Genomic DNA, 141,965 nt, shown 5'->3' on the forward strand with positions numbered 1-141,965 from the left:
TGCAAATAAAAGATCATAAAAATGTAAATGCTTCTGCCAGAGAATTTCGACAAGTCCGGACATGCCTCATGCTCACTTGCCGCTTCACCTTGACTGATCCACTTTTGTCTTATCTCCCTCGTTGTGACCTTGCAGTAGCAGGGAAGTCCCTGGCGCCGCGCATTTTGAAAATTATCAGCTCTGGTTGATTGATCGCAATGACAAAGTCTTAAAATGCATTCCTAAGATAAGAGCCACACACTAGAGGGAGGAATGTCAATATTTAGGTATTGAATTAATCTGCAGGTCAACAGAGAAGTTGTAAGAAAAAGGCCAGCGCAGACGGAGCATGGGAACTTGGATCTGACACTAAATCCCTCGTGAGTCTTTGTCCTTGACTTCCAGCTGGCTGTGGTGTTGTTACCTCTGTTAAACCAATGGGATGCCTAGAAATAGTCCTAGCTTTGTGTGGCGACTGTAAACCGAGAAAGTCTTTCACTATTTTCCATCTCCATCCATCCATTCCCTCTGCGCTTCACAGCGTGGTGGAGATTTCTTCTTTTTTTTTTTTCTTCATCCGCGATGGAAAAAGAGGAGCAGCGCCACACCGTTTAGCTGCTGACTGTACTGTTTGGATTTATGCAAATCCACGTCTGAGTGCGTCCAAACTGACTGCTGGAGGAGTTTGGTTTATGTCCCTGTCGTCGGCTGTAATGTGATTATCCTCGCTCTGCGGGGGCTGAATGTGTGGAAGTTTGTGTCTTGTCATTAGGACTGTAAATGACAGGGATGCATGGAGAGACAGAGAAAGAGCAGGAGGGGGGGGAAGAGAGTGAGGCCTGGTGGTGCGGATGGGGGGTTGGAGGGGGTTAGCTGGGAGATTTGAGCCATACCAGGGCTTTACTGCAGGCCACAATAGCATGTGTGGTGATTGTGTTGAAGGCTTGGCGTCCAGGGCCCGAGCGCTCCCCCCGGGGACTGTTGTGTGTGGGGGCCGCGGCTTTCGCTTTCAGTGCTTTTCCCCTCCTTCTTGTGGCTTGTTAGATGTCTTTGTTCTCAGGGCGAAGGTCAATTTGAAAAGAAATAAGGAGGGAGGAAAACATTGCCATTGCACTGTTCATGTATGACCTCTCCCTATACCACCGCCCTTCCATCTTTTTTTGTTTTATGTTCCTCTGGCAGCTCTCAGTGTCATGCGCGGACTCGAAAAGAGAAACGGCAACGCTGAGGAATTTACATCCTCGCTAATTTTAGCAATGGGTTCCTGACCAGAAAACACATCCTCCAATTTCTGTCTATATTGGTCTTCCTGCGTCTTTTCCTCTGCCGTTTCTCTCACCAGCGCTCCGGGGCTTTTGCAAGATGATTCTGCTCTCTAAGTCTCCTCCGGCCCCCCTAATTTTCCTATTTTCGCTACATTCTCGACGAAAAGATTTTTATGTGTCCTGATCCAAGATTACACACAGATCGCTGCCAAAGCTCCTCTCCAGGTTTAATCCATGTAAAAACAAACTAAGCTCCTGGAACAAAACGCACTAACGAGATAGTGAGGAGCAAATAATTATTACCAGGATCTGGCGTTTCCCGAGCTGTGCTGACGAGCTCTGTTTGATGTCAGCACGAGGCGACATGAGGGGGAGTGGAGAGCAGAAACACAAGCCGCTGTTGACATAAGCCTCGTCCTGCTGCAGACTCTTTGTATATTTGGAAACGCCAGGCCTAATTCACTCCATATTCCCGCTAATGGCACCGCTGATGTCACTCAACACATTAAAAAAATCCCACCGATCCGGTCGTTTACAAGAGCCCGTAAACAGCTCGGCGCTGGTGTTCCAAAGGAAAACACTGAAAAGCAGTTTTTACCCAATTCCTGGGTGCCAACTTAAATTGACGTGGCATTCTGTCTACTTCTTCTACACAGTTGTAGAAGAACTTTTAAGAACTTTTAAGACAAGATTGAATAGTTTAGACAAGACAAGAGTTTTTGTCATCCATGTGTATACAGTGTACAAGAACGTAATGGTGTTTCTCTCGCTCCCACCATGCAAAAGAGAGGAATGACTGACGCTACTGTCAGGCAACACACGAGGCGCAAACAGCAGAACACAAAAAACAGGTGGAGACATGTTGTGCAATACGCCGTACAACAATACAAATGTAAATACAAGAGGTGTACGTGAGTGTAAAGTGAAGTGGTGCAGTAGTAGGAGCAGTAAAAGTAATTTGTTGCTCCCTGAGGATGCTTACATGTAAACAGGATGTATGCAAGCAGTCAAGCAGGCCGTGTTCCAGTGACGTGACGTAGAGTATGGAGTAACTAGGGCGCTCAGCAAAAGTTCTGAAACTACAATGTGGAAGTCCTGCATCAATACCTTTCATAAAACAAAATCTAAGTATCATCATTAATATGTTAAAGTCTAAAAGTAAAAGTACTTCTTATGTAGAGGTAAATGTTCTCTGTGCTACTATCACACCTGATGTTTTTGGATTATTAACTGTTGTATTTTACTGCTGCACACGTTGAAGGTTGAGCTCATTCGGACCACTTTATGTACTGTTGGGTAGTTCAGCAGTGCATCATACTCTATAAGATCGTCTCATGTTTGTGAGAACCACGTATCTCTGCACAGTCAACTTTTCATGAACTCAGACAAACAACCTGGTTTCAGCTTAATGACGAGGCTTTTTCCAGCTAATCCAAGTGGGCTTATTAATTGTTTGGTTAGCTCAAGGAGCAGGAGATTCTCTCTCGACCCATTAATGAACTCTTCATCCCTCAGTTTATCACAAACATTCACATCAACTATCACCAGAATGGAGATACTCTACTAGGTTTTCAAAGGACAGAATGAATACGTATGAATAATTGTAATCTGAAAAGTAATTAAAGCTGACAAATGTATTGGAGTAAAACGTAAAATACTCTACCGTGAATTTGTACTGTACAATACTTGAGTAAATATACTCACTTACATGCCACGTACACTTACACCACTGACAACCTTGACATATAAAATGCATTGATGTGTATTGTAAATATCTCAGCTCATTAAACCTGAAAGCTGAACGGTAAACAGGATCTGGAGTGGAGGCAGCAGCATCACGATAATCCGGAACTGAGAGAAAATCTGCTCCAACAATCATCTTTCTACAGTTGAAACGCTTTAGTCACCGTTTCCCAAAAAGATTTTCCAATTGACATTTAGACGTAAATCAAACCAAGTCAAAATGTTCCGCAGCCCTCTCGGTATTAAACCTGTCCGAGGTCAGGACATACACGTTGTATTGTCCCGATGTCTTTGGATCGTGAGAAGTGCATGAACGTGTTTAATTTGTGTAAACATGTCGTGCTGTATTTAAGGGGAGAAAAACATTTCAGAACAGCTAATTTGACAGAATCAGTACCACATGACTGTCTGCGAAAAAATGATGAGGACTCAAGATCAAACAAAGACCCCATAAAACACACAACATCCTGAATTACAGCTCCATTAAGGTGGATTATGTATGCTTTTATGACAGGCATTTTACAAAAAAAAAAAAAAAAAACATCTTTGTAGCGTCTGTGATGTCAACCACAGGTTTCTGAAGGGATGTTATCAAGCCTGGATTTGAGTTTACCGCTCACTGTCATTGTTGTTAGCTACTGGAGCCAGAAAATCCACATTTGATTAGAGAGAGAGTCAGGGTGGACCCGTGGAGTGGGTTTAATGGCAGACGCTCTGATGGGCTGAGACACATCGGAGTCGACTACTGGCCAAATATGCTGACGCACAAAGAGTCTGACTTGGGCTCTCAGTCGCTCTTAATATACTTTGAGAGAGCTGAGAGGTAATGTACAGGAAGATTCAAATATAGACACGCAGCTAAACACAGGGAGGATGGCTAAACAAAGATAACATAAACATATAGCTAAGTGTGTTCAGGTATGTAGGCATGAATTAAACATGGAGTTTATATATTTATAACTGTGTAAACAGGATTGTAGTCTGGTACTCTGCTACACAAGCATGGCAATGTAAAGAATGTTGAAATAAATAAGTACAGAAGTAGTTTTATAAGCACCCATCGGCCAATAGAGTATGTGCACTGAGTAAACAACTGGCTTTGACTTACATGTGACAACAAAAAATGTCTTTATTGAAGCAATGTTTTTCTTAACGGAGGGAAGTACGCAATTCACCAATCAAGAAAATAATATTTAATCATCGATTCCTTGTTTCGGTAATTTCTTTGGACAATACGCCAAACATTCCCTATGTTCTGCTTCCCATTATGATGATTTGCCTGCATTTCTTTTCTCTCGTGTGATCGAGTCAAATCAGTATCTTTGGGTTTTCGACTGTTGGTTGAACCAAATTAACAATTACAAGACGGACTACTCCCAAGTAAAAAACCCTCTAGGAAAATGCTACGAAATCCCTCGGAAAAGATCCCTGGCAGTACATTGTGATCCAGTGATGTGTCTTTTGGATTACTCTGTTGTCCGAACAAATTCCAACAATAACGACGCAGATCAGCTGAATGAGGGACTGCGGCTTCGAGCTTTTCCATGATGGGAGCTGCTTGTAATCTTTCTGAAGTTCATAATAAGGGGACAACAATTGTGGAAGAGTCATAATAGACACTGTCCATAAAATAAAAATTTTTCCATTGTGTTCAGTATATCCTCCATACCAGTGGTTCTAAAATGGTGTGACAAGGCACACCGGTGTGCCGTGAGTCAAGTCCAGACATGTATTTAGAATTTGTTTCAACCGTAGAGTTATATTGAAATACACAAGTAATGGCGGCCTTTTCTTTTTTCTTTCATTAATAAATCAATGCAGAGGTTAAAGAAAAACACATTCACAGAGTTTTTATTTCTATTTTATGTTATTATGATTTGAACCTTTTACTGACCCCCTCCCTTATTTTCTTTTAAAAAATGCTGTCATAAAAAAAAAAAATGAAATAAAAAAAAATATGATGGACCATTAATAATGCTTTTCAAAAATATGATGGACCAAACTATAATTGGATTAAGTGAAAAATACACAAGTGCTCTAACATGAAACTTTCCATATTTAACCTGTTGCTGTATTTCAACTGAAAAGCTATGAATGGAGTCCAACACAGTCTGAGACCTCTTGTCTCCAGCCTCTAGAGGACATCAGCAGTACTGCAACTCAAGTCTTTTCCGCTTTCAACCGCTGTGGTAGTTTCTTCTGTAGAAATGTTTTCTGGAGCTTCATCCAGTTCAATTTTACCTTTTAACTGTATGGGTGGTATGTCCTAATAGGTCCATGTATATGTCTGTGATTACGTCTAATTAAATGTATTTTTTTTTCCCTAACAAAAGAAGAGCCGAGGCCTAAAAAGTAACAGTTTTACGAGAACAAAAGTCACATAAAAAAGGCAAAAACTCTAAAGCGCTGTGTCATTATTCTATTTCTCTTACCCAGCAGGATGTGTCTCTCTCTGCGACTTTACAGCTCTTTTTTCCTGCAGAGCTATTCTTTGTCTCAGCGCGCCCCCCTCTCTTAATTTCCGCCTGTCTGCATATGTTTTGGAGGCCATTAATCGTGGCCTGCACAACATGCACCCCAGCAGATAATTACAGTCATTAAACCAATTAGGGAGCACATGGAGGGGAGGCTACAGTCAGGCCCCGAGGCCTCCCACTCCTGTTCTTCTCCACCAGGACGGCCGAGGTGGTCCGCTCAACCTCTGGCAAAGCCTTGAATAAAGAAGGGAGTGCATTACTCCAGCCCGGCCAGAGATTAATGCAATTTCCTGTTGGTGTAGCCTTGAGAGACCTTGCCAACTCTGCTGCAGGCCAAGTAACCAGAGCCATTAGCCAGCAGAAGTGCTCCCCATTTTCACATCCTACAACAGACATTTAGGTCGGTGTCATCAAAATATGTGCTCCTCAGTACCGAGCAAGCTATTTCGGTGCTACTGTGGCAAAACAGAAAAATGAGAAAACAAAATCAGAAGTGGTAGGAAAGGGAGGGGAGGGTGGTCAATCTGCAGACAGTGGTTTTAAACATGCTCAGTCGATCATGTGATTCTAGTGCTAATATTTTGGTTTCATTGTGCCTGACACAGTGGGAGTTCTGGCAGCGGGAGGCCGTAACACACAATACTCGAAGATTTGATTACTTAGTTATTGAGACGAATGGAACTGAGACTTCCAGTCACCGTCCACATGTGCAGGCAAGCCACAGAAAGTCCCTCACACTTCCTCAGAAAGTCTCTGATGGTTAGTCGTGTTGGACAACGGACCGTCCCGCGTTGTTTCGTCGTGATGTTTCCCAGCATTCCTCATGTTGTGCTTGGCGCTCGTGTCTCTTGAGCTCCGCGAAGCAAAGCAAAGCAAAAGTGAAAGCCAACGAAGAACAAGGAGCTCCATACAGGTTTCCTCCGCTTACTTATGAATGACACTGAAAGTGAAATGTAGATCTTGTACTGACTCCAGAATACATCAACAAAGAATAATATATCCAATCCAGCAGGTTGAAGATAACATCATGACAGGAGCATCGCGGTCCAAACAGGGCTCCAGCCAGAACTCCTTACCACATATAAATGGTGTGAGCTTTGTTCCCTGGCATCGGCCTCAGAAGTAAGAAAAAAGACAAGAAACATTAGGAATTGAGGACCCCGTATCTGCACTACACTCGTAGAGGCGCCGCTGAACATTGTGGGACTTTCAGTTATTAACTTTCTTTCAAAAAATGTCTTTAAAGGACAGATACCATTCTCTTATCTATTTGTTGAATGCAGAGCTTGAGCCTGGAGATGATTAGTCTAGCTTTAGCATGATGACTGGAAGCTAGCTTGACCTTCTCCACAGTTCAAAAATGCACCTTAGACTTTAATAATTAACTCATTTTTAGCTGCTGGGGCAGATGGATAAACTGTTCTATAAGAAATAGTTTGCTGCCACTTTTAATGTTAAAGTTACGATGTGGAAGATTTTTAGTTGAAAACATTGAAAAATTCACAAAAACTATGTTACAGAGATGTCTACTGAGGTTAGCTACCCGCAGCCCACCCTGGTCTTGAACCCCTGTGCTTGTGATGTGAACACTTTCTGAGCTCCTAGGTCAGACCGCTAGCTGCACAGCTAACTGAACTAACTGGCTAACTGCAGCTACAGTTAGTAACAGTTAGCGGTTACTGGCGACTTCTTACATATCGTACCTTTAGGTAAGGCTAAATGCCTCCTTACGCCTTTTCTGTACTTAGCTACTACAAAGAAGCCAGCTTGCCTACGTATCGGAGTTTTTCTGCATCTCGGCACTGAGACTCTTTTTTCCTTCAGGTAGCTGATTTAAATTTACCTGTGAAGGACTTTCTTAGTTTACTTAAAATCTGTAACCCAACAAAATTGATAATAACCTTATTTTAGTAGTAGCTCCTGCTGATATTTTGCAGTGCGAGCCATGAGACTGGATCCTATTTTCAAATGCTGCTAAACCATTGAAGTATTTGCATGTGAGTGGTCTGTGGAGCCTGAGGTTTGGGAGGCATTTATATCCTAAATACACAATAGGTCTCCTTAATTTGCTTTTAAAACATAGATCTGAATTAGTGTATTTTCCCCACTAAATCATTTTCAACTAATACAGTTTCAAAAACGTAATTTTACAACCCTGATTCCTCAAAAATTGGGAAGCTGTGGTACTTACCACTTTGCGTGCTGCAGGCATAAAGTTCACAAATAGTTATTATGGCAAATACAGTACATTGAAATGTATTTGCAAATATTACCTTTTGTCTTTATTTACATTTTACACATCGCCCTAACTTGGAATCAGGGTTTCTTTTATGTTTTTACAGTTAACTAATTCACTTGTCCAACACTATCTTCAGGTAGTTCAATTCCAATCAGGCGAATTCAAAATCTAAAACTTAAAAACTTGTGTCACAGTACTCAGGTGAATTGCTTAAATCCAGACACCGTTACATCATCATGGCCAAGGAAGTACTCACGTCACAGCAGATGCTTTGTGACTTGTCTGAACAGGCAAAGCACATGTGAAGCAAATTTAGCGTTATCAATGGCTCTCTTCCATCAAATGTCTCAGTTACACAAAATACCAGAAGCCTGAAACTAGCTCACCTGAATGGAATGCAATTGTTTTAATGTTATCAGTTACACCTGTGCTCTTCCTGCTATACAGGCTCTGCTGTGAGAGAGATTTATCAGCATGTAAACCTGAATGGAATCGCTCAGACATCTGTGATATTATGTTACGTTGTGACAGTCACATGATCCAATGATCCAATCCAACTAAAGTAGAGGACAAGAGGAAGGACTGTCTTTGGTGGCCTGGCTGCTCACGTTTGACTTTTTCATCTTGAATTCTGACTTCTGGACTGAACTGTGACAGTGGTCGAATTCTGCTTTCTGCTTCTAGTTAACAATAATCCTTTAAATGACAGTATTACGTCTGTTATTTGCTTTCGTTACGAGGTGGCCACTTTGGACGGACACCAGTGTAGCAGCACTCCAAAAGCACCAAACTCTATGATCTCAGTTTCCCATAAGGCTTTCGCCACTTGCCAAACAAGCCTTCATCAGAGCCTCATCTGGGCTGATTTTGTTGTTGCATGTGATCCTACAACCTCAAGTGGCGCTGCAGCAGCCAAACCATGTCGAGTTTTCATATAAAACCTCTGACTCTTGTTCTCCTCGAGGGAGCTGAATTTTTCTCAGCTCCGCCTGACCGACAGTGGAGGACAACAGTGGGCAGCCCCACGTGTGAAATGTGGGACTGTGTGGATGGGAAGCAGGGTGGGTCTATAAAAAAGCATGGCGGTCCGTTAGTCTGACCTTGTGAGAGGTTTAAAATACTCCTCCAAGTCAGATTTGTTTCCCATCATATTGTACTTAGAGTGGGAAATTCCAAAATTGACAGAGGTTACATTTCCCCAGCAGCTGACTCATTACTTTAATTGCAGTTGGACAGGTAGTCAGGCTTGTATCTCATCAGATCTTGACGGGATAAGATGAGAACATTCCTTCATGTATGATGCACATATAAACGGCAATAACTGAGAATCCATCATTGAAAGCCATCCAGCACCCTCACCGCCTCAAGGGACCACAGAAATGATTGTTGCTGAATGTCTGTGGCTTCCCAGTGAGGAGCATCGCGGTGTCCTCGTGCTCCCTTTGCTCTCTTCAACCACTCGGCAAAAAAACCCCCACATTCTCATCTAATCAAAATCCAAGTTTTGTTTAGTTTGATGGAACATCTTAACAGAGCAGAGACTCACTCACACACACTGCGAGGAACACGGGAAAGTCAGTCAGTTTTTAGCCAAAAGTGTAGAAGGGTTGCACAACAGCCGGGGTCCAGACCTGTTGAGGGGATTGTGAGGTGTCGGTGTGATCTAACTGAAATCGACCTCTCTGCAACCTGCGAGGTGAGCGGCAGCAGCCGAGCCGTGGGGGATCAGGGCAGACTTTCTCTTAATGGACTGAATTATTGATGGAGCACTTTTCCTCTGCACCCACAGACCCTGGCTTTGATTGTGTGGTTTGTTGGGTTTAATAATATATTTACGAGGAGCGTGCTAGAGACATTACTCTGAAGCAACAAGTTCTGCACATGTTGCTTTCCATGACATCCTGCACAAGAGACGTGTGAATACAACTGTTGCACTTTTGCCTTTTTGCCACAAGAGGTCAGACTGCTCCTAACCAGCTCTCTCCTGTGTCTGGACAAAGCGTGCAGCTCATCTCAACATGTGCTTCAGGGACCGAAGAGAGTCTTTGAAAGGGTTCCAGTGATCATTAAGAATAATCCAGTGGGATAACATAATTCCTTTCACAGGGATCCTTGAGCTTGTCATGGATCTCTTGGTGGTTTTTAGGGTCCTAAAGGCCATTTTAGTGGTCCTAAACAAGGCTCCAGGGTCATTTGAGAGTTTTCCAGGGTCAAGACATCTGAGGTTCTTGAAGTTGTTTCCTGTTTTTCTCTGTTTTCCAATGTTCCATCAGTGGGACTCAAGGGATTTCTGGGGAAACCCTTGTTTCCAGAAGTTACTCACGGGTTCCCTGAGGTCGGTTTCATTAATCTTACAAGTCCTTGATGAAGTTTTGGTCTTTTTAGAGTTTTTAGGTCTGTTTTCAAGGAGTCCCAGGGGTTCCTGAATTTCTTAACGAGGTTTTAGGGTTTAGGGCGCCTTTAAAAAAAAAAAACAGAAGGAGGCTCCTCCAGAAACCCGCCATGGACTCCTAGAATCCCATGAAAGAAGCATGGAAGACCATTAATGACCTCCGGTAAGGCAGAATCTGCCCATGCATGGTTCCTCGTGACAAAACCTTGAAATATGGATGGAATATGCATGATCTGTGTTGTTATTCTTGTTTTATTAGTGTGAATTCGTTAGGAGTGATTAACTGAGGCCTCTCCTTTCTTTAGTTCTTTCATTTTTAAGCCTCCTTTCCTCCGATCCGCTCTCTCTGGAGGATATTTTTGTGGATATAGTGAGGAGAACTACTGAAATTAAGAGTATCCGAGGGGCAAATACAAGGGAAAGTAACCTTAATCTACACAACACAAAGCTCTCCCTCACTGAGCACCGATGTCTTTGATGTTGGTGTCAGTGTGCACTGTTTGCCAACTTTATCCGCACCATCCTCCCCATCAAATAATGCTTCTTTGCCTCCTTTCTCTGGACACTTAGTTGAGAAAAAAAAGGCTTTAAAAATCATGGAGTGGCTCGGTTGTCATGGCAACAGGATTTTCCCCGACAATAGAGGCGATGGAGCAGGTGGTGTCGGCAAAGTCCTGTTACATTACCCAAGTGTTCGCACCGGAAGGACAAACAGGCACAACAAGGCCCGCGGTGGGAAGTCTTGTGTCTGATTGCGTCGTTACAGGTGTGTGTTTGTGTGTGTGTTTGTGTGTGTGCTTGTGTGCGAGTGTGCACATGTGACAGAGCTAACAGCATCACAGCATGGTGTTGATATGTGTGTTATCGAGTCTAAATGTCTGAATTTTTCTGAATGTAAATCCATGAAAATTCAAGATTCGACAGATGAAACTTATGAACCATATTTACACCAAAATGTGTTTGATAAACACCAGCATTTTCAGAAAAAAAAAACCCCAACACTTATTAGATTAGATTTTTTTTATCCTTCCTTTTAAATCCTGAAAATAATCAGACATTTATAGACTCATTCTCATATATATACACATTAATTTATACATATATAAATGTATTAATTGTATATATATATATATATATATATATATATATATATATATATACATATATATATACATATATATATATATACATATATATATACATATATATATATATATATATATTAATTGTATATATTTATATATGTATATTTATATATATATATTAAATATATTAATTGTACTGGCAACATTTGCGAACTTTCTACTGGAGGGCAAAAACTGAAATGTTACATGGTACAGGGGCCAGCTGTTGTATTGTTGAGATGCAAAATGGTACTTAGTCCCTTAAAGGGTAGCTCCACCAATTTCACACATTAAAGTGTGTTTACAGGTTAAGGCAGTACAACTATTTATGTGAAAAAAGTAGTATAAAGCCTTCTGTGGCTCAAGAAGAAGCTGCATGTAATCTGATTACATCCAGCGACGTCACTCACTCGCTACATTGCATTGTGGGAATTGTTGGCATGAGGTTTTGAAAAGGAAGAATAGTGCTATGAGTGAAAAAGACGATATCATTAAGAACAATCTTTTGTTTACAGGAGTGCAATGCTACTCCACTGGACTGTGTTTCAAGACCCGGTGCCCATGTCAGCCACAATACAATGTATATTTTTAAAATTATTATTTCAAGTGTTATGGTGGGCCAGATTAGAACAATAGTTAGAATGATTGAATGTATAATTTCAATCTTTTTGTTTGTTTGTTTTTTACAAATGTTTTGGTCAGATATTAATCAGTTTCAAGGGGAACATTTTTAAACTGAGGTCTTGCAAATGGTATGAAACATACATACAGTTCCGAGCTATCTATGCTAGACAGACAGAGAAAGTCTGAGATTGAAGACTGACTCAAAAAGTACTGCAGGATCATACCCTGTGTTTAATATACTTTGTATTAGATATACAATGTGCAAAGATAATTTTCGCCTATAGCTCCATCATCAAAGCCTCCATTCACAGTGAGAGTCCCCTACAGCAGGATGGAGAAGGAGAATAGAGTGGGAGGAGAACAGAAGAAATAGAGGGAGGGGATTTAAAATCGTCAGCAAACAGGCATTCATGCTTTCTCCCCGATTTTCTCTCTCTCTCTCTCTCTCTCTGTCTCTCTGTCTCTCTCTCTCCCCCCTCCCCATACTTTGTCTGTGTCGCTCCCTCTCCTCCTATACAGAGAAGTCAGCCAATGCATCAGCTGGCATCCGCTCTCTTACTTTCCCCCCCGCCTCAGTTCCTCACTTCTCTCTGCTCCTCTCATACGTCTGCCTCTTTTCCCTCCCTTCCTCCCTTTCCTTCCTTCCTTTCCTCCCCGTTCCTCATCCTCAAGCCACCATGGTGAACAGATAACCGCCCGGCCGTCCTGAGACCATGGGTGCCTGCCTCTGCAAAGGTCACAAAGGTCAGTCCACCTGTTTGTGTGTCTGTCTGTTTGATGGTTTGATCGACCTGCAGGGAGGTGTCGACGGCAGCCGACACACATCCGAGGAGCAGAAGTGTGTGAGAAAGTTACATTCCACTTTCGAGGGGTAGCTGCGCGTGTGAGGATCTGGTAAACACATCCCTGAGGCGTCGATGGCAGAGGTGCAGGATAAAAAACCTGAATGACGTCCTTATCCCGACAGAAGTATTCATATGATGTGAATCCATCACAAAACTTATTTTCATCAGCTCCTTCCTCGATCTGATTGAATCCATAGAGACTGCTTTAGAAACCAGACTTGGGGGGGCGATGGGTGGTTGACGAGAGGGATTGCGAGGATCAGTGGAGGACAACAGTGGCTTCAAGATATGACTGCTCCATCCGAAGCTGATATCCAACTTGTCGTGACTTGAAGATGTGACTTGGGTTGCAATTTGCCTCTCTCACATTTGCTCTCTGTCAGGTGGAAACCCGGTTCGTTGCATCTCACAGGCTGTCTGGATAAAGTAACAGTGCCTCAGCTGGCAGCGGGGCCTCTTTTAGGGAGGAACACGAGTACTAATTTGTGCTGTCAAAACAAAAGATCTCATTAAATTATAAACCGATTTGAGGTTTACCGACTCTCGCTGATACTTCCAAACAACAGTCTGCTTGTTACATTGGTGGAACATGAGGTTTGACATTGCGTGAGTGTCCTCACACACTCTTTTCCGCCTGTGTATGTGATGCAGCTTGACAGTAATTTGTGAAACAAAGTCAGCTATTGTCCCATTTAACAAGGTGGATGGTGGAGGGTGTGGAGGGTGGAGGGTGTTGAGTGCGGCGCTTTCAAGCTGGGAAGAAAGAGGGAAGGCAGATGTGAGGCGCCAGACAAACAGATAAGAGAACAGCAGGAGCAAGTGTGTGTGTGTGTGTGTGTGTGTGTGTGTGTGTGTGCGTGTGAGAGAGTGTGAGAGTGTGTGTGTGTTAGAGAGAGAGAGAGGGGCAGGGTGGGATTTAACCCCACAAGGACAGTGGATTGGTTCAGGAACCATTATGGGTTTCTTGACCTGCTAACAGCACCTGATGAAGCCAGACACCAGTTACGTGTGTGCGTGTGCATGTGTGTCATATGTAAATAGAAGGGGTATCACCCGCCTCCTGTTGCTTTGGCGTTTCCATAGCGACAGCCAATTGTCTTGACGACACCTCCCAGGGGAAACCCCAAAGTGTGTGTTGGCAGTCCTGCGTGTATAGTGTGTGTGTGTGCGTCCACTGACCTTAATTATCCATCGGTCTGAACTGCACTTCATTTCCTCTTGTCATTCACATGAACCTCATCGCCATCAATTAGAGAGCAAATATGCAGAGAGGCTCGGGTTAAATGAGGGTATAAGGATTCAACGCCCTCTCTCTCTCTGTCTCATCCATTATATATAAGCCTTGACCCCTTGCCCCAGTTGGGTTTTGGCTTTATAGACACACACGCACAATGAGCATGAATCTAACACAAGTGTTAACGAGTGTGTGTGTGATTCCCCTCAGAGCTCCAACATCCCATGACAGTACTGCAGGACCAGACCGAGGAGGGTCAGCCGTCGTCTGCCAAGGCGAGTAAAAAAGCCCTCACCTTTGCCTTGTAGGCTTTGGCCTGATATTGACATGTGTCTACCTCACGCACACAGACTTGCACTGGCTTTTAACCAACCCCCCCCCCCCCCCCCCGAAAAAAACTGTATATTTATACCTTATTAATTGTATCAGAGTTTTTTTGTGTATGTGATTTATGTGATTGTCCCTTTAAGTGTTTGTCTCCACAGTTCTGCTGATTGAATAAGACTGAAATCAGCACAGTGTTTCATGGAGTGATGTAATAGGCCACATTATGCATACTTTCACGCTTGAAAATGATCCGGAAACTTTTACCACACAGCACAGCTCGGATTTGGCTCGTAATTTAGCTAATTATCCGCCTATGATATGTTCACTGCACGTTGAGATAAATGTGGCCACGTGCAGGAAGAACAGCTCCATATTATGGTTAATATCTCTTTCACACGTGACATGTTCAGTCTGCTCCAAAGCCAGGCTCCATCACACTCTCAGTGCAGCTGTCTGGAGTGAAATGTTCTGCTTTTTACCGAAGACGATCAATAAGCAAGAAGCTCAGTATTGTAACTGTCCACATGAAGGTCACTAGATTACAAACCCTCAAATATTGATAAACATTTAGTATGGCGAAAAGGATTTTGATGTCAGTCATTTTTACAGAGGCCTATCATTATTGTATCATAGACCGGCCAAATGTATACACAACCCAATCTTCTGAATAAATGTCACCAATGTTCGTTTCTGCAAACTTAATAAGTTTAAGATTCAACCTATAAGTTTCCCTATGTTGCAACTTTATGTTTATCATGACTCAATTGTATGTTTTTGGTGTTCTGGTGTTTTTTGGCTCTTTGGTGTTAGCAATGGTGTGCTTATGCTCTGGTTAGGTTTAGGCACAGAAACCACTCGGTTAGGTTTAGTCTTAAAAATACCACTTTTGGTTGCAACAAACAGCTGGATGTGTCCCGAGGTCCTGCTAAAAACATCAGTCTTTGTTGCCACAAGCACAGAAGGAAACTCCCCCTGGGTTACCTTTACAATGTGCCATGTCTACAAATCTGAAATGCAGAGGTCCCTCATCAAAAATACCTGGTGGTGGCACACTACGTGAAAATGCAGTCTCACATTGCATCAGTGTCCTGATTCGACATCCTCTCTGCCTATTAAACATGAAATGTGAATCTGCCTCTGAGTTTCTGAGACATTTTTAGGTGAGAATTTACTAATGTAGGAAATGTTTGGAAATGTGAGAATATAGAACTATTTTCCACCCCCTATTTCATGAGTACTAGCCTACATTTACATCTAACCTTTTTACACATGTTTCATCGGCTTACCCAAGCTGCTTTTACAGCAAAATAAATGGCCAAACAGTGATACATCTCCAAATTCAATGGAAACAGCTATTGTAAAACATTTATTGAAGAACAATTTAGCCTGTTTTTAAATAACAGCATTTACTCAGATGGAAGGACCCATGAATTTAAAAGACCTCCTTGGTTTTGCAGTGACCACACGTCTGGCAGCGGAGCAGCAGTGTGTTGATGTGAAAAACAGAAACAGCGTACATTTGCCATAAAGAGATCGCTCGGTTTTCCCACTTTGCTCATTTAACATTCAAGTGCCTTTTATGCAGAATTTTATCATCCGTAAAACTTAATTTAGACTGGTTTCCAACAATTTGAATTGAAACCATGTCCCCGTGCACTTAAGTGTAATCATATACTTCCTTGTTATCCCATTGTGATTGGAACGTGTTTGAGAGATCAGGAATACCAAACCAGGGCCAGTCCATCTGAAGTGCAGTTCCCTTTTTCCCACAGTCTGATTGAAGCTACTTGGGTGTAAATAACATGCGGCTTTGAGTCTAAAACACCCTACTTTGATTCAGTTCATTCAGTCTGAACGAGCCTGCTACAGGATTTCCATAAATACCGGCTGTTATTGTCATCATCGCCATTTTTTCCTTGAGAGAAGAAAAACGGCAAATGTGTGGATTCACAGTCGTCACAGCCAAGAAGTGATTGCCAGAGGAGGATGCATGCAAATCTGCTTGTGTGTGTGGTTTTGTGTGTGCAGCCTTAGTGTGTATGCGCTGTTTTCTTTTTTTTTCTTTTTTTTTTCGCGTCGAAAACCTCATGCTCTGGTGTTTTGCCTGGCTGAAAACGTCATACGAAGGGTTACTAGCTCCTCTGTGTGATGAAAAATCTCTCTTTGGCGTGTGAAACCCGTTCAAGCCCCATAGGAAATATCATAAATGCAGTGTTGACAAGCTAAAATGGAACTATTCTTTTCAGTTCCCGCAGGAATTACAGCCTTTTCACCTCACATCAGCGATGAAGATGTAATATTCTCCCCTCTCCTTGTGCACCGTATTGTGCAGGATGGCCAGAATCCCTCCAACGGCAGTGTTGCAGAAAAAAACAACGACTATGACATCGGCGAGCTGGCCACCTCCTCTCTGATGGGTGAGTCAGGCACAGAGTCATACAAATACAAACAGGTCCAGGTCACGTCGCGTTTCATTATGAATCTGACGTTTGAGACTGGGGGGGAAAAAAAGCAAGCCGGGGTATTGCATTAGTAACCATGGGAGGTTAGTAATGCAATTTCCCTCCTCCTCCTCCGTGCCCTTTCTCTCTCACACATGCTGTAACACCCAGACAGACATGACTTAATGATCAGGTACACACATACTGTATTTCCTTCTCCCACTTGATTTGAATCTCTGCTTTATAGTCTGGCTTCCTCCTCTCTTCATGCCGGTGCCTTCCGACTCTTTTCCCTCCCCATCCTGTGTCCGTCTGCCTCATCTCCACCGCTTCCCTCGTTCTGCGGGAGGTTAATTATCTGAGTTAATGTGTTATGCCTCGCTGAACTTTCCCATTGAAATGCTCCTCCACGACCCTGACGGTATAATTATGAATATGTAAGACAAACACAGACATTCGAGGCAGACGGGTGAGAGGCTGACACCTGCTTCGGGAGTGACAGAATCAGTCCGGTGGGAAAAAAATAAAACATTTCTAGAGCATTGCCTGAGACTTAATCACGTGTCAGTCATCACTTAATATTGGCGAGGCACGTTCTGTACAGTCGGGCATTCACAAAGTGAAGCTGACAACCTAACTGCTCAAATCAGATTTCATTGTGCACACTCAAATATTGCTGTTCAAATGTAATTATATTTAGAAGAATACCATGGAGACATTATTGCAGACTTTTATTCTTCTTGTACGATGCTGTTTGCCCTGACGCACCTAAAAAACTTAAAAGGTTCATCAAATTCAACGAATGCGAACGCGGTGGACCAAACAAATGAGTAAATGACAGCTTTTTTTAGACTTACGGCCTTGTGACTTCACATGCAAAGCATCTTCTGGGGACAATGAATGCGCTCACTGCATTTCATGACAGATTAACATAGGATATATTACAGTTGGTCAATTGTATCCATCATCTGGAGACCATCAATATCAGCAGTGAATGTAATAGTTATCTGGCCCAGTAGCTGTTGAATAATGACGTTTGCGTATTCGATTTGTGTTTAGTTATGCTAGCTCCAGGGACAGCACAGCTGGTCCTTTGCCGACCACCGAGTCTGATGACTTGATGATCCTTCAGCTTTGCCCGGACACTCGTGGCCTTGAGTAAAATGTCTCAACAGCTGTTGGATTTCATTGCCATGATATGTGATACTGATGTTAATGCCCCCATCGGAATGAATTATAACAACAGGTCATAATTTCACTTTGTCCAACACTTTGGTTTATCACCAAAATACCTGCAGTGCCAGCTGTGCCTTTTGTTTAGTGTTAATCAATCTGTCATGTTAGACAAATTACACACACTAAACTAAGATGATGAACATGGTAAACAATATACCTGCTTGACAGTGCTTCATAAAATCACTATGAAGCAATTGTGTTGATGGCAGTGCATTTGTATTGATCAGGGTGCTTGGTTAGGGTCAGGGTGAGACTGTCTTCAAATACATGTCATTATCAAATCAAACAGTGTTTCCCACACATATACTTTACTTGGGCAGCCCAAGTCTATTTGCTGACCCCGTTTTAGCATTTTACATACCTTTTTTTATTTATTTTTTTCAATCCGTCCAAGAGAACAAAGCCATCTGTGATGGGTTAACCAGTGACAATCTGCCCTCACTCTTCCCCTCCTGTGAACTGTCAACCACACATGCTTTGCTGAGAGAGAGAGAGAGAGAGAGAGAGAGAGAGAGACCCTTTAATAATAATGGTAATATTGTACATCCCTCCCGTAAACGCACTGATTGTAATGCGACCTCTCCTAGTTAATGTAGGACTAGTCACGCAGTCGTTTTCTTGAACTTGTAAGTGCGCCTGGTTGTCGCCTGGCACGATGCTCACATGCTGTTATGCCAATGGAATCACGGGTGAAAAAATCCTAAACGTGACGTGTGTCTTTCGGGCGACCTCATAAAACATATTGCTGTATGCTATAAAAGAAGTTGCTTTTTCTTTTACTTCTCTCTACTTCTCTCTCTCCTTGAGGTTGATGACCCCCCTGAACAGGAATACTGAATAGACACAGAACACAAATTCTATTACCACCCTCATTATTGTCATTTTGTCAAACTAGCAACAGTAGTCTGTCATCACGAAGTAAATGTAATGGCTGTAGAATAATGACACTTGTGGATTGCTACTCCATTACCCTCGCCTTCACTGTGCTGTTTTGTCTGCCACAGCATACGCAATCTTCCAGGGAAAATTAAAGCTGACTCCTTTAGAAAGCCAATGAATGAACAAACTAATGCTTTGGGCTTTGGGCTGTAGACTCTTGTTTAATGGTGTTGTCTAACGGATGCATCACCTGCCTCGGCGTATCGATAAGAATAAACACTGAAAAAAAAAGTGTATCTTTTGGAAATTGTCAACCATAAAAATCCTACATTGTGCTTTAAAATAACAAAGCCCTGAATTCAGCTCCTACGGGTTTTATAACACCCTGTGTTTGTTCATCTTTTTGTGTTAGTTCATCCGCTCTGTTTCCTCACAACATACAGCAGGGAGTCACGCTTCACATAATGCAATATACGTCTATTTTTATGAAGTGATGGGTTCCTCACTGACTCTGGTTACCTCATTAAACATGTAACTCTGTGTTTACTGTGGCAACACCATAAACAAATCGCAGAAATCCAATCATTTCTCGCAGCGACCGAGTACACTCAGGTAATGTGTTGACAAGCTTGTTGGATCAGAAATGACTCTCACAGTCATCATTCGTCGGATTTCTTCACATCTCACTTTCTCTTTCAACTAATGTTTGTTTAATAAATATGAAAACATTTTTGCAAGAATGACTTTAAAGCCATCTTACTGTCACAAATTGATTCAGTTTTTCACTAGGATTGGGCAACATTCTCACTTGAACCAGTGTCGGCATCAGTTTAGTTTTCTTTAAAGAGAAATCATTTTAATTGTAAAAAAAATACATTTAAAAAAAGCCACCAAATACGAGCAGCATTGCTACAGAGGAGGAAGCAGTTCAAAGAGAAACTGGAGAAACTGTTTATACTCGGTGCACTAAACTCAGCCTGCATAACTGCACTAAAATGAAGAAATTGATGGAATATCAGCACATAACTTGAGTATATAAAAAATGTAATATTGTCAAAAGGAACATTAATAACAAACAGGGCGGTAGAGTTGGGTAAAATTCACATTTGTACCTAATGGTACCTTTTCTGGCACGTTACTAAATAGATAAAATGTTACTAATTTTCAAGACAAGCTTTAATAACAACCATTAGAGAGCAGCAAAACGTTGTTCCAGCATCTGATTTGCCTTATCCAAAGAATGCGAAACACTGGCGTTTCTTTCACGTTGTTGTTGTAATTACAGCAATACTTGGATACAGTCGTATTTCCTTGTAAATAGAATGCAATTCCTGTTCTTTTGGTCTCATACAAAGGTTTCAGACATACTAAAAAACCTCAAATACTGTTTTAGTATACTAAACATTATGTTACTAAGGGAATTTCCAATGCAGCCTGGGGCTGAGTATTAGCTGACGTTAGCAAAAATGCTAACCAACATCAATCAAATCAGTGAAAAAAGTCAAGTTATCTTCAGCTCCTTCTACGACTAGATGATTAATGACGTCGAGATGTTGATTAACTTGCTGATGCCTAGTCATTCATGGACGAGAAACTTTTAAATCAGTCGTGAGCAGAACCCTTTAAAGTAGGCTACCAAGTTTAGTACCCCGTCCCGTTTAAGGATACATTTCAAAATGGTGTCAGTAAGGAGTAGGCCTACCAACTAACTGGTTTTCCATAGAACCCCTACTTTAAAGCTGATATAATAAATAAATCATATTTCTATTTCCTTTTATTATCATTATTCACATCTCCGAACTGTGGCAAACCCGTAGTAACAAACACCCGTTTCCCCCTCAAACAATTTTGTGTTGCGAATTGTATGGTCAAATCAGGTCTGTGCAGGACACCTGAGAAAAAGGCATCTGTTCTGCCCTCAGTACTTGTCTCTTTAGTTTCTCTCGTCCTATTTGTACTAAATAGATGATTATTGGGTCTCATCTCAAGGTCATCAAATACTGACTCGTTGGGTTGGTGGCTTGGGTCCACCAGTAACCTAATGACGTCACAGACAATGCAAATCAGTTGTTTTTTAAATGACTTTTTGGATTTATAAAAGAAATCCAACAGAAGAGCCTCATCAGACCTGCATAAAAACATGTCAGTCACACACAGTCAGTAGCTCCAGACAGCGCAGTGTTTTTCAGCCTCATCATGAGCTGTCACTGTCTTTAATTCTGTGATGGTAATCTAATCTAATTAGGTCCTTTTCACACCTCAGTAAGGACCGCAAGCCCAAAATATCCAAATTGAAAAACAAATGGGATTTTCCTGCTGCTTGCAAATAACTCAAATAGATGCAAACATAGCTTCCTCCCCACCGACAGAGAGCCAGAACAGAGCCTCCTAACAGAGTCGTCACAGTGTGAACGGAGGGTGAGGCGGCAGTGGGTGTTACAGTGCACAACACAACAAGAGTCTCTGGGTGTGGAGCTCAAATGAAAATAACATGTCGTGATGTTTTTCTCGGTTTCAATCAGCGCAGGCTGCTATCTCTCCTGACTCCCTTCTATAATTGAACTGTATCCATTTCTCCACTTCTGCTCCTTGTTCCTCTCATCTCTTCGCTCACGCAGTATTTGTCTAGACATTGTTCTGCTTTTTGTCTTTAACCTTTCCTACTTGTTCTCTATCTCCACCCTTGTCTTTTTCCCCTTTCCCTTTTCTGTCCTTTCACATCTCTTTAATGTACCTGTTCTGCGATATGACCTCGGTTTGCTGTCAATTTTACTTCAGCTTTTTTATTTCCCTGGACCTTTCCTCCTTTGTCACATGTTATTAAAATAAATTATGGATTCTTTGTAGTTTTGCCCAGTGATTGTACGGGTTATGAATAACATATTACTGCAGAGGTACAGAGTCAAGAGAGTAAGAGAGCTGTGGATCTGAGCCTCGGATTTAAGTCAGAATGAACTCACAATGATGAGGACTGACTTTACTGCTATAAGACTTATATAATGATATTTCAGTGAATTGTGCTACTAAGCAAGTAAAAATTAAATGTCATTAGCATGTGTGTAATCCATCTGCGCTGCTATACTGGTGAAAAATTAGGCTAATGCTGCATCGGTTTTCACAATGTGCAATGGTAATCCTAAATTCTAAATTTCAGACGATGTCAGCATTTTATTTCAACCCATCTTTGACAACAGCCGTCTTTGAACTTATCTCACAGTGCAATGTAGGCCTACCGTTTCAGAGCCACAGCCAAAGATATCACCACGTTTCTTACACATCGGTCACCTTGTGTCCCAGACAAAAGGTCACAAGGTGTACACTGGCCTCCAAAACTCCAAAGGTGCGTTCAGACAAACTGCGATTGCTGTGCTGTTTCTAGCTTTTACAGCTGACCAGCGCAGTGCCCGTTCAAAACATGCTGTTTGGCACAGATTATCTGGTGATGCAAAGGGTTAACAGTGTTCTGGAGACACTGTATGATAATTATGATTCAAGATCAGGATGATTACATCAGTGCTTTCTGGGCCAGACCAAAACAATCAATAAGCCAAGCAATAATAAACCTTGTAGCCCTGAGGCTATCTCACTCCAGCGCTTGCTGAAGAATAGAAAAACGGTGTTGACCACGTCTCCCCACTTATCCAGACTCGTTTAACCTTCTGCTTTTGTTTGTTTCTAACCATCCACTTTGTTTTTGTCTGCTTCCCCATGTGATCACGTGATGTGGTGCATTGCTCCCTCTGGTAAAATTACGTCATCTGTAGAGTGCCATGTGCCACGGTGTTATCATCTTGCAAAGTGTGCATGTTTATGATCAGGGAGAAGAAAATCTAGTTGTGTTCAATTTGGACGGAAATTTAATTGTTATTGGTGGAATTCATAAAACAACAACAACAACAACAAAACATACCTTTGTTTTAAATTGAGTTACAACATGATTTTTCTTACAATTTCTACCCAAGTGAGCTTTAAAGGGGGCTGTGAAAGTGCCAGTAATGAACAACAATTTTGTACAATTCTCTCGAAAATCACCCTGGGTACCATTGCACTTCATTTCCAATCTTCTCCAATTTGTTTTCTATTGAGCTCAACATCACAAGGCAGAAGTAGAAATGCCTCTTTCATGCTTCAGGCTATGCTAATCCGGAGTAAAAGCTCACCTTCAGAGACTGACTAGACGTAGAGTTTTGTTTCAAGCATAATCATCCCATGTCTCCCCTCTGTATCCATGTCCCTGCCCGTCCATTGCTGTGAAAATTCTTCTTCTTCCTCTTCTGTACTTTCACCTATACAGCACTGATCATTTTACCTTTTCCTCAAATGATCTCCCTTCTTCTGCTACCACACTTACTGCAGGCTATCTCACCTTTGCAGCCCGGCTACTTTTTATCTAATCCATGTTATCAAGATGTATCTCTCTTTCTCCCTCCCTTATTAAGGTCTGGTGGCCACGATAAAGGAGCATATCACCAAGCCGACGGCGATGGCCCAGGGGCGCGTTGCTCACCTGATTGAGTGGAAGGGCTGGGGTGGAGGCGGCGAGGCCAGGGGAGGTTGGAACGGGACCCGGGGTAAGGGAGGTGGAGGCTGGGGGGGGATTGGGGCCGAGCTGCAGGAGGATGAACAGTTCTACTCCCAAATGACGGACGAGATCAAAGAAGCTCGCTTTGCTGCAGGTGAGACAGAAGGGAGAATTTATTTTGAGAAAAAAACAGGCTGTGGTCAGTGGAGATGAAGTGACGCCCAGGTCCCTCTGGGCTTTGTTTCTGTTCGACTGGCTCCAGCAGAGGGAGTGTCGACAGGAATCAATAGCCCTTATCACGTCCCACGACAATGACTCAAATCAAGTGCACTTATTCGATGTCCCTTTGTTTGAGACTGTGGTAGACACGGTGAAAAAACAACAGCTCCCATCAAAAGTGACAGAAATTGTGTACGTGTGCCTTTTGTTTCGCAGGAGTAGCGGAGCAGTTTGCCCTGGCTGAGGCGGCCATGAATGTGTGGTCCATGAACGACAGCTTTGACGAGCCCTCCACCAGCTTACAAGGTTTGACCATGAGAGACGAACACATGTCACAAATGAATTTCCTGCAGTAATGCAAACTTTGCAAACGCTTTGTCGGAATACAAATGAACCAAAAGATTAAAACTATAATGCAGTCACACATTGCTCTCTGTCTTGGTCGGGCTGATTATGATCTCAAAGTCTTTTCTTTAATGATGGTGATGGATTTTGGAGACAAATGAGATGTGTCAGATAACAGAATTAATTCCTGTTTCTATATATATATTTATATTTTTATAAATGATAAGCACATTTATAATAAAATATAATATTGTAATACAATCTTACAACTGAATTCTAGTTAAGTTTAACTCTACCATTATCATCTCTGCCATCAGACAGTTGCTGTCCAGAAAGTAGCCCACAGTTTTTCAATCTTGGCCCCCTGACCTGTATGTTTAAGGCCTTGACCACACTAATATGCCCCTCTATTACAAAATATATATATACATCTGTCCACACAACCTCTGTTTGAAAAAATATCCCTGTACACACAGGAACGCTAAAACAACGCTAAACGCTGAAACAGGCATGCCGGGCCAGTAGGTGGTGATAAAGTCTACCTCACCAAAGAGCATACTGAGCATGTGCAGTGGACCTTTTCCTCGATAGTGACTTAGAAACTGCTAATATACTAAAAAGAATTTGCAGGAGCAGCTCATTATGCCTTTCTTTACATGTATTTCACACATACTTCGTCACCTTTGTTTTAACCCCTTTCTGGTACACCTAAGGCAAAACCGAAAACAAAAGGGTGATTCATTAATGTTGAGGTGTGACATCATTGTTTACCCGAACGCTCCATCTTACATGTGCACATGGATACACAGGAAAGAGAGTTTCACATTTGTTTGGACGAGAGGCAAAAATGTACAGGGAAACGTTTGTGTTGCAAAGTATCCGTACTAGTGTGGACAAGGCCGTAGACGTTTCCCTGCTCCGACACACCTGACTCAAACAATCAGCTTGTCACCGAGCTCGCTCATCGAAATCAGGTGTGAACTGGCAGCTGTTTTAACACAGCCAATCATCATGCTGAGGTTTCTCATGTTGTATTCGTTTCCCATGGTTTGCCTTTCACCCCGCACAAGGTCAACACAGCGGTGCAGTTGATTTTTATTTCATAAAATGGCCACCATACAGAAGAGATAACAACAGGTAACATGTCATTTCCTCTCATCACACCCTCCGCTCTTTACTCTAATGGTCTCCAATCAATACGGGTCCGGCCTTGATTGTATAGTTTTAGTTTTGATAGATTTTATTAATACCCTACTTATATGATTGTATTTGTGTAACAAAATAAAAGCCTTTTTATACATAGTACATTAAATTTCTAGATGGGAGCTAAATTCCTGTATTTCATTACTTCAATACATCTTTGCACATATGCTCCTCGTGGATTAACGAGCACTCTCACACAGAAATAATGGAGCTTTCACGTGGGATTAACAGTCACAGGTGATCTCAGATAAAAGATACGCAGCGTGCAGCAGCTGGTTCAAAGTAATCTCACCTTTTTCTTGACCCAGTTCACCCTCTGAATGCATCTGTAGTGTTTCTATAACATACCAGTGTGAAGAGCTGCAGCTACAGTCTTGACAGCCTGAGAGGACTCAGATGTCGCTGTCTTTGTGTAGTCCAAATCATTTTTTTGACTGCTGATGTTATTATCCATCCTCAGCTGCACAAAGCCAATTCTTGTCCCAGTTCCTGCTGGATGGTGGAAGTGTCAGCGTGCCCCAGCATCTGTACAACATCCACGCCCAGACTTATGGCATCAACAGGGTGGCCCTGGTCCCTCAGCCGGTGTTGGACTCCATTTCCACGACGTCCAACGCTCAGCAGGACCAACGTCATCACCTTGCGGATGGAAGCACTGCGACTGCAGAGGCGGCTGTCCGTCACGTAGACAGCAGCTCGCTATCAGAGGATGACGTTTTTTACAACTAGGCTTAAGGGGAAAACAATCTTGACGGCAATCTTTAGAACGAGCCTCACTGAGAGGACTTGAGCCTCAACCACCAGCAATGACTGAAACTAAAGGCAGACGTGTGTGATATCTTGAGCTGGAGCCTTTGATGGCTTGTCTGGAAAGGTCTAAGGTCTGCTCTTCAGATACAAAGACTCCAAATTGTATTTTCTCCCTGGTTGAGGCATATAGTTTTGTGAATGTACAGAGCTCCCCCGTTACATTTATTTATTTTTATTCAATGTAAATGAAACTCTTTCATATCATGTGTAGAACTGAACTGTGAAGAGTCAAATGACACCACTGTAAATATCTTGTTTATAAAACATCAGTCTTAACACACGTGCTGAAGAACTTTGTCCCGTTCTGTTTCTGATCCCATCTTCTTTGACATTATGCAGCCAGCCCGAATTAGAAAACGCAGCGAAAAGAAATTGTAAAACGTGTCTCCATCGAGATCCCTCATCTGAATCTGGAGAGAAGAAGAAGTCGGTTTGCAAAGAACCAATTATCTGTCAGCGTCTCATCCATGATTAGCTTTTATTCGCACTTTTCCGTCGGAGCGACGGGTGCGGGGAGGCGATGCAGAGAAGAGGCGAAGGCAGAGAAACACAATGGGAGAAGGGCACAGAACCCGCCAGCGTGCACGTGGTCGCTGTTATTTTCTACATCCACGTCTGTCAGCTGGGCGTTGGAGATTCAGGGATGGTTGGAGGTCTCAGTGTTACCTGTCACGGTGTTGTTTTAGCACTGGTTTCCTCGGTGTGACTGAAAACAGAACAAAAGGCTGCATATAGCCTGTATGATCACATTCATCGTCAGAAAAAGACCCCCTTGGCAGAACAGCCAGATGGTTTGAGGTCGGATTAGTTTTACAGCGCAACAAGGGCTGCAAAGCTCTGCCCCGCGAAGAAACTGTGACTCAGTAGAAATCTGACAGATCACAGTATCAGATCGGACAGTTTACCATCTGACAAGCTGCAAGTTATTGTTGTGTCTCGTTGCTCTAAAGTTTTGAGGCCGCAGAGAAATACCGCAGTCGTATGAAGGCGGAATGATTGATTCACCGAAATCAATACAGTGTCTGAAGATAACAAGAAACAACAGGAAACCAGCAACTAATCAGGGCCCGGAGCTGCTCACCAGATGTGGGGCTGGATTAGAGTCCAGAGCCCTGCTGCATGAAGAATCTTTTTGTTTTTAGTTGAACTTAAAATTTAACTTTGAGAATGAGTGTGACTTATCCAGGAACTCCTTAAAGAATTATTCCGTCTTATCAAAACTCAACTCTTTCTCTCTTTTCTTAGTAGGGATGTCACCATGTTACATGATTTCACCTATTACTTTGGTGAGTGATGTTATACTAACTCCATTATTTTCAACTCCACGTGACCTAAACTATGAAGTTCCTTTAGAAGCTTTAAAGTATTTTTATTTTTATTTTTTAGACAAAGAAGCCTCGTCTATACTACATTCTTTCTTTGCAATGTCTCGTTGTGGCATTATACTAGACCTCGGTGGTGAAGAGAGAGCTGAGAAAAACTTTCGCACTTACGGTCACAAGCTCTAGGTAGAGACTGGAAGAATGAGACTGTAGATAAAAATGTCTCAGATTGATCTCCGTTGGGTGAAGATTCCTGGACATCCAGAGCAGTCTCCTTCCAATGGAAAGAACCAGCTGACGTGTTTCAGGCATCTGATGAGGATGCCTCCTGCGTGTCTCCTCTTGGAGACCTCCGGTTACACCCAGAACTTTCTGGTGGGATTAGTTGGATGGATGGATGTGTTGTTGCTTCAGACTATATCTGTTTGTTCTTTGTACGTTAGCAGATTCATCTAACACAAGTTATTATTTAAACGTTCATTTTTATTCATGTTGTTTTTTTTTTTATTGATGATTCACATTTCTCCTTTTTAATGATCACACCAGAAAAAGCACTTAATAATTTGAACTGCAATCAAGACTTGATTATTTTTCCTGGTGTGAATGTGAGTAACCACTCAATGTTTTACATGAAAGCCGCTATGAGCAGAATATTAATGCATCTAATGCTGATGGTGCATTTGGGGGAAACTGAGTCGAGTCCAAAAATGAAAATACAGTCATTATCTACTCAGCTCGATTTTGATGGACAGTCAGGCGAAGTTTTGTACCCTGCTGGAAAAACCAGCATAGACCAGCACTTAAAGCAGGGTAGTCCACAAAACATTTCTGGAGCTGCAGCATTCTCATAAAAAACTGTAGAGGTAAATGGGGACTTGTTTTAAAATGTAAAAAATGCAACGAATCCTGTGAAATCCAAGTCTTCAGAGGACCAGAGTTTGCAGATTAATTTGGAAAGATGTTATTTACACCCTTGATGCAAAGTCATGCATGTGCTCTTAAATCAGACGGCTGGACACTAACATTTTTAGCTATGCAACTTTAATGACGATTTTGGTTTTAAAGGGGTGTAATCATGTCTTTTCAAATTTAATCTGGGATTTTTGGGCTTCTCACGACTTTTAATCTGCATGAGGGTGAGTAGATAATGATTGAATTTTAACTTTTGGGTGAACTTATCCTTTAACGCTGGACCGCATTTGACATGTCTTTGCCTTTGAATTCATTTCCAAAGAGAAACTACAGAGTGAAATACTGAAGACCAGCGAGCCACAATCCACCTGCATCATCACAAGCTGCTGATACAGATTTGTCAAACCAGGCAACACCGGAACAATATGTGATGATCACTTATCTGAAGGGCACTTCAATTTTCTGCAACGTGATTGTCACAGTGTGCTGAAATGAACAGAAAGGAAGCATGGAAGGTAAAGCCAAAAAGTCGGTGTCAGTTAATACATCGCGAATAGAGAAGCACAACAGCAGGGTTACATCGTGTTAACTGGAGTACAAACCGTTTGACAGGCTTTTGTTTTCGTCCTCACTGGATGTTATTCTGAATATAAACACTTTCAATAATGCTGTATCACAAAGTGCAGATCAGTGGATGAGATAGCATCTAATCCCCTCAGTGGCCGAGATCCTGCTAATTACAATGAGAGGCAAGACAATAAGCCGATAAATGTTTATTATAGGAGCCTCCGGCTGATTACAGTTGTGTTTGTGTGCAAATACGATTACGCCTGGGAAATGAAGAAGTGATATCATTATGAGAGCCAGGCTTGTGTTGCACTTAATCAGACAGAGATGGATTCACATTTTGTTTTAAAAAAAAAGGAAAGGTCAAGGGATGTGCTCCTGTGAGTCACTGCTTAGATTTCTTTGGCCAAATCCTCGATTATTCTCTTCATCTGGAGGAGAAAACAGAGAGAGAAATAGGGAGGGAGGGAGGGAGGGAGGGAAGGAGTGAAAGAGACTGCTTTGAATCCCTAAGTAGCCATTTTGCCACTACATCCAGCAAAATGTTAACAAATCCATATAGGGACATGGTCTCGTTTGCAAAGTGCACACAGAGGAATGTAACAGACTCGAGCTGTATGTGTCATTGAGAAACTATTGCAGGTTGTATTTGTGAGCGTTGGTGAGTGTAAACACACATTATATGGTGAACACTCATTACCTCTGGCCATGTGATGAGCCCCACCAGTCTTCCTCTGTCTGCAACAAACAATGTCTCTGCTCCAACCAGACTCAGGATGCTGTGCGCCTGGGAGGGAAAAAAATGATTTAAAAAGAATTGCTCATCACTTTTGGGATATTTGCTTTGTCCGTGTCTTTCTGAATGTTAGACAAATCTCAGGGAAATTTAAACCTCCTCCATTAGCTACACACAGGTTGGGAAGACAACACTGGCATATCATCCCCTTTTAAAGGCACAGTATGTAATTTCTGCCACTTAGCGTCCCTCAGTAGAAACGAGAAAGTGTGGGATCATGGGAGTTGCTGTTGTCTTTGTTGTAAAATCTGTCTATGTGACTTGGGCAGAAATGTTCACAGGTTGAGGTAACGTTTTCATGTTTAGTCTCGTTCACTGTCTCTCCCAAATCTGTCACTCTCCAGGAAGTTATAGCGACAGGCAACAAAATGAAAAACAGTGTTAACTTGAACAAATTATGGATTTATTCTGAGTTTGACTATTTTTCGAAACATTAAGAAAATGTAAATAGGTTGAGTCCCTTTTAGATATTACAATGTAGTTATGTAACACATCACCGCTGTCTTTGAGCTCATATTGCAGACTAGTTAGCAGTCACCTGAAAACACATTCAGGAGTTACGGAATTACTGTATGTTCCATTTTGAGTTGTGTCACTCTCTTTTAGCTCTGTTTTTGGTCTCCACCAGCTCATGAAGGAAATAACTGGTGGCTTTTTAGCTGCTAAATGCTCCAACGTGTTCCCTCGCTGGTCTCTAATCGCTGTTTGGTGTTGAGCGGCTAGCATCCCGTTGATTCAAGAGTTTTTAGCCGTGGCCAAAAACAATGCTATGAGAGTGGGGAGAATGAACCAAAACAGTTGAGATGAAGCTCGTCGTAAAGCTTTGTAAAACCAAGGAACTTCATAATCCTCTGTAGCTTCATCACTGCTTTCATACTGTCACATCTTTTGATACATTGCTATTAGACAAATAACAATTATAGCTGCTTTCACAGAGCTGTAGTCATGGCCTGGTTAACCTAGCTTAGCACAGAATTGGGAACACAGGAAAACATCCAGCCTGGCTGTCAATGAAACAAAAATACACCTAACAATACCTCTGAAGCTCTGTATTAATGCATCTGCAAGTTTTTCTGCTGTTTTAGGGGGAATTTTAGGGGGAAAACTACACATTTTCAGCGATACTAATGACATTTCCCATTACCTCCTGAATGGTGTTGTGTGGCGATAACAGGGCCGAGGTGGGATGAATGCAGCAGACCTCATCCAGACGTTTATCCAGACTCTGAAGAGAACAGCACAACAATATTCACTTTTGCATGTATCGACTGTCAGAGTGACATTGGTCTTATTTGATAATCAATGATTCACGGTTGCTTCTATACTGAGCTTAAAAAACGTGTCAAAAAAAAAACTAGTGTATCTTGGTTACTACAATCCCGTAAATCCATTTCCCCAAATTTCCATTTCCGTTTTTGATAAGGAGCTCTGTATTATAATGAAGCATTTTTCTATTACCAGATAATGCTTTAAAATTAATGTGAGCTGTCACAAACTGAGCTTTTACGTCAGCCAGCAGCCCTGTCTGTACATCCTGCTCCAGTCCTCTTTTATGCAGCTGTTTAACATGCAGTCACTGTCTGACGGATTGTAAAGACATGGCCTGATTTCTAAACAGCACCAGGCGGTTCCCTCCTCCACCTTCTTCTGAACTGAACTCTGCAGCTACCTGTCTGACTCCTGCCAGCTTTTTTACCTCGGCCTCGCTGTGACGCAGGAACATCAGCAGGTGTGGTCGGAGAACAAACCCCAGTAAAATCTGCGACTCTTTAACAGAAGAGAGAGGAAATCAATTTTCTTCGCCACAGTCGGTGCTACAGTTTAGCATGTGTGCAGCTCTCTTGTGGGCTGCGAGTTGTGTGCAAACACCACATTTCGTGTGATTGTGATTGCCGCTCAGATGCTGAAAGGCTCAGCTGGCCAATTGACTATTTTCTCACACTTGTCAGCTCCTTATCGAGGCACTTTCACACTCCTGAATTGCCCCCGCTTTCACAGCGGTTACTATTTTTCATCACCTCTCTCATCCTTCTCATCCATTCTTTTCAGAGGCTTTTCATGTGGTGCAGTAATAATTATGTGCTTGACCAGCAAGGATCAAATGTTTTCTTCAGGATCCTGCTGAGTGTTGCTGAAATTATATGAGTGTTTATGTATGTTTTGTGAGATTTACTCAAAGTATGTCTCTTTAGCCAGACGGAAATATGCTAAAATACTTTTAAATATCTTTGACAACACACCGAGGGAGTCCACCACAGGGATCTCTGTGTCAGTGCTGGTGTTGACAGCGTGCTGAACCTCCGCAGGCCCAGCTGCTTTCTGAAGCCTCACCAGATTCACTCCCAAAACCTGTCCGATTGGTGTGGAAGGAAGTCTGCAAAAGAGATGAATCGTGTCACACATGGAGCAAAAGCAGTTTGTTAAATGAAATGATAAACTTTTGAATGCGTTATTGACAACATTCAGCTACTTAACGTGACATCCCATCTCTACCCCCAATCGTTGCTAACGCTAGCTAGCTAACATTAACATTGCTAACCGTAACTAACGTTAACATTGCTAATACTACGTAGCCCACATTAAGTTGTGAACGTTAGCTAATGTTATCGTTGCTAACGCTTGCTAACATTAATATTGCTAATGCTAGCTAGCCATCGTTAGGGCAGTACAGTATGCTGGACGCAAACTGGTACCTACCAAGATTGACAAAGATACCATGTGATACCAATGGTGTTATACTATACCAAACAATATTTGGACCCAACAACATGTTTTAATTTATTAATCTCAGTTTGAAAGGACTCACAAAATAAATGGTTTAATTTGTCAGTGGTAACAAAAGATAATATGGCACATTGAAACAGAGGCAAATAACAGCAACACTGCAGTCCTCAGGATGCTGCAGTCTGTTGTGTAATCCATGTCACAAACTCTTGGAGTGCAGTTCCTGCTGTCAACACATCCACAGAGAAGAGCTTGAAACCAGCAGTGACACTTTTTGTTATTCCATAGAGACTCAGGAAAAGTGTTTATCAGTTTAAGGTGTCCAGCGGACAATATGATGGGTGAGTTTGTCAGAGGGATACTTAAAGCCGTCTCAGCCTGGATGCTGCCGACAAGAAGCTGTTGTCTTGATTTCTATCTAGACATATTATTAGGGGCTGAAATCCAGTCGGGGAGAGAGACAGACGGGGAGAAAACACAGTCCTGCTAACTGCTGTCACCAAGGATGTACGGAGAAATGTTTTCCCTGACATTAACTCCTGTCTCTCAATTCTCTAAATTTTAACTGGTTTAATTTAACAGGCACCAGAAAATGTTGCCTGCGCAGAAATGTCCACATATGAAGCCATTTATTCTGCGGCAACGGTTCCCTCCTTCAGAGCACAATTTGAGAATAACAGCTTTGTGGGTGGTTGATGGAATCTTTATCAATACTAATACCACTGCAGTGAGTCAGCCAATACATGTCAGGCTGCTTAGACTGCTGGCTTCTGAAAATCACTAAAATCCATCCCTCCACCTGCAGTGTGCGCCGAGTGTAATCAGGTACCACAAGACAGTTTAGCCTGCGAGGTTGAACAGTCTTCATGTTGCTAATTCTATTACTGTAGGTCAAATATTAGTCAGCAAGTTAAGGGAATAAGTTCTGTGCAGAGTCAATTTCTAATTCCCTTATCAATAATGACTTAAACAATTAAAATGGCTTACACTCCTGTGGCTCACGCTTAGCCCTTAGATTTGTCTCGTCTTACAGAGGTCTCAGATTAAATAAGATTCAGCTGTGATTTAAACACAAAATAAGTCATTTCAATCGCTATGGGGCTCTTTATCAAAACAAAAGACGTTTGCTGAGTGTTGTGTTGTGAGGGCCAGGCGAAGCTGGGGGGCATGGCCGCTGCTATAAATGCTCAGAGCTTCTGGAGGAATAAACACCCGTATTAACATCGGGTTATGTTCCAATTCTGAGCTGTTAACGGATTTATCTTTACTCCTTCCTCCATTGCTGGATGTTTATGTATTGTAATAGTTGTAGGAGGGGAAATGTACACTACTACACAAACGGCAGACAGAGAGATCAAATTATACTATATTATATATATATATATATATATATATATATATATATATATATATATATATATATATATATACTATAAGTATATTTGAAATAATACAAATACACAACTCAACAAAATGCTAATATTAGCCTTTTAGCATGCATGCAATAAACATCTTAAAGTGTAAAATGTTTGTGTGTAAGGTAATGCATACGCTTACAATGGCAATATGTTAACTTTATGACATGTTAGCAACCTACGTTAGCATTACTGTCAGTGGCTGACCACAGAGCTGATCATCCCAACAACTTGATGTATTGCTCGAATCACTCTTACTCTTTGTTTCTACTTACTGGGGCCGTGCTTTCATCAGAGAGGGCAGGTGTGGGAGACTCTTGCTAACAGAGAGTGCGTCGTAGAAAGATGGGCGGTTCCCGGAGCGAGCCACGGCGTTGGCTGTCAGAGTGGCGAGGAGGATGGGCACAGCGTGGCTGAACTGCCCCGTTAACTCTATCGCCAGGAGAACTGGAGATAAGGTGTGTGTCACAGCCCCCGAGAAAGCTGCTGCACCTACAAGGCAGAAATCATATTAGCACCATGATCTGATGTAAAAATAGGAATTGGCTTATAATAAGTTAACACGGGTCAACATGAACAATTTAATGATCTTTTTGGGGGGTTTTGGGTTTTTTTTACCAGCAAGTGCGTAACCCCCAGGATTTAAAGAAGCCCACTGCTGGTCTGAAGTCAGTCCAGTGGAGGACACATGAGCTACTCCTTCTGCAAGCAAACGACCCAAAGCTGCCCCTGGGAAACAGACATTTGTATTTCGGTTTAACCTCAAGTTTACACTTTCTGATGAGCAGATGCAGCGAAACAAATTCCTCCTTGGCCATCCAGGTATTCTGCAGCACAAACTCGCTCAAGAGTCCTTATCTTCACTCACCATAGATAAACACTGGCATGAAGTATCCAGCTGGCAGAGGCAGAGTGCAGGCGAGGACCAACATCCACATCTCCGAACCAGCAATACGCACACGCACACACACACACACACACACACACACACACACAGACTGTTAAATCTCTCCTCTGCGTGTAAGCGACCCCAGCAAGTCATCTGGCTAGCACATGCAGCACAGCAGATGAGTCACTGTCAATCTGTGTGCAGGGTGATGTTTGCAGTGCTCTCCAATCAATTTTGTCACAAATAAATATTGAATCATGCCCATTTACATGTCACGTTTGCATGTGGCGATGGAATAAAAGCTGTCATAGCAACGGGATCTTACTGAATGGCTCATAGAACTTTATGCATTACAGAGACCGACTGGTATAAGAAGCTGTTTTCAATGAAGGGTCCACATAGGCAGCTGTTTCCTCCTGCAACAGTTGGTGAGCCGTTCTCTCTGCTCGGAGTACGAGTGAGAATAATAGATCTGCGGGAGGTTGATGGGTTCTTGATCAATACCAGTGACTCAGCCATTACTGGGCTGGCTGCTGAGATTCCCATCCTTCCACCTGCTGTGTTGCTCTGAGTGAGCATCAAGTACCACGAGACATTTCAGCCGGAAAGGTTAAACAATCTTTAGCCTGCTTACTCTACTACGAAATGTCAATTAGTGACTGCTGATAATGGGCCACCGTGACCCATGGGAACGAGAGCTTTGTGCCTAGCTATTTTTCCTGATGGTTATCAGTGATAACCCTAATAAAAGACTACCTTCATGAGCAGGAAGACAGCCAAAGAAAGGTATGCAGGACTCCCCGATGAGCTCCACTCCAACAAAGGCTCAACAGAGGCATTGTGGGATTGAGCGCTCCACGGCCGGCTGTCCAGTAATGTGGTGAGGAGCTGCTTCATGGTGTGCTGTGAAAGAAATTACTGGCATTTACATCTCACACTGAAAAAAAAAACTTGAATGGAATATGAAAGGACAAGATGGCATTTCCCTGTATCTTTCATACGGAGAGTCCTGCATTACTTTGCAGCCCTGTGAGAATGAACCTATAGGTGCATGTTAACGGGATCACAATGACAAGGCTAATATGGCAATGTTTTGAAGGTTATGTTAAACATTTTAGCTTAGCACATTGGCATATGAACATGTTTGGACCACAGGGTGGAGCTTGGCCTCCACTCTGACTGAAGCTGATTGTCTATTTTACTCTAAATGACACAACGATTTACCGAATGAACATCATGCTGTAATGAAGAAGACTTGAAACTAGCGACTGGGACTTAAAACTCATTAGCAAACTGTTTAGCGAGCTAATAAATCAAGTAAGAGCTAGGGTCATTTTCTTGTAAACTTGCATACAATCCGACTACTTCCTGACACTAAAGACGTTGCCCCCTGTTGGCCATTAGAAAGAATGCAGCTTCACTTTTCAGACTGTGAAACTCTGCCCTCTTATTATACTTTATGGATGGAACATCTGAACAATCAGCCAACAACTTGTCATTGCCATTCATGAAGTCAATTTGCTAGTATGGCTTTACTAATATTTTTCTTTTCAGCCGTGTCCCTAACCAGGCCTAACCTCAGTTAAATGTTGTAATGATGCCGATTAAGATTAATTTAGTAGCACTTAGTAGAGCGCATACCTCCACCAAGGCCAAACATTTCCTTCTAATTTTTAATTCAATCAAGCCTAAACCATATCATTCTGGACAGCCCTGTAGCAATGTATCAGTTTTAAACTACCCATAACTGCTTAAGCTCACTAAATCTAGAATCTGCACTAAACTGTACTCACTCATACCAGCCACCTTTCCAACAAGATCAATGCATTATTCCCTGGGAAATCAACAAAAGTCTTGAAAAACACCCGATCTTACTACGTTAAAGAAAATGAGCCATTTTCTTTGGATCTGTTCCTTTAATGCGGAACAACTCTAACAAAGTTAGCGGAGTCTATTCTGGGCCAGGACCCATCCTCCATCCAATCATTGCAAAAATATCGTTTAGTAGTACCAACCAACAGACTAACAAATGGACACAGGTGAAAACATTAACTCCTTGGCGGTAATGTAGATCAGTTGAGTGACACACAAAATTTCCACCATATGAGATGGCTAAAACTCATAGATTATCCATGTACATCCCGAAGATTTATGGACTGAGCCTTCAAGTTCTGTTCATTCCCACCTGAGAAGCCATATATTGACCAGCAGAGTGAGGAAACGTCAGAGTTGCCAGGAGGAAGGCCACCGTGGCTGAGTATAGAGCCTTCCTGCAGAGAAGTGTTCACATAAACAGACGTCATTATAATCATGTGGCTCATTTAGGTCTATAATTAGATAATCAGTTGACTGCCCTCTGAGACCACATGAGCGCTCAAGTTGCGGTGATCTCTAACGGTTTACAGTTACATAAACAACTGTTTAATGAGAAAAAGATTTTCCAATATTTTAAGGAGTCTAGACAAAAACCACAAGGGTAGTTTTAAACCATTTGAATGTGGCTTTGAAGGCTATAGTCATTAAAATTTGGTCTGAATTTTGTTTTTATAGTTGAATAACAGTATGGTAAAATGGATTGTCCTTGAAGAAACACGCCATGTTTTGGGTGTGATGCTCCACCTAGAATCAACAGTGTCTCACACAGTCTGCCTTACACAGCAGATGACTCATCACTGCATCACAATCTGGCTCCCACACTGTACAAGAGCTCTCACTCTGTCGTCAGCATCATGACGAAGATCCCGCTTGTTTTGGTGAATCGCAGGATCCACCGATGGCAGAAGAGATAGCAGCAGCTCACGGCTCCACACAGCAGCCTGTTTCCAGACAGAGAGCTGACTCAGACCACACAGACAAGAGGCTTATTTCAACTCAGTGGACGGAGGTCATTAGACTCGGGACGCGGTAGTGATGGCAACGAGGCCAGGAAATGATCAGTATGAGAAAAATACTCTGAATGCTAATTAGGACGGGGAAACACAGAGGCACAGGTCAGGGACTTTTTCATTGTGACTGACATGAGAATGAATACCAAATGTCAGAATTTATTTATTAGACACAGCCAAATAGAACTATATTATTTAACTATGCAGATTCTGTCAAAAAATAAACTTACCCCAGGCAAGCGAACAATAGGATCTCCAGAGGGTAGAAAGGTAAAGCAGTGGGGAAATTAGTTTTGAACAAGGCCTGAAGAGTCTCTGTGGACACAAAACAAATTGGAGTCATCCCTCCAATTTCTCCCGTGGCCTTTCAGAATCTAATCTTCCCTCACATTATTGCATTGGGATTTTTATTGAAATTTACAGTCTGTCTGCAAATGTTTCGGCTAATTTTGTCGGTTGCTGTTTTGTCTCGGTCACTGTCACGACACACGACACAGTTAGACGAGTTGTCGACATCTCTGACGACTAAAGAAGTGTTACGTTTACACTGAAATATAAAGCACTGTGACCCTCTCATGGGGGGAAATCACCAAACTCAATTTAAAAAATGTGCGTTTTAATGTGACCATGCTTTTTGCAAACATATACACAGAATAAAACATAACATTTGACAATTTACGAATTGTTAAGGCTGTCTGTTAGTTTCGGCACATACACTATAAGGCCAAAAATGTATTTGGACACCCAAACATTTCGGCCTTACTTGGTGGTGTATGAACATTTTAATTCCAAAACCATGGATGCCACAACAACTCCCTCTCCTCTGAGGAGGGATTTCCACCGAATTGTGTTACTTTTGTTCACACTTATTTGTTATCATGGTGTGCTTGTATGAAGGAATCCTAGCTCAAGCCACAAAAAAAACTGACACACGTGAATCCTCATTTCTTCAGTAAAATGTGTTTTGGGTTGGGGGCCCTTTTCCTTAGTTCAGGATGTTCGTGACTCTAAAGTGGGCCTTCCCTTTGCTGACAATGGGGGAGGGGGTGACTGCTAACCAGGGCCTACATTACCTCCATCTCCACTCCACACTGAGAACAGGCGGAAGGTCAAGGCCCCGCAGGCGGCTGAGAAAAAACACGGGCAGTAATACCTCAGGGAAAAGTGAGAGCACATCACCTCCACACTGAACAAAACACCTACGGGAGCAGACAAGGCCGTGAGTGTGAGGAAATAAGACAACAGCAGCACATATTCTCAACTAAAGCATTCCACATAAGACAACTCTTAAAATAAATAATTTTGCCTGCATGGGTGGCAAAAGTCTTGCAAAAAGACATTTAAAAATATGCATGTATTTCAGCTATTAATCAACATGTTTTATGTAAATTACAATAATGGCATTTTTAAATTCACCCCACTGTGCGAGTGTTCGGAGTAAGAACCTGCGGTGCTGAAGCCACAGGGGCAGCAGAAGAAAAATAAACAGCGAGGTTAGAGGATCAAAATATTAGGCAGGGAGGTGATCAAAGCAGGAAGGTGTGAGAGAGGGATGAACATATAAACCTGGTGGAGGAGCAGAGCAGTGAGGTCGGATAAAAGGGAATACCAAACGTGTGAAGCGTGCGGGGGGGCATCAAAGGTGGCAACACATTACCCACCAAGTGTGAGAAGGACAGATATAGCACAAGCAGATAAATGAAATCATTGATTCATGATGCAGAAGCTTTACAGGCTCTCTCACCGCTGATGGGAGCTCCGAAGCAGCTGGCTACCCCGACCGCAGCAGCCACAACCATCATTTCTCCTGCAGCTTTTTCCTAAAAGAAAAGAATTCATTCTTTTCGGTGTAATCATGGACTCAGACGTGAATTTCAGCAGCCACATACAAAGTCAGCCTACTATCACCTTAAGAACATATCCAGGATAAAAGGACTTATGTCTCGGCAGGATCTGGAAAAACTTCTCTATGCATTTATCTTTAGCAAACTTGACTACTGTAACGGTGTCTTTACAAGACTCTCTAAAAAAAAGACAGCTGCAGTTGATTCAGAACACTGCTGCTCGAGTCCTAACAAGGACCAAAAAAAGTAGATGACATCACTCCAGTAAGTAACAGTAAGTAACTGTAACATGCATTATGACATAATATTTCATAATGTAGCTTGAGTTATGAAGTCACTGATTGTCATTTATCTTATTCCAAGTATAATCATGGATTAAAAAATCCATTCAATTCAAGTACTGCGCCTGTACAAGTACAAAGAGGTACAAAAACTATATTTCTTTCTGACAGCTTTAGTTTCAGATTATTTTTCAGATCACCACTTTCATGAAGTTTTCATGAAATTCAAGGACCAAACTGTTCATATAAGGGTTGAGAAAATTCTCCTACTTCAAAAACGTTCATTTTTGTTGATGCTCCTGTTCGCAAAGACAGCCGTACTGCTTTCCATTTTCCTCGGGGTAGCAACAGTAGCACAGGAGAAAATGTGACTTTATTCATTCGTTCGGTCTCTAATGGAGAAGAGCTAGCAGATAGAAATGGTGCCAGGCTCAATGGATCACCAGTCAGTCTTTATTTTTCCTGCGAAATGTGATCAGCCTCAGAAAAAAACAACAGAGTAAAAGTGAGTGTATGTACCAAAAAAAAACAACTTTATTCCCAGTTTAAGCTGAATGAATGGTTTTAAAACCCTAGCTGTTTCTTTAGTTGCTAACTGCTCTGCTATGTTCACCAACCAGTCGTTTGTCTGTCAGTGTCGGCCGGCTCTGAGGGGGAACTGCACAGTCTGATGATAATTCTCTGTGGGTTTTACCAAAAACACCTCACACAGTCATTTGATCCACTGTTTGTACAAATATATGGTCTATACTTAAATAACTGTACAACAACAATATGGGTAATGTGGTAGTTCACTATGTTTGAATGACTTCACTGTGCATTTACCTTCTTATGTTCTCGCATAAGAGAGCAGAGGGTGCTCAGGTAGGCGCCGACCATGGTGGAGAGATGCACAAACGGACCCTTTGACAATGACAGAAAAACCTGTCATGGCTCATAATGCAGCAGACAACACGCAATTTAATAGAACAGTTGCTCAGTTTGAATAACAAACAGATGTACTGAGGAGTCTCTCACCACTTTGCCCAGGAAAACAGTGCTGCCGGCTGCCAGCGTACAGATAAGGCCCAGGAACTTGGTAAACATATTAGTGAGCGACAGGTAATGAGGCATTTCAATACCGGCCAGCATGGTCCTCACCTCTGGTATCCCAGAGCCTGACGAGAAATGAAGCGACCGGACATGAATTTTGCAACCTGGAGTTAATTAGGCAATCGAGGAGTTTTTTTAAAAGCATAAGACGTAAATACACAGGACTGATGTCAGAATATTAAAGTACAAGGCAAGGGGATGGAAAGGGCTGTTGAATTTAAGGGCAATCCACAAAAAACACACACACAAGTTTAATATGAAGCTTAACTTAGTTCGTGAATGTTAAAGTCATAACTGCACAACATGTTTCCAGGCCTGATGATGCTTCTTTGGGGAATTTGGTCACATTAATCAAATGACTCCCCCTTTAAGGGTCCGTCTAATGTCATTTTAATTTGGTTGTTAGAGGGCAGTGTCACCAGGAGGCTATAAAACAGTGGCATGCACAGACACTTTTTGCAGCGCAGGCCTTAATCTTAAACATGATGCTGTTGATAGATTGGGTGCTGGAGGCAGAAAGGCTCGGGAGGAGTGAGGTCATCTCTGGTAGATCCATGCTTTTTGTCATTCAACGGCATCATCAACATTGTAGAAACAGCACAGAGATCTACGCTTCCTGAAAATACAGCCTACATCAAAGCCTACATTTCCTGTGAGTGATAAAATCGCAGCTAACTTTTCATGCTGCACATCTCCCGTCACCACTCACTGAACTTGAAAGATAACATCACACATGACTTTTTCGCAAAGCCGCATACTTCGGATAGGAACGACCTATGTTTCTAAAAGAAACCGAGGAATGAATTCTCTTCATCCGGTCTTTTTCAAGAATATTTGTGCGGCGATGAGGATGGAAACCACTCAACACTATATCCTGTGATGTTCTAGCCAAGATATATATATATATATGGACCAAAATGAATCACCACGAAAAATGAAAATATTTTCAGTAATCATTCAGCCAGAATTCCCTTTTCCATTTAGGCTAGCCAGCTATCATATGTTGCTACTTGTATGGTTGTAAATCAAAAAGATAAAAGACAAATATTGAGTTTGCATTTTATACGCATTAACCTATTAAACCTGATTTTGTAGCCACTTGTGCGCAGTGGAAACAAGCTGTGCACACAACACTGACAACTCAGTTGCCTGTTTACACATTCAGCAGTGACATAGAAACATTTGCAATTATTTGGAGTCATGTTTTAGTCAGATATCTGTTCTTTCAGTGCTGTCTTGGTCTGAAAGGAAGCATCTGGCTCTTAAGCAACTCAGTAACATCAGAGTCATAAGTAACTTGCCAGTAATCAAATTTGTGTTTTTAGTTTAAACCAATCCAATATGTGAGTTTTCTTTGTCCTATTGTCAGTGTTTCCAGACAGACCTGTAGAGAAGGGACAAATGTTGTGGGAGAACGACGAAGCGACAGCACAGAGGCATGCTGGGTAAAGAGTCCAGCAGAAGAACTGCAGCAGAGTGTTGCCCTCCAGATTCATATAAAGCCAGCGGTGAGCTGCAGGTGGAGTGAGACATAAACATAAATCATGTGGGGAAAATGCTTTTAAAAAACAAAGTGAGGACAGTTGTGGAAAGTCGGGACATTTTGTTTGGTCCTCACAACTCTAAAAGGGCTGTTTGAAGGTTAGGTCCTCACAAGAACAGACATACAGGTATGACTATGTGTGTGTGTGTGTGTGTGTGTGTGTGCGTGCGTGTGTGCGTGCTTGCGTGTGTGTGTGTCTACCTCTCAGCAGCTTTGTCACACTCAGGTCCATGAGGAAGCTGAGGATGGCAGTCAAAATGCCCAGCGCCGCGTACCCATACCACTCCATCCCACACACTGCTCCCAAACAGCACCTGAGCTTCAACAGCCACTCTATGGACACACAAATGTGTGTTAAGTTTCCTGAAGATTGATTCGTGTCTTAGGTGAGGCCAGAAAAGAGATTTTCTCTGAGAACACAGCGAGGATTTTTTTAAAACATTATTATTATTTTTTTTTTTTTGTCTGAACTGTTGTGAAAATACAGAGCTGTGAAGACAAACAGCTGCTGCTAACTCTTTTTTTCACCACTTTTCTACTGCAGGAATTTAACAAAAATTAAAAAAAACATATACCCACTCTCAAGTTTTACTTTTGTTTGTACTTTGGGGACCTTTTCAATGAGGATGACTTACAGCAGACACAAAAACCACTGACCAGGTCGATCTTAGTACTAGTATCTAGTATTTTTATGGACAAACAAAGATATCCTAGTATCAGGGAAGAGGAGGACATTTAGAGGGAGCTGGGGTCAGGCGTTAAAGGTGAAATAGTAGGCCAGAAGATTTATCAATGTCTGGCAGAAATCGACATACCCAGCCCGGGTCTTAAGCATGAAAGCACATGAAAGAAAATCAATATCAACAGCACATTCTTCCATTGTTGTCTGTCATATAGCCTGTTTAAAATTACATGAAGGCAAACGCAGTTAAATGCTACGGGTCTTCACATCTTATAGTGGAAAAGGGCTTTAAGATTTTAAGGATCTCCTTTTGGAATGTGGTCAAATACACATGCGAAACAGAAATTACAGCATTATGTGCCAAGTAAGCAATTGATTGTACTTTTGGATAATGAATATGGGGAGTTATAAATGTCTAGCAGACCATAAGTATTGAGTAAAGCAATCACAATCTGTGTCCCTGTAACTTTAATATCTTTCAATAACATTAAGTATTGTCATCATCACAAGTCTTCCTTTAAATTGATTGTGGACGTCTTTAAACTCAGCACTGTGTCTTCCAATATTTAAGGTTAAACGAGACTCAATTTCGCGCATGACTTTGCAGGCATGATGCATTTGAAAATAACTCATCTATGTTGTATCGATCAGTATCGATCACATCCTAATGATTTTTCCCTTTGGCCTGACCTTTGACAACTGCACGGGTCCGTCGGCATGGTTTCATTGGATCCGCAAAGAGCAGAGTCTTATTATGGGATGTCTCCGATTGATTTTCTGGCTCCCAGATGGCCGTCTGTCTGACGGTTTCGCTCCCAGGAGCCCGGTCCGGGCTTTTCATTTTGTCTGGAAATGTTTGTGTTATTGTTCTATTGATACTGACTCAAACAAACAGTGAAGCTTAACGATGATAGAAAAGATTATCAGTGCACAACAGCCACTGCAAAAAACAAATAGAAGACAGTTTAGACTTACCTTCTGGCTGCATCTTTCCATATGGTTGTATGTGTTTGTAGTGTGCAGGTGTGTTGGCAGTGACCTCTGTTAAAGGTATTAGCATAGAAGTAATAGAGCAGTCATGGTTCACAGGACAGCTTATATTAACTCTTTGGGAGGAACATTGCTCAGGGCTCTTCGTCCGTTTGCAAATGCACCAATGCAGCGTGAGAGACACTTTTCAATTGTTTTTTGGTGACATTATAAACCGCCGTACTGGAGAAAATAGTTAACATGTTCCATGTTCCAGTCTAATCCTGTGAATGTACAACAGGTAATTTTAATGATAATATATCTGTTCATCATATGATTTATAGATACATATTATTACATCAAAGTTCTCCAAGGTCAAGAAGGAACATTCATGCTCAATGTTTTTGGACGCTTACAGGCCACTTTGCAAGAAAGACAACAATGTTGAGAAAAGGCCGATTAAAGACAATTCAACCTTAATCGTGATTCAGTCATTCAAATTCAAATAGATGAAAAAACAAATCTGCTGGAGATATTTAAACTCAAAGCTTTGTACAGTCAAAGCAGTAAAATATGCAGTGACAAACTGTTGTTGGATTGAGGAAAAAATATGTTTAGCCGCTGACTGGTGTTTTCCTCCAACTGCAAAGCATCAATTATGGTTTGTAGTTGTTGAAATGAATATATTTTGCATCCACTTAGACGTGACAAGATGCCCTGGATTTTATTTCAGTTCATAAGAAAGGCATATCCTTAATTACTGGTCTGAGCGTAAAGTTTTAAGCTTTGATATTTTAGGCGTACCTTTAAAGGTGCTCTTGGTAAGAATGTTTGATTACAACTTTCAGATATTAAATTTGCAATAGAATGTGAAGAAAAGTGAGTTTTGATGTTATATTGACAAAGTCTATGTATTCTACAACTAGAACCAATACTTCTAATACCACTCTGAGCCGTCATGTCAGACCGCTGGCTGCCTGGTTAACTGAGATAACTGAGCTAACTGGCTTACAGCTACAGTAAACAGCAGTTAACAGTTACTCTGGTGATATGCTGCCGTCTATTTGCACAAATTCAGCAGGTGGCCAATTCGTACATATTGGAAAAATAATTACACGTTTGTAGATATGATTCAGTATGTTTTTAGAAACAAGGAGGTGAGTCATCAGTGTTTTTATTCTTATCTGTCCTCCGTAATGAGAGCATTAATCAGTTTGATTGACATTTGACAGCTCAGACGAATGCGAACACACGACATTGCCACGACCTTCACTGTGTCAGTGATTGGCTTCAAAGACTCTCATTTGAATCCTCTAAATGTCCTACACTTTGTAGGAAATCAAGGCGTCGTATCTGCGTTCAAGCGTCCTGCTCAAGGTCAAGGCAATCATTGTTCAGATAATGGAACACACCCGCGTGCGCACACACACACACACATACACACAGCACAGACCAAAAGATTTTGAATTAGCCCTTAGTTAATGTTTATTTTTCCACATTTCCCTGAGGCTGCTAATTGGCACTTGTGTTATTATAGAGATTTGAAATCTGCATGCTGTGAGCATCAGTCCCACTCTCTCTCACACACACTTATACACCGTGGAAATGTACACACACACACACACACACACACACACACACACACAGACTGCTGTTCTCGGTATAAAAACTTGTTGCCATGGGAACAGCCCAGCGAGGTGAATAGAGAGCCGCACAGGTGGTTATTTCACTCTCATAAACAATCATCGTTGCCTGAGAAATTTCTCCTCAAGCAAATGATTTGAAATCAGATTATGTAAGACAGTTTCTAAAACTGCATATATTTACAAATCAATACAAACTGAGGAGTCAGTTAAACCTTTTTTTTATTCTTGAATTTTTCCTAAAGTAACTCAATATATACAAAACTACATCTTGTGCTATTAGCCAAGGAATTAGCATTAACAGCATAAACATTTGTTTATCTGAGAGGCAAACAAACAACAATAGCTTCTTATTTACAAATCTGTCAAATTTTACCATATTGATTTCCCAGTATGTAAACTGAATATACTGCTGTTGTATATTCTGTATTTCGTTGGTACATTTACTCTTGTAATATGTATTCTAGCAACAGTAAGTGCAGAGGTTGAAAATGATGGTCTAATTTAATATATAATATAATTACAGTAATTATTATTGATTGATTAAACATTTAGCCAGACTCTAACTTGACATTATAAGTGTAGGGGTTTACGCATGTCTCCAAGCTGCACTACTCATTATTTTTGTCAAATTGTGGTGTCATATGGAAGGGGTCTCTCAGGGAGGAACAAATTGAATTTCAGTCTAATAACTGAATTTCATTGTTTAGGTTTTGGTCCACAAAGTCTCATCAGACCCATTTTTCAGCAACACCAGCAGCATACAGCTGTTTTCAGTAAAAAGGCTCTTATAAACCCGCTGTAGTCGATTACCAAACAGTAGAAACAGATAGCACCTAGCTAGCAACATTTGTCACATGGCTAGAACCAAGTGCAAGTCAATAGCAATGCTGCCCACGTCTGCTGGATAAGGAGGCGATCAGGTGATAATATGACAGATGTGATGTTCTCACCACGTTCTGCTGCCTCCAAGTGGCCATGAAATGAATTAATGCAGCTTTAAAGGTTAAACTTTTCATTACTGTTTTTCCTGTAAGTGGCCTAATGACCAGACAGGTACCGGTCTGCTATCAGTCCCTAGAATCAGAGCTGAACATGGAGCGGCAGCATTCAGTTACTATGCGCCACATATCTGGAACAAGCTCCCTGAAAATTGCAGGTCTGCTCCAACTCTCACCTCTTTTAAATCAAGACTGAAAACATTTCTTTTTGCCACTGCATTTAACTGAAGCAATTTCACATCTTGAACTGCGTTGTGACTTTTATTCTAGTCTTGTCCCTTTTAAAACCTTTTTAGCCTACTTGTTTTAATGTTTGTTTCTTAATGCTTTTGCTTGTTTTTGAATGCAATTCTTAACGTCTTTTAAATGAAATTTTTATGTCTTTTAATGTAATTTGTGTGCGCCTGTAAAGCACTTTGAGTTGCCCTGTGTCTGAATTGTGCTATACAAATAAACTTGCCTTGCCTTGCCTAGACTAGACAAGCATAGAAGGGAAGTTAGGTAATTGTTTCAAGAAGTGAGGGAAATTACTGAAAATTGAATAGATTAGATGTAAATATAAAACAGTAAAATTCAGTCTGTATTTGTATTTTACTCAGTCCAGTCAATGCACACTCAGTCATTACAGTAAAGGTAGATTATGGCATACACTTAAACAGAAGTATTTAAAAAAAATAGCTTTTTCAGTCGAAGTGCAGGTTTTACATGGAAGGAATTTAGATTATAATGAAGGTCAGTGAAGCCGGTGAATGAACGATCAGCCAGTTGTATTGGCCTCGTTATTCCTGAATACCTGTATAACCACACTTGCCGTTAAAGCTGACCTTCTACAGTATGTATGGAAATAAGTAGTCAGCAGCGAGATGACCTTCCAGCTCAGCCACAGGCTGTCACTGTGGGACTGGTCCCTCTGTCTGCAGCATTATGTAACAGCTGAGACACACACGCACACACACACACACACACACACACACACACACACACACACACACACACACAATCCAACCTGTGTGTGTGTGTGTGTGCGTGTGTGTGTGCGTGTGTGTGTGGGCAGACAGGAATGCACAGACGAAAACATACATGCAGAGGTGACTCAATGTCGCGGGTGTGTCATTCTTATTATTGCCATGTTTGAGGCCTTCCAAGTTTCCAAGATTAAATCTGATTTATATATCGATGATTCATGGGTTTATCCCTCTTTTTTTAATAAAGCCTGTCTTGATCTTTTGTGCTGAACAACCTGAGGACGAACATGATTCATCCTGTTTCAGCCTCACAAGACAACAGTGTTTACGTTCCATTAACTTTGACCTATTTGAATGCCTTCAGGTGTCAATATTACCGTAAATAATATCATTAGTTTCTTCAAAGTCCTGAAAGTGCTATTGGCCATTGAGCTTTACACCGCCACATCCCTCTCATCATCAACAGCTTCTTCGCACGCTGTAAGAATCATTTGTAAAAAAAATTTAAAATCCTTGTTTATTTTACAGACTTTGCTGTAAAACTTTTTAAAACAAAAACATATCAAGACATTTGAAAATAGACTGCGAATTTACATGTTTAACATATAATAAAAATGCAAATCTAGAAAAGTGAATAAACATATATTTCTGTTATGATACTACTGTTTTCTTATCTGTCATAATTTCGTAAATGTGTGTTTATAAGATTCAGTAAAATTGGGGCCAATTAACAGTAAAAGAAAAATGGTTTGCTGAATTGAATCCTGTTGAAGGGTTAAAATAGCAGCAAACTGTTACTTATATCCACAGAGTGCACTGACAACACATATAGATATCATATTCATATACAATTGTTCAACACTTCCAAATCTTCTTACAGGAAAATCAGGTAAACTTATAAATCACGATAACTTATTGTCATAAAAACCTCTGCACCTATTTATTTATGATTATTATTTTGCTGCTGCGTGTTCCTGCGTGTTTTTGTCAATTTCCTCATCTCACCATTATCTCAGTGTGTCTCTCCCATCATCACTCCATCAGACACCCTTTTATCTTTTTCTTCTCACCCATCAGTGCTCATCCCATTCCTCCCCCACGATAGGCTTCTCAGCATACACCCCTCTTTCACTCTCACCTCTAAATTTCCCTGGAATAGCAGCTGGGCTGGGTTCGTGACTGATGGAGCCATAATTGAGCATTGAGAGGTTGAAGCTGCAAAAAGATATGATTTGACTGTGAATGCGAGAGGCTGCTGGATTTGCAGGAAATTATTCGATCTCTTGTCACAGGTTGTTTATGATTTGTAAATAATGCAACAGAAGAGTGACGCACCCCTCTCAGATATGTCAAGCCTGGAGAAGTATATAATGCAAATGCAAATGTGTGACATGATGACGCAGTGTGATGTCAAAAAGTCGTGGACCACTGGCGAGGCGTTTCAGGAGCAGTGTTTTCTATAGGAGAGGGGAGCTTCTGCTGGCTTGGACTTTGAAGACCTTTTTAACTTTCAAAATGTTTTACAGGCACAAGAACCTATAAAAAAATAATGAAGGGAAAAGCAAAAAAAGCAAAAAAGCTCCTTTAAGAAAAATAAAATATCAAATGACCATAAGTGATATTTCATAACACATTTTGCAGATGAACACCAGCTGTGGTCTCTATGACAACTCCGTCAGAGGCACAAAACACTCTCCGGTCAATGTGTATAAAGGCCAGGTCGTGTCCACAGTGTTACTAGGGAGGGGAGGAGGCTGTGTGTGTGTGCATCCTGGCAGGGTGGTGGTGAGTTGCTGGGCTGGATTTAGACCTTCAGCAGGGGGCTCTGAGCCCTCCGCTGATAAGACTGGGAGCACATGTCACTGTGTGGTGTCATTTGTAATGCTGGGTAACCTTTTAAACACGGCCACAAAACAAAAGACCTGTAGGTGTGTTTCGCTTTGCCTCGATGGCTGTGATGGCACATATCTGATGTCCGGGACTCAGGTGTCAGTCAGCAAACCAGCGATGTGCTGAATGTGTCGGATTCAAGTCATCATACGCACACGACTGAAAAGACGAGGCAGAAGTCAGATACGTAATGTCAATGAGCCCATAAATGGATTTTAATGGATTAGCTGTCAGCAGCAATGAGTGGAGAGGAGAGCTGTGAGTGTTTTCTAATCATGATAGGCTGTGCTCTGCATGCAGATATTAATAGCCACAAAGCAATGTCACTACTAAGTCCCTCGCTCCCGCTGACGGCTTTGTTTTCAAGCACATTCTTTCCATCTTTGTGTTTGCTCTCAACTTATCCTCTGCGATAAGAGGCAAAGCCCCCTATTTTTCACTTTTCCACTTGCTCTCCTCCGTCCAGCCTGCGCAGTGGGAGAAAACAGGATTTGTAAGTGAATCATTAGGGGTTAACGGTGTGTGTTCCACAGTCTAACATATTCAAATGTGTAGTTTTAGAGAAGAAAGTCAAACTCAGAATTTCAATATTTACAATGTTAATGAGGTAATGATACAATCTATTTTTCCATGACTGAATAAACAAGCTGTTCTCGGCGGGAAATAAGGTCCCCAGAACACTGTTGGAAGCTAGAAAGGTGGCAGGGTCCGCCACATATAAACAAAGTAAACCAGCACGAGAATGCGTTGTCCTTTAAGCTCAGTTTGTTTATTCCGTTTATTAAGCGGTGAAAACAAAGAGATTTTATTCGTTTAGGCATAAAAATAATCAGTTAATGAAGATCTTTCTCCTCTGTTCCAAATGCCTTCCCCAAAACTGCATAGTGCACCTTTAATAAACAAACGCCTCGAAGTGGGAGGCAGGCTCTCTCCGATGAGACGGAAAACATTGGACAGTGTGGCATTTAATGGCCGAACCACGTGAGGATCCAATTTCAGGACAAAGGCAAGACGCTCAACATCAACAAAGCAGAGGAAGCAGACAGATGGAGCAGTGGAGAGCAGGGAGAGTTAAAGAGGAGGAGGAGAGGGAAGCTATTTCAGGGACAGTGCGTCTGAACTGACAACTGTTGCCCCCCCTCACCCACTGTTATTTCTCTACCTCTCTCTATCAAATCCCACTCTCTCTCCTGCTCTTAACCTCTGGGCCTTCAATGCCCAAAACTTTTCCAACCACAGGCCCTTCTCTCCATCGCTCTGTGCGTCTCGTGATAAATATAGAACACTATTAGCCTTTCCCAATGAGCTGTGACACACGTGCACACCGCCCAACCACGCGTGGGACCGTATGGTATATAAGGCCCGACGGTGAGGGGCTGCAGGAGAGTGACAAAATAAATGATCTTAGCTGACTTAAACAAAAGTAACAAACAGGAAAGAAAGGAAGTCAGAAGTGTATTTTTTCTTGTAGTTAAGGCTCTGGAAGAGGACTCAGCTCTCTCCGCCTCCCTCTTCCCTCCCTTTTACTCTCCTCCTCTGCCTCACCCAGCACTCTCAGCCATCCATGAGTGTGACCAACTCCTCTGCCTATCGATCGGAGCGTAGTTTCCACCAGACTTCATCCTCGTCCTCGTCCTCGTCCTCTGGTAACCCATACATGGAGAAGAGCCGGGGACTGTTCACCGAGGACTTTGGCTCCTTCATGAGGCCTGGGAGCGACGCCTTGGGGTTTTCCAGTAAGTTGGGAGCAAATTTGGGTCACTGTTACTTGTTTTGTATACAAAAGTATTTGAGAGATGACAGCAGGAGCAGGTTGAAGTGATAGCTTTCGACTGCAAGGCAGATTTGTCTGTGTGCTTGGAAGGGATTTGTTTGAAGTGTGGTGTTTCTCCCCATAAAGCGGCGATAAAACATGTCCGAGGTGACAGTTCAGAGGAGGGAGGTGACAGGCAGCACTGAATTCAAAAGGCAAAGGGACCTTGGTGTGGAGGATGTGTTTAGACAAATGTGTTTGTGAGCAGGATTGCGGCCATGGTGCTGTCTGATGGAATAACAGAAGTGTAGAAATAAATGAAAAGAAAACAGATGTGCAGAAACAGGACACAGTCTAGATTAGAGCTGTATTTCTGTAAAAAAAAAAAATCAAGGCACTGTTTTGGCCTTTTCTTCCGGACTTTTCAGGCATTTAGATCTGGGGACAATTCACTTTGCAGTGCCTGGTTCATCTTCTAACTCCATAATGTGTGGAGCTGCTGTGAACTGCACTGTATCACTTCACTGCTGGCACGCACAGACGTGTGAATGTGTGACATCTGAACTTTAAAGGGGCTCAGTGTCCATGTCGTCCGGTCCTCAGGGGCAGAGCAGAATTGTCTGGGAACCATGGTTGGTGTACCATAGGTGCACCAAAGAGCCTGAGGGTGGGTGCAGCTAATGGGAAAGCAAGGCCCACACACACACACACACATACACGCAAGCAGGGGAATGCTGGACAGACTGCCAGCAGTGTGACTTCACACACTGAGTATCTGGAATGACGCCTGCAAAAGGAATGACCAGATGGTTACCCGGTGACCGGTGTACACACCAAATACATACACGCAGACACTTCAAATGATGTCACACAATCAAACAAATAAGTGAAGTCAGACCTAATACCACACACACGCACGCACGCACAATTCCAGTCTGGTGATATGTGTGTGAGGTCATGATCTGTTACTTCACTGAGTTTAGGATATCACTGTCGTCACTGAGCGGACAATGCATCAGACTGCAGGATTCTCATGTTTCTCCACTGTGTCCTGTTACTGCCTGCTGCTGCCATGAACCTGTTTTCTCTTAAAGATCATTAAAGCTGCATTAATCAATGTGTGTAATGTGAAAGGTCTCGTTTATAGTGACAAGCCCACACATAATTATACACATGAATTATATACAGCTCTCTTTAGCCTCCCTTTTTTTTATGTGTTGCACAACTTCCAAACTCTTCTTTTTTCGGTGATGTCTGATAAATCTGTTTGCTACCTGCACAGGACCAAATAGCAGACGAAGTTAACAGCTACTTGAGGAAGAATGTCAGTCATCTAGTAAACTGCCCAAGTTTTTCGGTGTCTATTAACTTCTGAGGAAAGCCTCAGAAGTTAATAGACACCGAAAAACAGAGCATGAAACAGGTATCTCCAGGTGGACAGAAACACATTCTAAGAAATGCCAGTGATGCTCTGTGTAAATGGGCTTTTATTTTTTGTACAACTTATTTGCATTCATAGCCCTATAAGGTTAATATTCCGTATGATGGATGCCGTTATTCCAAGTGAGTCCAAGCTGAAACTAGGAACCTGAAAATGAGCACAATGTGGAACCTTTAAGTACACAATACACAAAAATAACGGAGGCATGAATTTTTCTTTAACAACAGTTGTCAAAAAGATGATTTTGGCATTTGCAAAAGGAAAAGAAAAAACAAATCCTGATTTCGATCCTTGCTGTATCTGAACTGTGACTTTCCAGTGACTCTGTAGAAGTGTATACAATCACACTGTGATGCTGTATAGCCAGATAGAGTACAGTGGAAGACACGCTTGAAACATGGATAAAAGTTTTTGATGACGTGAATTAAAAAACTGTCTGTAACTAACACAGAATGTTTTTTGATATGTAAGCTCTGTGCAAATTGAGTAATTTGTAAAAAAAAATGTCAAAGCCACTTTCACATTGTTGTATGTCTTTTTAACAAGAGACTCATCAAAAGCACTGGTGTTACTTATAACATTACCAGTGGCTCTGTCTTATTCAAGCATCCCAGTGAGTCATTTTCACAAAAGAAATAATTTACCTTTCTAAACTGGGCTCCCAGGAAATACACAGACCCAGGCAAGCGTAGCCTCTTTAGGAAGCTAAAAAGCTCAGCTGCCAGAGAAGTGACCATTAGTCAGTTTATGTTTATTTCATTTTATGAAAGGACCCAGTAAACAAAAAACTAATGAGTCTGAATTATGGATTCTACCATTCAGCAAGGCAGCAAAGCACTCAAGTAGTGGCGCACGAAATGAAAATAACAAAAGTTTTCACCAACATGATGAAGTTTCTTAAATAAAGAGGTTATCACATGTCTGCAATCAATCCCAAAAGAAAGACCAGCCGCCGGTATCGTAATTATCACAAGTCTTACATTTACACAAGATGTGAGTTCACCCTCTTTAGCAAGCAGCATAAATGGAAATGCAGTGAGATTTAATTCTTGAGAAAGAAATACACGTCTCCTCCTCTGTTCTAACATCTTCTCTCATCGTGTCGTGCGTGTAGGTGGGTCTGGAAATATCAAGGCTCTTGGGGATTCGTACCAGTTCACAGTTGACGTGCGAGACTTCTCCCCCGAAGACGTCATCGTCACTACATCCAACAACCAGATTGAAGTTCACGCAGAGAAGGTGGGAAGCCATTGCTTTTGAGTTGGAATGTAATCATAATGCTGCAGAACCTTGAAACAGCTGTCTAAATGGGAGTAGATCTCTCTTCATTCACAATACATTAAGTCACTGCCATCACTCTGCCTTTGACAGCTGGCCCAGGACGGTTCGGTGATGAACACTTTCACGCACAAGTGTCAACTACCTGAGGACGTGGACCCCACCTCGGTGACATCATCACTGGGCGCCGAGGGGACCCTAACAGTCAAGGCACGGCGGCACCCGGCCAAACACGAGCTCGTACAGACCTTCCGCACGGAGATCAAAATCTAGAGAGGGGGCGCACTTTCTCATCACAAACCTCTCACCCCTTTTTTTTTGCTTTGTGATTTTTATGTTACTTCCTCTATTTCCTGTCTTCACTGAAGCCATTCTACTTTAAACACTCAGAAGTCGGCAGTGTGCTCTATAAGACATGCCACCTTCTCGCTCCATGACTGCAACACGTGCCTGTTGTTGCTCGTTTATATTCTGAGTTAGTTCACAGTGCTCTGCAGCAATAGGTTAAACCTGCACGTAACATATTGAGACACAGGCGCTTGGACATGTACAGCATTTGTATGAAGACACACACACACACACACATAAACACACATAGAGATATGATCTGATCAGTTCACTTCCCTCCTGTCCTCTAACACAGGTCTAAAAATCTGAACATCTGAAATTGATGATGGCCACGTTTAAAAATAATTTATTGTATATTACGATTTGTGTGAATTAAATGATCCTGCTTTGACAATAAAACATCTAGCAATGTGTGAGCCTTCTGATTGAGGTATGGCATGACATACTGATTGTAACTTTTGTTTTTTTTTACTTCAAAGGCGCCATTTGTAAGAAAAGTTGATCTTTGAGTCTCGTTCACACATATAAAGACGTTTTGGGTTTCCCAGCTTGTCAAAACCGACGCTTTTAAAAAACGGCACCTTTAAAAGTAACAGTTTTAACTCAAGTTATACAAGTTTTCAAGACATATCGTTGTTATGATGTAATGAGTTTTGTTTGTAGTTAGCACCTACATTACGCCTGACAGATTGTTAGACATGTTGGATTTGTATTAACAACAGTAGTGCTGCACTCTGTGGGGGGCGCCAAACTGCACAAAACGCCAATTTCTACATAATGGTGCTTTAAAGGTGTGGGCCCAGAGTTTGGGTACATATGGATTCATAACCATTTTCTTAAGTTACTATCACTGTCTTTATTAAGCATGTTGATGGGTCTCTGTAACACTTATCAGTTAATTTTTCCATCGGGAAAATGAAAAATTTGGTAATTAAAACATTTGGATAAGATTTTCATTTGTTCAAATTTCTTTTTGTATAATGTTGAGTTAGAAAAATGTTACACTAAATAATAGAAAACGGGCTGCAAGAAAAGGGTTATTTATAAATTGTTTCTAGCTTATCAAATGTGATTATTTTATTGTTTTTTTTTTGTCCTCTATGACAGTAAACTGAATAAATTGACATTTGAGGAGTTAATTTAAACTTTGGGGAACACTGATTGACATTTTTCACTATTTTCTGACATTTTATAAACCAACTTAATAATTGCATAATTGATAAATAACCAACAGATTAATCAACAGTGAGAACAGGCTGACCATTAGTTGCAGCCTGGAATCAATAATCCATTTTGGAGGTTGATTGATACGACACCATTATTCCTTCACCATACAGACACACAAAAGGTAAAAAAAAAAATAAGGCCAATATATGCACAAAGACGGAATAAGACGGAACACCGCAAGACTAGTCCTAAAATCAATGGTGAACAGAGCAGCATTCAGTGTCTGTATACAGGATAGAAGGTGCTTCAATTCAGCTTTTGTCTTTCAAAGCATTTATGAGGCATCTGTCCTGCTTTCACAAGAAAACAATCTCAAAGGCGCTATTCAAGCAAAAATAATCCAGGAGCCTTTGTTATGTGGCTCTAATGTTCTCCACAGCGTTTGAGCCAGGCGGTGGCCTTTGGGGTTTGATTGTTTTTCACTGACGAAGGCCACATTATTTAAAACGCACCCCACAATGTGATTTATAATGGTGCACTGAAAAGAGCATTGAAATTAATGTTTTTTTTCCTGTTTTATTGTTCCCTTGAAGGATAATTTGAAGGAGATTCTGCATTTTTATTCTTAACACACGGATCTCATATAATCCGTATTAGTTTGATACTACAGTGATGTCTAATGGCATAAACATTGATATATCATATCATAATGACAATATTTGAGACAGCCTAAAAAGTGACATAATGCACTTTGAATATGTTTATCAAAGAATCAGCTATCAACTAGGCCGTGTGTGTAAATCAGTTTGACATCATCTCATGTGCTGCTGCTGGTGGCGCGCGTCAGGCAGATGTCGACACCATGGCGCCACCACGCGGTCACCATCAGCACAGCAACGCGCTCGCACTGCGCCTGCTCCTGTGGTACATCCGGCCGGTCCCTATCAATCGATCAGAGAGAGGAAGATGGTGGCGGATGGAGTGAGCGGGGCAAGATCGATCACCGAAAAACTCGATTGGGTTTGTTTTCGTAACTGACTCAAACACTCCGTAACACCGCCTGGCGCAGCAACCACAGCCCGGAGTGAGGAGGCGGTAACAAAGAGGTAATTCAGGAGCCAGTTTATATCACAATGGCGCTAACGTGAAGCTAAATGACGAACGAGCTGTGAAAACAACAAGGGATAAAGGCAGGCCCGACTCGACGCTCCGCCATCTTGTCCCCTTCACTGCATGCATGTCAAGGCACGCTAAATTAATCCCTGATAACAAAGCTACTAGGATGGAGGAATTGTAATCGATGTGTTGCACCGTCGGTCAAAACCTTTACAGGAGCTGGAATTTCAGTCACAAAACGTCACACCTGCAGCTTACCGACCCAGTGTGTTGTGTGTAGTTGCGTGGCTATCAGGAAATCAGTTGAAGCTCAATTCTGGTGTCATTGTGGCTGGCTCAGAGAAACATGAGCTAGCTTTAGCTGTATTTTGAACGGTCGTGTTGCCTCGCTGCTAAAACACAGTCTTGGTGTTACGGCTATCTCGGATATCTCAGAAAAAGCCTGATATGTTATCTGACGTTACACCCATGCGAGCACACATTACTGCCATTCACTAACAATACAGCACAAACCAGACACACATTATACAAGATGAAGTACTTGCTTGACATTTTAATTGACACACAGCAAGTCTTAAAACTGCACAGGTGTAAATACTGTGTGTTTACACAAGCCACCGGCCTAACCTTGGCTTTGGGTTTATTATATAGAACTGAGTGAACTATCAGTAATATTATGAATATAAATGATCATAATAAAATGTTCTAGATAAAAAAATAAACATTTCTGCCTGACTGGCATTTTAAATTCTGTGGAACTGTGATAATGTTTGAATTCCTCATATGAGTTTTGTAAAGCAGCATCGTCATAAAATGATATCACAATATTTTAAGGATATACGGAGATACACAACATATTTCTTTGTTTTGTGAAAACTCTTTTAAAAGCACATCGGAATTCTAGGACAGGGCCACAAAATCTGATATCATAATGTTTTTGGCCACATAACTTGATATCAGTATTGTAAGGATGACTGCCGGGACTTCCACAGAACATTAACACAATTAGATTTTAAATAATTGATAAGTATCAGCAATGCGGATGAAAAGACTAAGTGGGTAAATTCAAGTATGAGAACGAGTCAGTCTGGGAATCTCTCTTAAATTACAGTAATGTAATGCAGCCTTTAAAGTCTTCACCCTTTGGATATGAAAAATATCCCAAGTCTAAGACTATCAAACAAATTTAATATACCATTTCATATTAAACTATCACATCGCACTTTGGAATGATGGCTGTTGTCAATCATCTGGATTATTCATAAAATGAGGTTGCTTCCCTGTAAGGTGACAGTCATATCAGAGGTGGACAGCACTGACTGATGGGTAGTGTTTAATAAAAGGCCAGTGAATGTTTTCCCAGCGTAAGAACAAACTGATTTGCCGACCGAGCTGACTATCTCGTCCTTTCCTATTGAGATCAGGCAGGCTACATTATTAGCAACTTTTAAATCTTCTCTTAAAACCGTCTTTTATAGGAAAGTATTGGCAAATTCTTGCTTTGGGTTTTTTTGTGTTGTTTTTTTATCTGCTGTTTATTTGTAACTTTGTAACCCCGTTTAGAAAAGTAGTATATAAATGAAGTTATTATTCTTATTGTCTGCCTTTCCTCATGTTCCACATATGACCTCTTGTTCTTGTCGGCTCTCCACAGAACCTGTGCCTGTGTTTCTGCCAGCCTCTTCCACCGTCCCTGAACCGTCACGACGATGGAGTTCCCGTGGCACAGTGGGAAGGTGCTGGAGCAGCTTAACCGCCAGCGCAAGCAGGGCCTGCTGTGTGACTGCACCTTTGTTGTGGACGGGGTGGACTTCAAGGCCCACAAAGCTGTGCTGGCGGCCTGCAGCGTCTACTTCCGCACCCTCTTCCTTGACCAGAAAGATGTGGTGCATCTGGACATCAGCAACGCAGCAGGTGGGTCTTCCAGCTCTCTAAACACCATGAAACCAATCTTAGATAATAATAAATGTAATCACCACTGCTGTGCAACCAGGCTTGTTTTACTGTTGACTGTCGTTGCAGGTTTGGGTCAGGTCCTGGAGTTCATGTACACAGCCAAGCTGAGTTTAAGTTCGCAGAATGTAGAAGACGTGCTGGCTGTTGCCAACTTTCTACAGATGCAAGAAATTGCAAACGCCTGCTCTGCGTACCAGTCAATGGCAAATCCAGCTCCGTCCCTCATAACGCTGGATTTGGCTGTCGGTGAGTGCACATCTTCACAGGCTGCGTAAATACTTAGTATAATTGTGTTTTGTAATCACTGCACCGATCCTCTTTTAACTCAAAATTAAGTCATTATCCTCACTTTAATCATTTGTGACCTCAATTTCACAAGTGATGAATAAGGTCAGCCATTTGTTGCTGGTGTTCAAAGGGTCAGATGAGGTTAACAACATCACAATAACATCTATTAATTAATTTAACACTTAATGTGTTAGACTGTGACGGTCATTCATTACATGAGTATTCCTAATAGTTATTAGCAGTCATTACATACAGCATTCCTTATCTGATTTATAAAGAAATAATAAGATAGAGCTTTAGATTTTAAACAGTTTTAAGCCGCAATTCACTTTTTATTAGAATTTTCTTCTGAAAAAACCTTTCTTTGATTTGATATTTATGATACATTTTCATGAATTTGACATTTTACGTTGCAGTCTGAGTATAGACTGTGGAGCCTGATATCCAGTACTTTTTCCACCATATTTTACTAAAATGAAGAGACATCTCCTTTTTTCTTTAACATCCCAGAAGAGAAAACAGATGTCGGAGAGCAGCGGGAAGAACTCGAGGGCAACCTGGCAGAAGTGGCATCCCCAGCAGGCGTTAGTCATGCCAGCCCCCCCACAGAGGATAAAGAGCCCACACAAAATCAGGAAACCCTGAAAGAAGAAATCCCTCCTGAAACACAACAGCCTGTCTGTCAACCCAGCCCAGCCAGAACCCACTCAGGCCGAGGGCGACCGTCTAAAACAACCATTGTCACTGCTCAGAAGAAGACTTCTGTAAAGAAGGACGAAGAGAAAGCTGCACAAAATGCTCCTGGATTTCAGGATGACCCGTCTGACACTGACTACACACCCAGTAAGGACATAAATATAACGTGACCTTCAATTTATAAAGTATTGGTCTTTTGATTTGACCAAAAAATTAAGAGATATTTTCTCGTTTGCAGAATCACAGTTGAAATCTGCTGGCAGCTCGTCCTACATGAGCTCTCGGGGGAGAAGAATCAGAAAACCTCCTCGACGGAACTTCCCGCCTGGTGAGGAGGTTGCTCTGGTTTGCTCTGCTTTATCAACCAAAACAACATCCTTTTCCTTTAAGCTTTGACCTGATTGTGAAATACCAAGTATCATCATTTAGGAACATGTTCCTGGCAATAAGAAGTCAAGGAAGATGAAATTGTCAATCAGTTTTTGTTTTAGTGAGGCATCAGTGACAGACTTACAGTTTTATAATTGTCTGTCTGAAACCTGCAGACACTTTGCTATCATGGCAATTGCCACTTTCAGTCAAGACTCCAGACAGTGTGTCATTTTCAAGAGCCTTATTGTCGCCCTCGTAGACAATGACTCAGAGGATGAAGGCACGTCAAAGAAGAAAGCTGAGGAGAAGGCGGTGGAGCCAGAAGAAGTGGCCGGAGAGCAGGGGGAACAGGAGGACGACGACGGGGAGGCTGATGATGATGAAGAGGAAGCCGGAGAGGATGACAGCGAGGTTAGCCAGCCGGAGGGAGGAGCCGATTCGAGCAGCGAGGGAGAGGGCAGACAAACGGCGTCGACGTCTATGAGCAGCCGGTCCGAGTCAAAGCCTTACAGCTCAGTGACGCACAAATGTGAGGTGAGAAATATTAGGCCCGGGTGCAGGAGAGGATGAGCAAAGGAACTTTTTTTGTGTTTACATTTTGCCAAATTTTAATGCTGTTCTTAGCTTGTGCCTGAAGGTTAATATTATCAACTCAAGCTGTGGAACAGCACTGCTCATCACTGCAGTAACAAAAGGCCCTAGGCACACTGAGTTGATCTGCCTAATGCGTTCTGCAGACGTGTTACAACTAATGCATATGCATCAAACAAAAAATGTTGGGATGCTTGGAGGTTTTATCCAAATCTTGCGGGTAGAGGGAGTTTTGTGCAAACATTGGTCAGAGTCACACACAAAACTTTGCAATAAAATGAAAGGCTGTTTAGTTTTTTTCACAATGAATTTATCAATTTTCTCTTTAAATTGTCAGAAAATTGTAAAAGTTGTTGACCAGTGTTTCCAGAAACCCAGTATGGAGCCTTCAAATGTATTATTTTCCACAACCCAAACATACAGAAACATTATGACTGAAAATATATGTACTCGGACCCAGGGGCGTTGCCAGACACTTTTTACCGGGGCACATGCCCCGGTAAACATGCGCTGTGCCCCCCTGTAAAATTCCAGATGAAATTTCACATTGAGTCTATTTTTCATCACAGACAGTTTATGATCACAGAATGGAGTCGTTGACAGCTCCTGTGACAGGTGAAAGCAGGAGAAGATGCATGTGGACAGTCAAGTCAGAGTGAGGAAGTGGAGGAGAGAGACAGACAAGAGAGAGGGAAAAGACATGAGGGACCATCACTTCATCACACTGAGGGAACAGATTCCATAGAAACAGATATATCTGTTGAGGAGGACACTGGTCAGACGCAAGACTATTCAGATTCATAGTGCATTTGTCTGTTTGGCACTAATATAATGAGGATGTGTTTGTTTGTGTGTGTGTGTGTGAGCGGATGGGGGGGGGGGGGGGTTATGGGGTGCTGTGCCCCTGTAAAACTGCAGGCCTATCAACGCCCCTGCTCGGACCAAGAAACTGATTACCGTTGCAGCTCTAGAATGAAAGTGTTCAGCTCACTCGACATCTTTTCCTCTCTCCAGGACTGTGGGAAGAAATTCACCCACACAGGTAACTTCAAGAGACACATGCGCATTCACACTGGAGAGAAGCCGTTCAGCTGTCGGGACTGCAACAAAGCCTTCTCTGACCCTGCGGCCTGTAAAGCCCACGAGAAAACACACAGGTGAGTTACACACATTCCTGCACTCCTGCCTGCCTGCCCGCTGTCACGTGTTGGTCTTAAAATCAAGCATCCCCTCACCTCCTAAGCCCTCTGAAGCCATACTGCTGCTCGACCTGCGGAAAGAGCTACCGACAGATCAGCCTGCTCAACCTGCACCGCAAACGCCACACGGGCGAGGCGCGCTACAGCTGCGAAGTGTGCGGCAAGCTCTTCACCACATCTGGCAACCTGAAGCGCCACCAGCTGGTGCACAGCGGAGAGAAGCCATACCACTGCGACTTCTGTGACAAGGCCTTCTCCGACCCCACGGCCAAGATGCGACACCTGGAGACGCACGACACGGAGAAGGGCCACAAGTGTCCACACTGCGAGAAGCGCTTCAACCAGGTAACGTCATGTCCGGGAGGGTTCGGTTTTGTGGAAAAACAGGAGCCATGACAACGTTAAACTATTTCAAACTGTGACAATTTTTCAGACAAATGTTATGATATATTTCATTGTAGATAAACTGAGTTTGTTTGCAGAATATACATACTTTACATATCGAGGGCTTTAACTTGTTGCCTGATGTTGTGTTTGTTTGTGTCGTAGTTTGGAAATCTGAAGGCTCACTTAAAAATCCACATCACAGACGGACCTCTCAAGTGCAAAGAATGTGGCAAACAGTTTACCACTTCGGGTAAGAAGATAGCACGGAGCATATGATTTCTTAACTTGCGTTTTGAGGTTGATGTTTTTCACTGAAACAAATGGCCAACTCTTTGTTTCTCAACAAAGTTAAATTCTACCCAAAAACAAGATGATTGGTTCTTTATGATTATAAATTGCACATTTTTGCCTATTGGGTTTTGATTTGACAAGTGAATTTAAGATGGGCATTATTGTTGCAAACCCCCTTGTACTGCCAAAACACAAGAATTCTGGGCCATTGTGACGGCAACATGCACGCAGTGGCAACACTGAAATCCTTTTGGGAACAATCATCCTTCAAAGTCAGTCGACTAAAATGCAAAGTAAACCCACAATTCAGTGCGTTAGATGTGCTTTTGACCAAACAAGAGTTGGTGATTGCTGGAGAGATGATGATAAAATTACTGTTTCTGAAAATGGAGTCTGGTGGATTTGGCTAGAGCAAGATAACGGCTTCTGGCTAAACAAAAAAACTGTTTGGCTCCATCTCAGTAGAGATCCTTTCCATAATGTCGTTAGACACTACACATAACAGTCTCAGCCCGTCAGTGGCAAAAACAAGCACTTTTCTGAACTTACTCATCAGTGGAAGTTGCTCTTAAGGATTAAGCTGCAGCCATTGCAGGCTCAGACCAATCTACTGGACCAATTCCAAAAACACCAAAATATGTTAACATAGGGTCTGGATTTAAAATATGAAATTATCTTTTTGAAGTTAGTAAAAGGCTATCAGTGGTGTTAACACATTTGGTGAAACAGAAGTACAGTTAACATGTTGGATACAAATCCCTGCTGTGTTGAGTTAAATACCGGAGTGAGATTTTGTTTGTGTGCAGAAATCTACATGTAGCATAAAGTCAACTGGAACTCAGGATCAGTGCATTGAAAGGTGAAGCTCCGTCTGAGCGTTAACTTTAAATGAACTGATCCTCTAAATATAAGATACTGTATAATCTCCTCCTGATACCAACCCTTTCAGACATTTAAATGTTATTTTCAGGTTTCAAAAGAATTCCATCGAGTGGTATTTTTTATCCGAAGTGAACATCGGCTGCTTTCAGTTTGTCTGCATGTTATTTAAAGGAGGCTGACTTCTGTAGCTGTGTCTTCGCTTTGAGGCATTTGGCCTGACCTTTGTGTGATGGTATCTGCCTTTTAGGAAATCTGAAGAGACACCTGCGGGTTCACAGTGGGGAGAAGCCCTACATCTGTATGCACTGTCAGAGAGCCTTCAGTGACCCTGGAGCTCTGCAGCGGCATGAACGCATCCACACAGGTTCGCCCGTGACATTCACACACACTGTGGAATTTGAAGGCAGCATACGCAAATATTATCTACACCCAGCAGCCACGGTGATAACGTAACTCGTGTTTCACAGGAGAGAAGCCCTGCGTCTGTCTGATTTGCGGCAAGGCCTTCACCCAGGCCAGCTCACTCATCGCTCACGTACGCCAGCACACTGGAGAGAAGCCCTACGTGTGCGATCGCTGTGGCAAAAGGTCAGCAAGCAGATAAGTCAGTGCTGTAACAGAAGGCTCATTATTCAAACTCCCACGAACCTGAAAATAACCTGAGCTTCTCTAATGAGGAGATTTAGAAATATGTGTGGAAAGAACAGAGAACATCAGATATTGGTTCAAAGTCTTATCTTGTATAGAGAGTAATGGGAATTGTTTTATGTAGTCTAACATTAAAAAGTAATATACCAACATGAAATTTTCATTGTAAACTGCCACTATGATGGTTCACAAATAAGAATTGTCCTCAGGCCTGAAATACCATGTTGAGCTAGGAGATAAATCTGATCTGGCAGGTGGTAAAAATAATAAAACACATTGTGTCCTTTCCAGATTTACTTAAAGACTAAACAGCTTATTGACTTAAGTCTTGTTTGTGATGTGATAATTGTAAATAAATAATACAGTTTTTATTATTGGGGCAAGTAAAAGTCAATCTGGGACAAGTAGATTTCTGACCCAGCTGCCCGACCGGGGATATGCAAAAAACAAACAGTAACATTGAACTTTGCTAAGTTGGAAAATATGTTTGTTTTCTTCATTTAAAATTGAGTGAACTGACCCTTTAAATGCTTTGAATTTTATGCCCATCTCTGCACAGGTTTGTGCAGTCCAGTCAACTGGCCAATCACATTCGGCATCACGACAATGTCCGACCACACAAGTGCCAGATGTGCAACAAGGCGTTTGTTAATGTGGGAGACCTGTCGAAGCACATTATCATTCACACAGGTACGGACACACAGTGTGAGGTAGTTATGGGGCTCTGGAGCTTTAACAGCTTTAACCTTTTAATCTTCAGTTGATGACTTCACTCTGTCCTGTCTCAGGGGAGAAACCGTTCCTCTGTGATAAATGTGGTCGAGGGTTCAACCGGGTTGACAATCTGCGCTCCCACGTCAAGACCGTCCACCACGGCAAGGCCGGCATGAAGCGGCTGGTGGTAGCCGGGGGCAGTGCTGACGAAGGGGCCGATGGGTGCTTGGGGGCGTCCACATCGGACGAGATCAACATAGTCACCGTCACCACAGAGGACATCGTCACCCTGGCGACCGAGGCCCTGGCAGCCAGTGCTGTGGCTCAGCTGACAGGTCAGAGAGCATCTTTGAGGCTGAGTTTAGTGATTTTATGGGGAAATGCTGATGTCCCGTACAAATTCTGCATACACTACCATGACCTTGTTTGGACAATACAATAAGAATGAAGGATTAAAGGGCTGAGACAGTGATGAGTGTTTGTTGACCTCATGTCATGCGTTTGTTTACAGTAGTTCCAGTGGCTGCATCAGTGTCTGCAGATGAGACGGAGGCTTTGAAAGCTCAAATCACCAAGGCAGTAGAGAAAGTGCAAGAAGCAGGTAAGACTGCAAGGAAAACCATAAAAACAATGGGATCGGGAATGGCTAAAGCAAAACAGGACATAAGGTAAAGGTTGCTGCAGTGGAGCCACAGCAATATTCCATACTGAGCCAGCACCTGCATTTGAGCAGAATTGGTGTGCTGGTTGACTTATTATCATCATCGACTAGCAACACTTCTAACAGAAACAGCTTAAACATACTACAAGGAACATTTAACCGGTTGTGTCTCTGATGCCTCTATATGACCTACCTAAGCAAACGAGACAGTTAGAAGAAGATTGGCTACTGCTGTGTAGTTATTAAAGTTGTTCTTATCCATCCACGTGTTGAAATACAACTCACAAAAATCCTGAGATTAACACTACAGCCCAGAGAAAAAAGACACTCTTTAGCAGTGGTGTACATTACTAAATAAGCTAATATTGTCATATCACAGTTATTAATCTTACATAGCCAGAATAGAGACTTCGCTTGATTGTCATACATCTTGCAAAAAATGGTGTTTAAAAAAAGAGAAATAGTAATGAAAATAGATCAAGATCTTTATGATACGAGGCTCATTTGTCTACAGGGGCTGCCAGAATCAATAAGAGGTTTGTAGCAGCTTAAAGGCCAGGTTTTTTTTTTGCTTGAACAGACATATGAAGCTTAGACTTGCTACATGATAAAGTCAGCACTGTGATTCACAACTGAAAATTGTTGAACTACACATTGAATTTGATGCCAGTACCTGGTTATTGACAAACAAAATAATTTTCTAAGTTAAGTAACATTTGTGTAAGTTTGTGACTGCAGTACCTTTGATAAGATCTATAAGATCTAACGTCCATTTAGTAGCTGTTGTGCAGAGTTTGTTGCTTTGTCATTGAATCATACGGTTTTTAAGGACTTTTTGACCTGAAAGCTGCAGTCCAGGCTTCATTCATGACTGTGGAAACAACTGTTTAGAGAGCAATTCTGTGATTAAGGTGATTTGTCTGTGATGTTTACTGTCATGGATTACCTTTGTCAGGGCTCTAAAAGTTGATTACCACACTGTATTGTTATGAAAAACATGCAATATTTGTATTGCAGTACATGGCCTACAATATGCATAAACACAAATATGACACTTATAATGCATAACCTTAATTGTGAAAAGTCTGAAGGGTAAATTGGTTTGATCATTTTTGACAGTTGCTGTTATAATATTTTGGTTTATGTTATAGCTAAATGTTTCAAATGTTAGTATGATATTGTGTGCAACTGTGTTTAGTTTCATTCTGAGCCAGATCATTTACAGGTAAATGCATAGATGTAGAGGCTTCATCTTTAGATGGAACACAATGTGAGAAATGTGAACGGCTTACTTCTTCTGTTCTCAGACCCCAACACCCAGATCTTGTACGCTTGTGACTCATGTGGTGATAAATTCTTGGATGCCAGCTCCCTAGCCCAGCACGTGCGCATCCACACAGCCCAGGCCTTGGTCATGTTCCAAGCAGATTCCGACTTCTATCAATACACCACGGCCACCACCACCGAGGGGGATTCTGCTACAACATGGCAGCCCACAGCTGAACAGGTCATCCAGGAAGGAGAGCTGATCTTCCGCGCCCAGGATGGAGAGGGCGAGGCAGAGGCAGAGGCAGAGGCAGAGGGAGGGGTGGTAGGGGAGACACAAGAACAAGAGGAAGGGTCAGGAGAGGTGATTAATGAGGAGGGGAGGGAAGGTGGAGAAGTGGAAACTCACACTGAGCTCCACACAGAGGGAAGTGATGAATCTGCAGTAGAGATAGAGGAGGAGAAGGGAGAGGAGATGGAATGTGAGAGTCAGGCGTAGTGGGACAGATGAATGTAGAAATTATGAAATGTAACAGATATCTATTTTGTACAGCAGACGGAAATACAGGAAGTGAAGTGAGTTGCTTAAGCATCGTAGTTTCAGACTGCCAGGAATGTTCAACACTGGATTCATAACATGAAACACTTTTTAAACACCTTAGTATGTAAGGACGTAAAATATGTTTTCGGCAGTCCTTATTTCAGGAAATTAGATGAGATCCAGTAAATGTTGTAGATAATTCTTTCACAGATGGTTATACTATTAGTATAGTTTGTTTATTTTTAGTCTGAAATGCAGGACTGTGCATTGTCTAAATGTTTAAAACATTGAGATCACAGTTCTGTATTATCTAATATATCTTAAAGAAAGTCCTTTGTGGTATTTTTCCAGTTCACTGCAATGAGATGTGTACATTTTCCTTAAAAAGCCAACAATGTTGTTATATATTGTACTTAGTTAAAGTATTTTCATGAAAAGCACATTATACGGAGATTATCTACACAAACATACAGTAAAGGAGTACTAAGGTTTAACTTAGGTTTAATTATCACTTCCTCTTTTTCCCAGAAGTGGGATGTCATGTATGTGTGTACTGGCGAACACTGTAAATGCTGTGGGTGTATAATTTTGTATATTTATGTGGCCTCTAAAAAAAGTCTTAAGTCTGAAAAAGATTTGAAATGAAAGAAGCGTGTGGTGATTGCAACTTGTGAATAATTCCCTCTTTCGCATTGATACCAAGACAGCTTTTCCTGCTATTGCATTAAACTGGCTACATTGTTTTTCTTTTTCTTAGACAGACATTTTATCTGTTTATAACAACGCCTTTTAAGATGTCCTATTGAATATTAGTTACATTTTAGACTCACCGGTTGTCATCATCTGATCAATAAAGAATCATCACGCTGTCGGACTACCCTTGTGTTGTGCTGTTAATTTTTAGTGTAACACTGCTGTAATTTGTTTCCTTTAAGGTTAACATTGCTAATGCACACTTCCTGGAATGCAATAGAGTTGGGAAAGGTGTGTTACAGATTTGTTAAATTATAAAATAAGCAATATTAAGCATTGAACGGGAATATAGAATAATAACTTTTTATTGCACATTCATTCATTGCATTTAATTGGTTGTTTTCAGCCAAATTATTGTTAACCAGTGCATCTTTAAAAATAAACAACCAGAAAACGTGGTTATTTAGGCAAATTCAACTCGTGATTAAGTCAATTCATTATTTACATTGATTATGATTATTCCATAAGTATGGCTACTTAGTTCAGTCCATTGCTGCGTGTTCTTCCGTGGTTGTCAGTCTTATAATAAAGCTTGCCTCCCATTGGCGGAGCGGCACTCAAGTGAGACGCGTTCCTCTCTGTGATTGGCTGGATCTCGGGGTCAAAGTGAAGTCGACTGCTAACGCTGACGTCGACTTCTGCAGCAAAATGGCGTCGGTGACAGTGGTCATGCAGACGAACCGGTCCAGTTCTTTATCATCGTCCAAAAAACGAACCGGAACAATGAGCCAGAGGAGGTTCAGACTTTTGGACAACAGTGTCCTTTTATTCCTGTCGTTAGCTTGCATGTTGCATTGCGCTCTGGCTGACGGTAAAACGTTGGTACTGCTGGACAACCTCAACATCAGAGACACCCATTCAATCTTCTTCCGCAGTCTGGCAGGTCAGTGCGAGATTCGTGCTTGTTTCATCCATAATTACACTTTTTTTGTCTTGTTATAGCTCCCTATTGTTCTGTAACCAGGTCTCCGGTTGTGAATACAGACTTCGGGACTCAAACGTGTAGAATTGGGCTTCCTGTAGCATAGCCAGGCTGCTAACGTCATGTAGCTATTATGTTCAGTGTGTCTCGCCAAACTTAATTCAGGCCTCTGGCAGTTTAATGCATTTCCAACCTAACAATGGTCGTATACGTGTGCATTTACGGCCACTTATATTGTATTGAGTCGATACGGAGCCACTCTTCATTTCGGCTAACTTAAAGCCCACCAAATGATGTTGGATATGCATAAGGTTGTATGTATCATCTTATCTTAATAATTATTCACTTGCTAATATGCTTTCATTGGGCTTTTTAATGCCTCTACAGCTATTTCCTTTAAAGCATTTTCTGTCAGATACATTGTGTAGTTGGGGTGGCACACTTTCCCATTTGATTTAAAGGCAAGAAATCCTACGAAGAGTTAATGCATATCATATATGGGGAGTTGCCACCTTGTTCAAGTTACTGCAAAAGTGCATGACATGTATGACAATGTTTCAGTGCCGCTGGTAATGTAATTCTCCTTTCAGATCGTGGCTTTGACATCACATTCAAGACCGCTGACGATCCCTCCCTGTCTCTGATCAAATACGGCCAGTTCGTGTATGACCATTTAATCATCTTTGCGCCATCAGTTGAGGGTAAATTTCACGTACTTTTTTCAAACTCAGCTACGTAAATGCATGCATCATCATTGTGGCAGTGAATCAGTCTTAAAAAAACAACTTATTCTTGTTATTTCCTGCAGACTTTGGAGGAAACATCAACGTGGAGACTATTACATCATTCATTGATGGTGGAGGAAACGTGCTGGTTGCTGCCAGTTCTGATATTGGTCAGTGGATTTACAGTTTACAGTTTTGGCTGTAATATTAAATAAGATACCGTAATATTGTCCTGTATTAATACTCTTCTCTTGTTACACAGGTGACCCCCTGAGGGAGCTGGGCAGTGAATGTGGCATCGAGTTTGATGAGGAAAAGACTGGTGTCATTGACCATCACAACTATGACGTGTCCGACCCTGGAGAGGTAAGCATTCTCTTCAGACCGCAGGCATGTCCAGTTTAACCTTTACGACTGACATGTTTTTATTTACAAGTGATCCTTCTCATCTCCAGCACACCCTGATTGTTGCTGATCCAGAGAACCTGCTGAAGGCGCCAACTATTGTGGGAAAACCCACCAAAAGACCTATTCTGTTCAAGGGTGTAGGGTAAGTACAACTTAATATGATTTAGAAGTGTATTACTCTATTTTGACACCCTGACATTCAATATGTTAAAGCTGTTAATATTCCATAGCAACAGAAAATACATTAACTCGCTTTTTTACATGTTGTTTACACATTTGAAGTTATTACTATATTGATAAATAACTACTCCATCACCTCCTGAGGTCTGTTTTTCACAGAATCCTTCCTGTAATTGGCTGTAGGAGAGACTTTTCAGCAACATTTGATGTGTCACCTGTTAAGTATTGTTCAACTAATTCTGAACCAACCTGCCCTTTCAGCATGGTGGCCGACCCAGAAAACCCTCTTGTCCTGGACATCCTTACCGGCTCTTCTACCTCCTATTCCTTTTTCCCTGACAGACCCATCTCTCAGGTACGAGCACTGAACATAACATCAGATTATTGATTTTAAAGAATTTTATTCAGAAAGAAATGTAACCATATAATATATTGATTATTATTATTTGTGTTCGCTCTCCAGTATCCCCATGCTGTTGGCAAGAACACCCTGCTGATCGCTGGCCTTCAGGCCCGAAACAACGCCAGAGTGGTTTTCAGCGGCTCCTTGGACTTCTTCAGCGACGCCTTCTTCAACTCTGCCGTGCAGAAGGCCACGCCTGGCTCCGAGAGGTAGTCGTCACTGTTAATCACATCCCTTCTGTTTCTGTCTCCTAAAACCAGACAATATTTCATAGATATAATCAATGACAGGCTTATTATTTTTGGTTTTGTTGCCATGTGAGCTGAACAGCTATTCTATTACTCCTTGATCATGTTTAATGCTTTAATAAATGTATGTGCATACTATTCTTTCTTGAACTCATCAAGCTAATTTGTAGGAAAAAATATTAAAGTGTTATCGTATAATATTTATTACATGTGTAATTAGCATGTATTGCATTTGACTTTAAAGGGTGTTCATTCTCTTTTAGTACACTTGCGGTTAGATTTGGTAAAAATGCTGTTTCAGAGACCAACTCTGATATTTTTAGGCTGCCTGCTCACAGCAGATATTTCTTGCTGCTTGGCAGCAAATGCACTCTTACCTCCTACTGACTTAATTATTGATCGACTCGACTTCAAATCTGCAGTAAAACAAACTACATCCCATCCGATTTGGAGGATCCTCACTTGACTAAATTAAATGTTTATTTTCATAAAAATTCCGTATCAGTCTCCTGTGGTTGATGCGCTGCTTGTCGTGGTCTTTGATAGGCACGAGCAGACAGGGAACATGGAGTTAGCTGAGGCTCTGTCTCGCTGGGTGTTCAAGGAGGCTGGAGTCCTCAGGGTGGGAGCTGTTACCCATCATCCTGTCGGAGAGACCACTCCCCCTGCAGCGTACACCATCACCGACCTTGTGGTGAGTTTGAGATTGGTGATTCATATGAACATACATCACCTTGAATATGTTTGTGTAGCCTGAATCAGTGGTTGTGTATTTGTATGTGTGTATATATCTGTAAGTGTGAAACTGTCCCATGCAGGAGTACAGCATCGTCATTGAGATGCTGTCTGAGGGCCGTTGGATTCCATTTGATGGAGATGATATTCAGCTGGAGTTTGTGAGGATCGACCCCTTCGTCAGGACTTATCTCAAGAAAAATGGTATGTTGCTGTCATCATAAAAATATAAAGTCCTGATGAATTAATTTTGATTATTGCTTACAACCTAAATACATCGACTGTAAATGCTGTGTTGTCTTTCCTCTAGGTGGAAAATATAGTGTCCAGTTCAAGTTGCCCGATGTGTACGGAGTCTTCCAGTTCAAGGTGGACTACAACCGACTGGGATACACACACATGTACTCCTCCACACAGGCAAGATAATCAGAAAGTTTACTTACCCTTAAAATAGCGATATGGTTGTTGAACGGAGATCTCTATGCATGGAAAGTGACAAATGCACATGTAAGGACTGATATACCAGAGATGACTCATTTGTAGTCTATTTAATTAGTCAATTAATGGAGATGGATGTTAACAATATTTCCTCACGTCTTATGAGGCGTTCTAGAGAGTACATTGGTATATTCCTTGAAAGTTACCTTCTTGAGTGCTGTGGCATGGAAGGTGTTCTTCTCACTTACAATGCATTTGACGAGCATCCTCACACATATGGCGGGCTAACCTCTACGTTGTTGTTTCCGTATCACAGGTATCGGTGCGTCCCCTGCAGCACACTCAGTACGAGCGCTTCATCCCCTCAGCCTACCCATATTACGCCAGCGTCTTCTCCATGATGGCAGGACTCTTTGTCTTCAGCATAGTCTTCCTGCACATGAAAGAGAAGGAGAAGTCAGACTAATGCAGAGAAACAACGGGGAAGCCAAGGGTGTTGACAAGGTCCTGCAATTGAACTTATGGTGTGAAGAGTTGAAATTGAATGTCTTTCTTCACGCAGGGACTTGGACTGCAGTCCTCCATCAAAATACAGTATCTCTTCAGTTATTGGGGCACTCAATGACTAGGGGACTGGAGGCCAAAAGGGGTGATGACTGTAATGCAGTGGTTCAGTTTTTTGTTTTGTTTTTTTTTTGTACTCTGAAATCACTTAAAGGCCTGTAAATGTTCTGAAGTCAGTCAGCGTTTGTATACAAATTGCTTTACATTTGATAAAAGTAGAGCACTCTCCTTGGAACATGAATCAAATCCATATGAAAATTTGACCCACATTTTCTAAATCGGGAAAGGTTATTGTGGTAACTACATGCACTGAAAATGCCAACTGTTCTTATTTGTTTGATAAGACCTCAATGTGGATCTGAATAAAACACTGACATTCCAAATGATCTCCTTTTTCAACATTACATAATTGTGCTGTCATTTTCCTAATAGACCCTGATAGATGATGTTTTTTATTTCATTGTATTCTACATGCCGTGTCATGATTGTAACGATGTTCAAAAGGGTCACTGTGTAATTTTGGAGAGGAAATTCAAATGCAGAATTTTAATAGTTGCAACATTTATTAGGTAATAAGACAAACCATTACTGAATGAACAAACTGTTCTCCAAGGAAAATAAGGTCCCCAGAACACGGTTTGTAGCTAGAAAGGTGGCAGGGCCCGCCACCTATAAACAAAGTCAAAAATAATGAATGGTCAATTTGTTTGAAAACGAGGAAGTTTGCACACACACACAAAATCAGTCAATGTAGATCTTTCTCTTCTGATTAAAATGCAAAGCTTCTGCTGATTTGCAAAAGGCCAAACCTGTATATCTGATGCAACAAGATAGATTATAGACTTGCTTCAGTTTCCTCCTTATGATTCACCCTAGAGCATGCAGTGGCCTAATGAGATGGACAGTGTGAACCAAGTTTCCTTGGTGTGATAACATTAAAAAAGACTTAAGTAAGTTAAACCATAGTCTGTACGCCGAATTCAGGAGTTAGTTCTTATTTTCCAAAATGAAGTAATACATTACATTATATTGTGTTTGTGTACAAAACCAAGCAAAAGCACTTTTAATTCAGACATTTTTGAACGTTGTTCGGCTCCTACAGTCCTCCCCCGCCTTAGTAAGGCGGACTGCTATTGGTGACGTAACCCACTGACAATGAGAGGCCAGATCAGAATAGTTGTAGCACCAAAGTAACCTGGGCACCCGTGACTTTATAATTGGCTGTGAAGTCCAAAGTTAACTTAAAGTAGGTCTCAATAGCTAGACAGAGGAATGAAACAGAGAGTATAATAAACCAAACTGCTGCTAAAAGTTATCCCAGGTCGGACTGTAAAACTTGCTAGCCACCCCCAGACGGTCTGAGTCCAGCATTGAAAAAAGTCAAGTGGCTAACGCGGAGCTAGGCAACACTTGGCTAACCGGATCCGTTGACAGAGGTTGACTTAGGTTACTGTGCCTCTTTCTTGGCGTTAACAGGGTTGGTGTGGACTAGCGGCGTTTTAAATTCAATGTATGCAACTGACAGCCAAAGCTTTTTGTTCGTTTGACAGTCTACTGCATTGGAGGGGAAGATAATGTTAGCTAGCTAAGACGGGCTGCGTTAGCTTTAGCAAAACAAGAGCTGTGCTTAAGGAGTCAGCTGACAGACTGCTGTGAGCTGCCAACAGACCAGTGATGGATCAACTGAAAGTGAAGGATCGCATACTGGAAAACATCTCCCTGTCTGTCAAGAAGGTAAGCGATGTCCAGTTTGTCAGCGCACTTGCATATTGTCACAGAATTCAAGTATTTTCAAATGCTTGAATTACTGAACCAGCTAACGTGAGGTCATCTTTTGTCTGACAAAGAGGGTAACTTTCAAGTCGGGGGGACATTACCAGCTCGCTGTCATGGAAGGGCCTTGCCCTTACTGATGCAAGGAAACAACATGTGAACTATTCCCTATAATATCTCACTTCACGTTTATGTGAACGGCTTCAGATCTCGGTTGTCATGTTGTAGTCTCTGAACAACAGTGGCCCCAAGCCCCCCGGTGTTTGCTCACTGCAGTGCCGCATGTGTTGTAAACAAATCTGCAGCCACACCAGGGACACATTATTCATAACATAAGGGTTAGCCGACAGATCTCAGCTCACGGTTTCCAATCAACTTCAATCAATCAAATGTTTAGGGTTTTTTGTTCCCAACTATGCCTGGTGTCGTGAAACTACCTTTCTCACAACCTGACAGACAGCAATGCATCTTCTCCCTCCTCTCCTTGCAAATTTGTACTTTCACTTTCCAAGAACACCAGCACTTACATTTTTATTTTTGCATTAGCTCTCTCATCTGTCTTTCACTCAATTATGTCTCATCAGGAGTCACATAATCAGATGATTGTATTACAAAGCCCCATATTGATGTGTAATGCAGTTAGGCCAGCACTGTGTCTTAGTTCCTTAATCCACATTTAACTACATTTGTAGTCCAGCCACCCTGTTCATCTCTTTACTGTAGATCTGTAAAGCTGCTCATGAAATGGTTTGCCTCCAGCGTCCAGGAGCGTGTACAGTGTTTACTTTTGGCAAACATTGCTTAGTCATGTGACAGTAGTCACAGGGTATACATTCTCGTTCTTTGGGTCCCAATCTTTAAAGCTACTCTGACCTACACTTGGGTTGGGCATGCCTCAGTGTTTCAACACTATTAATTGGGATTATGTTCAGGAGGGTTCTGCAGGTCACTGTAGGATGGTGGACTTCAATGAAACACACTTGATGCATGAGGAGATAGCACTTTTCAAAACTGCCTGCATTAAACATTGATCCTAGTAAAGATATTGTATTGCAAATTCTGTAAATTACTCAAGTCTAATAAGACACCCACAGTTTAGGTCATTCAGAGGTGTTTTGCTCTGTTCACCGGCACATTGGATTTGGAAGGAAACGGTGACAAGAACGATAAGAGTGGCACCTTTGGCGTCATTAATAACCGTACACGTACATCAGCTGACAGTTGGGCTGTTTTAATATATAGTTCCTTAATTTGAAGGAACGAAAAGATACTTGGTTGCATATCCCGTGCAACTACATCCTGACTGGCTTGCGTCTCAAACCCACAGACATCAGCAGTCACTTGGTATCTTCCCCGGTGATACTCTGTCAGCCGTGTTGCTGCAGCCAGCTCCACTAACTGCCTGTTTCATGTCTTTCATTACATGTCTTCATCAGGGAAACTCAAACACAAGGAGTACCCCTAGACATTGGAGTCACAGCAATTAAACACATGCTTGGCTGGATTTAGGTCAGAGGCATTCCACTGCTTGACAGTAAATTCCTCATTCTTTTGACTGTGTGTTTCACTGTAAGATCATTGTCCCGCTGTACTTTCCCTAAACCTTGGGGATCATGAGCTTTCATTCCCTACTGATAGTATGACTTATGATCAGGTTAGAAATCCATTATGGCCAAAAAAGAACTCTTATTGCTGGGTTTGTTTTCGTTAAAGCACTTTCGTAATTGCCAGCTTGGCATGCTTTCGAAAGCTCTTTCACCAACATCCTAAAGAGCGATTTAACATGTCAGGTTGAGCAAACAGTCTTGGATACCCTACTAGAGCCACCTATACATTGTGTCCTGCACAAACATTAAATTGAAACCAAAGTTTGAAACTGCAGCTGGTGTCAGGTATATGCAACATAAATAATTAAAACACTTGTCTCCAGGTCAGTGTGCCTAAATCAGACAGTAAAATGAATCTAATCTAACTGCTCGGAAAAAAGATCTTCATAGGTATCATTTTAGAGGTCTAACCTTTATGATAATTGAAGTACAATCATATTTTGAAGGAGAAACAGTAGCAATTTTGTAACCGGAATTGGAGTTTAAGTGTCCCTTGGCCCAGCAGAACAAACAGCAGAGAAACCATGTCTCTCTCTACAGTTGCAGAGTTACTTTGCGGCCTGTGAAGATGAGACTCCAGCCATCCGAAATCACGACCGGGTCCTGCAGCGCCTCTGCGAACACCTTGACCATGCTCTGCTGTATGGGTAAGAGGCTTAAGTATATTGCAGTAAAGGTGCATAAGGCAAATATATATCTGTTTTGGTTTTCTTGGCATGTAATAAATCGAATTACAAATGCATTTTCAGCTCTTAGACTAGCTGACTGAGTGGATACATTGCACTATAATACTGTTACATTTCTGTGTAATTTAGTTGTGCCCCTTAGGCCTCATGTATGTGATATTATCGACTCTTTTCTCCTTTGAAGACTGCAGGACATCTCCTCCGGCTACTGGGTCCTGGTCCTTCACTTCACCAGGAGAGAGGCTGTCCGACAGATAGACGAGCTTCAGCACATAGCAACCAACCTTGGTCGAAGTGAGACATCTCTTTCACAAAGTCACACACACTCACAATGTTCAGTTGAGTAAAGTATACATTCTTCATTCAGTCGGTTATATACAGAATAATCTTTCCTGTGTAGGTCGGGCGTGGTTGTACCTGGCACTGAGTGAAAGCTCTTTGGAGAGCTATCTACGCCTCTTCCAGGAGAACCAGGCCTTGCTACACAAGTATTATTTCAAGTAGGTCATCTGATCCGTCCTCACAAATTGGTGATATGTAACAAGTACAAGTTATATTGCATTCCACGAGTTACTGTCTGTTGTTGTTATGCTGGAGAATAGTATTTTTGTGTTAATTCACAACTTGTTTCCTCTCTGCTAGGAACGCATTGGTCTGCAGCCATGACCACCTCACACTCTTCCTCACGTTGGTGTCCGGCCTGGAGTTCATTCGCTTTGATCTGGAGCTGGTTAGCTAATAATTCTTTATCGATAAAACAAACAACAATATCGATAGAAATTAATCTCCTTGATATGAGCGGCATGTCTGTAACATTTCTGTCGCGTCATCTTATTCAGGATGTTCCCTATCTGGACGTGGCCCCCTACATGCCAGAATACTACAAACCCCAGAACCTCCTGGACTTTGAGGAAAGGCTTCCCAGCTCAGACAGCTTGTCCCTTCACTCCTTTACTTCCCTCACCTCCACCAACCTGGAGTGGGATGACAGCGCCATAGCCCCCTCAAGTGAAGGTAAGAAGTAGGGATGTCCTGATCCCGATCCAAGTCCCTTAAAATCAAGTCTGATTTAAACCTTATTTACCTAAAATTGATTAAGTATGTATCTGATATATTGAAATAACAGCTGTAGCCTTCTAAGTCTGGCCTATCTTTTTTTTTCACAAGTTTCTTGATCCACAAACTTTACAATGTGGTAATTAGCAATTTTGACTTTCTAAGAGTTTTCATGTGAGTTCAAAGGGATTATGTGGATATTAGCTTATAGTACTGTAAAAAATATCAACAAATATGAACTCATTATTATCAGGTTATTGCCCCGTTATTGTCACCGGATTGCCAAATCCAAATATTGCAGGATTATGAATAGTACTGTACTAGATTAAACTACTAAATAGTTTCATAGTCTCATTGTTATCTTTAAATGGTTCTCTCCCTTTTTTAGCTATTACTTTATTATTATTTTCTGAGCCCTTACTACACTTTTACATAACTTTCAGTCTAATATTACCCAGATATATCCTTTGTTAATACCATACTATCACCGTCTTATTACTTTGGTAATAAGGTGGTACTACTTTATTACTCCACCCCAACGTTTGTGTGTTATTATCAAGCTGTAAAGTAAAATACTAGCAAATGTTAAACGGAGATAATGCCTCCAGTTTGGACCCGACACTATGAGTGAGAGAGAAGTAGTATCACTCTGTTGGAGTTGTTTGTACTACAGAGATATTCAGTGGTTGTATAGTACAGAGGTTTTACAGAGTGATGCCGCTTTAACCTCATAAAAAATCTTTGGAAGAGTACAATCACCAGCTTGCAGAGACGTCACAAATCTAACAACAGCCAAGTTTACTTATGGATCAACAAAAGCACATGCTAAAAAGGAGAAGCTGCTAGCTAAATGTTTTTTTTACCACTGCTCTTTGCTAATAACGGAGCAGAGATAGATTTTTTCACAGTCAGAGCTTAGCAATGTGTATTTTGACAACCCGAGCGTCAAAACAGAGTCAATTACTGATGTGAACAAATCATTTTTTATATTCATATACTCTGATTTTTACTTGCACATGGAATGAAATGTTCCCAGCGTAGAGCCCTAGGATTGGCTTGGGACATCCCTAGGAAGCAGCACAGATTTTCTGAAACCCCTTTTTTGTAGAGCCCTTGCTTCACTTTATCAGCAGTGATTCCCTATGTTAGACAGACTAACTGCTTGTACAATCCTTTGGACCCACTGTATACTTACTGATTTTTAATTCTGATTCATAATTAGACAATGAGTGCCACTCCCCTTTGAATAAGCCCTATCAAACATCTAGTTTCTGGACTGTTGTTGTTGTTGTTGTTGTTGTTATATTCTCGCTGAATGGCAGTTTTTATTTGGGTTTTTTGATTCGATCAGCCCCTGCTCAAAGCGCATGTTCTGAGGTGCACACTCTAATGCTTTGGCAAAAATTCAGAAGGTGATGTCAAGCTAATGGCATGTTGAAGCAGAAGTTGGACTGATCATGGCGGATCCTTATGACTCATTGATACAAAGTGCATTTTATCAAATGGATCACTCTGCGTGCCGAGGCTCATGGTTACAGAATGTTCTCCCTGTGGTGATTGCAGCGCTCAGTGAATGCTTTCCCCACAAAGTACTGAGTCAGTTTCCCTGTTTTACTTCCCATTTGTCTTTTTTTTTTTTTTTTTTGCCCCATGGCCTCTTGTTATTTCATATATACCATGTCACGTTATGTTTCTGTTTCTGTGCCATTGTCTCACTCTCCTCTCTCCACTCCATCTCTCTCTAATGTTGAATGTTATCCCTCCTTTTTTTAGATTATGATTTCGGTGACATCTTCCCCGTGTTGCAGTCATTGCCAAGTGCAGACTGGGAAGGTGGGACATTGGTCAACCCTCCCCCCTGCTTTCCCATCCCTCCCTCACTCCCTCCCTCCTCTCTGGCATGGCCATCCCACAGTTTGTGCTTAATGCATGCAGGGTGCTCTAGCCAGTAATTAGACATGTTGATATGTAAAATATAGCCAGCTGGTGCCAAAGACAACTAATCAAAGGGATTGAAATAAAAGTGCTATGACTTTTTGAAATGGATTCAGTTTAAAGGCATGTGGGTTTGGATCTAACGTTGCTTGCAACCTGATGACTATGAATACTGGGTTACTGAATTTAATGAACAATAAAGTTGAAGCCTGTAACTTAATTTATCGCTTTATTAACCAACGTCTCTGTCCAGTATAGAAGAAATATAATGTTTACTGGCTCCTACACCTTCCTATGAGACATGAAGGTTTATCTAACAGAGCAAAATGCGTCAGTGAACATACATTTTTAGTAAAGCTTTTCCTTAATGGTAATTTTAGGAGCTAAATTAACAAACAAGTAAATGAACAAGGTATCATCTTACACAACAAGTTGACAGGTAAGTCTGGGAAGAAACAGTGCTTTGGTTAACCGGGGAACTGTTGTCTGTCATGTTCTGCATGTGTAACTCATCTGGGCAAAGATTCTCACGCTGACTCTGCCTTTATTATTTACCACAGCAAGACAAATGCCTGATGTAACTGGTACTCACCTCGTCCAGTCTGTCTACATTACATTATGTGAACTGTTTGTCTGGTGTATCGTTTTATTTGTGATGTCCTCTCTTCTTGTGCGATGTGTGGCACTGGCCTAGGTTCAGCTCAAACTGCAGTGTGAGTGCAGATTGTTTTGATATCAATACAGCATCTGTTGGCTGTAAGCTTCTATGCGCACATGGAATATGCAAATGTATGGACTCGTGGTTGACTATTCCTTTCGAGGTCTAAATTTTAATTTGCAAAAGAAATCCTGTTCAGTCCGCTAATAATGCATAATATGACTATTTGTAAAATGCAACCCATCTCTAGCTGCGGAAGTATTGTTTGACTTAGGCCTGTGCCACTGCAGAGAAAGCTGCTGCCTGTGTACCTACTTGATGTTTCCTGCATCTCGTTTCATGCCTCTCTGAGCCCGCCAAAGACCTACAAACAGCACTGCCGCCCCTAACATTTACTTGTGTGTAATACTGATGAAGAAATACACTAAGTTTTTGTGAAATTTTCTCTTTCCATTGGTGATGAAAAAAAACAACAACCAGAATATGTATGAGCAGAAACAACTCTTCTCTAAATTTCTTTTAAGTAAAGCTATTTGGCTGATGTGTATCACTCACCCTAGCGACAAAACAGTCCCAAAGATTCAGTGTATTTCTTGTACAGAACTGAATGTGTGTGACTGTGACTTTTTATATTAACTCCAAGCATTTGATTTTCATGTTAGAGGGTGACCTGACCGACCAGGCAAGCTGCCCACGATCCAGTGGCTCTGATCCCCAGACAGTCATCAGCGACACAGTGGTCCTCTCCGTGGGCACTGTCAGGGTGAAGGTGGCAGCTCATCCTTCTCCACACAGCCCCACGTCCAGACACAACCCCTTCAATGAGGACTCGGACACCAACACTACCAACACCTCAGCTGACGTCACACCGGTTCATGTGGCCAGCCGCTACAATACCACCATCATCGGAGACGACATGGAGAACGCTAGCAACGAGTTGGAGGTTATCAGGTACAGAAGCTACAGCTTCAGTTTCGGTCTTGTAGGCTCACACTCAACAGGGTTCTCATGCATTATAGAGCACCAGATTATCGCCACCACTTGGTTTTCTAAATCTGTTAGTGTAGTCTGTTAGTCAAACTGCATTACAACAGAGGAACCACTAACTACTCTGCTCCTCCAGGCTGGCTAGACGAAGGAAACCAGCAAAGAAGCGACGAGGGAAGGGCTCCACAGACTCCATCAGCAGCATCCATAACTCTGTCTCCTCTGAGCACATCGAAGTAGACAACAGCTTCCTGTCCTCAGAGGACGTAGATTCATTAAACGGCACTGTGATTCAGCTGGATAGTGAGACAGAGTTGAGGAGAAGCAGGGTTGGATCAGAGGTTGTGGAGGAAGGAGATGAGGATGGAGTAGAAGGCCTCCTGCGGCTCCCAGAGATGGCCGACACCTCCATGGACACTGTGGGCCAACCCCTCCGTGATGTCATGGACCGGCTCAACGGGGCTCTGGATAGGGAAGAGGCCTGGGAGCACCCAAAGGGGAAAAACAATGAAGGCTGCAACCAGGGCCCCGAGCTTCCTGCACAGCAGCCCTTTCGAGAGGATTCAGGGGGCGAGCCACCTGACCGAGCCCCAGGAGACACGACTCTCTCCCCACTGGCCAGCCCCAACTTCCTGCAGGCCTCTCCTGCGCCTGCAGACGTATGCTGCTTTACCTCCTTCAGTCCAGGCTCTACTCCCTCGGGTGGTGGGCACTATGACTCTACAGAGCTTAGCAAGTCACAGACTCTTTCAGGTGGCCTTGAAGATGAAGGAGAGGCAAAAGCGACAGCACGACAGGAGCCCGACATAATGACCGGGGAGGAAGACACAGAAGGAGGAGAGGATAAGAATATGATTACTGAGGAAGCAGAAGAACTCCAAGAGGACAAGCTGAGTCCCTCTGAGAGCTCCCATCCTGCAGAGTTTAAGTAAGGATTTTCTGCAAAAAGTGAGTTGTTTGTCATTGTTATGATGTTTAAAGTGTGTCTCATATTGTTTATCATATTTCAGGGTGGACAACAATCACTTGCTTCTTCTCATGATTCATGTATTCAGAGAGAACGAGGAGCAACTCTTCAAGGTGAAACGAGATGACTCATTCTTTAATTGTTTTGAAAGAAGTTACATTTTTGAGAATATGTTAATCTGTTTGTGCTCAGCTGTAACATTTACAATAGAATGATAAAATCTAGACAGTACTGTGAGGTCATGGCATGTGACAGGCAGAAATAGAAGTTTAATTTGATTGTCTTGGAAAGTAATTCTCTTACACATGTGTTTAAGCCAGATGTGGTGCTGTTTGACTAATTTTGACATTGAAGAAGTGGTTTGGAGACTGTTGGTCAGTGGAAATGTTGCAAAGCTCAGTTTGCCAACTGCTTCCGTATTGCTTTTACTGAGGCTGTCGTAAGTAATTTGTCTGGTTATAGTATTATGTCTGTATCTATATCTATCTATATATCTATATCTATATCTATATATATCTATATATATCTATATATATCTATCTATCTATATATATATCTATATATCTATATATCTATATATATATATATATATATATATAGATAGATAGATAGATAGATAGATAGATAGATAGATAGATAGATAGATAGATAGATATAGATATAGAGATATAGATATATATAAAGCACCTTTGCCTTTGAAAGGATCAATAAGAATCAAGTAAAAACAGATTGCATCGGTTTTAATAGATGATGTAAACCAACAGCTAGTGATGGACCATATGTTTACAAAATAACACTCACTATGCTCTGTTAACAGCTATATATGTGGTAACACCATGAGGTTACATACAAAGTTTTGAAAGTTTAGACATGCTCAATTTTCTACCCTTATGTTTTTAAATAAATAAAAAAAGAAGTTGATTTTCAACATAATCAGGTGTTTTATCTAAAATCTTCTTCTCTTTGAAATAAAATGATCCCATTATTAATATGTTTGTTTAATCCTGGATTTGAGATTAGCAATTAAATAATCGTGATTTTCATAAACAGCTTGAATTTTCCTCTTGGAAAGCTGTAGGAACTCTGCACTGTGCTACAGTTTGCTATTCAAATATCAGAACCCATTGCCATTGAACAGAATCTTTTGAGACAGATTGTAAATGTGGATGTCACCGTGTCTTGTGTCCTCAGATGGTGAGAATGAGTACAGGTCATATGGAGGGAGACCTGCAGCCCCTTTACCTGCTGCTGACTGACTGTTACATCTACCTGCTTAGAAAAGGTTAGTGGCTCAAAGCTCTGCATACATTGGCTTTATTAGGTTGAATAAAGGGTGAACAGTACAACTTGTAAATTTAAACATGCTGAAATTGGTATTGGGTGTTCCAATACATTTTTATACAGGTAAAAGGAGCATTGATCTTTTCATTTCCCTACCTTCAGGTTAGAACCTGACACTGTTTTTTTGTCCTCTAATAGTTTCTTCCATCGTAATTTTCCCTTAAGATCTACACAATTTATTTTTTAAGGAAGTGGGGAAAACATTTCAAAAATGTTATTCTGTCGGCAGAAAGCACATTATATTAACATGTGCTCACTGCATGTGTTGGTTATACATTTGTGTCTCTCCACAGGTGCAGCAGAGAAGCCATACTTCGTAGAAGAGGCTGTTTCCTATAATGAGCTGGACTATATCTCAGTGAGTGTCCTGCACAACAAGGATTTTCCATTTTCTCTCATTTCTCTGATTCATATTGAGATAATGACATGATATTTCTGAGCCATGTGGTTTTGTGTCTGATGTATTAGTCTCAATGCTGTCATCCTTTAGGTGGGCCTCGACCAACAGACAGTGACAGTGGTTTGCACCAACAGACGAAGAAAGTTCCTGTTGGACACAGCTGACGCCTCTCTTACCTTGTGAGTGTACCTTTGTGCCTTGTATTTCTTAATAGTCTGACTAAGTAATGAATCATATGGCATTCACAAATACTGCATTTTTGTATTAATCCCAAGCAAGCTTGTTTGCCTGCAGTGTGCCTGCTTTCTTGCAGAGATAGCCAGATCTTTCATTTTCTTTATTTAACATGGCATAAAGCAGAAAATCATTGGTCAGCAACAACTAGGGTTATTTCCACCCTCTTTTGTTAGAAGGCTCTGAAAAACTCTGAAAAGTCTCCTATGATGTCCTCTGATGTCACTTATTCTTAGATGTGTATATCTGTGGTCTTACATGTCATGAAAATTGACTTTAGTTTATATGGAAATGGGTGATTGTTGGTCTTTCCTCTGACCTTATCCAATCCATCTTTCTTCACTTACAGGTGGTTCTTGTCTGTTCTCAAGTCAGCCATGGTAAAAGGTTGTCGTGAGCCTCCTTACCCCTCTGTTCTGACTGATGCCACCATGGAAAAACTGGCCCTTACTAAGTTCATCTCCCAGGAATCTCAGTGTGAGGTAAACTATTGTTAAACTTCACATATGTGGTAGTAGCTCTCCATTACACGTCTGTTCAGACATGTAACTAACTTACCACTAATCATAAGACAGAAAATATTACAGTAACCAGTGCTTTAGAGATAGTTGTCTTTACCAGTCGTCCAGCCTCGGACTGGACAAGAACAACAGTATATGAACCAAAGGCTTTAGGAAAATCTGTAAAACAAGATGTTTATCACAACTCATAGCTTTATGCGTCAAACTGAAACACTCTAAATGTAAAAAAAAAATGTTATGCATCTGACCCAAAGCCAGACTGTATCACAATGCACCAAGACAACATATCAAACATGGTTTTCACTGTGATAAATACTCAACTCAAGTGTCAGCTAATCAATTTTCACAGTGGATATGAATGTAAAAAAAGGGTAAAATCTAACAGACCAAAGTGTGGTTCAGAAAATGGTTAGCAGTAATGTATAGTTAAACATGAAAACATAATTAAAACTGAAAAGTCCCTTTTAATAAGTTTCCATTTACCACTCCTATTCTTTGGCTGACTTTCAAAGCAGTGATAAATGTCTGCCGGATGTTCCAGGTATCGGAAGTGTCCATCCAGCTGTATTCACTGGTCCACTGGGAGGATCCTATGGACATGGCTTTGTCACCCCACAGTGGCCCACCAAAGTTTGGAGTATCTTCCAGCACCAAGGAGGGGACCGTGCAGTACCGGGCAGGAACCACCTACCTGGGCAAAGAGCTATGGAAAAGCTGCTACCTCATCCTCAGGTAAGGACAGGTTGTACACAAAAGTACTCCTTTCAACTGATATTGATATGTTCCTTTAAATACACATTGTCTGGGTTCCAGTAAACACACTACAACTGAGATTAACATTCCCAGATTATGTTTTAAAAAGGGAAGGTTTCTTTCCATCACAAATACACCTGTAAGTGTTCATGTTTATTACTATTGTAATATTTATCAAACTTTAAACATCTAGCATATTGTAGTCCTGACTACTAAAACTATTTTGACTGTTAAAAACGTACATTACATTTACTATAATCCCCAGTGTTTACTTCACTACTTTACACTTCACCTTTAGGGAAAAATGCCCAAATATTGGAAGTGATAAATACTTCAGCTTTTCACTCCTTTTCTTTCTGCTGTTGGCAGTAATACTGAGAGCTTTAGCGGTAACCAGCAGGGGGGCTGCCAGTGTGCCCAGAGGAACACAGTTTATAATAGAAAACACAGTGTGGAGGCTGGCTGCTTTTTGGCAAAGGTCTTTCCTGTTACAATAAGAAGTAAAGGTTGGAGAAATGCAACCCAACATCACTCCATGGTGGCCAATCATATATGCCAGCAATTTGATTTAGCTGGTCAAGAGTGTTGTCATAAAGCTGTTTATTTTACATTTCTAACATTATAAACAATATAACCTAGTACTATAATACTTAAAATGGGTGTTTGTCATTTTCCTTTAAGCACTGGTTGACATGACATGCTTTGCTGTCAGGGTGAAAAAGAAGACGCATGTTGCTCCCAGTTCATATTATGTCGCTTGGTGCCACAAACAGCATCACTACTGCAATGAGACTTGCAACTTGTTGCATATGGAGGAATCCTCTCTAAAAGAGTTGTTGCTCTCAAGCAGGGAACCTGAAACTGGGTACTAACCAGGCAGAGTTCATGAACCAAACGATGATACTCTCTCAGTTGTCCTTCCACACTGCTGATAATACAGCCAGTGCTAAGAACCTAAAAAACAAACTGGTGGGCCTTAGAAGGCATCCAAGACAAAACTGGTTAGAACAATTCTGCTACTGGCATTGGCATCATTGCAGATCCATGCTTTCAAAGGCTTTAAAGATTAAAAGGTATTATAAATATGATTTGAAATAATATATGAATGTAAAGCTTCAGATTTGTTGAACATAGATTTTTTTTTTCTTGCAGCAATGGGATTCTGTATCTGTATGCAGAAAGAACCGATGTGGCACCTCTATTGTCAGTCACTATGGGGTAAGATTCAACTGGCTGAAAGTCCTTTTTCACAGCACGTATTTTGACTTGACATAGCAGGAAAAACACTGGTGTTACTAATGACACTAACGAGGGCTCTGTTCCAAGTCAAGTGTGCCAGGAAGACATGGCAGTTTGACAGTGAGTCAACTTGTATAATACCAAGAACCTGAACCTGAAGCAGCTAAATGGAATTCAGCCATCATATTAATTACACCTGTGCTTTTTTTAACCGTGACATTTAAACATTTGAAAAAAGCCCAATAAACTGGTGATGGTTAGTCAGTCGAGGCCTTTTACTGTTCAAAAGGGGTAAACTCAGAAAGGAAACCTAATTTCTCCACAGAGGAGAACATTGTGGAGGCTGCCGTCGCTCCAACAGCACAGAGCGTCCTCACGCCTTTCAGGTCATCCTGACAGAGCGACCTCCGCTGGAGCTCAGCGCCAACAATGAGCAGGACATGGCCGACTGGATGCAGCTGCTCTGCCAGTCCGTCTCCAAAGGGGTAAGGAGTGTAGTGCACATACCGTGTGTTGAGCAATCGTTTTAATAATGCATGTATCTGTAACAGTTCAATTTAATTCAATATAAAAGGTCAATATTGATTCAAGTCCCATTTATATATAAGGAATGTATGATTAAGCTATAACCACCTTACCCGCAGGTCATCCCTCAGGGTGTGGCCCCCACTCCATGTATCCCATGTTGCCTGGTAGTGACAGACGGCAAGCTGCTAACCTGCCATCAGGACTGTCAGACCAGCTTCTTCCGGTCTCTGGGCAGCATTGATATCTGTGACGTCACTGCTGTCAGCGTGGAGGCCGACAAGCATTACTGTGTCATTGTGAGTGTTTTTGTCTGTTCCACTCCTCTGTCGTAGTCCAATATGTGGAATATATTGTTTATTATATTAGACCTTAGTTTTACATATGTGGTCTCCAGTGCCATACTTTTGAGATACTTTACCTATGGATTTAAGCTATGTAATTATTTGCTTTTGCTCAGGGTATACATTTTTATTATCATCAGAAAATATAATTTGTGATGTTACGCAAACTAGTTGCAAAAGTCACAAATGTTTTCGGTTAAGTGCTGAATTAATTATATGGGATGATTTTTAAAATGTGTTTTTGTGTTTAGGGTCTTTAATGTAAGCCTTCATGCTTTATGCTTTGTCCCTGTGTAGGAGTTTGCAGCCGATCGCACCCAGTACCTTCCTCCATGGGTCTTGTATTTCAGTGGCTGTGAGGAGAGAGATCGATTGCTTGAGGCATTAGACAACACATGGAAGGCCATTTTCCAGGTGTGTGGATACACTCGTGTCTACTGCATATGTGAAAAAAGTAGTATGAAGTCTTTTGTGGCTCCAGAGGAAGCTGCATGTAATCAGATAAATTGCCTCCAGTGATGCACTCCTTTAACACAGTTGTTGGACTGTATTGACAGTTTAATAACAAATGATCAAAAGCTAAGATGTCCTCCTTTTTATTCCTTTGTTCTTCTTTCTTTTCAAAACCTGGTGTCTACCCTACCCACAATGCAGCTTAGCCAGTGACATCACTGGAGGCAATTTATCAGTTTACTTGCCTCTGCTGGAGACTTTATACAGCTTTTTTCACATTTGCAGTAGTACTCCCAATGACCTGTAAACACACTGTTATGTATAAAATTGATGGAGTTAGTTAGTATGAGTAAAATATGAAATTGCAAACATAAGCATTTAGCAGCTTAATTCTGATTCCTGCCATTAGCAGTCCTTCTGATTTAACCCTCATGTGTGTCCTGACTGTACACAGGTTGACCTTCCCCACAGAGGGGTGATGGATCCATCTGTGCAGAAGCGTTGTGGCGAGGCCCTCGCCCTGATGAATAGTGCCTGGCAGAGGGCAGACAGTCTGGCCCGAGGCAGAGCCCAGCGCGAACCCTGGTGCTGACGGACACACACAACAACACACAGAGACAGACTCACAGTCAAACAGTCTGATATAGTTCCAGGATAGATGGAGTAACTCCAGCTTTACAGTCACTGCAAACTGTTGAGTCCTGAAAGACTGAGATGAACCAATCAGATGTGGTTATAGGTCGTTGTGCTACCGCGTAACCTTGTGATGCACCTCTGATCCACTGATGAAATGTTTCAATCCGAGAAACTCCCTGCAGAAGTAGCAATGCATGTGGCCAACAGTAAGACGTTCTCACATGATATACAAACGAACCTCCAGCAGAACACTACAGCAGGTTTGATTTTTATCCTGGTGATATTAGCAGTCCTAAATAGCAGTAATGCAGAACAAACATGCTGAATCAAGTAAAAGTGTGGTGTCACCTAATGGTATATTTGTTACCATATGGGAGAAAAAGCTCTGGAGGAAAGTTGGATGGATTAATGTACAACGCACAACCGTAGTTTGACGGGAAAACTTTGCAATCAACCGACAAATTCAAATAAGTCCTGCTGAATTGAATTTGAGAAATTTGTCTCAACAACGTAAACATCTTCAGGGTGGAATCTTAAAATGAACACTGATGTACAGATACAATCTTTCGGAGCTTTGACTTAAAGATGTAGACTGATAAAACATATTTAGCACAGTGAGGAAGCTGAGTAGGGATTAAGCTTCCCTGCACAGTGACATGAGAGAATCATGAATGTTTTCTTCAAAGAACAAATGTGGTGATATTAATCGAAGAAAGCCATATATGAAGGAGGCAGTTGCTGCTTATTCGTAACTTGGAAAACTTCACACTCCTCGCCTTGCACACAATATAGATCACTAATGCTCTCTGCTTGCACAACTCGCACATCCGTGTGAAGATAAAAGCCACTTCCTGCTTACACAGAAACAGTTACAGGATGTTTTACTGAAGCCTAACTGTGGTACAGTTGTAGAGCAAATGTACAGCGCTTGTACAGTATCAACACATAGTCACTGACGGGACAAATCCTACATTTTGTCATCATCACATCGTACATTAGCTTGAGTGAATGAGGATCTTGATATGAAAAACATGGATATTTAATACGTGCACTGTTACATGACATGCTCATACCTGTATCGTCTCTGAGATTTTGCCTCTCCAATTTAAATGTTGATTTAAAAAAGAAAAAAAGAAGATGCATCAGCAGATGTAACAGACTTGCCTTTTCTCCACTCTACAGAGACGAGTGGAGGCTTTCATGCAGACTTGCACATTGTTAGTGTTTTTTTTTTATGGTATCAGTTGTGGTTATGTGTTAATATCATAACTTGTGCTGTGTTATTACCATTTTAGAGAAAGTGGGAACAATTGTTACTAAATTATTCAGTTAAGTGGTGACATTTTAATGATATTGAATTTCGTGTCTGCATTAGTGGACGTGTACTTCCCTCATGAGTGTGGGTAAGAATGAGTCTGTTTTGAAGTTGTATTGGCACCACTGGTTGGTGGCATCACACCGTACTTTACAGTAAGATCTGCCCACTCCACCGAATTAGATCATCCCTTCGTGTACTTGTCGTCATTTTAGTGGTGTAGGGCCATTTCTGAGGTATATAAAATCATTAAAAAGCCTTTCAACCTACAGCAAGTGTAGCATCTGTTCTCAGCAGATTAATGCTTTGAAATTGCCTGTGATGTCATCCATTATTAAAGCTTTACTTGAAGAAGAAAAAAGAATTAGACTATAAACCAAGGTCTTTCTGGTTCCTCGACAAATTATAGCCAGTAGATGAACGTGTGTGTGTTACAATCTGTCCATAACATGAATACTAATTTGAGTACTGCTGCTCTGTCTTGACAGTGAAAGTGCTCTCCGTGCAATGACAATGTCGCCTTTCTGACAACCCCAGCTGATTTGTTTAAACTAAACGAAGCACTGTATTTCCCTTTTGTAGTTGCCTTACACTGTACAATTTGGCCGACTGCATCAAACACTTAAAACAATCATCTTTCTTTCTGTCCTGGTTTCTTTTGATAGACAAGTAAAATATGTGCTGTATGTGGGGCTGGGTGTCGACCTCAGACGTAATGGTGTCCTTATTGAATGTGGCACAGAATGCTTGATATTGTCTGATTTGTGCCTAAAAATCAGGAAATCGGCAGGTTTTTTCTAGAAAAATGTGATTATAGTCAGCTGAGTAAGGTATTAAAAGAAGATCATTTCAAAATGTTTCCAAAACTCTGGCACTGAATAGACATCAGTATCAAAAACCCCTGAACAACACTCGGCCCTGTGCATATGTTACTCATGTACTCTGTGTTTGTATGGAATTCATTGTCAGCATTAGTCAGTGCTTTAAGCCTTCTTAAGTGCCACTTGGTCTCACTCATCCTCTGCTCTTTAACAAAGAAATTTAATCTCAGGTGAAAAAAAAGGTACATCACGTCTAAAACCTTAAGACTCACCGCGTGTGTTTTTATTTTTCAACGTGCTGCTGTTTTGTCTAACTCAGTATTTTTTTAACTCTCTTTTTCTATTTTTGTTCCTCCCATGTTCAACACAGCATTATGATGTTATTTTGCGCACACAGACAAGGCTGCACAGTAATATCACATGTCGGAAAAGGTTTTTATGTAGAAGTGATTTTAATAATTCAGTGGATTCTAAATTAGGATCTCTCGCCTGTGTTGTTGGAGTCCTCTCTCCCCCCCCCCCCCAGAGGATCACGTAAGGATTTGTTTGACCTGAGAGAGTACAGTTGCAATAGTTGGACTTACTTGAAAGATTGTTGGATTATCAATGAAAAATTGACTGCTAAAAGTTGTGGCCTATGAAGTGTATATAAAGAAAGTCTTTTCGAGCGGTGTTTTGAATGTGAGACATTGCTGGCCAATGATGGGTGACATCTTCTAGTGACGCGTCGTGAATGAGCGCAGTTTGGTTTTGTTCATAAATGTATACTGCATGTGATATTTCTATTATGTTTAGGAGTTTTACCAAATTGTAAATAGAAGCGCTAATCAAGTATAACATACTGTACACTCACACGTAATGACGTGCATGTCCATAAGGTTTTATACTGTTCATAATGGTAATGAATGTACAAATAAACCTTTGTCATTGGACGGCGTAACTGAATAAAGTGAAATGAAAACATTGGCTCCTGTGGTGACAAGTATCTCTGTTCTTAACATCCGTATTTCTGTTGTAGGTTAAACCAGTGAAATGCTGTGTGTTGACAACATAAGGACAGTCATGTTAGAGCAGGGACAGATGTTAACAGGTAAGACAGCAGTTGGGTGTCAGGTAAACTGTCTTCTTTCACTCAGATTGACAGAACATGTGGACTCCCACGCATACTGTTCTTTAAAGCCCTATTGTTTAGCATGTGAAAGGATGGTTGTGGTTGTCAGCACCACAAAAGCAACATATTGACTGTTCGTATGGATGTGGGAGTTGATTTGTTGTTGAAAAGTTGTCCTGACTCATGATTTCCTACTGGAATTCCTCACTTTTAAAGCTCCCTTTCCAACCCAAAAAGGCAATAATACAATGACAGATAAGCATCACCCATAGTGTATCAGTTCTCTTTCAGAAATTATCTTTGAGATGTTCAGTCAATGTTGCACTTCCCCTCAGTGACCAGTAGAGGTCGTGTATGGCTGTTTTTTTTTTTTTTTTGTGGTTCCCACGGTCTCCTTAGTTCCAGTGAAGGGAAATATTACTGCTGTAGTGTACAGTCATAGTACAGAGCTCCCCTGAGGTCAGTTTAGGAGAATAAGTAAATCTGTACTCTCTGTTTATAAACCGTGCTCCTAGATTTATAATGTTTCTCTATGTATTTTTAAATGTGTCACATCCACAGATGATGATGATGATGACGATGACGTCATGAGTGTCTATATTGCTATTATATACAAAAACCTAATTTTGGTTAAGGCTTTTTTTTGTTGTTGCTCATAATCATTTTATGATACCATTCATATAGAGATTCCACTGTAATGTACCTGCTGTAGATTAGATTTGTTAGATTTTCCATTTTTTTATAATGACACTGTATAAAACTGCTTATGCAATTAACGAGCATTTTAAAGTTCTAATTTTGCCACTAATTGCAAAACCCAAGGAAACGGGTATAAATATGAGAGCATGGTTTACAGATGTACACATGGCTATTTTTCTCTTAGCACAGGGAGGCTCTGTTGAGACCTTTTCTTGTTCCAATAAATCAATAGTGTCAGTGCACTAAGACCAAGCCTTGAAGAAATTGATTCATCGAAAATTCCTTCTAAAGGGCTGATGGAAGCATAATAATGCCCATAGTTATAATTATCTACTCATCATCATGCAGATGGAATGTAGGATGAAGTGTCCTCGTCCTCAAACCGTTTCTTTAGCTTCACAGCAAATCAGCGATGCATCATTCCCCTAAACAGCCGAATTAGATGGGGACTTCTTTTAAAATGTTGAATGAAACAATCCCCCCAAAACAATAACAAGGCTCCATACAGCTCATCCGGCATATTTAAAGTCTCCTCTAGCCTCAAGATCTCCAATTGATAATAATTGAAGAGATGTTTCTTACACCCTTTATGTGTGATCAAGCTTGTGCACCCACTTCATGTGGGGTGCACAGTAATGCCTCTAGCTTAGCTTAACATTGAAGACTTCAACTATATAAATAACTTCTTTTCAAATCAATTATGGATCTCGGAGGCTACTAGAGACTTACGCCAGAAACAAGTCTCCATCTACTTCAACTGTTTTTGTGAAGCTCCAGAAATGTTTTGTGGACTATGAAACTTCATCTGACTTTCCATCTGCACGGGGCTGAGTAATGGCTGAATTTTTATTTTTGGGTGAATTTATTCTTTAATTGCAGCGAAGAGAAATGAAATATGTCTCACTAGTTGTTTTATTTAAGTCGTCTGTTTATTCTTTCATTTCATTTTCAAAACATTAAGAATACAGATCCACTATTACAACTAATGGTGTTTGGTACAAGCTGGAATTAGTTCATAATGAAAAAGAAGCCACCATCCATCACAGCACAGATCACGTTATGTTCGCAGCTTCTGGTGTTATTGATTATCTTTTGTAGTTGCTAGGGCAACAAGTTACCACCGATCTTGTTCAGATGCGTTTTCTATTATTTTAGCAGAATAATATGTCACCTTGTGGTGTTACCATGGTTTCAAAGAGCCGTTAGATCTTCCCCCTGTCTGTATTTTCTCTGCAAACAATAATACAGAATCTATCTTTAATGGAGAGTGGCAATATTGGCAGATGGATGGCAAAGAGTTCTGAGAGCTTTACAAAAGAACAGTGGAAAAGTCCCATTGATCCCCTGCAGGAATGGAAATGGAGGAAAATGAAAACACAACACGAGGTGTAATTAGGCTGTTAAAGATACAGTTTGAGGTTGATGGAGACTCCAAGGTGCCAAAGCCAGTGTTTTTTAACAGCATACTCATGATTCAGCGACTCATAAAGCATCGTCCAGGGAAGAAAGAAGATTAGTGCTCCTTTGTAAGTGAAAGATTATGAACCAGCAATCCCCGTCTGATCACAAAATCATATTGTGTTTATTAAACAGGTTCGTAGAGTCACCTCATTCCTCCTCCAAACTAGAAGTACTCCAAGTGCACAGGTAAGTGCACAGCTTGATGCTCTATGAGAATAAATTCAATTTCAACATTTGTTCAAAATTAAAGCAGCAGAGGCCATAGTGCCATAATTTGAAGTCCAAATCTTGGGTGAAGCTGTAAAAACACTGCACTTTACCCTTCCCATATCACAGCTCTATACACTGTTCACCACGCTGCAGTCTATTGTACTTGGAACTCGGATAAAAACTACCTCCGACAAAGAAAAGTGCAATATAACAGTCAACCAAGTCAGAATCTAAGGCAAGATCCACAACTTCAACAACACACACACCCATGACTTCTGAGCAGCAGAGTGATGCACATAGTGAGCAATTAAGACCACATTTGATCTGTTCAGCACTTTTTACTTTCTGTGGGGTTTGTTTTGTGAAACTTGCTGCAACAAGAACCTTGGAGGTGTCATTTTTATTATGCAGCTGATTTATGCTCAGTAGAAGTCTTTGCAAGCGTGCAGTGTGAGTCTACTCGTCCTGTCTTTTTGAAGTGCCCTAATCTGTTCGATCAGCTCCTGTAGTTGCTTGTGAAGTTCACAGACTTGCCTTGCTGCAAACATCCATGTTTTCCCTGCAGTAGGATGCATTTAGAATGGAAGTCGGGAACACTGACTGGGGAATATCAACTTTCCTCAATGGGTCGGAGTATTACACCCTCCCTGTCGCCATCAGTGGAGCTCTGTTCCCCCTTATTGTAACCATGACGACACCATCGCGTGTAAAGTAAGTGGCGGGCTCCTTAAATTTGGCATCAATTTATTATTTAAAGAAATGTGTTTATTTTAACAAAAATGTAATCAGTGAATTTGAATGTGCCATACAGTTATTACTGTCAGAATGTATCTTTTTTTTTTTTTTAATCATTTATTTCATTGCACATAAGAAAAAATAATAGATGAGTTAAAAGACATGGAATACCAACAGTACGTAATGATCGGAAAGGAAAAAAACTAAAACTTAAGAAAGATGTGCACAAAGAGTCGAAAAAACCCACAGGGGCTTGTCGAGGAGCCCTCCTAATGTGAAACATTAAGACATATAATTAAAGTAGAATATATACAATTTATTAATCTATACTATACATATTAATAATTTCAGCACAAGTGTACTGTAAGTCACAGGTGAAACTGATTTATTGGAATGACCTGTGAAAAGCAGCTTTAATGTGCGGTTGTATAGACTGGAAGAATCGGTTCAGTGATTTATATCAGTTGGTGAAGGCAGCGTTGTTTCTCAGTAGTGTGACAGCACACAGTATATCTACCTATTGGTTATGCTTTCCCCTCTTCAGTCCGCTCCACACTTTTCCCACTTCCTTATACAATTTTAATGCCTCACGAAAACCATGAGGAAAAATAAGGTAATATACAAAAATAAATCTGATCTCATAGTGGTCAATGATGATGACGCACATCAGGACGTAGATCTTAGAGGGGTGGCGCTTCTCCTCTAGTGCTCTTAATAATTTATGTTAATCCTGTGTACGTCTCTAAACCAATTAAACAAAATGTGCAAAACTGCTTGTGTGGAGGAGGGAATACACATCAACATCAAAGAGGGGATTTCCCCCACACATGCATAATGAACATGTAAGAGAGGGCTCTGACTTCATCCCCCCCCATTCTCTGCCCCTGAATGACTATTACATTATTTATGAAGTGGGGATGTGCGCTGTGCTGTATCTCATGATGTACACTCCCTCTGCTGAAATGCAGCACAGCGCCCGCCGCTGCCTGCATCTTAGGTCCATTACGGTAGCTCTGTCGGTGGAGCAGAGGAGCTTGACGGATGCGTAGACGGAGAGGAGGGAGAGGAGGGAGAGGAGGAGAGGAGCACAGATTGCTGCAGATCCAGACTTTAGCGGCAGCCTAATTTTAACCACAGCGAAGGTACAGTGCCACACACTATTTTTTCTCTTTCCAGTCTCTTTCTTTAAAGCCTGTTTCTAGTTGTGCTCTGTGAATGACTTCAGTAATGAGCACAGATTTCTCCTGCAGTACAATTTGTCTGAATGCTTAGTGTCTGTGTCCAGCCACAACACCTTCTGTCACCCTCCTCATCATGTTGAGGAAGGGCTCAGAGCTGCAGAGGGGCGACAGAGAGGTCCTCCTGGATCTGGACTATGGAGGTGAAGCACAAACCACAGACAGCTACGGGAGTCTGCACAACGGGAGCTACATCCCGCCGAGATTTGTGAGCACTGTTTTACTTTGTTCCTGTAACGCTGCAATGTAGTTTTCCTTTCTCAGAGGAATCACGAGGATTTCAAAAAATAGCTGCACCCTGACACGGCAGCCGTAACCCTGCTGCTCGCCTCGTCCCTTCACACCTCAGTGACTTCCCTGAGATGTTGCAGTGGATCTGATCAACACTGTGGTGTCAGGCAGAGTGCATCACAGGGAAAATCTAAATGTCTTGTGCTGAAATGTGACTTTACTACACTGAAAGATTCCTCTCATCATTTTCCGTTCTCATCTTTCTGGACTCATTATTGCAAAGTGGAGGCTTTTATGATGCTGTGTAATGGCACTTTTATGATTTCATGGTTTAACCCCATCAAAAGGGAATTAACTGCTCATATGCAGACAAAAAGGGTTCACAGGCAGGAGAGTGAGTAGAAAATGGCTTGTTTTTGCCTGCAGCCCTCACTTGTTTTTAATTGATTAAGAGATTTTTATTAACATCTAAACTGGATGCTTTTAGCTTTCAGCCGCAGCTGCTGATGAATATACAGAGGGTGATGATGATCCCATTCATGTTCACTGTAACACAAGAAGCAGCCAGCCACTTCCACAGCTGGGCAACTACTTCAGAGATGGAAGGACCAAAATCGGTAGGCAGCATCGTTATTGGTTGTCACAAGCTCACTGATGGATGACCGAGTCAGCCCTCCGTATAACCGTTCGGACATTTATGGTTGATTTGGGTCTAGACTTTGTGCTCGTGTGGGAGATTCGCTCGCGGAGGAAGAGACGAGGGAAGGGGAAGGTGACGGGTGAGGAGGGAGAGGCCGTGCCCACTGAGGAGAGCAGCAGGTCTGAGCGGAGGAAGGCACAGCTGGCGCAGTGGAGGGAGAAGTTTGTTCAGAATCTGGAGAGTGTTGGATTGCTTATGGAAAAGGTAGATCAGATTATTCATTTCATTAAAAAGTACGAAACCTACTGACTCTTCATGTCGAGTTATTGATCAACGCCTTGTCTATGTTGCCTCTCCTTCTTTCAGGAGGAAACAGCGAATGAAAAGAAAACAATACATTTTCTGAAAATCAGCGCTCCTTGGGATGTGTTGGTGTGTTACGCTGAGGAACTCTGTGTGAGAGCTCCATTGCAGGTCAGTGCTGCTGTTTGTAATTAAATAATATATTTTAATATAATATTAAAAGTATAATTCAAGATTTCTATGAATGGCACTGTAATTCCATCAGTCGGTCACATCTCAACAACTTCTAGATGCCATGCCGAGATGCCTAATGATTATGATCTTGGTTATCATCTACCTTTTTCTTCGGTGCAAACTAGCAGGATGAAATTTACAAGATGACTTTCCATAACATCATGTTCATTTCAGTTTATTTATGACATTTCATGGTTTTCAGACAATGTATCCTTTAGACTTTAGAGGCAATTTTGATTGTGTTTGAAGCTTTATTGCATGACTTGCCACTGAATGTGGTAAACATATTCAAGTTGTAACAACTTTGATGATCCCCTGACTTTTATGTGTGCCATCATCATTGTCAACATTTTAATTTATTGAATACTTTGACTAAATACATGCAAGTCTAATTACTTTCTCAACAGCCTCGGCTCTACTACATCTTTAGTTCTAACAGGTGTAAATTATTATGCTGACATGCTAAGTTGCACATGTTACATGGTATACATTACACCTACTAAACATCACTAGAGTAGCATTGTCATTGTGCACATATCAACATGCTGATGTTAGCATGCAGTTTAAAGAATTGTTGTTTCAAAGTACAGTCTCAAAGATCTGTGTGCATGGCTATAGACAAACCAGAAAAACATGAAGAATCCGGAAACAAATTCAGGTTAACATGATGGGTAGACGGGACCGGGCAACACTGGAAAAACAGGAGCAAATCAGATGAACTAAAGAAGAGTGAGGGGAAAACATGACTCCTGCGAGCAAAGTTGGCCCCCCATTATGTTGAGTTTGGCCTGCTCGATGCCTCTAGAAGACGATAAAGATCGTTTTTATGAAATTGTGATGTTGCACATTTTTAGGATTCCAGTTATTAATTCATCTTTATAATCTGAGAGAGAGAGACTTTGCGCTGAAAGCAAATCAGTTGGGATCCGAGTACCATTTTCAATCTTAACAAAACAGTCCAAATCATCTGGTGTTTACTTTCAGCCGGTGGCTGACCATTAAATTTGAGTTTTCGCCCTCCAAGTGAAAGTCTGGGCACTGCAGCTGTAGACTGTCTTGTTGTACATCAAACAACAGTATTTATTGTCACTGATGGAGGAGGCCTTCATTGAACAGGATTCAAATGGATACCCACACACAAGGGTTTCACTGGGAAAAAAAAAAAAAAAGCTTGTACATCCTGATCTTGCTGTGGGGGGACAAAAGCCGATGAGTTGATAATTACCGTGTCGGACGGCATTGCTGTCTAAAAACAACACGTCACGGTGAATCCTCCCAGCCCACGGCCTGTTTTGCTTTGTTGTAAACAGATACGAGTTGCTATTCCTCTGTTGAGTCACTGACAGAGAAGCTGCTGGTTGATTTTGATCATTTCAAACATAACTCCGGGACCTTTATCACAAAAATGTACAGAGCATTAACCACCAGCGACCACACGTGTTGACAAGTAACCCGAAGCTTTAAGGATTGTAACTTTATAAAGACAAGGATCAAAACATCCTGCACACTGAACGACTGTGTGTTTGTCTTGCAGGCACAGCCGAACCTGGACTTAAACACATCTGCTCGCGTACTGAGTAGACTATGCATACCTAATGTGATGATGGAGTCAGTGCCAAAAAGGCCGCTGGACTATTACACATGTGCCTTCCGCAAGTCAAAGATGAACAGGTCAGTTGTAACTGACGATGGTGAATATTAAGATCTGTGAACTTTATATCACAGTATACAGAAGTAAGTTTGTCTCGTCTACAGGTTCCTCGGCTGTGACGACCATGAAAACTACTTCACTAATACGCAGAGACACCGTATTGTGAGTGACAGATATTCCTCTACTGTTCATATAATCAGTCTTATTGTTCTCTCACTGAGTAAGACATTGTGTTTTTTTCCAGGTGTATGAGATTCTTGCAAGGACGGTGTACGGGAAAAGGAAGAGGGCTGAGGTGGGTGTGGACAGACTGGTGAACGAAGGGGTGTACACAGCAGCTTTCCCGCTGCATGAGGTCAGATATTATTTAGCCCCCTTCCTAATCCGATGCAAGATTTGTGCTATTTCCCTCTCTAACCAACATGTTTTGTTTTCTTCACAGGGCCCCTTTCAGCTTCCAAAGTTCGAGATTCGCCCTGATGAGCTGAACCAGAGGCAGATCCTTTACCACTACTGGGCCCGCTGGTGGAAATGGTCCAAGTACCAACCACTGGACCACATCAGGGAGTACTTTGGAGAGAAGATTGCACTCTACTTTGCCTGGCTGGGTAAACAGAAGTTCTTATTCAGATACATATATAAGTTATTGTCCCTGTTAAGAATATTCAACCCGTCTCATCTTGATGTGCATTTTTTTTAACAGAAAAAAGTCTAATCAAGTCTTTGAAAAATTCAGTTAAAATACAAACCAAAATATTGATTGCATATGTATTCATTTAGTGAAATCAAGGCACGATGTGATATGAGGTTAGATAAATGAATCCACTAGGTGATGTGTCACATTGACGGAAAACCTGTTTCATTTAGACAACGGAACATTTTGAACAAGTCCACGAGGTTATTGGAAAGTACAAATTATGAGAATGATACAATAAAACATCTCCAAGGCACTGACTGTCCCTCAGAGTGTGACAAATTGTAATTGCCGACAAAGCTGCCTCCAAATACTGAGTATAAGGATTTCATACTTACACTCACGCACATTTTTACCTGATAAACGACATCTAATACATGTACAGTAGTTGTTTAGATATTTCAGGCGGACAGTCCAGCCAGCTGTCGTCCAGGCATTAGCCAGGAAAGCTTTCACTGCTCTAAACACCTGCTTGCTAGATTTATCTGGGAAAAAAATGCACCTGGTGCACAGAGAGTTACACATTCTGCATTTCAGCAGAAGTGGGTAATTGTCATGGGAGGTAGAATCCATTATGTCTGGGTTAGAGAGAAGTAAACACATTGAACTTTGTCAACAGATATCATGAGCGAAATCTCGAGTCAATAAAACTTTCATCCTCAGCATTAGACACGCGTTTGCAACACCAACCTGACCTCTTCATCGAGGACATCCCAGTATTGAACAGCAGCGCAGAACTTAAATGGCTCATCCTCTCTGCATCAGCCGGGAGCTGCAGCCTAATGGACCTTTATGTCTCTGTAGGTTTCTACACAGCCTGGCTGCTGCCCGCTGCAGTGGTTGGAACCCTGGTCTTTGTGTCTGGAGTCATGTCCATGGGTACCAACACACCAGCGTGAGAGCACACACTACACAGAAATATGCTGTTTGTTGTTTGTCTGATGTTTCACATAAGATGAGCCTTGATTGGTTTACAGAGAGTGAGGTCAGGTGTTGTAGCAGCACAAGGACAGCAATTAGTGCAGATAAACAGAGGAAGATAAAATACAAAGAAGAATAGTAACAAAAACTAGAAACTATACAAAAGCAATTCAACTCAGAATGTTTTTTAAAAAGTAGCATACAATAATTGGATGCATAATTGCATAATTGGCACTGTCTCAAGTTAAACATAACACATGATAAATTAAGCAAAATGGACACACCCCAGAATGTTGACTTGGTGACAGTGACTTCCTGGAGTCCTTTCGCCAAAGTGAGGTTGCCGGGTTTGGTACCATCAGGACTAACCCTAACCCTAAAACAAGTGCTTACAGACCGTATCTGGCATCCAGCACAACAACCATAGTCCAGCTCTGTACTTAACGCACAGACATGACATCAGTATCGACCTACTCATCTTGCATCTTACGGAGAGAAAGCAAACAAATGTATTTCCCGGAATGTTGAACTTTTTCTTTAATGGACGCCAGAAATTGCCTCGAAATTAAAACTCCACGCACACACTTCCTCCCTGATTATGTTAAGCAAGCACAGTTTGAGATACAAATATACCACAGCATCAAAGCTGGGTCTGTTCTGCATGAAAACAAGCCCCATAATTATACAATCCACATGGGATGTATCTGTGCCCAGCTCATCGTACATTAATTATCACCACAGTGGACTCTGCCTACACAGCATTGTACAATCAGTTCTCCTTCAGGGTATCTGTACCTGTATAGTGTTTTTACTGTAATATTACCGTACCTATTGTTTCTATTCAACATTCAGGTTCTGCATCATCTTGTAGGTTTCAGTGGCAGAACATTCCTCCCACTATATTCACAAGAGATATTAGAGAGGATCAGAAATCATGAGGTCCATTAGTTCACACTGTAGATTAAAGCCATTGATTAGTCGAGAACGGATGGAGAGCAGTTTGTGGCAACAAAAAAACTGCAGTCGTCTCATGTGATAATGTACAATTAGCGGAGAATAATGTCCCCCTTATATAGATAAAGAAGATGGATGTCTCTTAGTGAGACCAGACTGTATTTGTGCAGCAGATCTCACGTGTGGTCATGTTTCAGTCACTCAACAGATAACAAGTAAAAGTGCAGTAGCTCAGGAAGACTGATTACAAAACCTTTCCTCTGTTTTATTCTCTCACTCAATTTACATAACCTGGATCTGTATGCATACAAGAAATGTCTCTGTTTCAGTCAAAGGTTTTCTCAATTGCAACTAATCTGTCTTTATGTGCCTGTCAACAGCAAGGAGGTCTGTAACAGTGGAGCGAGTTATCTGATGTGTCCTCTCTGCAACACATGCAAGGCCTGGAACATGTCTGATATCTGTGCCATGGCCAAGGTAATGAACTTTCCAATCATTTCACTGTACAAATAGACTAAAACCTCATATTTGTTTCACAACGTCTGTCCTGTACCTTTCTGCGATGCAGGTGGGCTACTTATTTGACCACCCAGGTACGGTCCTCTTCAGTGTGTTCATGTCCTTCTGGGCTGTAACCTTCCTGGAGTACTGGAAGCGAAAGATGGCCACCCTGGCCCATCACTGGGACTGCATGGACTTTCACGAAGAAGAGGTCTCACATTCCTTCCTTTCTCACTTGCTTTCAGTACGAAAATGCCTCTCCAGAAGTGCGATGTATCTCATCCTTGACAAAAATAGGAATAGCAGATCCAAACCAAAAGGGACAGGTACTAATTTGAAAATGGGCCAAACATGATTTTTTAAAGCAGTGTGGGAGTCGCTGTTTTATTGAGTGAGTCAATGAGAAATCATGGAAATGGGTTGTAGTGTTCCTCAGCTGGCAGGATGACAGATTGTTCGTAAGCAGAGTTATAGTAGCACTTCTTGTTTCCCCCTCAGGAAATGCTCTTTCTTTGCCCCATAGGAACATTATACAACAATTTTTAACAACAAAGAATTGTTTAACAGCCAAAGGCCAAATCCCAACAGCTAGCTAAATATTGTTTCCTGCAGTGTTACACAAGACATACTAAAATAGCTAAATAAACACAAGGGTAAATGGTTGACATTAGGTAAATTGCAGGTTGTGTTAGCTTGTTGGACAAGGTAGCATGATTGTTGGCTTGGGCCAGGATATGTGTAGCCTAATGAAATAAAACTTAAAACATAAACCTTGTTTGTTTAGCCAATATAAGTGTTTAGTGTGCCTCAACGGACACTACCTCCAAAACTGATGCATCAAAAAAGAAAGAAACAGTACTGAAACCATTGTAATTACTCTGTATCAAGCTAATCGTTAGCTGCGCATTAAGTACGTAATGTGTACCATTAGCATTAAGTTGGATCCTAGATAAGTGTTTATTCCCCTGTTACCATTGTACACAGAATTTACATTACTTTTGCAGATGAAGTGAATTACACAGTAAAACTTGTAAACCCTTGTCACAAAAATTTTAAGGAAGTTACACGCCTCACCTCAAAGGAACCTGCTCTTTAGACATTGGTTCATGTACCTTGGGTCTCCAAACCTGCACCTGCCAAATCGGCAAGAACTGTCTATAGATGTTAATGTCACGACTGTGTTCCCCTCAGGAGCGACCTCGGCCAGAGTTTGCAGCCATGGCTCCGACTATGGAGGCAAACCCAGTGACTGGGGTCAAAGAGCCCTACTTCCCTGAGAAGACCCGGCTGTCCCGCATGTTTACTGGCTCCATGGTCATCATTATGATGGTGAGACCCTGTTTAAATTTTTTTTAAAGAATTTAGGGAAACTTTAACTGAAATAGTCTGACATTGGCCATTCAGTGTGACTCATTTCTACTCTGTGCAGTTTGCTTGAATTATTATGAGCGCTTAGTCCAATTGTTCTCTTTGGAAATAATTTTTATCATGACTTGATCCTGACGTGTCATCCTAACCAGATCCAATACAAGTACGTGTAAATGTATTCTCCTTCTCTTATTCTTACAGTTATTCTCTTCATACTGGGTTTCAGTCAAGAGTCTCAGTGTCTGTTAAGCTTTACTTTTGTGATCCTGAAGATAAAGACAGGTGGGGTTCACACCTGTGCGCTATTCCACTCCATCCTGCAGTAACTGAGCCTCTTTTCAAAGAATGAATCCAGGTCATTTGCCCACAGGGCTTGATATGATCTGATAATCTCAGCTGTGCACAGTAGGCTCAGTCTCAGGATTAAGTTGTTCTTGGACGGGGATCTGAGGATCAGCTTACACCCACCCCTCTCCTGACAATACTGGTGGAGGTGGAACATTTTAAATCGTACCATTGCACCAGCACCCACAGTCTGTTAAGGCAAACTGCGTAGAATAGTACCTGTGATCAAATACAGAAATCTGCAGAACAAACTGAGAGGAATCACTGAGATTGAGGCCTCTCCAGTCACACAGCCTTCTTTTTCACTGCTGTGGGGAGTGGTGAAGATAAGGATGGCCGCACTCCATTTGGCTTAGCTGGTGTGCCACGTAATATATAGCCCGAGGGAGGGGAAACCTGCAGAAAAGCACCATCTAAATCAAACGTTTCAAAGTTTCCCATACAAAATTCACCTTACCGTGATGTTCCTGACCCAGTATGCCTGCATCTTCCCCCGCAGCTGTGCGTGGTGATGATCTTCCTGGTGACGGTGGTCATGTGCCGCGGAATCATCAGCGTGATGATGTTCCACACTGGCAGCCCTGTCCTGCGTACAGAGGTATATCAGAGCAGCATAGAACATGGATTTATGACAATATATGATATTATTCTTTCTTGTTATGACCACAACATGTGTGCACCAGCTCCGTGCCCTCTCAGCGTGTGTTTATTTGTGTATGTCATCTCGTCCTCAGGCAGGGACCATAGCCAACATCTCCAGCAGTATCGTGAATCTGGGCCTCATCCTGTTGATGGGCCGGGTCTACACTGCATTAGCTGAGCAGCTCACTAAATGGGGTAAGAATCAATACTGCTCTCTAACCCCTCAAACCTCAAGACACTGTATTGATATCAGCCTGTCACTGTGTCCTCGCTAACTAAATGCTGAGGATGATGTCCTGAATTTGATCTCAGGATCTGGGGTATAAATAGTCTGTCAGTGAAGGCAACAACGAGACTTTGCAGCGCAGAGTGGGAGAGGGCACGCATCACTGCAACACACAAACACATCTTTCAGTCAACGTATTACATTACCTGCATCATCTGAGGTGATCCGCAATAGATACACACATATTTACATCGTAATAATAATAAGAGTAGGTTCAGGAAACAGGATCTCTTCTTTTGCGTCAGTCTAAAGCCATGAAAACACTCATTGCATCAGCTCAGTTAGTCTCTACAAACTGTTGGATATAGGCTTTATTAGCTACTTTCAGCTATCCAGCAAGTCAAGATACATTACTTTACCTCCTATGTTACTTTAAAAGATGGTGGTGATTTTCATATCCTACCAGCTTAGATCACCTAATCTAGACTTTAGGTAGTCGTTACAGTAAACATAACAGGACAGGCTAATAAACTCGGAGCTTACCATGGTCACCATCCTAGTTTAGCGTATTAGTGTGCCGACCCTTATTAACATGCCAATTAAAGGATAGATTCACCCAAAAATTTTAATTCAGTCGTCACCTTCTCAGCCCTAATGCCGGTTGGAAAGTCAGGTTAAGTTGTGTGGTCCACAAAACATTTCTGGAGCTTCACAGCAGAACAGAGATGCAGCATCCTAAACAAGTGAAGTCCAACCAACAAAACAAATAAACAAATAAACAGAAAAGCTTGTTCCAAATCCCAAAGATCCCACATTGATTTGAAAAGATGTTATTTACACCCTTTGTGGAGAGTGAAAATCTTCCCTGTAGCTGCTCGGCTAAATGCATCCCATCAGATGCGGGTGCACACGTTTGACCACACATTGAGAGTGTAAATAACATCTTTTCATTATTGTTTCAAGTTCCCATCTACTTCAGTTGATTAGAAGGGTGCTACAACACTTTTGTATCATCCTCCATTGACAAGAGAGTGAGAAGATAAAGAAAAAGATGATCATTTTTGCATGAACATGTCCTTTTACACTAAAAACAAGACATAACCTAATAGAAAGATGATTTACTTACTTAGATTATTTAATTACTACAGTAATTACTATTACTGTATGAGATAAACTTACCTGGAAGATTAAAACAGTAAGATTATCATCACCAATCAAATGTCTTAAACACAATGTGTCATTTTTTCCCCGTTGCAGAGATGCACAGAACACAAACCCAGTATGACAACGCCTTCATCATGAAGGTGTTCATCTTCCAGTTTGTCAACTTCTACTCGTCCCCATTCTACGTGGCTTTCTTTAAAGGAAGGTGAGAAATGAGTCAAACAGAAACGACAGAGAAATGAAAAACCTTATATGCCACATAAGAGTTTAACTGTCTTAACTTCTCTGTGTGTGTAAAGGTTTGTGGGTTATCCCACCAACTATGGGACCTTGTTTGGGATGAGAAATGAAGATGTGAGTCTATACTTTGTGTCTAAAAAGAGAAAATATTCCAGATCCCTGCTGTGTTGTATTTTTATCCAAACCTGCCTAGCTGTGTCAACACTATTTGTGTTTCTGTGTGTCTTCACACTCTGCTGCAGTGTGGTCCCGGGGGCTGCCTCATAGAACTGGCTGAGCAACTCTTCATCATCATGGTGGGAAAGCAAATCATCAACAACATTCAGGAGTTCATAATCCCGTATGTCTCCCATTCAGATATCCATTGTACAGTATAAACTATACATACTGCAAATATTATGTTGCAATATGTTTATTTAGTTCTCCTCCGTTCACTTAACAGCTTTTAGGGTTTTGGACTTTTTTCAAACCTGCCATGAGTTCATTAAATCCTATGTTACTTTTTTTTTTTTTTTTACTTGCATGACAAGTGTTGCATCAGACTGCTGCATCCTGATTGCAGCTGTTTGTTTGGTGCAGTAAAGATCATTGCTATAGGCTACCTCTGCAGCACTGGACGTATATATCCCACAATGTTTACTCTATTGATCACCATGGCTTTAATCCAGACCTGACAGTGGCAGGGCATCCTTCGGGTGGCAGCATCCTCCTCTTTGAAAAGTCAAACCAGTTCTAGTTTTCTTGCTCGTGTCTGAGAACCCTGCCCTCCTGTCTGATCTGTTTCATATCAGGTGCTTTAACTTCAACAGCTTTTTGTGAGAGTCAGCATGCAGGACTGGGTGTGCTTTCTTTAACTTGACTCTCCTGGTGACCGAGGACGGAGAAGCTTGTGAAGGTGTCGCGATATAAATCAAAGATTGTGTGTAAGATGTGAGGTGCAAAGCCACAATAGAGCCATCTGCAACTGCTTTTAAAGGTTTGAGACTAAGGGATCATATATCTAGATAAAATATACTAAAGGTGCACTATGCCACTTTTTACAAGACAGAGCTCTTGATACAAGGAGTAGTAGTTTGTGAGGGAGCTTACATGAGTTCTAGACACACTTTAAAGCAATATTTTTACATTTGTATGTGTAAACTTTAGAGCAAAGTAGGCTTGTATCTTGAGTGATGGTGAGGTGAGACCAAAAAGAGGCCATTGCCCATCTAGAAGTCCTACTGGTCAACAATGTTGGTCTGAAAAAGTTACATATTACTTACCATTCTAGTTTTTTGTCCATAATTTGTGTCGATTAAACAGTGTAATGACAATATTTTCGCTTTGCAAATACATATTACACAGATAAGAAGAATTGAAACAAGCATATGATTGAAATTAGTGTCATCTTCATATGTATTTAAATATATATATATATATTTAATAATGTGTTGCAATTATTAATATATCTCTATATATTAACAAATAGGCCAATCATTGCCATTTTGTACATATTGAAAAATAATATATTACAATTTATTGAGTATATGCAAATAAATATTTAGAGTAATTTTTAAAATTTAGATTTTTAAAAACATATCAGTATTTGTTATTAATGTATTACCGGTGATACATTCTTGAAGCATATGCTTGTTGTTTTAAAATGTATTTTTCAAATATAACATTAAAACTTTGAGTATACTTACATATCATTTACACGGAAGCCCACGTTATATATCTAAGTTAAAGTTTGTATTCAGGGTGAAAAATGACACTGTAGAGACAAGAAATAATAAAAATGTTCTCTTTTGTAAGCGTGCTCTCTTTCTCTCTGCGCTGACAGTAAAGTGAAGGCTTGGCAGCAGAAGAGAACTCTGGCCAAGGTGCTCGGGGGGAAGGCATCCCAAGAGCCTCGGCGCTGGGAGGAGGACTACCAGCTGGTGGAGTGCGAAGGCCTGTTTGAAGAGTACCTAGAGATGGGCAAGTATTCTCTGCTGTGTCTAAAGAACATCTTGTCTCTGCGGGAATAATGTGAAAAGTTTCTATTGTCGGCTGTGTTTCACTGCACCAGTTGAAAATGACTCATTCTGCTGCAGTGCTCCAGTTTGGCTTCATCACCATCTTCGTGGCGGCGTTCCCCCTCGCTCCGCTGTTTGCACTCCTCAACAACTGGGTGGAAATTCGTCTGGACGCCCACAAGTTTGTGTGCGAGTACCGCCGGCCGGTGGCTGAGCGCGCCCAGAACATCGGAGTCTGGTTCAACATCCTGGAAGCTCTGTCACACCTGTCCGTCATCGCCAACGTGAGTCGCTTGAGCGCGATATGAACACCAGACTGGATACTGACCTCTTCTCTAAAACATAATAATTTCTTGTTCTTCTCTTTCCTGCCTGCAGGCTTTCCTAATAGCCTTCACATCCGACTTTTTACCTCGCCTGCTTTACCAGTACAAGTTCGATAATGATCTCAACGGATACGTCAACTTTACCTTGGCTTACGCCCCACTTAACTACACTGAGTACCCCATGTGCAGGTACACTGTCATGTCACTGCTCATGGTCTGAATGCATACAATCTAGGAGTGGGGAAGTGGTCTTTGGTGCCAAATTCCACAGTTTGCCTGATCTTGTGTCATTTGAGTAGAATCCTTTAAAGTTTTAAAATGTCAGTGTTTCAGATCACAGACTTGACCAACAGAGGGTAGTGTTAGTCACCTTTAGACGTCATGTGCATGCTGCATGTTAATGTACACTCGCCATCACACACTGCTGCATGTTTTGCAGTAGCTCTGTATTTAATGTTTGTCTTCTGTAGATATAAAGCGTTCAGAGACAACAATGGAAACTACTCGCTGTTCTACTGGGAGCTTCTCGCCGTCAGACTTGGTTTTATCATCGCTTTCGAGGTATGAAGGGAGCTGCTGCGTCACTGTGTTCGCTCATTTGTTTCATTCTTCCTGTCATTGTATTCATTTTATCTTGCACCCTCATCTCTCCGTGCCTCTTAGGCGCATACTTGAAGTACTGCTCATTAAGATCTCGCTGAGTGTCTTTTTTATTTTTTATTTATTTATTTTTTATCTGTTTTTTTTTGGTGGCACACAGTTTTACGTCTTTTACGTCTTCATTCTTCTTCTTCTCTTTGACACTTTGCTTTTACCTTGTGCCTTTGCCTTCTTCTCTACAATTCCATTACTTCACTCAGCACCTATCATAGGCCCCGCCTTTTTTAAAATGTGTTTATATTCAATTAGTTGCATCCTTTTCAGCCCCGTCCACCTTCATTTATCAAGCATCGTTCAAGACCTCTGAATAGTGGAATCTCCAAATTTGTCCGGCAATTCCCCCTTCTTCTCCTCATTTTAGCATATTTATGGTATCAACAGTGGAGTAAACTTCAGTTTATAAACGTCTTAAATTTCTAAAGAACCAGAATCAAAAGACAAGGTAGGTTCATAGTGTATTTTCTTCTCACAGAAAAGACAAAAACTGTACTTTTCTGTCCTTGAAACCCATTCTTTCATATAAAACACATAACCCTTTGAAAACAACTGACAAATGTAGTTTAAAAAAAATACCTAGAACAGCTGGGCACTGTAGGTTTTTTTTAAAAACAGAAGTATTTAAAAAGGAGGAAATTGGATGGTGGATGTGGGATTGAGTGCAACTAAGTGGGCTCTTTTTGTCCAAATACTGATTTGAACTTCACCTTCGAGCTCTAAATCAAATTGTTGCTTCCCGTATCTACACATGTGATGTCCAAATAGTCGTGTACACAGAGTCACAATGTCAGGTTTGACAGGAAAGACAGTTTTCTTCATTCTGATGAGGAGCTTCTGTCTCCCCTCCTCTAGCATGTGGTGTTCTTCGTGCTGCGAGCCATCGACTGGATCGTACCTGACGTCCCTGAATCGCTGGAGCTGAAGATCAAGAGGGAGCGCTACCTGGCCAAGCAGGCTTTGGCTGAAAACCAGGAGGCTCTGTTGGTGAGTCGAGGCCGAGGGGCCGCCCCTGCCACCCCAGGCACCTCCAGCCCAGGTCAGTGGAACATGGGACGTACACACACACACACAATGCCACACACACTTCATTCATAAAACCCAACACTCTAGTTCTGTAATTTAGGGCAAGACCAAGGGAAATATGAGGCTTGAAGGCTTACAGAGACCCTGTTTGGTGAGAAATACTCCAAGAGAACCAGTCGTGTGCAGCACTGGCAGACTCAGGATAGTTGAGAGGCAGGGGTGAAATTTTTTTTTTAAAAAGGCCAGCTGTATGCAGCAGGGCATCAGCACACAGAAAGTTGTGATACATTCAAAGTGAACTACAGGGGCACCCTAGAGGGCACTTTATCATGTTCCAAGAGGGCGTTTCTGCTGCCCTGGATACTTCACAGACATCGCTGTTGACCTGTTTTTATTCAGAATTAATAATTCAAATAAATAGATACTGGCGTCAGTTCCGTATCAGCTTCGTGACATCTGACCTACATGTCAGAATCATATTGTTAATGATTGATGTTCTGCAGTGTGTTGTGGGCTCTGTGGCTTCCACACAGGTGATCAGCGAAAACAATGCAGCAGCAGAGTTCACAGGTTACACACAGCGTTAAACCTGTCACTGAGACCGCTGATTCTCATAAACAGATTCCACATTTTAAAGGCTTTTAACAGTTCACCCACCCATACAAACGCCTCTGCAGAGCATTTGCAGAGCACCTGCGGCTCTGCTAGCTGTTATAAACTTGCTACACTGCACGCAACATGATCATTAAAGGTAATCTGTGTGGGATCTGAGCCAAATATGTCAGCGTCAGATGAATCTGATTACATCCAGAGACCTCGTGGGCTGTTGGCATAAATTGTCATTTCCTATCAACACCACTGTTGATGTGTTACCAAAATGTACGACAGAAGTAACTTCAGGAAAAACCATTATGCTCAAGCAGGAGCAGTTCAAATACAAACTGCACCGGAGTATGTGTTCTGCACCTGAGGATCGCAGCCTGTACATTCACGGTTTGTTCGTAGAGAATACAGATCCACAGAGTGTATTTTCATCTTTGTCTGTGTGTGTGTGTATGTGTGTGTGTCCCTGTGCTCTGACCCATGCTGTTGTCGTATCTCATGTAGTGAATGTTGCTGGATGATGACAGGTGAGTACGACACAACAGGTAAGTTCTTTGCATTCTCAAAAAGGACGTCGCTATTTCAGTTATCATAGTGGTCAAACCAAAAAGAACGCACCAGATTGATTCCATTGACGTGTGATCAAAGAGTACATACAATATCAGACAGGGATAAGGTCTTATATTTAGGTCTTTGCAATAATCGTTTATAGGATAAGGCACATATAAGTCCTTATAGGATGCTTATTAATGTTTGTTAGTGATTATTGTTGGAATATGGAGCTATTTAACACCTATTTTCAAGAAAGTATTGCTTACAGCCAATTTAACATTCATTGTGCATAAGAAACTCTTTATGAAAACAGTTGTGGTGAAGCAAACTGAATCATGCCAGGAATTATTAGAGATATAAGCTGAGTCATCCATATAGTTCTAGGTAATACAGTTTGAATTAACATCACAATATCTGTAAGCATATATTTCAGATATTGCATATTATGCAAAGTCACATGTAAAATAATTACATTAGCCAATTAAACACATGAACTGTGCGTCATGGTATTTCATCACACACAACTCTTGTGTGTTGTGTTTTTGTTACAATCCGTCATTGTAACAGCATCATACTGTAAAAACATAAGATAGTTCTCTGTTATCAAGGATAATACTAACATAACTACAAGCAGGCAAAAAGAAAACATGCCGGTGATGAACACTACAGCCCTACCAGTGTATTTTATATCATGTCTGTGTGTTAACTATGGAGAGGAGTCAGGAAATAATTAGCTAGATTAGCATAAAGACTTGAGGCAGCTGGGCAAGCTCCATCCGCTGCATCTCTGGCTTCACTGGTTGCCAGATACAGTCAGTGAGCACAGGTTGTGGTTTAAGTCTCTGTAAAGGTTGAGAGGGGCCAAACTGAGTCACCTCCACAACAAGACTGAGTTCAACTGCTCATAAAAAAAAAGGTTTCAGCACATATATGTGTATATATACTGTATATGTACATATATCTGAACTTAAACCACCAATTGTCCTTCAGTTTACAGTATGTTAGTGGTTAAATAACTTATATACAGCATGTTAATAAGTAAGATTTAGAGGTGCTGCAAGGTATTTTTTTACTCTGCACTGAGCCATCACTAGCTGTATCCCCTCCTTTCAGAATTTATGCTAAGCTAGGCTAATCAGACTCTAGCTCCTTACTTTACACCCTCACAAGAGATTGACATCAATCTTGTCTCATTCTCGGGGAAAAAAACATAAAAATGTTTTCTAAGTCAGTGTAATTGAAACAGCGTGTTTTACTGCCGGTGTCAGTTAAATGTTATATGGTAGCAGGCAGCTGTAATTCAGTAGCATGTTGCAACAGAGATTGTCTGTGTCAGCTTTTCTCTCTCTCTCTCTCTCTCTCTCTCTCTCTCTCTCCTTATCTCTGAGAGTATTCAGTCCGTCAGAACTAACTCGCTGCCCTGTCTCTCTGCTCCTTCCCCATTCCTTCCGTGTCCAAACCCAACTGCACCGCCTCCCCTGAAGGAAGCGACGCGTCCTTTGGAGTCATGAGCTAGGACTACGGCGTGGAGGAGTGGTGTGAGGGGAGAACAGGAGGAACACCTGAGGAAAAGACACTCCTTCACATCTGGGAAAACACGAGTGAACTTTTTCCCTTCCGCTGATTACTGTCTCTGCACTGGTATTTTGTTTTCATTTTACTACTGTGCATACTGCTGCACAGAAATTATGATAAGCAGGTGTGCAGTGGAAGCCAAGCTCGCCCAGCTTACCCCCACGTTTTCATTTGGAGAACATTTTCAGGCTGACCGATGAATGTCAATGACTCACATTAGGCCTACACAAATAACGTTTTTGTTCAAAAATCTGTCCCTGATCCGAAAAGTATCTGCGTCTGTCTTTTCCAAAGCAGGTACTGTCCCTCCGGAAACTGGGCTGTAGCCTGAGCGGAGTCTATGAGTAAAGAACAAAAACGCCCTGAGAAATGTGATTACATATAGTTTGATGACGCGCTGATGGCAAGAAGACGTAGTGACAGGCGACCAAATGAAACGCACTGTCAGCTTGAATAAAATTACAGATTTGTCTGGGTTGGAAAATTGTTGGAAACATTTGGGATAATGTAGTTACACAACTCAACAGCATATACAGCAAAGGTCCAGTCAATTTAAAGGAGCAGTATGTAAGAATTGGCCACCTGTCGAATTCATACTACAAACAAATAAGAGGCAGCATATCTCTGGAAAGGTACACTAAAGTAGTTGCTAACTGCTGCTAACTGTAACTATCATTAGCTTGTTAGCTCAGTTAGCCATGTAGCTAACTATTAGCTGATTCTGCCCTGAGATAGGGGAGCGTCAGGTTTCGTTTAATGCCGACCTCCAGAGGCCTGAGCAAGTGATTTGGTGAGGTTAGTCCCAGGGTGCAAGGAGCCAAACCGACAAGAAAACCACCTCCATGTTGTTGATTGAGGGCAGAATGGAAGCTACAGTGAATGTAACTGTCACCTCGTGAGGTACAAAGTGCTGCTACGAGAAAGGAAGGGTCAGGGCTAACTGATTATCATGCTAACTCCAGAAGATAATCTCCACAGCACAATGTGTAGTTGTCTTTGACATATCAGGCTTATTCCTTCACATTCTATTGATCATTGTAATTCATTTATTTTATGTTCAAAGTGAAAATTCTTACATATTGCTCCTTTAATGTACACATGTCAAATATATCTTTCAGCCTGCTTACAGTTTTTGCTTCTGTTACATTAAAATGCTGTGAAATCAGTGTAGTTTGGGGGAAAGCTCAATAGCCTCATGGCCACTCAAGTCACAGGCACAATATCTACCATAACAAAGCCTCATCAGTACCAGTTATTAGCTGTTTTTTCCACTGGTTAATTAAAATTGCAGCATGGATTGTTGATGCTTTCAGTGTTTCAGGTTCTGTGGGTCCAGTAAGAAATTCGCACTGACATGACACCTGCATCAGACCCGACCTAGTAGCCAAGTCTGAACAGTATTATAGTAAATTGATGTTAGATGTTTTTAATGACATGAAGGAGCAACCGAATCCCTCCTGAAAATCTTGTTTTAGCTGACATCCGGCGGTCCAACTCTCACCTGGATGCAGTGATTTGCACATGCACTCCGGGATCCCGTCAAACATTTGTGGTCTTTAAACCCGAGCTGAGATAACCCCGATGACTTTAAACAGCCCAGGCTGAGTAGTACACCCCGTAATGAGTAAACCAGTCTGTTCTGTGTAAAATCAGTAGAGTGCCCAGTGCGGTTGCTTTCTATGTGATGACCCCTGAGGTCCAAGTGCACCTTCCTTTTACAACTAGCTGATACTGTAAAAAGGCAAAGAACAAATAGTCTCTTTTTTCCTGTTAATTGTTAGAAGACTGATTGTGAGCTGTTAATATTACTAAGATTGTCTGTCGTCTTCACCATGATGAAGAAACTGCAACTGCCCCCCCGTCTGCACCGTATATGTCCGTACGCATATACTGTACATGTTTACTGAGCACGTCTTTTCTACTCGAATGCTCTGCAGAGTTTCATGAGCGTTGCTACTGTACGGTACTGTAAACAGGAGTGAAATAGTACCTCGATGAAGGACATATTTTGTGCGTGAGCTGTTTTCCATTGAAGACGTTTTAGAGCCAAATAAATCTAGTTTGATGAATGCATATGCCTCCTGAGCGTGGGATTCTGAGCTGCTGATGTGTCATCTGGGAGATACTGTTCTGCTCTGCTGTAGGGATGAACTTCAGCGTTATCACGGCTTTCCATCTACCTCCTCCACTCTCTACTTCTTCTCTCCCCGCCCCTGTCAGATGATGTTCCCTTCTACCTGCGGACAGATGAAGAGGACCCTGATTTATTAGGAGTCAGAAGCAGACAGGTGTTCTTTAATGATTTCTCTCTTCCTCTCCCTCCTCCCCTCACATACTCCTCCGAAGGCAGTGGCCTTGGGCAACTCCTGACTTTTATTTTTCCTCCTCCTCTTCCTCCCTCACCTTTTCTTCACCCGTTTCTCCTCTCTCTGTGTCTTTATTCCCTCGTTCTCTTCCCTAATTTTTTTTATACACACTCTCACTGTCTCCCTCCCTTTCCTCTCTCTTGGCCACATTCATCTTGTGATTGTTATGATTGCTGTGCGTTCCTCTGTCATGGCCTGCAGGAAGAGTGAGTTAGTACTTGTCAGCGAGCACAGGTATGCACTGTGGACACCGGCTGGCTCGTTCACCGGCTGCTGGAGCGAGGAGGGAGATGCTTGCATGCACGGGCTGCAGAACAAAAGCTCCAGATCAGCCACGAGGTAACGATGCAGGAAAGAGCACGCTGCAACATTGAGCCTGAAAAAGTCAAATGCACCAATATATACTTAACTAAACATTGTCTATTTGTTTCTGAGACAGTAAGTATGATGCAGATATACTATAGTGCTGGGTCACTGGTGGGTCAGTATCGTGATGTTTGCAAGAGAATGCTGTCTAGTACAATATGTTTAACGTATGCAAAATCGTATACAATAGTAGTCAAACTGATGTTCAATTCAAGTAATTGTTAGATTTTTTGTGTAAATGAGAAAAATCCTGCAGTAGTGTGATTAAGTGAGTAAGACAGCCTCAGTGCAAAAAATGATATTCTAACTCTTGATAATTCCACTTTAACTTCACTGTCCCAGTTCTTCAGTCATCACACACTCATGTTGCACAGCGAAACACCGTCCAAGCCCCGCGGACTTTATTTAAAGGTTTAGAGGAGATTTTCAGAGTTTACAAAGAGACCGAATATGTCTGGTTGAATTTGGGGGAAAAGTGTATAAACTGCTACTAAAGACATCTAGAATATTAATAAGTAATATAATAATAAAATAATATATATGATACTGTCAGTGTGAATCAAGAAAGATTTTTCTGACATTAAACTTGCATTAATACATGTGTTTGTTAAATAAAGCAGGACATTAAAATAAACGACACTGACATATTATCACAGCATGTAGTTGACAAAGGTCAAAGTAAACAGTCACCTTGTTAGAGCTTGAGCTGCAGGTTAAAATGAAGGAATGAAGTAACTGAGTTTACCGAGTTTACAAGCCAGGAAACCAAATATGGTGCGCCGAATGGTTTGTTTCACAAAATGGTTGGTTCTACAGAACTATGTGAAAAATGGCAGCCGCGTTCCAACAAACACATTGCAAGTGATAGGACGATCCATCCGTCTGTCATCTGGTATAACTGATGCTATCGCAGCATTTATTCTAGCCGCCATTACTGTATCACTTCTCTCGCTGGTCATCACATCTAAACCATGCCTGTAGCTGCCAGTAGTCCCTCATAGGACACTGAATGCTTGGCTGAGCTGTGAGTTTGCAGTACAGCAACATTAGGTTCAAATAGCTGTGTCTTATGTTATTTTTTAATTAGTTTTAAATTATAGCTTTGTTGTACACACTAGATTTTCTCAATCCCAAATTACTTTTTAAATTCTCAAAACTTGGATCGTACCCTCAGTGTTGCCACTTTAAAGGTGCAAAGACATTGTAATCAGAAGAGAAAGATCATCATTGGCTGATTTATATATGTCCAAACAACCTTAATAAACAAACTCTTTGTCTTCATGACTGGTTAAACTGAATAAACAAACTGACCTTGAAGTTTTACTTTGTTTATGTGTGGCGGACCCTGCCACATTTCTTGCTTCAAACAGTCTAGCTTTATTTCCCTTGAGAACAAAGTGTTTATTCAGTTATGGAAAAGCGATGATATAATGTTGTTCACATTAAAAGCCTGAGTTTGACTTTCTTGTTGAATTTCCAAAACAGCACAGTGCCCTTTTAAAATGTTTATTTTTCTCCGATACAAAAAGTGAAATCACAAACAGCTCTCAGCCCTTAAGTGACCCGTTTTTTCCCCCGAACGAAAACGGGGACAATTAGACATCCACCACTGCTGAGTAAACTAGTGTCCCGAGGTAACCTGCCCCCCGCCACCCCGCCACCACCACCCACCGCCATTCTTTTCATGTTTGATTAGAGAACATAGCTGATACAGCAGCAAGCAGGGAGCACCAAAAGAGATGAGAGAGTTCAAGCATGCCGCAGCAGCTTCTCTCTGTCACCAACTCCACAGTTTGACGTTTAGTGAAAGCTGCATGCGGGCGCGCGCACACACACACACACACGCACACGCACACACAGTCACTTCTAGAGTTAGATCTGCGCACACAGTGAAGCGAATACACAAAAATGTGCACTTTTGCATGGCAGAAGTTGTGCTTTTTTGCGAATTTGAATGTGGAGACGCACACCTGTCACTGTACATGAACACACACGAGCATGTGTTGTGTGTATGTGTTTTTGTTTTTTTTTTTGCAGATAAAGAAGAGCCCACCACCATCATACTGACACACACGTGCACATTTTTACACACTCCCACCGAGGGGCAACATACTTCCCTCCAAGTCTGTCTGCTCCCTCTTCTTTCTGTCTCAAAGCAGGTGCTGAAATGAGACACTAAATAACTATTAGAGTTAGAGGAAGGGCATGAAAGGGGGAGGAGAAAAAGGGAAAAATGAGAGAGCTCTTCCCCAACAGTAGCACAGAGAGAGAGAGAGAGGGAGAGGGAGGGAGGGGAAAGGAGCGAGAGGGAAGGGAGAGCAGAGGAGCTTAGAGAGGGGATCTGCATTGTAAGTAGCTCTGAGAGCAGCAAGTGGTGGCTGTTTTTCCAACCTGTTTTTGTTTTCCTGAGGGGGCTGCGAACAAGAGGAAGAAGAAGAGGAAGAGGAGACAGGCAGAAGAGCGCAGATTTGACAAAGTCTGAGCTGCGTTTAAAGAAAACACAGAAGAAGAAGCCAAGGGAGGAGAAGGAAGGAAAGAAGCCGGGAGGAACACAAGGCAGCAATGGATAGCAGAGTGGCTCAGCCTGACCCTGGGATGGCCTGGATTCACACACTGCCGCTGGCCACCGTCCAGCACACACACTAGGCTGCTAACACCAATGAGGTAGAGTACTTAAAAACTGCAGCTTCCACTCTTTCGCCCAAAAATGAACAAAGCAGAGAAATGCCATGTCCTGTTGTGAAAGAAATGAGTGAAAGTTGAGCCGCGTTGTGTGCAGGCTCTGCACTTGTGCAGCCCGTCAGGTGCATTGCATTTCTCTGACAGCATATATTCTCTGAAAACAAAGGTACATATTGTCTCCATATGGGATTCAGGAAGCAGCAGTGAGGTGGACTATCAGGGCTCTGTTTGCCTGTGTGTTGTTAGGACGAAACCAGCTGTTTAAATCAGCTCCTTCAATATATGCGTGAGCACTGCAGAGGAACACAGGATTAGAAAACTTGGCAGATTAACAGTTGTTTTCACTGCCACACATTTAAAAAGTCAAAAGTCAAAAGAAAGCCAAAAATCCAACACAAGCAGATGCACACATCCTGCCAGATCATCAGCTTCACTGTTTATATATTCCTTTTGAATAAGTGGCTGCTTGCATCTATAATGTTCCCAGAAGCTCTCCAGGCAGTGCAGCGAGAGGCGAGCGAGCCTCCAATGTGATGGTTACAGTGCAGCAATGAGTTGTTGCAGAGCGGGGCAGGTAAGTGCATGTCTCGAGTATGCTGGATGAGAGGTTGTTAAAAACTGTACACGGCTGAAACTTGGCACTTGGCTCTCCTTCGCGGGACATTTTAGCATAAGACTCAAACAACGTGTCACCCGAGGCTCCGGGCAAGGAAAGATCCTTGGTTGGAGGTTGTTAGCTCAGGAGTTTACATGGATCTGTGCGTGTGTGCTCTTAAAATGTGTTTCCCAGAAGCAGCACGCAGCGGTTCGAGTTTTATTTCACCAAACATCACAATTTATGATGTTTAGTTCTGGTGAAGCTGGGCCCTTCTTGTTCTCGTGACCCACACCTTCCAGACTACCATCATGCCTTCACTGTCTGCCCTCCTGATGACTAAGGGTATTGTCATGTGTGTTGACTGCTTCTCCTGTGTGTCTGGATTGTCTGGACTGGAGGTACATATTTTGGCTGGAGCACAAATAGATAGCTGTGGGTGTTTTCTGGATTATCTGATTTACTACGGTATGTCTGACTCGAACGCACCACCTGCACGTTGGGCAGACGTATACCAGCACAAGGCATAAATCAGGACCTTGAACTGTTTTACTGCACTTTATTACAGGCTGGAGATCCCCTGTCTCACGGCAGACTTGTGATAACAATAATGTTTTTTGAACAGCCGTCACATTTGGGCAGAAAAAGGAAAGATTTAGGACTGATTTCCTTTAGCGCCGATTGAGTTTTGAGCCTGTAAGCACATTACTGCACATTTGATTTCCCTCTGCGTGCCTGCTCATATCACACACAGATTTATAACTCACCACAGGGCCCCTCCCTCTTCCTACTTCCTCCCCCCCCCCCCCCCCCCCATATGTCTGGAGAGCACCTGCCCCATCACCTGCCACTCAGACAGTGGCTGTCTGAGCATGTGTGTGTGCGCTGTGGGGAATAGATCCAGAACGCCACACCTCACCCTCCGTCTATACCTCCCTCACCCCCCCCCTCTCCCCCAGCTAACCTTGCATACAAATGCTCCCCCTGCTCCTTGACATTCACACACTCAGGTGCCCACTGGAACGTGACTGCGTTTGTTCTGACCTGCTCTTCTCAAAAGTAGGCTAAAATCATTAGGCATCATTGACTGAAGGCAGCCTGCCCTTTAAACATCAGGGACACTGATATTTTCAGGGGGCCCTGTCACTTTCCTAGCCTTCTTGGCTCTTGGCCTAAATAGCAGCGGCCTTAATAGCCCATAATAGCAGTCCTTGCTCCTGCACGTGTATAGCCGAGTTTCTTTGTTTGCCTCCTGCTTCGGTTTACTGGTCAATTTCAGAGGAATGAGCTCACAGAGTCATCCAGGGAATGTGGAAGACTGTCTGTGTGTCGGAGGGTCTCATCTGGGGCTTTGGGCGCCTCTAAAAGTTGGACGTGAACTTCAAACTGGGACTATAAAACGGACCACCTACTGAGTTGAAAACCAGTGCATTCACTTAATAATAATATAGTAATGTGACGGATTTGACTTGTAAGTAGAAAAGCTGCTTTTTTTAAGACAACCGGAGATCTGCTTGAATGCACCAATCATTCACTTTTCACGCGGCGGTGCACTGGTGCTGTCATTTATTAGTTAATCTGTGTGTCAGAGAGTATTTGGCCCGTACATGAAGGTTAAAACTGGAGCCCCGAGGCGCTGTTTGCCAAGCCGCTGCACACCTGTCTAGCACTGTAGCCCTCAGGTTATTCCACATTGTGACTTGGCCAATACGACACGGTGTGCGTTTCACATGCGAGATAATACGTTTCTGGCTTCTTCTGTAGAATGTTTGTTTTCCTGCCTCTCTGCTCCTCTAGGGAAGAAAAACACAAACCAGGTGTTGCTCTCAAGTACAACAGCAGCAGCTCTTATTTTCTTTTTTTTTTCAGCGTCTTCAAGGGCGTTTAGCTCGCTTTCAATCCCACACGTTAATCCTGGTGACACTGCTGGTATTCAGAGGCCGGTTTCGAATGGTTTATAGCCTTAGCTCTGGGCTGAAGTGGAACAGTTTGTGGACGGTCAGCTCGTTAAAAAGGTGTGTTCCACTTTTACCCTATTATGTTTCAAAACAACAAGCAGCCCAGCGGACGGCTTGTCCATGCCTGTCCAGATAATAAAAGCAGAAGTCGTATTGGGGAAGGGGGGGGGGAGTGTGTGAGGAGAAACTGCTGGTGCTCAGCTGGGGAAAAGTGGAGCAGAGCGCTCGAAAACAGAGATGAAGGGAGCCCGAGTGAACGCAGGAGCAGATGAATGCAAGAGATGCATCAGCAATTTGTTGTAAAGTAGGTCAGCCTCTCGAGAGCTCAGTAGCAAAGGATCAGATTGGAATCAAAGAGCTCTGATTGACAGTTTGAGTACAGCAAACGCAGCGTCCTCCTTACAATTGAATTTGAAATGAATAAGAAAAAAAAAAAAAAAAAAAAAAAAACAGCCTAAAGCGGAACTACAGCAGATACATGAATGGCGCACCTTCTTTTAATGGTACTCAGTTGCTACAAAGCTTCTAGTGTTGTTATGACTGGTCCATCAACGGGCAATTCATCACCAGTGACTTTGAGAATGGATTAAAGGATAGGGCTTGGCATTTTTGGATGACAAAGGACTTAAACATTTAAAGGATAAGGCTGGTGATATTTTATATTTTCTTTTTGTCAACAAGTCTCATGAAAAGACCAAAACCAACAATGCGTTAGTCCATCTGATACGTCAGAGAGTGAGGGAGGAAGTCGGCGAATATTACCTTGTCCGGGATCATTTCTGCCCCAGTCGTGTCGATTTTCATCAGCAGTGTTGGTTGTAAAACAATAAAGACAACAACTCCCATGATCCCATGCTACATATGTCCGTTGTCTTGTTTTCTGATTGAGGGACCAAAAGCAGAAGTTGGACACTGAGTTTAAAAAGAGGTCAATTTATACTATCTGGGCATTGTAGTTTTTCGCAAACGTAAATCAAAAGGGATTGTTTGTTGGGAACTACTTTCAGCTGCGGAGTAAAACACAATTTAACGTTCTAGCTAGCAGCAGGATGGCGTACAGTATGTTGGGTTTCACTGAAAATAAACTGCACTTTGTTTATTGTAATGAAGGAACCTGTCACCCAGTGCAAGTGTGGCTCTCACAGTTTTTTGACAACAATGGAGCTCTGTGGCTCAGCGGAATAAGATATATCCGGCTTTGGATACACAGACAATACATGTTATGATACAATCTTTGTGGTTTTTTGTAGTTTTGTGGCATTAATTGACCACAAAGAAAAATACGGGAATTATCTAGCGTCATCCTTTAAAGCTGTTTATCAAACTAAAGTACTTAAATGTTCCAGCTTCTTAAATGTGAGGATTTGCTGCTTTTACATCTGTCGTCAGATGTTGTCACGATTTCATTGTAAATTAAATGTATTTGGATTTTGGGCTGTTGGTCTGACAAAAAAACTCCACCCTGGGATTTAGGATATTGTGATGGGTATTTACTGACATTGAAAAGCAAATGTTGTCTAATCCATAGATATTTAATGACACAACCAATGTCGTAAAAGGTGCATACTTGAGAGCTATTGTGTTACTATATTACTTTAGTGAAAGTCACCCGTTCATTACTTATTGTTTGTTGAAGTAATTTTCTGGCAATAATTGTACAGAGGTATCAAAAGCACAAGTAAAAGTAGATTATACACATATTGATATGTATGACTAATTATCAGATCAAACATTCAGCCTTTTTCAGATTTTTTCAATCAATGTTATTTATATCCAGGTGCACATCAAATTAATTCATTTAAAAATGGGCTCCTTTTGCTCGGGTGCAAAATGTAATCTGCAAAGCCACTAAAGAAATATAGGGTAAAAAGTATTCTTTTTAGCTGCAAAATGTAGTGGAGTGGAAGAATAAAGAGAACATGGTAAAGTCCATGTACTTTAAAGTTGTACAATACATTGATAAATGTACTTAGTTACATTCTATCACTGGACATAACCAAAGGTTGCAATTCTAAAAGTGTTGGCATGTCTCACACAATATATCGCTCAACACTTTTATTCCACAGTGAGATATCTGTTAACAGAGAAACTGTTGTTAATAGTTCCATGAAACATAAGTGGATGGATGAGTCATTTGTAAAATTCCCTTTTTTGCAATGGAGTCTGGTGTGGTTTGAACATACTCTATGTGAGCTAACAGGGTCTTGTCTTTCCTCTAAGTTGGACTTCTAATGTGTTGAATTTACCTTTTTTCATATGACATGCCAACACATCCTACATCAGCACTCCTTTACTTAGAGTCTCTGCTCACATGCAGATAACCATCGTCTGTCAGAAGCTGCTGATTATGAGATTTTCTGGATTTACTGCGTGTTGGATCCTTGGCCCTCCATCCACTTGCTAGCTTTTGCGACTTATGACAAAGCACCATAATTAGACCGGGTTATTTCCATAAGTTTTTCAATAGCTCCATTGTGTCTTCACTGTCCTGGCTGTGTGTCTCTTTGCGTGTCAGCTTATGTGCCCGCAGTCGTTATGGTGGCAGAGTGAAGTTGCGGGGGAGGGGAGGTTAAAGGTCCAGAAGTCTTGGCGTTTACGTGTGAGATGGTCGCCATTTTTTCAGGCTGTTAAATGAGAAATCACTGTTTGTCCGCATCTGTTAGCGGGAATCCCGCCGGGTGAGACAAGGTCAGGGGAGGCCTCTCTTCGTCTTGTCGCTTTCAATCAAATGCGCATCCCAGACACGCACTCGCATTCAGGTGTGTGTTGTAGCTTTGTGTGGTTGTAAGGCAGGTTGTCAGTATTCATCTTCGCAGTGTCTCAGAAGGTCGTGGGTACGATGCCTGAGGCTGCAGAGGAGGATTAAGAGGACCCACACCATGTGTAAACATTTGGGTAACACCCCCCCCACCATCCGCCTCTTCTGTAGCCTCTGGGGTGCTCACCTGTCTCAGTGGGTGGAGGCTGGAAGAGGAACGAATACCAAGAAACTCCCTGACCTGGATTCACTCAACCATTCTCGCAGCATTCAGGCGTGTGATCCACAACAAAAAATGCAGCTTAGCGCGACATCTGGTCTGCTTTCTCTGATTGGTATTTGAGTCTCGCCGAGGAGTTTGTTTTGATTGGGTCGGTCCAGATGAAGCACATTAAAATACCATGAAGATCGTGCCTTTTGGCCTTCCATTCAGGTATTTTGTGTACCTTTGAAAATGTTGCGCTAAACAGAATTCAGCTTACATGCATTGCAGGACACGTGGGAGATAAATTAAACTGTTTTCAAGCCGAAGGAACGTGTTGCATAACGTCTAAATGTTATCAACAAGTTCCCAGTTGCCCTTTGTTGTTTTTATGTCAACACTTCATAATTTGCATTTAGATAAATGAACAGAAAACTTGCACACGAGCCTCCAGAAGACACGTCGGAAATGTGTTATTGGAGTTCCACAGCAGCGACCGAGACTACACAGTCTGCTCCATCACCCAGTAAACACCAGCGATGTTCAATGATTCTGCGCCGAAAAAAGACACATCCTTTATGACATCACATTGTTCAAACTTTATAATTCCAGTTCTACCGTTTTTATAAAGCATTTGTTGTTTGTTGACTCATCACTGTCTCTCCGCTGATTGAAAATGCAACAAAGAGCAGTTTTGGCCCTGGAGGGTGGTTTTTTCCGAGATGTGACGCAGAGTGATGTCATGTCTTGTCTCGGCAGACAGTGCCGGGCTCTTTAGTCTACTGCTTGGCAATTAGTGGTCCGATGCGACGGGGTTAAACTGCGATCTCACACACACACATGAGCCGGTCGCACCACACTGTGAGGACACTCCGGTCTGTCTGACCAAACACACCGGTCCTACGCTCGGGGGGGGGGGGGGGGGAAGTTGTGTGAGGGGGAGGGGACGGACGGTTTCCTCAAAGTCTGATCGGTGTGAGGTGAAGTATTGGCAGGTTAATCGTCCACCCCACAAACACTCTAACACTAGAAGTTCCTCAAATTTGTTTCTTAGTGACTTAGTGTTTCTGTGACCAGTAGGTACGGCAACAATACAGCAAGCTCACAGTAACGCCAATAAAATGTCTCCATGCGTTTAGCCTGACAACCTGTTCAGATGGAGGTTATTTTGTTTTATTTTAACCAATCACCAGCGGGTGACGTGTCCTCTCTGTGTCACAAGTTGCCTTAACTTTTACTTATCTATCAGGGCATTTAGAAAATGAACAGATTGTATTTGTTTATGTTGACTTACAGCCGCTTGTGATCAAGTTTTATCTCCTCCTGTATATTACGCTCCCATTGGCTTTAATTAATTTAATTTAAGTTACCTACCCTGTGTATCGACATGCAAATTACAGGAAAAATAACTGCCGCGGTAGACTTTTTTAGACTTCAGGTGTCACCTAGTTGAAGCAACGTTCGCGTTTGAACAGCTGAATTGTGAGCAGGAAGGTAAATGTCGTGAAACTCAAACAGGTTTGGGAATTTTTTGTTCTGTATCACACAAGAGGATGGGAAGTGTCTTTTAAGAGCGTCTCCCTGTCGGCAAAGCCTTACTTAATCTCACGAGCTTAGTTTTTAGTCTGGAAAACATCCACCGAGAATCGCTGTGTCCAGATCAGCAGAATTTCAGCAGGTTTTCTTTTCCCGGAGAGCTGGTCAAAAGTAACAAAAAGCACCCTCAGCAGATCTGTGATGTCATTATGGAGGAGATATCATGGGTCAGTAGTGGTCAACCCTGCGACCAAGCAGGATTTTTTTACTCATCTCATTTCACCTTTATTGTACCAGGAGGTCTCACTGAGATAAAGATGTCTTTTACAAGAGAGGTGGCCGAGGTAGCAGCCGTAAAACAGAACAGCGATTCAAACACAGCAACCACATGCCTCCTTCACCACACTCCTAATGATGACCTTTAATTCATCAGTGGATATAAATGTGTCATGTTATATTATCTCCTGCTATGGGGCTGCAGTAGAAATACTCATTTTAAAAATTGGCAGGATTAAACGTCAGCTTCTCCTGTCTGACTTCCTCACCTCCACTGCAGCACTGAGCCCAAAGCCCACTGCATCAGACTGTAGACATACACTTTTAAAATTTCTCATTTAAAAAAATAGTTTCAGTCAACAGCTGGGAACTGTAGTTTGGGGACTAGTTTCAGCTGCGGATTAATACACATTTGGTGCTCTAGTGAGAATTTACAGCAGCAGGATGGTTGTAAGGAGCGACTTAAAGTAAACAACAGTGCCCATGTTCTTAGCCGGATTAATTAATTGTTGTTTTGAGTCATTTTCATGGAATATTGTTGAAAATAACCAAAATACATAAGACTTTTTTTTTTTTTTTTTTTTTTTAAAAGCAGGCTGTTCTGGACCTGATTATGTGAAAGGTGTACTTCGATTTTAGTCGGTGCTTTTTTAAATTATTGGCAGATGGTAGATTTAATTTTGTAGTTTAGGTGGAAACTGAGATTTCTGTTGTGTTTTGTTTTTGTTTGTTTGCTTTTGTGTGGATGTTACTTTGCTGTTGCGGTTTAAAAATCAGATGCAAATTTGTGGTGCCATCAAGGAAAATTGTGTCTTGGTGTTTCAATGATATGTTGACATCTTACCCAAGAGAATACCTGATCAGACCTGCAGGATTCTGCTGGGCAAAACAAAGTAGCTGACTGTGTTGAAGCTAAGAGAGCTCATTGGACAGCTGAAACTAGAACCAACCAAAATAGAACCAACATCCGCACAGAGTATTAGCTGATATTAGCAGGTACAGATATATTACGATGATTTTCCTCTCTGAAACGTGAAGCGTCATCATCCTGCCTCCATAAAGGAGTGTTACTATCACTCTCCCTCACATTCGAAAATCAAACAGTGCAGAAACATATTTCTTCACCTTCGTGAACCACAAACAGCTGCGGCAGTGAATCCATCTGTCTTAACGCCCTCATCTCCCTCATGGCAAACATCAAACCCACTTTAATTATGCGATTACACAACATTTGGCTCTGTCATGAAGCTGAATCAGCGGCAGATTTACGCTCATATTCATGCGATACGACGCATTAAAGGATTATTCCGAGACCCTCAAGATGAGAAATATGACAATTAAAAATCCCGCGCGTACGGCTGCTGGCATTAAAGGCATGCCAGTGTGTCATTCATTAGCCGCTGTATGCAGACATGGCGTCTTAGAGCAGCCTAGTGAAATTACAGGGGGAAACACTGGCAGCAAAGTCCATAACAGTCACAAATAACAGCCTGCTATGACAAGGGAAATTACACGTCTTTGGAATTGAAGTTTTAATAGCGTGATATAATTGTATCAGCGTGAGGAATGTGGGGACGTGTAATTGGATGCTTTGATAAATGTGGTGGCGAGGCTCATTGTCAGTTTTCGGGATCGTCGAGGTTTTCGCGATCAAATGAGCAGATAGCTATTTTTCTGCAAAGATTATGTTGATTTATGACGACCCGGCTGTTGGCAGAGGATTACTGTATGTGAAGAGTCATTTATTGGGATAACAGTGAAAGATGAGACGATGAAATAGATTTTTTTGCTTTCTTGACGACGCGCAGTGGACAAGGAAAATATTCCTATTTAATCTCACATGACAGACCGTACTAAGTAAGACAGAGGAAAGTAAAGTTAGGTTAAAACAGCGGGATTACACTATAACCAGCCGGTAATCGCATCCAGACACCAATAAGCTTGTGTCATTATGCAGCAGTGGTCTGGCTGTGTTTATATGGCTCAGTGGCTGCACTATATGAGTGGATCAGTATAAGCAGTTCCCACACCCTCTCAGGTGTCCTGTGCTCAGGGCAGCCTGGCCCAGGCACACACATAAAGGCTGCCTTTGTCTGCAGCGGGGAACAGGTAACCATTTGTGCCTGATCTACTGTGTGCATGCGCGCTTGTGTTTGCGTGTGTGCAAGCATACATGCATGCAAACGTATGTGTGTGTGTGTGTCTGTGTGTGTATGTGTTTGTGTGAGTGAAAGAGAGAAACAGAGAGAGATAGGATTGACCGGGCTGCCTACCGTTGCCTCAAGAACAGGTGTGGCCCCTCAACTGCCTCATATTCACAGCATGCAGCACATGTGCGCTCAATGAAGAGACGGTACTCTGTGATTTCCAGTCCGTGATTCTCTCTGAGCAAACAAACACCTGATAAACAAAGTTATACTTTCAGGAAAAGCGTTCATTTTTATGCATTTATCCGGTTAAGAGGCGCTCATGAGACGGCTGCGCTCATCGAAATTGCAGGCGCACAGTTTAATGTGCAACTTAATGTCTTGTTAAATATACGCATGTCATTAAGTTTAATTATCAGTGTGATCAATTACAAATAAAAATTTGTGAATGAAGTGGATCGTATGTGTTGTTGTAATAATATAACACTATGCTGTATGCTAACTCTGTGTTTTGAGAGTATGCAGCAGGAAAGATGCCTAAAAATTCCAGTGTCCAGACAATAAATGACCAGATTTTTAAATGCAGTCAGGTGATAATATTGTCCCACAATGCGACACAAAGAAAACAGGGGAGCTGCTGTTTTGTGGCTGCTTTGGCAACAGCTTAGAAAACAAAGAAATCACTGCATTGTTCATTTTTGGTCACTATTTGTCAAGTTTCAAGTCAAAGTCACAGCTTTTTCGATGATTCTAACAAAATATAAAAAACATTTTCATAATAATGGCAAAAAACTCTTGAGCCAGAATGGACGAGAGGTCAAAAGTGCTCAGAAGAATGGAAATGTGAACATTTATAATTCCAGCACAAGTGGTTCCTAAGTGGACTTAGTGCTGAGACCATTTAATTGACTACTGTTTCCGAGGTTGAGTGTTAACTTTCAATCCCAACCTCAAACTTTCAAACTAATATAGGCTACTGTCAAGATACTGTACGTCACATTGGGACACAATAGAAAGGCGAAGCCCACCCTTTCCAGTGTGTCTGAACAGTATCCAATAGGGAGAAAAACTATTTTAGCCATTGGAATTTATGCCATGAATCACATGTTTACAGATGTTTGTCAGTTAAACCCTTTGTCGTAAAGATACAAAATAGCATCAAGTATCACGAAAAACAGCTCTGTGAACTGCATCATCTTGCTAAATATACATCACCAACACCAACATGGCTGTTACCTAAAGATTTAGTCTGGCCATATTGAGAGCCGCAATTATGCAAATAGAGAGTTAGTCAGTCTTTTGAAGCTCGCTCATATACCGTTCTGGCTCTACAGGTTTTCATTTCTGGGTTGAAGAGCAATAGACAATATCACATAGGCCACTGTTGGGTGTGTATTTCTCCAGGAATGTATTTGTCTCTTGCTATTAACTACTGTGCATATTCTTTCTGAAATATGGTCCTATGGTGCAGCAGAAGGTGAGGGACTTCTCCTCTCTACTGGTAGCTTATGTTTTTCAGCTAAGGATTTGCTAGATACATACAATCCGTCCTACTTTGTTCATTAAGTTAAGCACTGGGCTGAGACAAGAGCACCAATGTCTATAGCTTATTCCCCCAAAAAAATGGTCTGGAGAAATGTCCAGAGGCACCAAAGAGCAACTTCTTTTGTCTCAAGGAATTAAAAAAACGAATTTGATTCTTATTTTAATGGAGCTGCACTTAAAAGTGACAACTAAATGTGAGACAGTAGGCTAGCATTCTTCTTCAAGAGGTGATGGTCAGATAGTAAACAACAACACGGTAAACTTAGCTTGCAAGCTAATAGCAGCTACAGCCGTTAGTGGTTACTCTGTTGATATACTGTTTAGTATGAATAAGACAGGTGGATAATCTTACATATTGCACCTTTAAACACAAAGGTTTAAAACATAGGACCTGAGAGACCCATAAGGTCGACTAAAGCTGGTTATGATGAAGTACTGCTTTTTACAGTAATTTGAAAATAGAACAAGAAAATGCTGTGAGCCTGTAACTGTGGAGAGGTGAGACTAAATTGAAAATATGAAACTGAGGCAGCTCTTCATACCTCCGTGCATACATACCAGACTGTGTGTGTTGTATGTTAGCACGCGTGTACCTGGTGTTTAAGTGAGAAGTTGAGGATTACCTGTTCAGGAAGCAGACAGAGCTCCACAAGTGTTGTTTCAACAGGCTGTCAGGAGAGCTAACTTTATGAGCCGCTGCTGCGTTTCAACTGACGCTCACTGTAAATATTCAACCAGAGAAGGTGCCTGCTAGCTCACAGGAAGCCACGGGGACAGCCAGGGTGATTGATGAGTATGGATCTCAGGTGAAAGGTGAGAGTGCTGAAGATGTGCTCGCTTCCTCTGTCTGTCTGTGTGTCTGTGGTGGTATCCTGTCTGAAGCTGGTGTGTGTGTGTGTGTGTGTGTGTGTGCGTGCGTGCGTGTGTGTGTGTCTAGAGATGTTAAGTACAGGGGCTGTGTGCTGTGTGTGGAGAGGTCTTTAATTAGAGCAGGAAGACACGGCTCAGGAGACACACTACACCAGACTTAAGTGTGTGAGCGTGTGTGTCCATGCAGGTACGTGTGTGTGGGTGTGTGTGTGTGTGTGTGTGTGTGCGAAGACCATGAGTGCTAAGCATCATGCACGCGTCAATAGTTTGTGCGTCCATCTCGCTAATTCCAGGAGTGTCTGCTCAGGGTGTGTAAACATCTCATATTGAATCCCAAAAATGTGTTTAAGCCATTTTAGAAAGTTATTTCTCCACTAACAACAACAACCACACACGCACACACTGTCTGAATGGTTTATGAAAGTCACACAACACTGCTTACTCTTCATTAAAACTGAATAAAGTGTGCAACACTCGGTCGAGCTAAGTGGCGACACTAAGCCAAGTTGTAAACAGTGAGTTGTGTCCAGTCAAATGTATTTGGTTGCTGGGTTAATGTTTGGTAGATGAACATCAACATTCTGAGGAAACGTTCCAGTTTTCCAAGTTGTGCTCCTCAGTTTGCAGAAAGTCACATGAACCATTTTCTACATGCAGTTTAAAAAATACATGAATTTGTGGTATTATTCAGAAATAATCATGATTTCCTTATTGCAGACAAGAAAGACAGAAAGTGTACCCATATCCTTCACTTAGATAGATGGCGATAGAATCAAGTGTATAAGTGAGGAAATACAAGTGACATTAAAAACATGTCCTTCTCCACCCACGTGTGTGGGGTCATTGCAATTGGATTTCAATTTTTATTTTTTTTTTTTTAAAGTATTTTTTGGCCTTTTGGCTTTTCATTGATAGGACAGCTGGAGTCTTTGACAGGAAACAGGATGAGAGAGAGGGGGAGTGACACGCATCAAAGGTACCAGGGCCGGGAGTCGAACCCGGATCCGCTGCAGCGAGGACAAAGCCTCTGTACATGGGACGCCTGCTCTACCAACTGAGCTAAACAGCGCCTGATTGGACTTCAGATCTATTTACATCAGGGCCGCCCATAGCGGGGCCCATGGGCCACAGTTGGCCTACCACAAGACTTGATTTGGCCAGCCAGATGTTTCAAGCAGCAGCAACAACAACAACAACAACCAAAACACGATATAAAACAATTATAACATAAATCCCTGTACGTGCTGTTATACCTTTTGGGAGATAAAAAAAAAACCTGATTCTTAATTATTTTACAATCTTAATCTGAACAGGTTGCAGTGCGGCAAACAACTGAAGTAGATGAGGAGATAAAAACATCTAACGTCTTTTGCTTTTCTAATTAATTTGGGACCTTGGGGCTTCCAGAGATAGAGACTGTATGCAGTATTTTTATGTTCTTTCTTTTGTTTTATTTTTTGTTTTGCTGTGAAGCTCGAGAAATGTTTTGTGCACTAGGTGATTTCACCAAACTTTCCATCAGCATGGGGTTAAGGAGATTAGTGGATAATGACTGAATTTTCATGCTTGGGTGAACTTATCCTTTAACAATTCAATGAAAAAAGGTGCTTGCTTTTCACCTGTGGCTCTTCATTGGTTTTCGCTGTTGGCTCCCTCTAAAGGGATTACGTTTTGGCACTCCTGATCTAGATGGGTAGGTCTTAAGGTTGGATTTAAGTTGTTTGTGCTTTGACTTCAGTTGTGAATCGCAATCACAATTATTTGTATTATTTTGAAAAATTGGGGGAGGGATATTGGATAAAAAATGAATAATGATGTGAACATAAGATTCAACCGCCCTTTCTACACTCACAACTTTCATACAAACCCTCACAAGTTAGAATCAAGTAAATCCTAAAGTCTTATTATTAAGCCTTCTTTTTTTTCCATCTGGTTGGCTTTGAACTGTTTTTTCTGCAGGAGTACCAGTAGACTGAGAAAAGACTATGGAGCAGACATTTTTAATACATCTAAAACGTATTAAATAGTTTTCCTCCCTCTCTTCTCTTGCAGCTCCCATGTGTTCGTTCAGCCATGCTCCCTGGGTATGGATTCTCACCTTTTCCTGATTTCCAACCGCACCTTCACGCTTTTCGCTGCCGAGGAGAGAGTCCCAGAATGTGGATCCCTGGCTCCGGAGAGTCCCAGGCTCTGAGCGAGGCCCAGGAGGACAGGCCTCTCCTCCACCCGTGCCACCACAAGCACATCGCCGTGTGCCAGCAGGAAACGTTGGCTTTCATTGAGCTGCAACCACCAGTGACTCCTAAAGTAAATGGTCTTGGCTCTCCGAGGCCGGACGCACAATGCACGACACACTCCGTGACCCTGAACGGTTTCAGACACACGCTCAATGAACTGAATGACACGCAGAACGGCTGCCACAGGACAGATAGTGAGCGTGACTCTACGTTTAATTTGAACTCACACACGTCCGCCGGCGACGGCGAGCTCGAATCCCGTAATGGCATCAGGACTTCTTTCCAGGAGCAGACTGAAAAGCCTCGTACTGTCACAACAGTGTGTCGACCCCTCCACGCAGCTCTTAGCCTCCCTCTGTCGCTCCCTCTGTCCTCTCTGTACACAAACAGAGACTCCTGGGAATCACACTTACCTTGCTCCCCATCCTCACCAGAAGGTCCTGGGTTTCAGAGCCCGGACTCGTGCCAGCCTCAGAGGAGGACATCACAGGGTTCAGTGAAAGAGAAGTCCATACGTGAGTGTGCAGCTTAGCTGACATAATGCATTAGGTTTCAGAGACTCTAACCGTGCTTCCTTTTAATCTAACAAAGCTATTTTTTGTTTCCAGGGCGAAAGATGCAGGTTTACTCCCCTGAAAGCCTGAGCGACGACTCTCTCAGTAGCCCCATCCTGGATGCAGACTACATCTTCCCAGGACCTTTCGCATCTTTCCTGGAAGAGGACCTGAGTGGATTATCTTCCCTGGAGGCCGTTTCGACTTCTTCATCCACGGACGGCGTTACGGACCTCCCAAACCTCAGTCACGACGATATATTTGATCTACCTGCAGAACCTCTGCACATAATAGAGGACTCAGTGCCAGGGCTGGGCGAGGACAGCGGGAGTGTGGAGACGTCAAGTGCCACAGGGGGGAGCTTTTTGTCACGCAGCCGCCAAGGGGACCAAGAGCGACGGCGCTTCTCGGCCTCAGAACTCATATCTAGACTGCAGCTGTCGCAGAGGAAGAACTCGTTCACCTTGAAGCTGGGGAAGTCGCTGTCTGCACGGGTGGCCTCCCGGGACAGACAGAGCTCCTACAGCCTCAGCCCCAACCCAGACTGTGAGTAGACAACAGAACCATCGTCATGGTGGCATTAGATGGAAAGGTCGTCCAGAAACACTAACCCAAAACAAAACAATAACACATACAGTGACATACCACAAAGTTGATACAGGTATACAGATTAGGGGCAGGTTTATGGTCCAGAGTGTAAGATTTAGTGACATCTAGCAGCGAACTTAAGAACCCTACGCCCATCCAAGCTCGAGGACACTGATTACCTAAATATGACCCAGTAAGGTAGACTAATACTTGTAAGTTGTTCAAACTTTTCAGCTCGTACAACTTATATTTTATTGTCATCTACTTGGTAAATCTGAGGTAATGTGCTTCCTGACCTTTTTAATCAACTTCTAAAATGTACAGTGTAGAAGACCTACGGCGGCCACTTTAAACACACGCAAAAGACACTCTCTAGAGATTGCAATTGGTTTTGTCCATTCTGGGCAACCGTACACTGTACATTTTAAAAGTAACCGATAAACTCATAGTAACTAAGTAAAGTCAACTATTGCATTTTATGTTGTACGAGCTAAAACGTTTTTACTACTTGAAATGAACTACTTGGTCATCTGTTTCCTTGATTATTTTTGATTAAAGTAACTTTGTTCAGACTCACTCCCTCTGTAGATACGAAAGGTTCCTTCTAAGGTAACAAAAACACAATTATTTCGGGTCAGTCTGTCAGTACATCCCCCTAAATCCTGTATACTGGACCTTGCTCATTGCAATGGATGCTTCAAATGTTTGAACTCCTTCAAAAGATATTTCTTCACTCCAATAATGGGCCATACAGTATATAACTCTCTCATGCTTATCTACACCGTCGGCTCTCAACTGAAAGGCTAAATGCTAAAACATCTCTGTTTTGTCTTAACGCTTGCGCAGGCAGCTGTCTGGCACTGCTTCACTTGTTTATGCAGGTATTTCCTTTAATATCTCTCATGTTTTAGTCAGAGAGAGAATTCCTTGTCAGACTCCATTTTCGCTGTTGCTTGAAAGAAAACCAGCCATCACCTCCTCGTGCCCGGCCGTCTACAGAGAGCTGCGGCCAACAGTTAGAACAAGTTGATTCTTTTAACCTTGAATACGAAAAACATGATTTACTTACGTTTTAAAAATAGTCAGTCAATCAACTACTTTAACTACAACTACTACACATTTTTCAAAATGCCAAACATTTGTTGGTCCTAGCTTCTCAAACGTCAGTATTTGCTGCCTGTAAAATTTAATATATTTGGAACTTGGACTGTTGGTCAAACTAAACAAGGAAAAACAAGTAATTTTTTTTCCACTATTATAATTGATCATTTGAATGGACCAACTAATGTAGTTGTTGTATGACATCAGTAAGGAAGATATAATGAATTTTTGTTTAAGGTGATAACTGTGCAATATGCTTATACGAGTCGAGGGGCGCGATTAGCCCTGATAAAATGGAGCAAATGTTTATGTAGACGGGCATGGTGGTGCGCTGAACATGTGTGATGCAAGCCAATGAATTTGATTGCAGCCTGGTTTTAAACACGTCGCTGCAGATGACACAGCACTGTAGAGAAAGGTCTGGCTGCATAAGACTACTGATGGGGAAACACTTCTGATAAACCCACCAAACAAGGAAAACTACCTCAAAGCCCATCACAGACGTTCTTACAGCACTTCGAGGAAACCTGTCATTACACCCTGAAACCGATGCAAAATGATCCACACCGCTGTCATACTGAACTCGCCACAGTTCTGGACCTCGGCTGCTTGTCTTTTTCCTCTCTCTTTCTTTATTTAACCGCCACCTCTCACTTGTGTACAATCGCATGTCTTAAAACATACCAGAGAAAACATGGTCTGAGCAGCTGAGGGTGTCAAGAAGCTGTAACTAAACAAACCGGTCGTATCACATCACGAACCTGCATTACAAAGAAGTGTCTTCATTCTTCTCTGGACCTCACACCTGCCCTCTCTGCTTCTGATCCTCTTTAGATAAGGCCAACTCTAAGCACCGCGGCTCAGGAGGGTCAAGTGATAGCGCTCCCCACAGCCCTGTAGGACCTGCACCTGCTCTGCCCAGCAGTGACAACAGCATGCCTCTGCACCGATGGAGCACAAAACTCGGGTAAATACTGACTTAAAATATCTCAACACAAAAACTGCAAACTGCATCTGCAACTGTGTTGATGGCCGGCACGTTTTCTTCACAGAATGCGAAAAAAGTCCATAGAGGAGGACATTCTTCCATCTGTCGCCAGTTCAAATCGCTTGTCACGGTTTTTGCCAAGCTGTAAGTTACCCTTATATATTTATTTTCTTTGACCGAAGAATTGTTTGTATTTTCCTTCAAAATCCTCTTTTTCATTCATTATTTCCTGCAGCGATTCTGTACCAGGAATACAGTGACGTCGCCATCAACAGAGAGATCCAGAGGCAGCAGGGGAAGGAGCCGGGCACAGAGGAGGACGGGCTCAGGGACGAGGGCTCAGACGGGAACCCGTCGCCCTCTAATCTCTCTCCATCCAGCTCCTTTCGCTCATCGCGAGGCTCTGCCTTCGCACTCTGGCAGGACATCCCTGATGTTCGAACCAGTGGCCAGCTCGACAACTTCAGCAACGAGGAAAGGAAATTACAGGAGGTGAGGGAGACATTTCAGATGTCTCCCCGGCTGTCTGTGTACTGTAGAGGTTTGTCTGACATACTGTGTCCTTCCTTGACTCAGGCAAAGTTTGAGCTGGTGACATCAGAGGCGTCGTACATCCGTAGCCTGACCATCGCAGTGGACCACTTCATGCTGTCTCAGGAGCTCGCAGAGTGTCTCGGAGCTCAGGACAAGCAGTGGCTCTTCTCCAAGCTGCCTGAAGTCAAAGATGTCAGTGAGAGGTGAAGTGATGCTGCTGAATGCCTCTGTCGCCCTCAAGTCTTTGTTTTAACATCTCAGTCGTCGGGTCTCCTCCCCTGAGTGTATTCTCTGCTCACTGGTCACCTGCAGGTTTCTTCAGGACCTGGAGCACCGGCTGGAGGAGGACATTCTGCGCTTTGATGTGTGCGACATCGTCCTGGACCACTGCCCGGCTCTGAGACGGGTTTATTTACCTTACGTGACGAACCAGGCGTACCAGGAGCAGACGTACCAGCGCTTGCTGTGAGTTACTACTTTCACCATGTGTATAATAAATCATCGGTTGGAGCTCTGAACATATGTGTACACGTACAGTGTCTGTCTGTGAACATTCATGGCTGCAGTGCATAAAAGTCCACACGTTTCCTGCAGGATGTCCATTATTTCCTCTGAGGCTGTTCAGGTGTTATTTTACACCTGCGTGACTTAACTTGCAGATGGTTCATCCAGACAAAGCTGAAACATTTTTTTCTCTCTCGCTGGAATTCACACCCGCTTTCGCTAAAAGTCATTAAAGTGTGCCTCTAAAATCTCCCCCGTCCCGTCCTCTCAGGCACGAGAACCCTCGTTTCCCCGGCATCCTGGCTCGTCTGGAGGAGGACCCTGTCTGCCAAAGACTTCCTCTGACCTCTTTTCTAATCCTCCCGTTTCAGAGGATCACGCGGCTTAAGATGCTCGTCGAGGTACACGATTAAACATTCAACTGCAGAATTCATGTTGGCACTTGAAACCCAATTACAAACACAAAACTGTAAGCGGTGTAATATTTGGACCTGCTGGGCATTTCACCCGGCTGTTTTTCTCTCCTCCAGCGATGACTCACAAAGAGTATTGTTTACCTTTTGGCGTGTCCTCAAAAATCGCCTTTATTTTTCAGAATATCTTAAAGAGGACGACTCCAGGCTCCCGAGATGAGGACACCGCCACGAAAGCTTTCAATGAGCTAAAAAAGGTGGTGATTACCGACCCTAATAGCCAGTTGCATGAGCAGCAGTATTATCGCTGGTGAGGCACAACAGTAATAACCACGTTGGTACGTGTCTTCTTAGATCATCAAAGAATGTAACTCCAGTGTGCAGTCCATGAAGAGGATGGAGGAACTTATTCACCTCAACAAGAAGATCCATTTCGAGGGAAAGGTGACTGAAGTGTTTTCAGTTGGTCACGGTGGGCAGTGTTGGGCCAGGGTGAACGTCTTCATTAACATTCTCTTTCAGTGTTTTTTAATGCAGCAGCATTTTTCCTCTCTTTTGCAGATCTTCCCTCTGATCTCTCAGTCGCGCTGGCTGGTGAAACACGGCGAGCTCCTGGAGGTGGACACCCTGACGATGAGTATATCCGGGTCGAAGCTGAAGTTACCCACCAAGCCTGTGTACCTCCACCTGTTCAACGACTGTCTGCTGCTGTCCAGGAGGAAGGAGTGAGTGATCAGCATCCATACGAAGAGACCGAGAGCTACAATATTGCGCTGATTGATGACTCACTGGATGCAGCAGGGACATTTTATAGCATGTGTTAAATGTTAATTAGTTAGTTAGTTACATTCATGCCACATGATACCACTCTCATATCGTGTATATCAGGTATCATGTGGCGTTTGGTGTATGCTAAATATTAAGCTAAAGTTAGGAGACAGTTAGCATAGCTTAGCATAATGACTTGGGTGGGGAAAGCACCAGTTAAGTTCAGTCATTCACACATTGTTTATCTGGACAAGAATTTAGGTTTCACATCAGGTTTATGTATTGGACTGTTTGTTTGTGAGAGCAGTGATTTCTTGGAGTCTCGTCCCTGTGGCCAGTGCAGACTCCGGCTATACAATGTAACTGGAGCTGTACTTAGGTTCTCATTCAACTCTCTGCAATATGTCAAACTGTTTCCTGAAGGGAGAACCTACACCTTTAAAGCAGCAATCTGTGGGAATCAAACATTTCTATCTGATCCAGGGACACTGAGATTAATGAGAACAACACTCAGACTTCACCAAACTTCACCAGGATTATCCCACTTTTCTACAAACATACACATGTACCATCAGAGTAACGTTGAAAGATGCTAAACATCCTTGATCTGTTTAATAATGTTGAGAAAATTACACATGCACTGTCTTCCGGAGGTCTTGCTGATACATTGACTCTTTGTGGTGCAGTACGTGGAAGTTCATGGTGTTCGTACACGCCAAGATAGGAGAGCTGAAAGTGAAGGATCTCAGTCAGAAGCTGCAGGGCATCTCGGGCTTCATCTTCCACCTGCAGCTGTGCGAGGGCCAGCAGCTCAAGCACCAGATCCTGCTCAAATCACACACCGAGTGAGTGACGGCACTTTGGCTCCTCAGTCCAGAGTAGGTGCTTTAGCAGGCGATGTTCTAACTGCCCTTTTTGTGTCTACGAAGGAGCGGGAAGCAGAGATGGATCACAGCGATGTTTCCATCTGATCCGCTCGAAGACATCGAGCAAGCCAGTGAGAACATTGGTCAGTGGAGAGCTTTAGCTGTATTATGAATCAGCGTAAACCTTCATTAAATCCTCTCATTCATCTTGATGTCTTCTATCCTCTCAGATATTTCCCAGGTTCAGTGCATCAAAAGCTATCAGGCCCAAGAGCACGATGAGTTAACGCTGGAAAAGGCTGACATTCTTCATGCTAAGACCATCACAAGCGATGGTAAGAATGCGGATTAAGTCCCCTTTATGATAAACTGCATTCCAACTTCAACCTGGCCCTGGATTACTATAACTTGTGGCCATAAAAAGTGAGGATTTTGTGTCTCCAAGCAGGAGATGAAAATGCGTAGCCGTGTGTTTGATGTGCAATGTTTTTTTTCTTTCATCAGGCTGGGTGGAGGGCATCAGACTGTCTGACGGGGAACGGGGCTGGTTCCCCAAAACCTACGTGGAGGAAATCACGAGTCGCAGCGCGCGCCTCCGCAACCTCAGAGAAAACATCCGCATCAAATGTGTCACGCAGAAACTGGAGGGGGAAGACTGACCATCTCTACCGCAACTTGTCGTGTGTCGGAGGTTCATCACACTTGTTAATTTTTTTAAGCTTATGGATAATTGTTTTAATTTTAGACGGATGTGGGGCCTACACTTTTGTATGCAGGAGCCAAAACGAGTCACGATTGACTGCCCTCTGCGTGGATGCTAAACTGCGTGTCGGGCATTTCCATTAATATGTGAGCTGAGAGTGCAAAGCTCCTTTATTTTTTTTTTGTAGTTTCAAAGGCTTTTATACAATAAGAGCCACAAGTTCACATCAGGACATTTTGAACCATTTTCGTAGGAAGAACCACTTCATGCATGCTTTCTGTGAACGCATTTAAAGCATCTCTGTGGCACATGCGCTGTACAAGGGATGCACATTTACCAGCACAGGTAGTACATGTAAACATACTCGAAGGTGTATGTGCACAATTCTCAGTTCAGAGTCAGTGGAGAAAAGTAGAACGAGGCTAACTCAAATAGTGTCGCTGCATTTTTTCCTCCGTCACGTGTGGCCAGAATCCCGCTCTCTTTGTGTAGCAGCAGAAAAACAGCTGGAGGCAGATCCTGCTGCTGCTGAGCTGCACCCGGACGCATCAGGCCATTTAATTTTTCGTCTGTTTACACTGAGACCTGTTTTTAACACAAATTTACATTAGTTGTGAGAGGAAATTGCAGCCTGATGTGCATTTCTCTGTGTTGTAGTCCATACGATACCTGACACACAGTGTGCAGCAGTTCAGATCTCCTTTCTCATATTAAAAGATGTGGATCGTTCAAACATCATTTTATTTTAGAACGCCCCCTCCTGTATAATCTATAAATACTCATTAACAGTTTTGACTGCGTGAACTCTGATGGTTGCCCAGACGAGACAACCACAGAATGATGGTTTCATTTCCTTTTTTTTTTCCTCAGACGATTTTCACAATTCTCCTGCAGCTGTAATAAATGAAGGACAGACTATCCTCTGAACAAAGTTAGATTACACAAGATTATAACAAATTTCTCTGACTATATTCTATATTTTTATTTCTTTCAACAAAGTTTATGAACAGTCCAAAACATACCACAAATTGATCCTCCTGACAAGTAATCCAAAGCCACATAAAGCTCATATATACCACAGGATATAGCTTCCATAAAGTTCCATTGGCAGTTTTTTGTATGCATTTTTTAATACACATGTGGAAGTAAAGCATTAATGGTTCATGGTAACCATGGTAACACCGGCATTTTGAAAAAACGTCCTCGTTTTTGCAACAAAAAAAAAAGTTAATCTACATGCTTGAGGAAAACAAATGGTTAATGATCTTAATGGTAGATGAAAACACCACCTTTAACTCAGGACAGATCAACTGTTTCTGCTCCAAGAGAAGAAGAAGACAAAGAAGAAGCTGTGTCTGCTGTTGCCATCTTCCTGGATGTAAAGATTCCCATTACCGTATTACATTTGGACGGCCAAGGCGACTGCATTTATTTCTTCTTCTTCTTCTTCTTCTTCCACTTCTTCGTCTTCTTCTTCTTCTTCTTCTTCTTTGAGGTTTATTGGTGGTTGGCAAACAAATACATAGTTTTCTTTCCAGTTAGCGACCTCTGCTTCTTCTTCTGTGTTGCAGCAATGCGTAACGTAGACTGTACCACTATTTGCATAGCCTAGTTTAGTGAAGTCAAACCAGCAGATAGGAACGTGACTCAATTGCATCTTCTTCTGTCTCTTTGGCATTTCAGTTTAATGAAAATGTTTTCCAAAAACGTTTAGAAACACATCACTCAGCCCCACTGACAGGTGACATGTTGCTATTAACACACACAATGCAGTCTACTTTAAGTCAATCACATAAAAAACGTTCTGCTAATGTAAATACTGACTACAGCACCGAATGTGTATTAATCCGCATCTGAAAATAGTCCCCAACCAATGCACTATTTATTCCTGTAAGAGTAGCGTTTGCTAGAAAACTACAGTGCCCGGCTTTTTAAAGGAACCATTTGGCTTTATTCAAAAAGATTTGAATAAATCAGATTGGAATGCAAGAGTCAGATTTGTGACTTAAAAGATTTACGTTTTCAATAAGAACAAGTTGGGCTTGGGATTGAGTGCTACAAGAGTGGGAAGGTTGGACAGGTTAGTTTTGGTCTTTTTATTACATTTGTTGATAGTAAAAATAAATATTTGATGAACACCAGCCCTGCCCTATAAAACAAGTGCAGAAATTAACATATACCAAGTTCTCCTTGATGCATTCACATGGACATTCTGTGTGGTAAATGTGCAGGTTTGTCTTCACATGTGCTCGTAAAAAAAAACAAAAAACAAAACTTTAGCTAGCCCCAGTGGAATAAAAGCTAGACATTATTGTATTACACTAATCATAAAAGATTTATTAAAACTGTCACACACGAAGCCCTGAATGACATTCGGGCCTTAATCATCCACATCGTTCCCCTGATTAAGTGTAAACATCCCCAAATGACCGACGGCGCAGTGTGACTGAGCTGAGGCCTTTTGTTAATGAACCACTATAATCAACATTCAAACGTAAACTCTTCCAGTGGCACATGACATGTTTATAACCCTCTTTCCCCCCTATATCTGCGTTATTAGT

At 41.9% G+C, this 141,965-nt stretch overlaps 8 protein-coding genes across 16 annotated transcripts in view; 7 read left to right on the forward strand and 1 right to left on the reverse strand.

Moving 5' to 3' along the window:
- The first annotated feature begins 12,338 nt into the window (after window positions 1–12,338).
- On the forward strand, window positions 12,339–26,193 carry fam131c (family with sequence similarity 131 member C). 2 transcript variants are annotated; one of them, XM_030421840.1, is made up of 6 exons: window positions 12,339–12,587; window positions 14,133–14,197; window positions 16,582–16,666; window positions 23,245–23,481; window positions 23,763–23,852; window positions 25,555–26,193. In XM_030421840.1, exons 1-6 carry the CDS (start codon window positions 12,557–12,559, stop codon window positions 25,821–25,823), a joined length of 777 nt encoding a protein of 258 aa, XP_030277700.1. In that variant the 5' UTR covers window positions 12,339–12,556; the 3' UTR covers window positions 25,824–26,193. The 2 variants fall into 2 exon arrangements, with proteins under 2 accessions (XP_030277700.1, XP_030277699.1); XM_030421839.1 differs by lacking the exons at window positions 12,339–12,587; window positions 14,133–14,197 and having other exon boundaries at window positions 15,857–16,666.
- Window positions 26,194–28,925: 2,732 nt separating this feature from the next.
- clcnk (chloride channel K) lies at window positions 28,926–43,697 on the reverse strand. The gene is made up of 19 exons (XM_030421683.1): window positions 43,547–43,697; window positions 42,376–42,507; window positions 42,016–42,144; window positions 40,557–40,696; window positions 40,365–40,442; window positions 39,159–39,234; window positions 38,488–38,613; window positions 37,645–37,729; window positions 37,244–37,345; window positions 36,715–36,799; window positions 35,286–35,432; window positions 34,509–34,578; window positions 34,259–34,369; window positions 33,916–34,132; window positions 31,742–31,875; window positions 31,198–31,268; window positions 30,646–30,726; window positions 29,406–29,492; window positions 28,926–29,136 (listed from the first exon to the last, which is right to left on the reverse strand). The coding sequence occupies exons 1-19, from the start codon at window positions 43,695–43,697 to the stop codon at window positions 29,098–29,100; spliced, it is 2,061 nt and encodes a 686-aa protein (XP_030277543.1). The 3' UTR covers window positions 28,926–29,097.
- A 6,925-nt stretch (window positions 43,698–50,622) lies between these two features.
- hspb7 (heat shock protein family, member 7 (cardiovascular)) lies at window positions 50,623–55,094 on the forward strand. Its single transcript, XM_030423557.1, has 3 exons — window positions 50,623–51,060; window positions 53,633–53,757; window positions 53,890–55,094. Exons 1-3 carry the CDS (start codon window positions 50,889–50,891, stop codon window positions 54,067–54,069), a joined length of 477 nt encoding a protein of 158 aa, XP_030279417.1. The 5' UTR covers window positions 50,623–50,888; the 3' UTR covers window positions 54,070–55,094.
- Window positions 55,095–56,246: 1,152 nt separating this feature from the next.
- On the forward strand, window positions 56,247–67,796 carry zbtb17 (zinc finger and BTB domain containing 17). Of its 2 annotated transcripts, none has more exons than XM_030423556.1 (15): window positions 56,247–56,417; window positions 58,106–58,341; window positions 58,450–58,629; window positions 59,182–59,514; window positions 59,606–59,695; window positions 59,999–60,273; window positions 61,345–61,487; window positions 61,574–61,874; window positions 62,079–62,166; window positions 63,337–63,453; window positions 63,557–63,677; window positions 64,297–64,427; window positions 64,526–64,786; window positions 64,963–65,052; window positions 66,420–67,796. In XM_030423556.1, the coding sequence occupies exons 2-15, from the start codon at window positions 58,137–58,139 to the stop codon at window positions 66,875–66,877; spliced, it is 2,793 nt and encodes a 930-aa protein (XP_030279416.1). In that variant the 5' UTR covers window positions 56,247–56,417; window positions 58,106–58,136; the 3' UTR covers window positions 66,878–67,796. The 2 variants fall into 2 exon arrangements, with proteins under 2 accessions (XP_030279416.1, XP_030279415.1); XM_030423555.1 differs by having other exon boundaries at window positions 56,248–56,417; window positions 58,082–58,341.
- Window positions 67,797–68,252: 456 nt separating this feature from the next.
- On the forward strand, window positions 68,253–72,613 carry ddost (dolichyl-diphosphooligosaccharide--protein glycosyltransferase subunit (non-catalytic)). Its single transcript, XM_030424265.1, has 11 exons — window positions 68,253–68,555; window positions 69,185–69,295; window positions 69,403–69,489; window positions 69,582–69,685; window positions 69,775–69,869; window positions 70,169–70,262; window positions 70,371–70,519; window positions 71,105–71,252; window positions 71,377–71,497; window positions 71,604–71,710; window positions 72,048–72,613. The coding sequence occupies exons 1-11, from the start codon at window positions 68,321–68,323 to the stop codon at window positions 72,195–72,197; spliced, it is 1,401 nt and encodes a 466-aa protein (XP_030280125.1). The 5' UTR covers window positions 68,253–68,320; the 3' UTR covers window positions 72,198–72,613.
- Window positions 72,614–73,430: 817 nt separating this feature from the next.
- Window positions 73,431–91,512, forward strand: plekhm2 (pleckstrin homology domain containing, family M (with RUN domain) member 2). 2 transcript variants are annotated; one of them, XM_030423306.1, is made up of 20 exons: window positions 73,431–74,029; window positions 76,216–76,322; window positions 76,546–76,655; window positions 76,762–76,861; window positions 77,004–77,091; window positions 77,201–77,375; window positions 79,191–79,250; window positions 80,673–80,961; window positions 81,134–81,925; window positions 82,008–82,077; window positions 83,156–83,246; window positions 83,599–83,663; window positions 83,796–83,884; window positions 84,289–84,421; window positions 85,002–85,192; window positions 86,366–86,431; window positions 86,778–86,937; window positions 87,097–87,276; window positions 87,619–87,735; window positions 88,229–91,512. In XM_030423306.1, the coding sequence occupies exons 1-20, from the start codon at window positions 73,970–73,972 to the stop codon at window positions 88,364–88,366; spliced, it is 3,081 nt and encodes a 1,026-aa protein (XP_030279166.1). In that variant the 5' UTR covers window positions 73,431–73,969; the 3' UTR covers window positions 88,367–91,512. The 2 variants fall into 2 exon arrangements, with proteins under 2 accessions (XP_030279166.1, XP_030279167.1); XM_030423307.1 differs by lacking the exon at window positions 79,191–79,250.
- A 4,164-nt stretch (window positions 91,513–95,676) lies between these two features.
- On the forward strand, window positions 95,677–114,920 carry ano11 (anoctamin 11). 5 transcript variants are annotated; one of them, XM_030424055.1, is made up of 24 exons: window positions 95,679–95,904; window positions 96,048–96,208; window positions 96,719–96,848; window positions 96,948–97,135; window positions 97,238–97,345; window positions 98,943–99,079; window positions 99,164–99,221; window positions 99,304–99,414; window positions 99,502–99,667; window positions 100,558–100,648; window positions 102,009–102,105; window positions 102,197–102,340; window positions 103,321–103,458; window positions 104,342–104,440; window positions 104,577–104,679; window positions 105,968–106,079; window positions 106,174–106,228; window positions 106,357–106,454; window positions 107,937–108,073; window positions 108,190–108,395; window positions 108,490–108,626; window positions 108,908–108,998; window positions 109,947–110,130; window positions 111,225–114,920. In XM_030424055.1, the coding sequence occupies exons 2-24, from the start codon at window positions 96,077–96,079 to the stop codon at window positions 111,239–111,241; spliced, it is 2,739 nt and encodes a 912-aa protein (XP_030279915.1). In that variant the 5' UTR covers window positions 95,679–95,904; window positions 96,048–96,076; the 3' UTR covers window positions 111,242–114,920. The 5 variants fall into 5 exon arrangements, with proteins under 5 accessions (XP_030279913.1, XP_030279915.1, XP_030279914.1 ...); XM_030424054.1 differs by having other exon boundaries at window positions 112,757–114,920; XM_030424056.1 differs by having other exon boundaries at window positions 109,947–110,078; window positions 112,757–114,920.
- A 2,407-nt stretch (window positions 114,921–117,327) lies between these two features.
- The window catches only part of arhgef19 (Rho guanine nucleotide exchange factor (GEF) 19), a 24,957-nt gene continuing 319 nt past the window's right edge, over window positions 117,328–141,965 (forward strand). The window contains exons 1-16 of one of the 2 annotated variants that reach the window (XM_030423269.1): window positions 117,328–118,243; window positions 132,201–132,900; window positions 132,994–133,485; window positions 135,463–135,595; window positions 135,681–135,760; window positions 135,852–136,108; window positions 136,193–136,353; window positions 136,463–136,615; window positions 136,926–137,055; window positions 137,250–137,324; window positions 137,422–137,511; window positions 137,629–137,792; window positions 138,522–138,680; window positions 138,765–138,844; window positions 138,932–139,036; window positions 139,206–141,965. The exon at window positions 139,206–141,965 is cut by the window's right edge and continues 319 nt beyond it. In XM_030423269.1, coding sequence (XP_030279129.1) covers window positions 132,222–132,900; window positions 132,994–133,485; window positions 135,463–135,595; window positions 135,681–135,760; window positions 135,852–136,108; window positions 136,193–136,353; window positions 136,463–136,615; window positions 136,926–137,055; window positions 137,250–137,324; window positions 137,422–137,511; window positions 137,629–137,792; window positions 138,522–138,680; window positions 138,765–138,844; window positions 138,932–139,036; window positions 139,206–139,360 — 2,913 coding nt within the window. In that variant the 5' untranslated portion in view covers window positions 117,328–118,243; window positions 132,201–132,221 and the 3' untranslated portion in view covers window positions 139,361–141,965. Of the gene's footprint in view, window positions 118,244–118,771; window positions 118,836–132,200; window positions 132,901–132,993; window positions 133,486–135,462; window positions 135,596–135,680; window positions 135,761–135,851; window positions 136,109–136,192; window positions 136,354–136,462; window positions 136,616–136,925; window positions 137,056–137,249; window positions 137,325–137,421; window positions 137,512–137,628; window positions 137,793–138,521; window positions 138,681–138,764; window positions 138,845–138,931; window positions 139,037–139,205 lie in introns of those variants that run through there. The other variant, XM_030423268.1, reaches the window with a different exon arrangement.

Source organism: Sparus aurata, chromosome 7, assembly GCF_900880675.1.
Source record: "Sparus aurata chromosome 7, fSpaAur1.1, whole genome shotgun sequence".
Taxonomy (NCBI): Eukaryota; Metazoa; Chordata; class Actinopteri; order Spariformes; family Sparidae; genus Sparus; species Sparus aurata.

Coding starts and splice junctions, on each gene's coding strand:
- fam131c (XM_030421839.1), top strand. CDS start 16,477: ATGGAACTATTCTTTTCAGTTCCCGCAGGAATTACAGCCTTTTCACCT. Junction 23,482..23,762: donor AGAAGCTCGCTTTGCTGCAG/GTGAGACAGAAG, acceptor TTTGTTTCGCAG/GAGTAGCGGAGCAGTTTGCC. Junction 23,853..25,554: donor GCCCTCCACCAGCTTACAAG/GTTTGACCATGA, acceptor ATCCATCCTCAG/CTGCACAAAGCCAATTCTTG.
- clcnk (XM_030421683.1), bottom strand. CDS start 43,697: ATGAAAAGCCCGGACCGGGCTCCTGGGAGCGAAACCGTCAGACAGACG. Junction 40,697..42,015: donor CATTTGTCCCTTCTCTACAG/GTCTGTCTGGAA, acceptor ATTTCTCGTCAG/GCTCTGGGATACCAGAGGTG. Junction 30,727..31,197: donor TGCGTCACAGCGAGGCCGAG/GTAAAAAAGCTG, acceptor TGTTCTCTTCAG/AGTCTGGATAAACGTCTGGA.
- hspb7 (XM_030423557.1), top strand. CDS start 50,889: ATGAGTGTGACCAACTCCTCTGCCTATCGATCGGAGCGTAGTTTCCAC. Junction 51,061..53,632: donor CGACGCCTTGGGGTTTTCCA/GTAAGTTGGGAG, acceptor TCGTGCGTGTAG/GTGGGTCTGGAAATATCAAG. Junction 53,758..53,889: donor TTGAAGTTCACGCAGAGAAG/GTGGGAAGCCAT, acceptor TGCCTTTGACAG/CTGGCCCAGGACGGTTCGGT.
- zbtb17 (XM_030423556.1), top strand. CDS start 58,137: ATGGAGTTCCCGTGGCACAGTGGGAAGGTGCTGGAGCAGCTTAACCGC. Junction 59,696..59,998: donor TCGACGGAACTTCCCGCCTG/GTGAGGAGGTTG, acceptor TCGCCCTCGTAG/ACAATGACTCAGAGGATGAA. Junction 63,454..63,556: donor GCATGAACGCATCCACACAG/GTTCGCCCGTGA, acceptor CGTGTTTCACAG/GAGAGAAGCCCTGCGTCTGT.
- ddost (XM_030424265.1), top strand. CDS start 68,321: ATGGCGTCGGTGACAGTGGTCATGCAGACGAACCGGTCCAGTTCTTTA. Junction 69,490..69,581: donor TGCTGCCAGTTCTGATATTG/GTCAGTGGATTT, acceptor CTTGTTACACAG/GTGACCCCCTGAGGGAGCTG. Junction 70,520..71,104: donor GCCACGCCTGGCTCCGAGAG/GTAGTCGTCACT, acceptor GGTCTTTGATAG/GCACGAGCAGACAGGGAACA.
- plekhm2 (XM_030423306.1), top strand. CDS start 73,970: ATGGATCAACTGAAAGTGAAGGATCGCATACTGGAAAACATCTCCCTG. Junction 83,247..83,598: donor CATCTACCTGCTTAGAAAAG/GTTAGTGGCTCA, acceptor GTCTCTCCACAG/GTGCAGCAGAGAAGCCATAC. Junction 87,736..88,228: donor CATGGAAGGCCATTTTCCAG/GTGTGTGGATAC, acceptor GACTGTACACAG/GTTGACCTTCCCCACAGAGG.
- ano11 (XM_030424053.1), top strand. CDS start 96,077: ATGTTGAGGAAGGGCTCAGAGCTGCAGAGGGGCGACAGAGAGGTCCTC. Junction 104,441..104,576: donor GCCCTGTCCTGCGTACAGAG/GTATATCAGAGC, acceptor TCTCGTCCTCAG/GCAGGGACCATAGCCAACAT. Junction 104,680..105,967: donor TGAGCAGCTCACTAAATGGG/GTAAGAATCAAT, acceptor TCCCCGTTGCAG/AGATGCACAGAACACAAACC.